Source organism: Leucopleurus acutus (genome assembly GCF_964270905.1).
Source record: "Leucopleurus acutus genome assembly, chromosome: 9".
Classification (NCBI taxonomy): domain Eukaryota; kingdom Metazoa; phylum Chordata; class Mammalia; order Artiodactyla; family Delphinidae; genus Leucopleurus; species Leucopleurus acutus.
This window is the reverse complement of record NC_139144.1, coordinates 85749743-85893921: the sequence shown is the minus strand read 5'-3', so window position 1 is coordinate 85893921 and position 144179 is coordinate 85749743. Positions and strand designations below refer to the sequence as shown.

At 40.0% G+C, this 144179-nt stretch overlaps 2 protein-coding genes across 3 annotated transcripts in view; one reads left to right on the top strand and one right to left on the bottom strand.

Annotated features, from left to right (window-relative positions):
- Positions 1 to 2428, bottom strand: part of TSPAN33 (tetraspanin 33) — an 18596-nt gene extending 16168 nt beyond the window's left edge. For both annotated transcript variants that reach the window (XM_082846578.1, XM_082846579.1), the window contains exon 1: positions 2128 to 2428. In XM_082846578.1, the coding sequence (XP_082702704.1) occupies positions 2128 to 2229 (102 nt within the window). In that variant the 5' untranslated portion in view covers positions 2230 to 2428. The remainder of the gene's footprint in view (positions 1 to 2127) is intronic.
- Positions 2429 to 60978: 58550 nt separating this feature from the next.
- Positions 60979 to 143904, top strand: TNPO3 (transportin 3). The gene is made up of 23 exons (XM_082847032.1): positions 60979 to 62047; positions 88973 to 89173; positions 90163 to 90236; positions 91841 to 91997; positions 101436 to 101579; positions 104061 to 104236; positions 104764 to 104902; positions 106332 to 106478; positions 108550 to 108657; positions 110360 to 110451; positions 112603 to 112742; positions 115031 to 115222; positions 116903 to 116994; positions 117883 to 117959; positions 119480 to 119540; positions 120412 to 120552; positions 123460 to 123576; positions 124434 to 124528; positions 125796 to 125952; positions 127483 to 127650; positions 133071 to 133183; positions 141225 to 141316; positions 142615 to 143904. Exons 1-22 carry the CDS (start codon positions 61928 to 61930, stop codon positions 141283 to 141285), a joined length of 2772 nt encoding a protein of 923 aa, XP_082703158.1. The 5' UTR covers positions 60979 to 61927; the 3' UTR covers positions 141286 to 141316; positions 142615 to 143904.
- Positions 143905 to 144179: the final 275 nt, after the last annotated feature.

Sequence of the window (144179 nt, the reverse complement as noted above, 5' to 3'; positions counted from 1 at the left end):
GCCTCTTGTCCTTCAGTGTGCCATTTCTAGTGCCAATGACTTCTTGTGAGTCTAAAGTAGGGCCAAGAAGGGGCTCTCCTCTAACCTGGGATGGTGCCAGCTTGGTTAGCCAGGTCCTCTGACCTTGAATGAAGCATTTGTACCAAGATAAATGGGTCTATGGAGCCAAACTCTCTCCCTTCCTGCGACCTCCCAAAGTCATTCATCTGGCAAAAGGCCGGTGGGGTAGAGTGGGGAAGTCCAGGAAAATTACTGAGAACACAAGTGTAACAGATGCAGCCAGCTGTTGCAGCTGGGGAGCACAGATAAGGGTGCTCCTTAGAAGGCTCCAAAGAAGACGCCTGCAAAGCCTTGGTTGATAGAGGAAGTTAGAGTGAGGACCTGAGGTCCCTGGGATGCGGTGCTGGCTCTGAGGATGGCGTGCCTTGGCCTGGGACACTCAGTGAGCATGTAAGAGGGTTCTCAGGAACTTGCTTTTAGGTGGGGGGTTCCCCTTAGGACATCCCCCAGCCTGGCAGAGTGGTGATGAGATTTTCTTCCGTTCTCGCCTGACCTCCAGCTGAAACAGAACCTACACCATGGAACTTGTGTTGACTAGTTAACTACTAATACTGCTAACATCCCAGCCACAGTAGCAGCCATCTGGGCCAAGGACTGCCCCTAGAGGCACTGTGGTTCAGTAGAAAATATCACCAGATCAAGCCCACTAACCAGCTGTTGAGCTAGGATAAAACAACATCTCTATGCTTTGGCTTTCTCATATATAAGATGCGAGTACTGGACAAGATGTCTTCCAATTTTTTTTTCCAGTTCTAAAACTGAGAATTTGTTAGGAGTTCAAACTTCATTTCTCCCAGTACAATGGCTGAGAATGAGCTGTCATCACCACCCTCTGGGATTTCTCTCATTTTTCCCAACGGGCTAGCACTTATGTACTTTGTGTCTGTTCACACCACGGCCCCTGTGGAACCTTTCCAGCAACTGGCTTAGCTGCCTAGTCTGCTCCCTCTCCTAGGAAACGTATTTTAGACTCCTCCCTCCTGCAAGTCTGAACTTTAGGTCTCAGGCAGAGGTGGGCAAGCATAACGGGCTCTTAGAGCAGCAGCTCTGGTGTAGTTGGTGCTGGAAGAGAAATTGGGGAAAGGGGGTGGATCTCCCAATGTTCGCAAACCCAGAGAGGCTCAGGGACTCTCTAGACCTGAAACAGGATTGAGCAAGCATTTCATGATCTGGTCCAGCTGCATTCTCAGCTCCAGCAGAGTATTTCTGGCATCCTTGATCATGCTGGATTTTTATGGAGGAGGAGACTAAGGTCTACAGAGGTGAACATATTGCCCAGGTTAGTCAAGTCAACAATTAATGGCAGAGTGGGGATGAGAATCTAGGCAGCCCCGGTCCAATATTTTTTTCTATTTTTCCAGCCCCAAGCAGAAGATTCTGAAAGGACCCCTGGACTTCCAGCCCAACATAGGGTCTATTTAAAGAAGCTGAAGACTGTCAAACTCCCGGGGATGGAGCCTGGTCCTGAGAAAGGTGGGGCAAAGTTTGGGACAGTTCTGGGAAAGACATCCACACCTGGAGGCTCTTCCTGTCCTTTCTCAGCCTTTGGAGGGAGGAAGGGCAGCAGAGGCCTGCAAAAGGAAGAGATGAAAGCCCCTTAACTCATTCTCTCTGAGGTAAGGGAGAGGGAAGGTTTGGGTTTCCCTCCTTCCTCTTTCTTCTTTGCCAGCAGGGCCACAGCCCCCAGGCCTGAAAAATCCCCTAATCATGAGTGTGTCAGTGGGTCTGCCTTGGGCCAACAGGAAAACCCGCTCCTGACGCTCAAAACCACCTTTTTGGCCTGACACAGACCCTCATCCGATGCTGAGAGAATACCCAGAAGTCTGCACTGAATCCCCTGCATATCCCCCACCCCAACACGCTCTGCAGACAAGGAGCCACTGTGGTGTCTCTGCCTAGGATAAATTACCCCAAAGTACGGTCTTCTCAGAAAACTCGGCAGTGCCGCTCACCACGTTCGCCTTGAACCGGGCATCCGGGGACGACCTCTGCTCAGCGCGGGCAGCCCACTCAACCCTCCAGGGGGTGCCCTGCAGCCCAAGTGCCCCCACGACCCCCAAGCCTCACCCAGAAGAGCATGTTGAAGAAGAAGAGCAGGTATTTCACCAGCGGACTGACGAAGGAGAAGTCCTCCCCGTAGGCGGCCGGCGCCCGGGGTCTCCGGGCCATGGTCCAGCCGCCGCCGCCCCCGGGGGCCTATCTCCCCGCCACGGCCGGCCCACCTGAGCGCTCCGCGCCCGGAGGCATGAGCCGTGCTACGGCCGGAGCCCGAGCGGCGGGGGAACCGCGCTGCGGCGGGAGGTGCCCGCGCCGTGCCTCCGGGAGAAGCGCGGGCAGGGCAACGGCGCCGCTACCGGAGCCGCCGGGAGTCGCGGGAGCTGCCGCGCGCAGCGTGAACGGCAGAGACTCCGCTGTGGCTGGAGGACTAGCCCGGCCCGCCTGGCTCCCAGGAAACCGGGCCCGCCCTCGACCTTCCATTGGCTCGTCTGCCGAAGCCTGATTTCTCATTAGTCGGTCTCTGATGTCACTAAGTATCCAACCATCCCACTTTTCCAAGAGGCGGGGGAGACACCTGTTCTGTGAGGCACAACTTGTTAAAGGGTCAGCGGTTCTACGGCCTCCCCCGAGAAGGAAAGCATCCAGGCTGCAGCTACTCAAGGGAAAAAGGATGAGGAGGAACGCACACTGCATCACCCACCCACGTCCTCTACCCAGTTGCTGTGCACGTATGCAAACACACATACATTAACATCAACAAGTACGTACCCTGTATGTTGAGCAATGCGCTGAAAGCTGTGGGAATGCAAGAGAATAGACATATCCCTGTGTGTGTGTGTGTGTGGGGGGGAGGAATGACAATAAAATCAGAGAGATAAAACTAACCTACACATAACAATTGAGAATATTTGAGTAGCTGCAATCCTGTTTAGCAACTATATATTTTAAATGCTTATTTCAAAAACACTATAACCCAATAGTGGAAATTTGGAAACATCACCAAGAATCCTGCCATCCTAATTCATTACTGTTTCAGTCCCCACCTCCCTATTTAAGTCTTGATCTACATGAAGACAGTTTTTAACACGCTTATCCGATCCACACCGGTTGAGAGCAGTGCAGGTGATGGACACTGCTGCCTACGTAACACGAACATGAATGCTGTAGACAATGTTTGAATCGGTTCTCTCCCCAAATTCATACGTTGAAATCCTAAACCCCAAGGTGATGGTGTTAGGAGGTGGAGCCTTTGGGAGATGCCTAAGTCATAAGAATGGAGCCTTTATGAATGGCATTAGTACCCCTATAAAAGAGACCCCAGAGAGCTCCCTCACCCTGTCTGCCCTGTGAAGACACAGTGAAAAGACAGCTGCCTATGAACCAGGAAGTGGGTTCTCACCAGACACTAAATCTGTGGGTGCCTTGATCTTCAACCTCCCAGCCTTCGGAACTGTTGAGAAATACATTTCTGTTGTTAGCTACTCGGTTTATGGCATTTTTGTTATAGCCTGAACGGACTAAAACAATGATTTCAACCTCATCAGCTGCATGACTTGGTCAAACTACCTAATCTCCTTGAGCCTCATTTTCTTTAATGTTAAATGCGGAGGGTGCTATAGCCTAACAACATTGATGTGAGGATTAAATGAGATAATGCATGCAAGTCACTTAGCACAGGTTGACACCTAGAAGGGCTCACTCAAAGCCGTACTTCGTTTGAACAGTATTTACAATCCAGTCAGGAAGTATGATAACTGCACAAATAACTATAACACATTTGGTGGAGAGTTAGTAAAGATATCATGGTAAGTGAAATTAGGGGAGGATAAGATTTAGAATAGCAGAGATGGAGCGGAAGGGTAGTCCAGGTGGACAATAGGTGAACCGGAGCCTGGAGATGCAAAAGCACACTGCGTGTTTAGTGAAAAATAAGCAGACTGGTTTGGCTGGAGCATAGGGTATGCTGAGTATAGCAGTGGAAGTTTACATTGACTGATGCCCATTCATGCTGAAGTCAGTTAAAATCTTGGAAATACTTGAATATCAGATTGGGGAGTTAGTGTTTAATTGATTTGGGAATAAGTGTTTGGAAGAGGGAATAATGTAAGATCTGCTTTTTTTTTTTTTTTTTCAGTTAGAGTGAGAAAGAGACTGCACAGAGGAAGGTTTGTTAGAAGATCACTGTTAATAGTCTACATAATCAGAAATTAGGATCTGATTTAGGGGTAATGGACAGAACTGATGGGAAAGGATAGAAGTGAAGCCACAGGGAAGATAGAATCTCTAAGACTAGGCTATGGTGGGGTATAGGGGTGATAGGAGCACCAGGGGTAGGGGTCAAAAAAGTGAGTCAAGGCCAGGTCACTGGAAGATTGGCCATTAACAGGTCAAGGTGACCACTTGGAAATCAGTTTTAGTATGAAGGGGATGTTGTGGGCAGAAGCCATTTTACACGAGGTTAAAGAGTGAATGGGTGAGTGAAGGGTGGATACCCATTTTTCAAATGTTAGAGAGGTGAGGACTGAGAAAAAGACCAAGCTGCTGACTGTTTCTATTAGATGATCACCCAGAGATCAGTTTTAGTACAGACTGGGCAAGTAGCCCAGTTTATTTTAACCAAAAGAAAAGGAATAATGGGGGATAGAATTAGCAAAATAAATTGGACACAGATCATGGGGGGCCTCGAAATTGTTTACAGTTTACTCTGTAGACCACTTGAGAATTCTAGTGAGCCCCCGGTGTGAATAAGCCATTAGTCCACAATGCCTGTAGGACAGAGGCTGTGTCTCCCTGGCATACAGCAGAGCGTTCCTTGTGGGATGCTCAGAATGTACTCATTGTTGAAAACGTGGCTTTATTGAAGGAGTTTTGGTTGGATACTAACATGCTAAAATCTCCTTTGGGAAGGTTGAGAAAATTTGTTGGTAATGATGGTGAGTGGAATAAGAATTGAAAGAGGGCTAGCTGAATGAGTTGGAGGAATTGAAGTAGGCTTTATAAAGGAGGTAGGGCTTGGCTAAATTAAAGGGGGAAACAGTGTAAGCAAAGATGAGGAGTCAGCAATGAGTTGAGGATGGCATGATGACTTCTAAGGAGATTGTACTTTGGGGTGCTTTAAGAAATGAGATTCCAAAAGATAGGGTCCAGAATGGTTTAGGGGGTCTAAAATTGGTCAGATATCTCTTGTTACATAGTAAATGACCTCTGATCATACATGAACTCAAGATTTGCGGTTTTTAAAATTATCTACCTATGTTTTTCATGTAAGAACTTTTAGTACAATAAGAAGGACAAAATTGGATAAGATTATTCTGAGCCTAAGAAGAATTAATAACTCAAGAATGCCTAAACAAAGGGAATATTAAATCAGATTTATTTTGGATTGTGTTCCTTTCAAATTTATTAGACAATTGAAATATGACTGAGTACAACTGCATATATGAAATGGGAATATGATTGGCAGTGTTAGCAATTTTAGTTAAAACAAATTTAATGAAGAAAGCAGAACATTTTCTGAAGACCACATAGGAAATTGTATATTCTTATTGAAGCTTGACAGTTTATCCCCCTTTCAGGAGGTTGAGCCCTCCTTGATTACATATTTAGGTTAAGGTGCAACCCAGACACACCTGTCCCCTTCGCAAAGTGTTCACAGATGGTCTACAAGCAATTTCTACTAGTATCTATTGGCCAGAACTGGGTGACATTGCCACCTTCGCTGCAAAGGGTCTGGGAATACAGTATTATTAAATAATTTACTACTTCCCCAAGGTGGGGGGAAAACAAAGCTCTATTTTTAAGAAAGAAAGGGAGGGAGTTCCCTGGTGGTCCAGTGGTTAGGACTCGGCACTTTCACTGCTGTGGCCCAGATTCAATCCCAGGTCAGGAAATTAAGATCCTGCAAGCCATCATGCGGTACAGCCAAAAAACAAAAAAGAAAAAAGAAAAAAAAGAAAAAAAGGAAAGAAGGGGAGAAAGAATATGGGGAGAAAACTAGAAAAATATCTGTCAAAAGTGTTTATTGTGTGTTCAAATGTCTATTAGAATATGTCTGTATGTATTAATTTGGATGTTTGTGTGAGCCTAATGTGTGAGTTAAGGTCAACTGAATCGGTTATAAATTCACACAGTAAATATTTGTTTCTTGGCAAAAAAATGCATGTGAAGATGAACGAGCCACTATTACTGCCCTTGAGGAGCTGACAATCTAGCTGGGGAATCAGGCATGTATGTAACTCTAAATGGAACCTTTGGATCATCTACCCCGCCCCCAGTTACCCTCAAGTGCTCCATCTCATCTGTAGAGGTGACAGTCATTTTGTACCATGTGATCTTGTCCACCCACCATCCACTCTACCCAGACACTCCTGACATCTAAGCTGGGTCAACCAATTCCTTCCCACTCAAAACAGAGGGATAGTCACTCTCTCCTTGTGTGGCTAAAACTCTAACAGGTAAACTCAGTAGCTGAGGGACAGCCATGTTTTTCCATAAGGACCAGAGAGCAAAAGAGAATTGATCTTCAGCAGGTGAATGAATCACCTTTGGACAAGAGCAGAGAGATGGTTGTATGAGTCCCTTCCTCAGGCCCAGTTGCCTGCTTGCCCTTGGGTCCTAGGAGTTACTTTGTTATTTTTAAAATCGATTTTCTATTAAGCTAGTCTTTTTTTTTTAATTTTTAAATTTTTTAGCGGCGCAGCGCAGCTTGTGGGGTCTTAGTTCCCCCACCAAGGATTGAACCTGGGCCCCGGCAGTGAAAGCGCCGAGTCCTAACCACTGGACTGCCAGGGAATTCCCTTTATTAAGCTAGTTTAAGTTACCCTTTCTTTCAACCAAATAATCCTTATTAACACACCAGAAAACTATAGGATGCACTGAATGGACAACTCAGGACAGAGCAGATGGATCATGACCAAGCATTCAATCTTTACTAAGGCCCAGTAGCAAGTCAGAGCTGTTTCTTAAAAGGAGAGTTGTTATCTGCAGAGGATAGCACGGCTTTGCTCCAAAATCCTAAAGGTCTATGCTGTGTTTTGCCTATAGGGATCTGCCAAAGGCTTCATGCAGTATTTCTATCTGCCCACAGACACTTCCAACACCATCATAGTTGCTAGATCTTATGACAAGTAGCAGAGCAGCTTGCATGGCAGCCTGGACCTACTGCAGAGCCTTCTCTTGTTCTGAGCGCCACTCAACACTAACAGCTTTTTTAGGTCACTCAATAAATGGGCCAGAGTAGCACTCTCAAATGAGGTATATGTTGCCTCCAAAATCTAAAGAGGTACACTAGGCATTGTGTCATTCTTGGAGGTAAGAGGGACCAGGCGAGACAACCTGTTCTTTATCTTGAAAGTGTTATCTCAAATGCTCCAAGCCATAGACCCCCACAAATTTTACTTTGGAGGGCTCCAGAATTTTTGTTGGATTTATTTCCAACACTTTGGCACACATGTATATTACCAGTGTGTCTACGTAGTTGCTACTTCCTGCTCATTGGGTCCAATTAACATGATATCATGAATGTAATGGGCCTGCATGATGTTCTGTGGAATGAAAAGGTGATCAAGGTCCCTGCAGTCTAGATCATGACGTAGTGCTGGACAACTGATACAGCCCTGAGGTAGGACAGTGAAGGTGTATTCTGGTCCTGTTGCCTGACAACACACTGCTTCTGATGGCTTTTACTAACAGGCATAGAGGAAAAAGCATTTGCCAGGTCAGTATCTGCCTAGCAGGTGCAGGGGATCAGTTGATTTGCTTCAGCAAAGAAACCGCAGCTGGAACAGCAGCCACGATTAAAGTCACCACATGATTAAGTTTACATGAACCTACTTCCATTCTCGAAGATCCACTTGTCTTCATAGGCCAAATAAGCAAGTTGAATGGGGATATATCAGGACAGTAATACATACATAAGACATTGCACTGCTCAAGTCTTTGATAGTGGCACTAATCTTAGGGATGTGGTGTTGCTTTTGTTTACTATACTGGTAGGTAGAAGTAGTTCTAAAAGCTTCCACTTGGCCTTTCCTACAAAAATTAGCCCTTACTCCATGAATTAAGAAACCAATGTGGGGATTCTGCCAGTTGCTGAGGGTGCCTCTGACAACTTTACATTAGAGAACTGGGAAAATAACTAGAGGGTAGTTGTGGGAACTCACCGGGCCCACCAAGAGATAAACCAGAGGCAGAACTCTATTGATCGCTTGAAAACCATAAGCCCATATTCTGACTATGGAACCACAGGGACACTTTGGGTCTTCAGGAATTAGTATCAGTCAGAGCCAGTGTCCAGTTTTCCCTAAGACATGTATTTCCCCTTTCCCAATATACAGTTATCCAGGAAAATGGCTGCAGTTCCTATTAGAGAAGGCTAGGAAGAAAATTTACAGTAAAAGAATTTTGATTGTGTAACGGGTTCCTTTTTCAAAGGGACCTGGATTCCCCTTCATGCAGGGGTTTTGGGTTTATGAACTTGTTTCAGTCTGGGAATTGGTTGAAGGGCTAAGATTCTCTATTGTGGTCATTCACGTCAGAATTCTGTTCACCAGATCCAAAGCTTTCCCACTTGCACAAATAAAGTAGACTAGTAGGCTGCCCACCAATTTCAGTTCTAGGAACACTATGCCAAGGATCTCTGAGGGTCAGACGGTTCTGATTATTACTTTGGTTCTACTGTCCATTACATCAACCACATTATCTTTGACAATTAGGTGCTACCAACTGGCCCTTGCCAACCTGGGGATCCCATCATGCCCACTGAATTCAGGGAACCCACTTTAGTGACAACCTGGCCTACAGAGAAGAGCCACCACAGAGTTCTTTTTAATTTATTTTATTTTTGGCTGCATTGGGTCTATAGTATGCTAAGAAAAATTCGTTCAGTCTAGGCCATCTTTAGGTCCAGATTTCAGTTAAGTAACCAAACAAACTACGAGAGCCATTTGCAGCATCTTGAGCTAACATATTAAATTGGAATCTCTACTTAGGGAGCCCATATCAATAAGTTTGGCCCGGTTCATATTTATATTTCTTTCACCCTGATCCCATGCTCTTGGGATTTATTCCTACACGTATTTCCTGGGTTGATATAAATTGGTAAATCCACCCAAGAGGCTCTGGGTCTGTGAACTTTCTCCAGTTTGGGAATTGGTTGATATAAATTGGTAAAATAATGTAATTCTTTAGTATGTATCTCACTTCTTCAGGTTATTCTCTCTACCTCATCCTCTGGGACATAATGTAACTTTTTAAAAAATTTATTTAATTGTATATATTTTTTTGGCTGCGTTGGGTCTTCGTTGCTGCACACAGGCTTTTCTCTAGTTGTGGCGAGCAGGGGATATTCTTCATTGTGGTGCACGGGCTTCTCTTTGCTGTGGCTTCTCTTGTTGTGGAGCACCAGCTCTAGGCGCGCGGGCTTCAGTAGTTGTGGCACGCAGGCTCAGTAGTTGTGGCTCAGGGGCTCTAGAGCTCAGGCTTAGTAGTTGTGCGCACGGGCTTAGTTGCTCCACGGCATGTGAGATCTTCCCGGGCCAGGGATCGAACCCGTGACCCTGCACTGGCAGGTGGATTCTTAACCCCTGCGCCTCTGGGGAAGCCCAACATGCCGTAACTTAAATCTTATAGGTCTACAAGCAGTGAGAATTAATGGGGATGGGTCTTAGGAGGACCTGCAGTCCTTGAAAGGAGAAGGCCATTATGAGTTCCTCAAGCAAGGGGAGTCTGTCACAAATTCTTAATGGAACGATATCGAAAAAATAAATTAAAATATTGAAGTATAATTGAACTTTGCATTTCAAGTGTTATCAGTTCTTTCCAGGTTTGATTTCATTACATTAAAACAGATGGCATTTGTCTCTTTTTGAAAGAGAGGTTGGATATAAATTGGGTTTCATAGACTACATTCATTATTCACTCTATTTTGAAATCCACATATTTGTGACAGCAGTTGCTCAGGTAGAGATCACTGCTGGCAGTTTTGACTACTATTAGTCTTAGATTTTCTGTCACCTTGATTAAAGGAGAGTTGTGACTCACCTTTTCAAGGAGATGTATGTGTAATAGGATACTGTACTTTTTGTGGGTACTCACCATGGATAAAAATCTGTGATAATAGGTTTAAACTATTTGACCTGTGAAAAGAATTTGCATCCTTGTATCCAGAATGAAGTTATGTTTATAGGAGTGCTCAGACACAGTATAGCAAACATGCTGTGGGCACTCATTATACATCAAACATTGTGCTGAGTGCCAGGGTACAAATATGAAAAAAATACAGCCTTAGGCAAAATTTTAGGAGCACACAATCTAGTTGCAAACTCAGCTAGCTTGTTCAGATTTGAAACAGAATTTAGCTCTGCTTTACTAATGATTACAGAAAATAAATTTGAAAAGAATCAAGATAATTCTGGAAACAACATACTAGCACTTCTTTCAAAAGAAAAAAAATACTTCAAACTGCTACACAATTAAGACACATTCATTATAAAAAATACAAACAATAAAAAAGAAGAAAATAAAAATCATCTATAAGCCCGCTGTCTTCCAGAATTTTCTCTGAGCACATGCATGCACATAACACAAACAGACATTTTTCACAAAAGTAAGTCTGATATTTAATGTCTTCCAGAGACCTAGACAACATCAGGAGAATATCTAGAATTTTTTAAGAACAGGGGAAAGAATTCTGTAATTGCCTTTTGAACTGTCCCCTGGTAATCCTGCTAATTTTACTTATATAGCTATTTTGAGGTTAATTCTTAGTGAGTGCTAAAATTCTTTATGTGGAATTTGGTATGTTTGTCACAGCATTTTGCCCGGTGGTTTGAAAGAGAGGTGGAATCTGAAAACCAAGGGAAAAGGAAAAGTAAAGTGACCTTAAAACAATCTTGAATTTATGCTAAGAAGCAGCAGAGGCAAAGAAGCCATTCATAAAAACTTGGTTAAAAATTAAAAAGTGGTCAGGTTTGCCTGGGGCTGAGGGGATTCCCTGGGTATGGGACTTAGTGCTAAAATCAGGACGGTCCAGGGCAAATTGGGATGACTGGTCATCCTAGACAGAGCCTGGAGTGTAACAGAATCTGTGCTGTACACACTTATTACAGTCTAAAATCTGAAAAGTTCTGGCTTCTGAAACCCATTTGTCCCTAAGGATTTGGGATGAGGGACTGTGGATCTAGGTGTGTATAGACTATCTCCAGAAGAAGACACAAGCAGTGAGTCAAAACCACGCTCCCCCCGCACACACACAAGGAAGTGAACAAGCTGGAGGGCAGGGGTGGAAGGGAGAGTTTTCACTGCACATCCTTTTGCATCTTTTGGCTATGAACCATGAGACTGAATTTCCTATGTACAAAATAAATATAGTAAATTATTGAAAAAAAAGTGGTCAGCATCTGCTATAATTAAGCTTTCTGGTTATTTATCAAATCAGTGGTTTCTAGTATGGCTTGCTCATCTACTCTCTTTGGCTGTATCTATAATATTCTTTCTATACATATCACTTCACCCTCTAGGAACAGCAAGGAATAGTGTAGGCAGACCAAGTTCTTTGGAAACATGCTACTTTAAGGGTTTCTAGAGTGGGGATGTAGGACCAGAATGGTTCAGCCTGAGGCGGGGACCCTCCCTGTAAAGGTAATGGGACTTAACCAGAGGAAAACGACATTTATAACTTACTATGTGCCAGTCACTATTCTAAGTGCAGCGTGTCTGACAAGTTAGGAAACATAGGATAAGTTGATTTTTAAATTGTATGCTATTTAGCTTTTCAAATAATATGTTTGATTTTTTACAATTCCAAGACATCTTTTCAGTGAAATATCTCTAACTTTGAAGCAATGGATACATTTGCTAATGTAAAAATAAAGTTTATTTCATATGTATATGTTACCGAGCCCAAGCTTGCTCTGCTCGCCACATGACAGGCCAATAAATCAGGAGATGAGTTGCTGGGGCAAGGAATAACGACTTTAATCGGAAAGCCAGCAGACCAAGAAGATGGCAGACTAGTGCCTCAAAAATACCATCTTCCCTCAGTCTGAATTCAGGCTCCTTTTATACAGAGGAAGGGGAAGGGGAGGGGCCACTGGGATGCCAACCAATGGCTGAGAGACACCGCTAAGGATCACTCGCTAACAGCTGTGCCTATTACATATATATACTGTATATATAATTTTCCCTATATTTCTAGAATTTTTAGACACTCTTTAGTGTATTTATTGTACTTTTTATAGATTAAAATTGAACCTGTTGCTTTAAACTGGGGTTGTCCAAAAGTTGAAGAAAAGATATTGATGATGTTGTTTGAAAAGGTAATATAATGTTTAAAAACAAATTTATCCTATGTTTCTAGATTTTTCAAATACTTTGTACTTTATAATTGTTAATTCATTTAATCCTTTCAATGATGACATGAAGTAGGTGTTATTATCCTTATTTCACAAATGAAGAAATTGAGGCAAAGAGAAGTTGCCTAACTTGCCCAATGTTATAGATGCAGACACAGCCAAGAAGCTGTAGAGTCTGGGTTTAAACCCACCTAGACTACCTCTAGATCCGTGCTCATAACCACTGAACCTTACTGCCTCTTACAGAAAAAGTTCTGAAGAAGTAGTGACTTGGCACTGACTGAGTCCATATAGGATTCCTGATTCTGATATTAAATATGTAATATTTCAAGGTTTTGCTGAAGTCTTCATATAGCTCACTCATAATTACAAATACATTGCTAATGAAAAATGGTAAAGAAATGATATTCTAATATTTGCATCAACCTCCTCCTCAGCCTCCGTTTCGAACTACTGCCATTTCCTGCAAGAGTTTTAAACAATATGTTCTAACTTCACCAGGTAAGAAGGAAATGCACTGCTCAGGAAGAGTCCTGCCGAACAGAAAACCTTCCAGACAAGTCTAAACAGCACATTAGCCTCTCTGGAAAATAGGTGAGTTTTCTTTGTCCCACAGTTTCTTAAATTTTTAAAAAAATTTGAATGCCTTTAGCTTGGGCTTACCCTCTCCAATTAGCCACAGTCTCCACCACTCCTAATTATATATTCAGCCAGCTTCAAAAATTGTATTACCTCTCTAGCCCTAGGAGAGAGAGACAGAGACAGAGAAATAGAGAATCTGTACTGCTAGAGTAACACAGCCAACGAGTAGCCAACAAAGAATGATTCAAAGAATTAGGGGCACGTTGGTAACGGGGATAGAACTAGCTAGAGCTAAGGTTTGCAAGACAGGAACATGTTGTAGGGGAATCTAAAAACTCTAACGTATTGTAGGGATGATAAAAAGATGATCCTAATGAACATGTGAATTGGCAAAAGATCTTGGGAGATTTTGGAGTTCTTTTTGAAGCAGACAGACTGTAAACCAGCAAATGAATGGAGAAGTTTCAGGTTCTTTTGTGTTCACTCAAGAAGTCAAAAGCACTGAGGTCTGTTAGAATTCAGTGCAAACTTCCAGTTGTACTCAACTTCCACTGACAGTGTCATCCTTCTAGATCACAGAGAGTGAAGGAGAGACAACATAGAACTCAGAACTCAGTGAGGCAGCACAGAGGAGCTTCGGGGCAAAGGTGAAGAGGTGAGACTGTGTCTGCCTTTGGAGGAAGGAAGAGCCAGAGAAATAGGGAGACCTTGAAAACCAGAACAGATGGTATTGAGAAGGAGCAATACCCTCAAGGCCTAATGATTTGGGAGTTGGGACTGAGGGGACTGAGGCTGTGGACTGCAGACAAGGCGATAGGGACATTTCCTATCAGGAGCAGCCTTACTCTCATATAGGGGTAGAGCACTGTTCATTTTTGTGTCAGTTGAGAGGTTCTCTTCCCCTACTTCTCAGCTTGCCTGAAATTCCCACTGCTCTCTGATCCAATCATAATCTCATCTTATTTTAGATTAAGGTGTTGAATCGCTTATTAAATGCAAATATTCCTGGGAAGGACACGCAGTCCAATATCTGCACTTCATACCATAGATGTCATACATTAAACAAACAAAGAAACAAGCGATATATATATATTTGGCTCCACTGTGTGGCTTGTGGGATCTTAGTTCCCCAACCAGGGACTGAACCAGGGCCCTTGGCCATGAGAGCACGGAGTCCTAACCACTGGACCGCCAGGGGATGCCCTGATGTCATACAGTTTTGAAAACATTTATTCTGTATACCTTCCATTCAACCATCCAGAAATCAGAGAATGACTGCACTCAGATAGACTCTCTGGAGTTTGAAATTTGGTCACGCTGACCTGGGGGAGAAACTGTTTCAGACGCTTATATGAGTAGAACTAAATCCCTGTCCGTTATTTTTCCAAGCCCAGCGTCCATTCCCCCTGCTGGTACAGCATTCTAGATTTCCTCTGGGAAATTACCCTCCCGTCCCTCTCAGGCTAAGTGTCTAAGGGGGACATCTACTCTTGGGCCCTGGAGTTGGAGCATATGACCCTGTTCCAGCCAACATGAACACAGGGGTAGGTGTGATTCAAGTTAGTCCAATCAGAATGAATTTGATGGAGGAGAGGAACATTACTGAAAGAGCTTTCCTCTCTCTTTTGGTGGAATCCCTAGCATTCCAGGTGAACTGCTGCCACCAAGGGCCACCACACGGATTATAGGTAACACTGAGGGGAGGCAGAGCTGAGAGATGGGGTGAAACTAAGTCCAGATAACATTGTTTGAGTCCCAAGATCTAATAGTGCCTGAAATTAGCCCTATTCTTAGACTTTTCAATGAGGTGAGTCAATAAATTAATTTGTTTTGCTTAAGTCAGATTGAAATGGATTTCCAATCAGTTTGCAACTGAAAAAGAGTTGCTATAGAATGAATATCTGTGGCCTGCCCCCATTCATATGTTGAAACATAATGCCCATTGTGATGGTATTATAAGGTGGGATCTTTGTGAGGTGATTAGGTCACCGACCTCATCGGGAACCACCCAGAGAGCTAAGCTCCTTGCTTCAGCCCTGAGGACACAGGGAGAAAACGGCCATCTGGGAACCAGGAAGCAGATTCTCACCAGACACCAAATCTGCTGGGTGCCTTGATCTTGCTTTCCCCTGTGAGAAAGAAACTTCTGTTGTTTGTAAGCTTTGTACCACCCAGTCTGTGGTATTTTGTTACAGCAGCTAAATGGGCAAAGACAAGTACTGAGTGGCCCAGCATTCCACCCTCTTGTGTGCCGTGGATATTAAAAACGTTCACCTTTTCTTAGGAATCCATCCCATATACAAGATCCCTCAAGACGGGGACTTCCCTGGTGGGCCAGTGGTTGAGACACCAGGCTCCCAAGGCAGGGCGGCCGTGTTCAATCCCTGGTCGGGGAACTAGACCCCGCATGCCACAACTAAAGATCCTGAGTGCTGCAAGTAAGACCCGGTGCATCCAAATACGTAAATAAATAAATAACTATTAAAAAAAAATCGCCATGATGTAGCCAGATCTAGGATGCCTGTTCTTATAGCTTAGCCATTGACTTCTTTAACTCCGGCAATTGCCTGATGACCTTCTTTCAGCAGCTCCAGCAGAGAGAAGCACAGCGGGGCTCCTTAAAAGGTAGATTCCAAAGGCTGATTATGCCAACAGCTAACCACAGTTAACTGCTGTAACCAGAGTTGGCCTGGGCAGTCCAGAGGCAGATGACTCACCCCTGTACTGAGGGCAGCTTTCCTGCAGTGCTAGACCCCAGAAAGAACCCACCACCAGTTCCTTACTGAGGTGGGAAATAACCCCGAGAAGCTGGGCTCTCTAAGTTTGGGACAACCAAGAAATGAGTCAGCTTTCTGTAGAAAACCCTCCTTCCCACAGTCTGTGATTCACAATCTCTACCAGGCCCCCACTCCCAACCCTGCACCAGTAAGGGCTATGCATTTCTTTCAAGAGCACGATAATACCTTATATTTGAAAAGCCCTGAAGTGCTGTACCTCTTTCAAAGTACTTGTGCATTCATTATCTCATTAGGATACCAGATTTGACATTTTTTCCTTTAGATTCATTTTTTTTTTAACTCAAATCCAGTGGAGAAATTCTTTATGCGGCTTTCAGTGAGCCTTGAGAGGAGAAAATCAGAATTTAATCCAAGAGCAAAGCTTTCCTAGAGCCACAAATATAATCCTTTTCTCTCATGCCCAAAATAACAAGAGGGCAGAGGCTAGATTCTAGAGGAAAGAACACCGAGTGGGAGTTGAAACCTGGGTTCTAGTTCCCAATCTGCCCCTAAGGAGCTGTGTGACTTAAGCCCCTTAATATCTCTGGGCTTCAGTTTCTTCCTTTGTAAAATGGTGGCATTGAGCCTTTCTGGGGAGGTTGGCCTTGATATTTCCTGAAGCCTCTGAGCATATATAGCTCTTGGGGAATAGAAGAGCCTAAAGGGACTAATTTATAAGCAAGTTGGCACATTTTAATAAGCCCAGCTGGTCTTCTGGGATGTGCAGAAGAAAGCCCCTATCCAAGGTGCTAGGACTCATAGCACAGTATGACATAGAGCTGACAGGGCTGAGTCCCCAGAGACCCCCAAGGCCTCCCTCACAGCAGCCTCTGATGGTGGTGGTTGGTTGGTGGTGGTTAGTTGGTTAAATGAAGGGTGAGCACCTGACTACCACTCACAAAGTGCTGGCCTCCTGATTGATCAGGAAACCCTGTGGCCCGTGGAGCCACAGATGTCAGTATGATTCTTAGAACAGAAAGGAAGTGGAGCCCTGGTATTTTCCTAGAGACGTGGCCTGTGTAGGGCTTGGCCAGCCAGGGTGGTAGGCCCTACTTAGCAAACAGAGACCAGCCCAAGACTTTTTCTTGCTGAGTTCAACCTTCTCTTTACAACCCTTTCCTCTAGCAAACACTACTCTGCCCAGTGGGGAGGTGAATGGATCCCTCACGCCCGTGGGCCCTGCGGTCTGACTCTGCTCTCTAATATACCCTGGCTCATCCTTCCTTTTCCAATGATGGCTTTGAGAGACTGGGATGTCAGTGATTTATCTCCCCCGTGCCTGAATTATGTGTCCTTTGAGAGCAAGGACTGCAGTACATCAGAGTGCCTCCTCCATTACTCGACGCGGCTTTGGCTCTAAGCCTGCCTGCAGCCTGTCCCCCACCCCCAGCAAAAAGACAAAACGAGACAAACAGCTACCACCACCACGAACAACAGCGAAACCCCTAACCATCCCACTCTGTATCTCGTCCTCAGGAAAATTTTCTTTGTTCCCAAACTAATTTTCAAGCTAAATTGCTGATAGCTGCTAAGGCTTATTACTTACCCACTCCCTGTCACTGCTCCAAATATGTATTTGCATTTTAACAGGGGCATTGGATCCAATTTGTCAGAAACAATCCCATTAAAGGAACAACTTGTTTCAGGGTCCAGCATCAGACCTATGATGGGAGATATTTTTGTCCTTGAGGAAGGGCGTTTTCAGTCCTTCCAATTACCGAAAGGAGGCTGGGTACTGTGAGGTCAGAGCTGTTGGAGGGCAGCCTAGTCAGTCAGGACTTGCCCTGAGCCAGCAGTGTCATCCCATACATAATCAGACCTGCAATTTTAATACCCAGAACAAAATCTGCCACATTGCCTTTGCCAGCCTCCCTGCATTTCATAATGTTATTTTGTTGTTTCTGGGATCTTCAGTCTTTCTCCTTAAATCCTGGCCCAGCCTCAGATGCCCCTGGCTCTGTATGGGCTGTACTTCCTGATGCTGGGATGTGAAGTTTTGGCATCCTCTGAGAACTCCTCAGATTCCTCTGCCCTGTGCCCCTGCACACACCAATCCTATGCCCTTTATAGACTCTCCTGCTCCCCTAATCCCAGGACATCATGGCCTGGGCTTAAAACGGGACCAGAGAAAGGGACCATGATCCCATTAAGTAAAACCAAATTTGTATTAATCCCAGGAGACCAGCTGAGTTGCCAGAGCTTCCAGTTCTGCATTACAAAGGGACAACTTTCTATCCCAGTTGTTTGCGGACTCTGAGTTTTGGTTCCAGGCCAGTACTCTCTGCCACTCACCTCTGTCCCACCCCACTCCCCATAACAAGGTTGAGAACGTCCCTGTGAACACGAGCTGGCCAGTTCCCTCAACTTAGAAGTCAGCTTGATTCTTTGAGGGGAAGGGTTAGAAGGGTCAGACCCAGCTCGGGGACATCCTTAAGTGATCAGATGCTCTGAGTTTTGCTGGCCTGTTTTGGTGTTAATATACAAACATAAGCAAACTATGAAGGAGTTTGCACTGATGTATAAAATATGGTGGATAAGCTACAGTAATAATGCAAATAAACAAATATAAGGAAGGTTAAAATGTCTCTTAGATTTAGAATTCTAAAAATAACACAGAGTCCCATGGGAAAACCAATACCAGCCCATCCACTGTCCTTTCCCACTTCCACAGCCTGGGGGGTGAGTCTTGGAGCCAAGGAGCCAGCTCTCTTCCAGTCCCTGATTCATCCTGCCTGGATCTGCATGGCCCATGCCTAAACTCGCTGGTTAGAAATGTGGTCACTTCAGTTATCTCCTGTCCATTCATCTTGCCCTCTCTTCTTCCTGATGTTGATTTAGTGGACGACACAGTAAAAGCCATGGTGAGCCCTCTGGGAGAAGCACCACAGATCTTTGTTAGGTCACAATGTAGTGATTAGCCTCATTAATGATTAGTGATGAAGAAACTCATGACGCCCATGTAAAAGGAGATATTACTGAAAAGAAAGGAGAAAGAGGGAAGGCTAGGGCTGAGGCTGAAGGAAATCTACCAACCAGTGAAGTGCAATCATCACCTGAGAAAGGTCATCCCTCAGCTGTGTCTGTGGTTGAAGTAGATTCTTGCACCTGGGTGGATCCAGGCAGACCTTGCCCAGGAATAAAACTTGAGAGCCTGGGCTTCCCTGGTGGTGCAGTGGTTGACAGTCCGCCTGCCGATGCAGGGGACACGGGTTCATGCCCCGGTCCGGGAAGATCCCACATGCCGCGGAGTGGCTGGGCCCATGAGCCATGGCCGCTGAGCCTGCGCGTCCGGAGCCTGTATTCCGCAACGGGAGAGACCAAGGCAGTAAGTGGCCCGCGTACCAAAAAAAAACAAACAAACAAAAAAAAAAACGGAAGCAGCCAAACCGACTTTCTTCCTAACCCCACTTATTTTATAGAAAGGAGCTTTATCATCATCTCTAGGCTTCCAAAACCTCACCACTCTTTCCCAGCTTATTATCCCAGAACCAGCCTTGGGCTAACGTGGGCTATGGAAAAGATTCTTCTCTCAGTTCTCTGACTCACACGCTTGCCAGCAACGGTCTATGACTGTCAGCACCAAAAGGGCAGAGTGACTCTGGGTCAGCTTTGCTTCATGCAAAAATAAAATATAGAAATCCAGATTTTTTTCCTCAAATGATTAATTTGGGAGGTGATTATGTATTTGTTATTATTTATTTACAAAAGCAAATAAATGCTTTGAAGTGTTTCTTCAAAGAAACACTCTGAAGTGTTTCTTCAGCTTTTCTATGGTTCTGGGTTTTTTGTTGTTTTTCTTTTATTTTATTGAAGTATAGTTGATTTACAATGTTGTGTTCATTTCTTCTTACAGCAACGTGACTCAGTTATACATATGTATATTCTTTTTCATATTCTCTTCCATTATGATTTATCACAGGATATTGATTACAGTTCCCTGTGTGGCTCTGTTGTTTTTTTTTTTAAGATTATCATTGGTATAAAATTATATAATCACTTTACAAAAAACTTGGGAAAAAACTGAAAAAAGGAAACAATCCTACATGACCCTCCATCCTCTTAATGCATCTATCACATGCTAGCATTTAGAGATTTTCTTTCTTATCTTTTCTCCTATACACATTTTCCCTTCTAAACATTGAAAGGATTGTTTTGTTTTAAATTTGAAAAAAAAGTACTTCAGGTACATGATAAAAAATATAAAGTGAAAAGTAACAATCTCTCTCCTCCAGCTTTATCCCCAGTGAGCACTGTCAACTCTTGTATATCTTTTCAGAAAATAGCTTTTTATATAGGGTGCGTGGCTGGGTTGGCATGTGCTGTGCGGGGCTAGGGGTAAGCAGTAGATTTGCTCCTATTTGGAGTATGGACACCTGAACCATGTGAGCAGCCCTCCTTAGTGTCAGAATTATAATGTATAAAATTTGGGAGCTGCAAGGGATGGTGTTTCTGGACATGTAACTAAAATAAGAGACAAAAAGAACTGTAGAGAGAGCCCGGGTGCTATTAGGAATTCTGGATGTAGCTCTTTCTGAGGTTGATCCATGACCCCGGCCTTCCTATGATTTAATTGTTTGACCTTTCTCAAAGTTCATGACCAATAAATTTCCTGTCTGCTAAAATTTATTTGAATTGGGTAGATGTCATGTGTCAACAAATTAGCAATTCATCATAAGCATTTTTCTTTCTCTGTACAATCTTCATGTCCATAACTTTTCTTCCAGTTTTATTGAGATATAATTGACATACAGCACTGTATAAGTTTAAGGTGTACAACAGAATGATTTGACTTGCATACATGATGAAATGATTATCACAATAGGTTTAGTGAGCATCCATCATCTCATATAAATACAAAATTAAAGAGATAAGAAAAAAAATATTTTTCTTGTGATGAGAACTCTTAGGATTTACACTCTTAACAATTTTCATATATAACATTATAATTAACATTAACAGCAGTGTTAATTATTTTATCATATCATGCATTACATCCCTAGTACTTATTTATTTTATAACTGAGAGTTTGTACCTTTTGACTGCCTTCATCCAATTCCCCCCTCCCCTTTCTCTCCCCACCTCTGGTAACTACAGATCTGATCTCTTTTCTATGAGTTTGTTTATTTGCTTGTTTGTTTGTCTTTGAAGTATAATTGACCTACGACACAATGTTAGTTACTGTTACACAACATAGTGGTTCCATATTTCTATACATTTCAAAAAGATCACCATGATAAGTCTAGTTACAATGTCACCATACAAAGATATTACATAGTTATTGACTATATTCTCCACACTGTATATTTCATGCCCATAACTCATTTATTTTGCACCTGAGATTTGTATCTCTTAATCTTCCTCACCTATTTATTTTCTCCCCCCACCTCCCTCCCCTCTGGCAACCACGTTTTGTTCTCTGTATCTATAACCCTGTTTCTCTTTTATTATGTTTGTTCATTCATCTTTCTCTGACTTATTTCACTTAATATAATACCCTCTAGGTCCATTCATGTTGTCGCAAATGGCAAGATTTCATTCTTTTTATGGCTGAGTAATATTCCAGCGTGTATATGTATGTACGTATATATATGTGTGTGTATACACACTCACATATACACATCTTCTTTATCCATTCATGTATGGATGGGCACTTAGGTTGCTTTCATATCTTGGCTATTGTAAATAATGCTGCAATGAACACGGGTGCATATATCTTTTCGAACTAGTGTTTTCATTTTCTTTGGGTAAATACTCAGAAGTGCAATTGGTGGATCATATGGTAGCTCTATTTTTGATTTTTTGAGGAATCTCCATACTGTTTTCTGTAGTGGTTGCACCAATTTACATTCCCACCAACAGTACACAAGTGTTTCTTTTTCTCCACATCCTTGCCTTGTTATTTGTTGTCCTTTTGATAATAGGAGTTCTGACAGGTGTAAGGTGATATCTCGTGGTTTTGATTTGCACTAATCATTCCCTAATTAGTGATGCTGAGTGTCTTTTCACATGCCTGTTGGCCATCTGTAAGTCTTCTTTGGAAAAATGTCCATTCAGATCCTCTGCCGATTTTTTAATCAGGTGGTTTATTTTTTTGATGTGGAGCTGTATGACTTCTTTGTATATTTTGGATATTAACCCCTTACTGGGTATATTGTTTGCAAATATCTTCTCCCATTCAGTAGGTGGCCTTTTCGTTTTGTTGATCGTTTCCTTCATTGTACAAAACTTTTTAGTTTGATGTATTCTGTTTATTTATTTTTGCTTTTGTTTCCCTTGCCTGAGTAGACATATCCAAAAAAATATTAAGTTCATGTCCATAATTTTTAAGGATAAACAATAGCAACAAGCAACAAAAAGAAAAAAATAGATAAACTGTACATTATCAAAATTTAAAACTTTTGTGCTTCAAAGGACATCATCAAGAAAGTGAAAACATAATGCACAGAATGGGAGAGAAATTTTTTGCAAACCCCAGACGTGATAAGGGACTTGTACCTTAGAATATATTTTAAAATCTCACAATTGAATAATAAAAAGACAGAAAAACCCAAGTTAAAAATGGGCAAGAAATTTGAATAGGCATTTCTCCAAAGGAGGCATACAAATGGCCAATAAGCACACGAAAAGATGCTCAACAGAGAAATGCAAATCAAAACCACAACAAGATACTACTTCACACTCACTAGGATGGCTGTATCAAAAAAACAAATAAGGGCTTCCCTGGTGGCGCAGTGGTTGAGAGTCCGCCTGCCGATGCAGGGGTCAAGGGTTCGTGCCCCGGTCCCGGAGGATCCCACGTGCCGCGGAGCGGCTGCTCCCGTGAGCCATGGCCACTGAGCCTGCGCGTCCAGAGCCTGTGCTCCGCAACGGGAGAGGCCACAACAGTGAGAGGCCCGCGTACCGCAAAAAACAAACAAACAAATAATAACAAGTGTTTGTGAGGATGTCGAGAAATTAGAACCCTCATATACTGCTGGTGGGAATGTAAAATGGTACAAGTTGCTTTGGAAAATAGTGTGGCAGTTCCCCAAAAGGTTGAACATGGAGTTACCATATGACCCGGTAATTCCACTCCTCAGTATATACCCAAGAGAAATGAGAACATGTCCACACAAACATTTGCACATGAATGTTTAGCAGCACTATTCATAATAGCTAAAAGATAGAAACAACTCAAATGTCCATCAGCTGATGAATGGATAAACAAAATATGATATATCCATACAGTGAAATATTATTCAGCAATAAAAAGAAATAAAGTACTGAAACACTACAAATTGGATGAACCTGGACTACTTTATTCAAGTATTCAAGTGAAAGAAGCAAGACACAAGGATCACATATTGTGTGATTCCATTTGTATGAAATGCCTAGAAGAGGCAAATCAATGGAGACAGTAGATTTGCCGAGGGATGGGAGATTGAAGGGAAATGGGGAATGACTGCTAATGGGGGTGATGAAACTGTTCTAAAACTGCACTGATGGTTGTGAAACTCTGTGAATATACTAAAAACCATTGACTTGGACACTTTAAATGGGTGAATTGTATGGTATGAGAATTATGATAAAACTGTTATTTAAAAAAATAGCCTATTGAGTGGATGTGTCAATGGGATTATTTACATAGTTGTCAGGTACAAACTGTTCCTCTATTATTTATAGTACTCTGTGTTTCATATCATTTAACAAATATTTACTGAGGCTCAGATGTGTTGGGAATATAAAAAAGCAGAAGAGCATCTCATGCCCCAGCCAAGGAGGCAGCACCCCTACACAGAAGGTAAGTAACTGGGCAAAGCAGAACATAATAAATGCTACTGGATTCAGAGGCAGGCTTGCTGTCACAGGCTTTGCACCCTAAGGAAGGCTTCACTGAGAATGGAAAACACTGAATCTTGAAGATAAATGGCAAGAAACAAAATATAACAGTTATCATTGGTCGAGCACTTACCGTGGGGGCACTGTTCTAAATATAACATAGAGGGTGGAGCTTTCCAAATGGCAGGGCAAGGAGTTAGGTGGATCCTCTCCCCAGCAAAACAACAACTTAACTGGTAAAAACTGTAAGACAAAACACGTGCTATCATTTAAAAATCACTTGAAATTGTTCCAAGAGCATAGAGCAAACAGAAGAATATTATACAAGAAACCCACATTTTAGGAAGAATGATGAGAGTCTATGGCCTTTGAGCCATGACCCATTATTCCCTTAGCCTGCCTGTCCCAGCCCCTAGTTACAGAAGCTCTCCCAGGGAGCTCTGCTCTTAACAAGAAGATTCATCCCAGCTCCCAGTCTGTGGCTACAGTTTCACCCTGGGAGAAGCAGACTGTCAGAACTTCCATGTCCCTAGTTCTCTGTTGTGGAAACTCTATTATAGGCATGGCAGGCTGAGAATACTGGGCCTCCATCACTCCATCCCTCCCCCAAGCCAGTTTATAGAGTGGGGTTCTAAACCAGGAGGAACAGGCAGAGAAGATCAGTAGCTTCCATCCCCCACCCCACCCCCTCACAGAGCAGGATGTACCTCCAGGAAAAATGGGGCCCCACCCCCAGCTCTGATGCAGTGGCACACAGGTTCTGCCAAGGAGGAAAAGCAACTCATGAGGACAAAGAGCTTCAGAACTCCGCTTGAAACGGTATTGGAACAGAGCCTGGAGAAAACTCTGCCTAATGGTGTTGTGGAAAACAACAGAGATCTTGATGTAGAGCAATTAAGAGGAGCTGGTTGCTCCATGATACAAGCAAAATGGCAGAGTGGCTAGAAAGTTAATAGAGAACCAGGGAAAGAGGAAGCCCATAAGAGCCTTCCTGGAAACCCATTCGACACTAGGGATCAAGCAGGCTGAGCACTCCCACTTAGGGGCAATCAGGGCACAGGATGCGGCAGACTTGAAAACTTCCCCAAGCCACACACTGGCTGTTAACACAGGGCCCCTTATCGCACAATGGGCTTAAACACAACCTCTGACCAAACACTGACTGAACAATAAGCTACTCTGACCAGGGGAAGCTCCTAGGAAATTAGTCTTAACAGTAAAATCACACTCATCCCTGGCAGTTGGGATGACTGTAGGCATGCCTGAGGCTGCACCCTATCAGGAGTGATCAGAGAGGGAACATCTAAGCTGCTAGGTGCTGGACAAACATGGGGCAAAAAAGTAAACTCCCTGAATGTGACAGCAGCCTCCAACCCAAACACATATCCAATGATAAAGGGTAAAAATATAACTGGCCTTAAGGGGCCTTAAGTACAACCTGTAACCGATAAGTACCTGAGGCCAACCCTGGGCAGCCCCAGCTAGCCAGGGTAAAAGAGAAAAACAAGGGGAAACTGTCTGAGCAGGGACATCAGAGACTGCACACCACAGGGGAAATAGACTTGGCAAAGTTAGTTCAGCCAAGCCATTAAACAAATAAACAAATGATGAAGCAAACAGTAGCTACAACCCTCTGGGATGGGAAATCAGCATCCATAGTTGCTACAATCTAGTATCAAAAATGTCCACTTTTCAATAAAAAAGTATGAGACACACAAAGAAACAGAAAAGTGTGACCCACACACAGGAAAAAAGCAGGAAATAGAAACCACCTTGAGGGGCTCAGATGGCACACTTAGCAGACAAAGACTCCAAAGCGTTGATTAGAAATATGTTCAAAGAACTAAAGGAAACCATACCTAAAGATTTAAAGGATTTATGATGACAGTGTCTCATCAAATAGAGAATATCAGTAAAGAGATAGAAGCTACAAGAATCAAATGAAAATTCTGGAGTCAAAAAGTACAACAACCAAAATGAAAAATTTACTAGAGGGGCTCAACAGTAGATTTGAGCTGTCAGGAGTAAGAATCAGTGAACTTGAAGGTAGATCAATAGAGATTATGCAGTCATAAGAACAAAGAGAAACAAGGATGAGTAAAAATGAACAGAGCCTTGGAGAAGTGTGAGACACCATTAAGTGCAACAGCATATGGGTAATGGTAGTACCAGAAGGAGAGGAGAAAGAGATAGAAAAAAATATTCAAAGAAATAATGGTTGAAAACTTCCCAGACTTGATGCAAAGCACTGGCTGACATATCCAAGGCATGGCCTGGTTTCTCTTTGTAGCTCACAGCCAAATGCAAGAGGAAAGACATAAATTGAAAAAGAAAACATTTCCTAAATATGACACAAAAAGCGCAAGCAACAAGAGAAAAAATAAGTAGATAAATTGGAATCATCAAAATTTAAAACATTTTTTAATTAAAAACTTTTGTGCTTTAAAGGATACCATCAAGAAAGTGAAAAGACAATCTGTAGAATGGGAGAGAATATTTGTAAATCACGTGTTTGGTAGGGGACTTGTATCTAGAATATCCTACAACTCAACAATAAAAAGAGAAATAACTCAATTAAAAATGGGCAAAGGATCTGAATAGACATTTCTCCCCAGAAGATACACAAATGGCCCGCAAGCACTAGTCATTAATAGTCATCCAAGAGTGAATTTTACGGTATTGAGTTATATATCGTTTAAAAAAGTAATGGAGGGCTTCCCTGGTGGCGCAGTGGTTGAGAGTCTGCCTGCCGATGCAGGGGACACTGGTTCATGCCCCGGTCTGGGAAGATCCCACATGCCGCAGAGTGGCTAGGCCCGTGAGCCATGGCCGCTGAGCCTGCGCATCGGAGCCTGTGCTCCGCAGCAGGAGAGGCCACAACAGTGAGAGGCCCGCGTACCGCAAAAAAAAGGAAAAAAAAAAGTAATGGAATAAAATAGTATGTATAGAATTGTATTGTTGGGCCCAAAACATGTAAAAATGTAACATGTTTGACAATAACAGTGTGAAGGAAGCTGGTGGGAGCAAAGCTGTATTGGAGTGAGGAAATGACACCAGATGGAAACTCAAATCCATAGGAAGAAATAAAGAGAAACAGGAGTATCGGTTTGTTCTGATATTCTACTAGTAGAACAGAAGGTTAGTAGAACAAACTCTGTAATATATACTTGCTCTCCTTCTCTAAGTCTCGTTAAAAGTAATAATTATAACAATGTATTATTGGGTTTATAACATACATAGATGTAACAATAATAAAACAAAAAAGAGAGAGAAGGGGATGCAGTTATTTAGGAATGAAGTCTCCGTATTTCACTGGAGCTATTTAAAATATAAATCTCTAAGTCTGCTGAATCAGAATTCAGAGGACGGCCAGAGCTTTCTTGGTCTATACTGTGCCTTTGTATGAATTCAAAGGCTCCTCTTCCTCTCATCAAATGCAGCTCCATGCCAGGGTCAATGGCTTAGCAAGCAGAACATGAACTGGCTCAGCCACCCACCCACCCTTCTATACCGAATGATCTGCACAACCGTATGAGAGAGGTGACCCCAGGCAGGACCCACATCTGTTATTTTAAGACTGTTCCTCTAATAAATCCAACGCATGAGCAGGGTTGACAACTGCTGGGTTAGGGAAGCATTCGAATGGAATCTGAAATATCAGGTAACAGGTAGAATATGAGATGTGATTGTTAGGGAGGATTTGGAGGGGGGACTCAGGTTTTTAATCCCAAAGACTGAGAGAATGTTAACAGACATAGAGAAGTTGGAAGGAAACACCTGGTTTGGAAGGAATATGTTAATCGTGCTGAGTTCGAAGTCATGGCAAGACATTAGGAATGTGCGGCTGATAGAAGAAAGATAGTCCCAGAATTGAAAGACTGTCTATTTAGGGATCATCACATAGCATAACGGTAATGAAAATACATAGTGTTTATATAGAGCCTACACAGTGCTTTCCTTTGTGCTGGACAGTATATACAAATATAAGCAGCAGTGGGCATAAGGGTGCTGACACAGACAGTCACTGTCCCATGAGGAGTTATTTACTCCTTATGTGTTTGGCCAGCGGTCTGGGATGGGTCAGATGAGAGCAGAGGTCAGGAAGTGAGGTGGGACTGGGAGGGCGGTCGTGCACTCGACTACAAAGCCTGCAAGTAGTGCTGACCAGCAGCAGGTAGCTAAGAGTGGCTGCCACCTGAGGTCTCAGGGCGTGACCCTAGGATCTTAAAACAGGTAAGTGCGGATATCATCATGACAAGTGGATGATAAAAATGTCAGTGGCTTCCCAAGTTCCACGGTTAACTGTCTGGGGTTCTCATGTGTGACGAACCCCTTTTGCACCTCTCATCCCTAATAGAGCACATATGGAATTGATATTCACCAAAATCAGAAGTCTGGGTGTGTTGGTATCTGGACCCAGTGGACTGGCTCTGTGTGATAAGGTGACTCAATACCTAGAAACTTGTGTAGCTTGAACCATGGATAATTTCCTGTAGATAAATAATGAGGCATGAAGAAACGCAGGAGGGTATAAACAGGCTTGGACCTGGCAGGTTAGTTGGGGAGAGGCACACAGCAAGTCCCAGTTGCAGTATCAATGACATCTGTCTCTACGGTTATGTGCACACAGTTATAATCATCCCCCTGGAACTCTGTGCGGTGGACAGCCCCCAGCCAGATTCTGGGCTTGGCCAGACTGGTGAGTAGGTGTAGGCAGTTAGCCAGCTTACCTTTCTGGGCCCTACCTTCAGGGCCACCATTTCTGTAAGGCCACCTCCTTCAGCATCCAAGCTGGTTTATAGCATCATTATGTTTAGTCCTTCCTGGAAATTTGCACACAGGTCAAATCCAGAGCTAGGAAGCAGATTCCATGAAAGACAGGCTCACTAACCCCTTTGTTAGCTGCAGTGGTCGTCAGCCAATGCCTGCTAGGGTATTTTTTTATTCCAAATCGTCCCATGAGGAATCCAGCAAAGTGGATTCCATACAGGGTCTTTCTGGCTGCACCCTGCCATTTCAGATTTTCCCAGTAAGGCAGGAAAACAGAAATAATTCTGATGATCCTTGCCCAAAAATCATGGGGCCTGGAGGGTCAAAAAAATTAGGCAGCTACAGCAGAATGCCACAAAACTGCAGGGTGTTTGGTGTAGTTGGGAAGGTAAGGGGAAAACACCCTGGACATGGCCAGCACTGGGGAAGGCTGGCAATGGCGCTTATGGTCTCAGAACTGTGGGCTCCACTGGCTGTGAAAGCTGGAATTCACCTCTGGAAGGAGAAACTTTCTTTATAATGCCGAGTTAGCCAAGAGGAGCGAATGCAGAGTGCCTGTAAGCTTTTCCTTCTCGCCTGACTGGGAATCTCAGAGTTTGCAAGTTAGTTACTGAGTAACTGATAGAGGCAGTTGATGTGACCCTAAGGCCTTTCATAGAATCAGCAATTTAAAGAGCTGCAGGCAGACAAGTGAGTCCAAGGTCAAAAACTGGAGGAAACCAAATTCTGGGCTAAAGTGCAGAGCTACGGGGCAGAGAGAAACCAGTCCAAGGAATGTGATGCAGGAGGCAGGTGAATGATGCAGGAGGCAGGTGAATGGAGCAGGAGAGAAGTGAATTTGTGCAGGATTTAAATCTGGCTTCGACTGTCTTGACGCGATGGGAACGGAGCCATCAAGGACCCGATCCGACTGGACGCGATGAGTTCTGTGCCTTTAGAATGACTATGAGCACGGAGCCTTGGAGCAGACCATGAGCTGTCATTCCATGAGTCTTCATCTTCTGCTTGTTACCCAGGAAGTATATTACTAAGTATATAGCCTTTGCAAAATCTTCTGAGTGGCCTTCCTTCCTCTTCCCAATCCTCTGGGCAGAGTTTGGGGGTCTCTTGCTCAGCACTTAAAGCACACCTCTTTTTTGCATGTATCTCGCTCTACTGAGAGTATTTATTTGCATAGCTCTTTCCCCTCCCTAGACTGTGGCTTATTGAAGGTAGAGCCATTAGAAGTGCTTGACTTGGTGTTGGGAGCATAGAAAGTGCTAAATAAATATCTAGTGAATGAAGGACTCAACCCAAGACTGAGGGTACACAAGCAATAATCTGATCCTCCTGCCTTTCTTCAGTCTCATCTCTCATGGCATTGTTCCGTTCCTCCAGAGCTTGAGCGAATAGGTTGAACTTCTTTCTATCTGAAGTTCCCAGCCAAGAACTCATCCGCTGTGACCACATCTTCGTGCTTTCCCTGCTGCTATCCCCTCACTCTGGAATCCTTTTCTTCCCTTTTTATGCTTTTGGACATGTGACTTCACCCTTACCTCTCCACCCCCCGGACTGGAAGCTCCTTGAAGGCAGGACTTATTTGTACTCCCAGCAAAGCCTGACCCGGGACCTTGCACCCAGCAAAGGCTCAATCAGATTTTGCTCAGGGAAGGAATGAGTTACTTTGGCTTTGAATGAAGTGACCTTCTGGCCTCCATCAGGCAGCTTCTCATTCTGTCTTGGTTGATTGCCATTTATTTAAGAGGATTTTCTTTAGAGAGAGAAGATGAATAACTGAGCAATGTGAAAATTCAGTGTTAAGCAGGAGTTTGATCAAGAGTAGTTTGGGGCTTCCCTGGTGGCGCAGTGGCTGAGAGTCCGCCTGCCAATGCAGGGGACACGGGTTTGTGCCCCGGTCCGGGAAGATCCCACATGCCGCGGAGCGGCTGGGCCCGTGAGCCATGGCCGCTGAGCCTGCGCGTCCGGAGCCTGTGCTCCGTAACGGGAGAGGCCACAACAGTGAGGGGCCCGTGTACCGCAAAAAAAAAAAAGAGTAGTTTGAAAATTGTTGGATTGATCAAGAGTGGCTGGCTACTTCCTGTTCACTGTGACCATTTAGCTAATAGCATGAAGACATCTTGGACTTACTACAGGGGAGTTCTTGGCTCGCCCTCATTCCATGAGAGCCAAATGGGTGGGAGGAGGAGGGCAGTGTGGAGAGACATCTCTACCCCACTGTCTATTGCGCCCACTCCCTGTCCCAGCCCTGGGACAATGCAGGTCGACACAAAACCATAAAGTGGTTAAGGTTTGGCTTTGTTTGTGCCCTACCTATATGCCTCGTTTCTCTCTTTGTCACCTTCTAACTTTTTCCCAGTTTATGGACTAAATGTTACTGCTCTGTTCCAGGGCTGAGGAAAGGAAATTTGATCAATCAGTAACCAGGACTGGAAAACTCAAACGCTAGCAGAGGCCAAGGGAAACAAGCCAGATCAGCTGGGCAAGAACCAGTGACCACGGCCTGATTAAAGGGGCAGCTGCTTCCCTGCTCAGGGACATGATTCCAGGGTTGCCTGATTTTGTGTTTTGCATAGTCACCCTTGTTATGAGCCCTGGCATCATCAGGAAAAATTTTCCAAGACTGGGAAAAAGGCAAAAGAGATTATTGAGCATCCTTTCAGTGGACTGTGTCCTTTCAGTGAACTGCGTCCTTCCAGTGGACCACAGGGTGTGGTCTCTTGTGGACTCTTCAGGGATCATCTGATTCTCATAGGAGTTAGCACCATTGATGGATCTCGGGATGGGGAGACTATCCTGTATATGCAGGTGGGCCTAGTATAATCCCCAGGGTCCTTAAAAGTGAAAGAGGGAGACAGGAGAGTCAGAGTCAAAGAAGAAGATGTGACAATGTAATCAGAGAACCTGGGGTGCTGCAGAGTGAAAAAGACTCAACCAACCATTACTGCCTTGAAGATGAAGGAAGAGGACCAGAAGCCAAGGAGTTGGGGTAGCCTCCAGAAGGTGGAGAAAGCAGAGAAACGGATTCCCCCTAGAGCCTCCAGAAAGAACATAGCTTTGCTGACACCTTGATTTTAGCCACGTGAAACCCATTTTGGACTTCTGCCCTCCAACTGTAAGATACTCCAACTAAACTGTAAGATAATTTGTGTTGTTTTAAGCTACCAAGTTTTTGGTAATTTGTTACAGCAGCAGCAGAAAATTAACACCAGGGTTGGTTTTGTTTTTTTGTTTGTTTGGTTGGTTTTACAACCTGTAGAGGTAGAAGTTAAATTGTAGAAAATTGAGAGAAATACAAATGCTTCCTGTCCATAGCTGTGCAAATGATTTCTGTTCACAGAGCTGTAAAAATATACTGTCTACTGTGTTAAATTCTCATTTGAATTTTAACATCCTAATGGTTTTTTCATTCATCAATAAGTTGAATAAAGTCTTTGACATGTGTTAATTTTATACTTGCATAAGCCCATATTATTAAATTTTTAAAAAATCTATACTCCAGTATAATTCATATACATTCATATTATGTTCATATGCTGTATCTTGTGCCTTTGAATTTAAGCTCTAGTAATACTTTTTTTTTTTAGTTTTTTTTTTTAGTAATACTTTTGAATCCACTGTGATATCCCTCACTAATCTGATTTCTATTTTTCAAGTAGGCCAATTATCACCAATTTCAAAAAGGCATGTGTTAGCAAGGGCTGCGGTTGGGATCTCCATGGGAAGGGGTTACATTTACCAAGATTTTGACCAGGATGAGGTAACTCATTAGACTTGGGAAAGTGTCAAACAGTGTATTTTTTCATAGCTAAAGCCTTAAGGAGTATTTTCTACTGATGCAATAGATATGTGTTTTGATATTTCTTTTTGAGAGACATGCTAATATCTTCCATAGCATCTACTGCTGAATGTACTTATCAACAGGGACCGGGAAGATCAAAAGCACTATATATAGGAATTCCTTGGTGGTCCAGTGGTTAGGACTCTGAGCTAATGTCCTGCAGGCCACATGTCATGGCCAAAAAAAAAAAGAACGACATGCAGAAGTAACCGGTCAACCTTGCAACGCGGGGTGGTGGGTGGACTGGAGGGCTGAGTGATGGGGTATGAGGGATGGAAGCCTTCTCCACACAGCCTGCCACAGCTGTGCTCAAGGGAGACATAGCAACTGCCGCTCCTGCTGTGGGAGGCAGAGACCAGCCCCATAGCTGGAGACTTGAGGCTCAGAGATGTTAAGTGGCTTTGCTCAGGGTCTCACAGAGAATGAATGGCTGACCACTGAACTCAGATCTTTCCCAGTCCAAAGCCCAGCTTTTTGGTCACACTCCGAATTTAAGCCCGGGCCTGTGCCATGCAGAGCGTGTAGTATAATGCCCTCAGGACGAGCAGTACTGCTCCGAGAAATTTTGGGTTGTCACAATAGTTGGGGGACACTACTGCCATTTAGAGGGCACGGCCAGGCCCGCTAAGTTATCCTGCAATGAACGTGACAATCCTGCAAAATGAAGACGTGTCCTGCATCCTGTCCAACTTTTGAATGTATCAGTACTCACGCAGCTGAAAAACTGTCCAAAGGTATCTGAGTCTAAAGCCTAACTCCCTTTTGTATATAAACACAAAATATTTTTTACATGGTTTAAAAGTACAGTGAATTTCTCAGGAATACAACAACTATGTAAGTTAAGGGATGACGGTACTTTGTTTTTTTTTTTGTTTGTTTGTTTGTTTTGTGGTTCGTGGGCCTCTCCCTGTTGTGGCCTCTCCCGTTGCGGAGCACAGGCTCCGGACGCGCAGGCTCAGCGGCCATGGCTCACGGGCCCAGCCGCTCCGCGGCATGTGGGATCTTCCCGGACCGGGGCACGAACCCGTGTCCGCTGCATCGGCAGGCGGACTCTCAACCACTGCGCCAGCAGGGAAGCCCAGATGGTACTTTGTTTTGTTCAGAATTTTGTCTGAAGTTGTTCACCGATTTGGAAAATCATGCCAGGGACAGCAATATATGGGATTAGAGTTGTCAGTACAACCAGTTGTGTTTGTCTTTATTTGTGGCTGTTTGAATTTATAGTGAGTCTGCTTTAAGCATCTATTATTTCATTACATGTTCTAGTATAGTTGTACTTGAACATTTGTTTCATTTGTAATTATACTATTATTAGATTCTTATTTTATTTGTAATTATAGTAATTATTTACTATAAGCCATTATTCTTTTATTTCTCCTTTATACCATGGGGGCAACAAACTGATTATCTTTTGAAATTATCTGTAGATTTAATTTCATTGTAGTAAAGGGGGGCGGTGATACAAAATATTTGTTATAATAGGTGGGGAGATTAAACCACTATAGTGGAGTGAGCATTTGGCCAGGAAACAGCAAAATCTTTATCGAGGATCTTGGTCCTGCCACTTATTTTGAGCATGTCACAATCTTCCAGAGACTGCTTCCTCTTCTGTAAAACGAGCATAACCTCAGCCTTCTACTTTCAGAGTGCTTTGGTATTAACCAAATGACATCATGTAAGTAGCACACAGGTATAAGGATCATCTCTCAATGTAGCCCATGAATAGAACATGCTTTTTGGAAATTAAACTGAATACTGAACAATGCTCTTATCACTCAGGGTAAGTAAATTTAGGCTTAAATTGTTTGCCTAAAAGCGTTGAATAGGCACTTGACAAAAGAAGATATCCAAACCATATGGCTGATAAGCTCATGAAAAGGTGCTCAACTTCATTAGTCGTCAGGGAAATGTAAATTAAAACTACAAGGCAATACCATTACCCACCCACCAGGATGACTAAAATGAAAAACAATATACCAAGGTTGCCAAGAACATGAAGCAACAGAAGCTCTCATACATTGCTGATGGGAATGTAAATTAGTACCTACAACACTTTGGAAATCTGTTTGCAGTATCAGTGAAAACAACCCTACAAACTGGCAATTCCACTTTTAGTTATAAAGTCAGAAGAAGTACCCAGAAATGTGTACTTATATTTCCCAAAAACTATGTAGAAGTTATGTAGAAGAATGTTCATAGAAGCATTCTTTTTTCAAAAATTGAAGTATAGTTGATTTACAATGTTGTGTTAGTTTCTGGTGTACAGCAAAGTGGTTCACTTATACATGTATATGTTTATATATATAAAAGCAATGAGAGTGAACCTTATGCAACAACATAGATTAATTTCACAACTTTCAGCAAAAGTCATATACACGAGTATATATTGTTTGATTCCTTTTATATGAAATCCAAAAGCAGACAAAATTAATCTATGATGTTAAAAGTCAGAACAGCGTGGGACTTCCCCGGCGGTCCAATGGTTTAGACTCCGTGCTTCCATTGCAGGGGCCATGGGTTTGATCCCTGGTTGCGGAACTAAGATCCAGTGTGCTGCCCGGCCAAAAAATAAAGTCAGAATAGTGGTTACCTGGGGGGTGAGATGTGACTGGACGGGAGCATTAGGGAAATGCTAATAATGTCCTGTTTCTTGATCTGGGTGCTGGTTACAAGGTTGTGCTCACCTTGTGAATATTGATTGAACTGTACATTTATGATTTGTGCATTTTTCTATGTTTATTTTTTTTCTTTTTTCAAACACCTTTATTGGAGTATAATTGCTTTCAATGGTGTGCTAGCTTCTGCTTTATAACAGAGTGAATCAGCTATACATATACATATTTCCCCATATCCCCTCCCTCTTACATCTCCCTCCCACCCTCCCTATCCCACCCCCCTAGGTGGTCACAAAGCACTGAGCTGATCTCCCTGTGCTATGCAGCTGCTTCCCACTAGCTATCTATTTTACATTTGGTAGTGTATATGCGTCCATGCCACTCTCTCACTTTGTCCCAGCTTACCCTCCCCCCTCCCCGTGTCCTCAAGTCCATTCTCTACGTCTGAGTCTTTTTTCCTGTCCTGCCCCTAGGTTCTTCAGAACCTTTTTTTTTTTCTTTTAGATTCCATACATCTGTGTTAGCATACGGTATTTGTTTTTCTCTTTCTGACATACTTCACTCTGTATAACAGACTCTAGGTCCATCCACCTCACTACAAATAACTCAATTTCGTTTCTTTTTATGGCTGAGTAATATTCCATTATACATATGTGCCACATCTTCTTTATCCATTCATCTGTCGATGGACACTCAGGTTGCTTCCATGTCCTGGGTATTGTAAATAGAGCTGCAATGAACATTGTGGTATATGACTCTTTTTGAATTATGGTTTTCTCAGGGTATATGCCCAGTAGTGGGATTGCTGGGTCATATGGTAGTTCTATTTTTAGTTTTTTAAGAAGCCTCCATACTGTTCTCCATAGTGGCTGTATCAGTTTACATTCCCACCAACAGTGCAAGAGGGTTCTCTTTTCTCCACACCCTCTCCAGCATTTATTGTTTGTAGATTTTTTGATGATGGCCATTCTAACTGGTGTGAGGTGATACCTCATTGTAGTTTTGATTTGCATTTCTCTAATGGTTAGTGATGTTGAGCATCCTTTCATGTGTTTGTTGACAATCTGTATATCTTCTTTGGAGAAATGTCTGTTTAGGTCTTCTGCCCATTTTTGAATTGCATTGTTTGTTTTTTTGATATTGAGCTGCATGACCAGCTTGTAAATTTTGGAGATTAATCCTTCGTCAGTTGCTTCATTTGCAAATATTTTCTCCCATTCTGAGAGTTGTCTTTTCGTCTTGTTTATGGTTTCCTTTGCTGTGCAAAAGCTTTTAAATTTCATTAGGTCCCATTTGTTTATTTTTGTTTTTATTTCCATTTCTCTAGGAGGTGGGTCAAAAAGGATCTTGCTGTGATTTATGTCATAGAGTGTTCTGCCTATGTTTTCCTCTAAGAGTTTTATAGTGTCTGGCCTTACATTTAGGTCTCTAATCCATTTTGAGTTTATTTTTGTGTATGGTGTTAGGAAGTGTTCTAATTTCATTCTTTTACATGTAGCTGTCCAGTTTTCCCAGCACCACTTATTGAAGAGGCTGTCTTTTCTCCATTGTATATTCTTGCCTCCTTTATCAAAAATAAGGTGACCACATGTGCGTGGGTTTATCTCTCGGCTTTCTATCCCATTCCATTGATCTATATTTCTGTTTTTGTGCCAGTACCATATTGTCTTGATTACTGTAGCTTTGTAGTATAGTGTGAAGTCAGGGAACCTGATTCCTCCAGCTCCGTTTTTCTTTCTTAAGATTGCTTTGGCTGTTTGGGGTCTTTTCTGTTTCTATAAAAATTGTGAGATTTTTTGTTCTAGTTATGTGAAAAATGCCATTGGTAGTTTGATAGGGATTGCACTGAATCTGTAGATTGCTTTGGGTAGTATAGTCATTTTGACTATACTACCATTGTATCAATCAATGTATACTATACATTGATTCTTCCAATCCAAGAACATGGTATATCTCTCCATCTGTTTGCATCATCTTTAATTTCTTTCATCAGTGTCTTATAGTTTTCTGCATACAGGTCTTTTGTCTCCTTAGGTAGTTTATTCCTAGGTATTTTATTCATTTTGTTGCAGTGGTAAATGGCAGTGTTTCCTTAATTTCTCTTTCAGATTTTTCATCATTAGTGTATAGGAATGCAAGAGATTTCTGTGCATTAATTTTGTATCCTGCTACTTTACCAAATTCATTGATTAGCTCTAGTAGTTTTCTGGTGGCATTTTTAGGATTCTCTATGTATAGTATCATGTCATCTGCAAACAGTGACAGTGTTACTTGTTCTTTTCCAATTTGTATTCCTTTCATTTCTTTTTCTTCTCTGATTGCCATGGCTAGGACTTCCAAAACTGTTGAATAATAGTGGTGAGAGTGGACATCCTTGTCTTGTTCCTGATCTTAGAGGAAATGCTTTCAATTTTTCACCATTGAGAATGATGTTTGCTGTGGGTTTGTCGTATATGGCCTTTATTATGTTGAGGTAGGTTCCCTCTATGCCCACTTTCTGGAGAGTTTTTATCATAAATGGGTGTTGAATTTTATCAAAAGCTTTTTCTGCATCTATTGAGATGATCATATGGTTATTATTCTTTAATTTGTTAATATGGTGTATCACATTGATTGATTTGCATATATTGAAGAATCCTTGCATCCCTGGGATAAATCCCACTTGATCATGGTGTATGATCCTTTTAATGTGTTGTTGGATTCTGTTTGCTAGTATTTTGTTGAGGATTTTTGCATCTATATTCATCAGTGATATTGGTCTGTAATTTTCTTTTTTTGTAGTATCTTTGTCTGGTTGTGGTATCAGGGTGACGGTGGCCTCATAGAATGCGTTTGGGAGTGTTCCTTCCTCCACAATTTTTTGGAAGAGTTTGAGAAGGATGGATGTTAGCTCTTCTCTAAATGTTTGATAGAATTCATCTGTGAAGTCACCTGGTCCTGGACTTTTGTTTGTTGGAAGATTTTTAATCACAGTTTCAATTTCATTACTTGTGATTGGTTTGTTCATATTTTCTATTTCTTCCTGGTTCAGTCTTGGAAAGTTATACCTTTCTAAGAATTTGTCCATTTCTTCCAGGTTGTCCATTTTATTGGCATAGAGTTGCTTGTAGTAGTCTCTTATGTTGCTTTGTATTTCTTTGGTGTCTGTTGTAACTTCTCCTTTTTCATTTCTAATTTTATTGATTTGAGTCCTCTCCCTCTTTTTCTTGATGAGTCTGGCTAATGGTTTATCAATTTTGTTTATCTTCTCAGAGAACCAGCTTTTAGTTTTATTGATCTTTGCTATTGTTTTCTGTTTCTATTTCATTTATTTCTGGTCTGATCTTTATGATTTCTTTCCTTCTGCTAACTTTGGGTTTTGTTTGTTCTTCTTTCTCTAGTTCCTTTAGGTGTTAGTTTGTTTATTTGAGATTTTTCTTGTTTCTTGAGGTAGGCTTGTATAGTTATAAACTTCCCTCTTAGAACTTCTTTTGCTGCATCCCATAGGTTTTGGATCGTCATGTTTTCATTGTCATTTGTCTCTAGGTATTTTTTGATTTCCCCTTTGATTTCTTCAGTGATCTCTTGGTTATTTAGTAGCATATTGTTTAGCCTCCATGTGTTTGTGTTTTTTACGTTTATTTCCCTGTAATTCATTTCTAATCTCATAGCATTGTGGTCAGAAAAGATGCTTGATATGATTTCAATTTTCTTAAATTTACTGAGGCTTGATTTGTGACCCAAGATGTGATCTATCCTGGAGAATGTTCCGTGCACACTTGAGAAGAAAGTGTAATCTGCTGTTTTTGGATGGAATGTCCTATAAATATCAATTAAATCTATCTGGTCTATTGTGTCATTTAAAGCTTGTGTTTCCTTATTTATTTTCATTTTGGATGATCTGTCCATTGGTGTAAGTGAGGTGTTAAAGTCCCCCACTATTACTGTGTTACTGTCGATTTCCTCTTTTATAGCTGTTAGCAGTTGCCTTACATATTGAGGTGCTTCTATGTTGGGTGCATATATATTTATAATTGTTATATCTTCTTCTTGGATTGATCCCTTGATCATTATGTAGTGTCCTTCCTTGTCTCTTGTAACAGTCTTTATTTTAAAGTCTATTTTATTTGATATGAGTATTGCTACTCCAGCTTTCTTTAGATTTCCATTTGCATGGAATATCTTTTTCCAGTCCCTCACTTTCAGTCTGTATGTGTCCCTAGGTCTGAAGTGGGTCTCTTATAGACAGCATATATACGGGTCTTGTTTTTGTATCCATTTGGCCAGTCTATGTCTTTTGGTTGGAGCATTTAATCCATTTACATTTAAGGTAATTATCGATATGTATGTTCCTATTATCATTTTCCTAATTGTTTTGGGTTTGTTATTGTAGGTCTTTTCCTTCTCTTGTGTTTCTTGCCTAGAGAAGTTCCTTTAGCATTTGCTGTAAAGCTGGTTTGGTGGTGCTGAATTCTCTTAGCTTTTGTTTGTCTGTAAAGGTTTTAATTTCTCCGTCGAGTGTGAATGAGTTCTTTGCTGGGTAGAGTAATCTTGGTTGTAGGTTTTTCCCTTTCATCACTTTAAATATGTCCTGCCACTCCTTTCTGGCTTGCAGAGTTTCTGCTGAAAGGTCAGCTGTTAACCTTATGGGGATTCCCTTGTGTGCGTTATTTGTTGTTTTTTCCCTTGCTGCTTTTAATATTTTTTCTTTGTATTTAATTTTTGATAGTTTGATCAATATGTGTCTTGGTGTGTTTCTCCTTGGATTTATCCTGTATGGGACTCTCTGCACTTCCTGAACTTGATTGACTATTTCCTTTCCCATATTAGGGAAGTTTTCAAGTTTAATCTCTTCAAATATTTTCTCAGTCTCTTTCTTTTTCTCTTTGTCTTCTGGGACCCCTATAATTCGAATGTTGGTGCATTTAATGTTGTCCCAGAGGTCTCTGAGACTGTCCTCAATTCTTTTCATTCTTTTTTCTTTATTCTGCTCTGCAGTAGTTATTTCCACTATTTTATCTTCCAGGTCACTTATCTGTTCTTCTGCCTCAGTTATTCTGCTATTGATTCCATCTAGAGAATTTTTAATTTCTTTCATTGTGTTGTTCATCATTGTTTGTTTGCTCTTTAGTTCTTCTGGGTCCTTGTTAAATGTTTCTTGTATTTTCTCCATTCTATTTCCAAGATTTTGGATATCTTTACTATCATTATTCTGAATTCTTTTTCAGGTAGACTGCCTATTTCCTCTTCATTTGTTTGGTCTGGTGGGTTTTTACCTTGCTCCTTCATCTCCTGTGTGTTTCTGTCTTCTCATTTTTCTTAACTTACTGTGTTTGGGGTCTCCTTTTCACAGGCTGCAGGTTTGTAGTTCCCATTGTTTTTGGTGTCTGCCCTCAGTGGCTAAGGTTGGTTCAGTGGGTTGTGTAGGCTTCCTGATGGAGGGGACTGGTGCTGTGTTGTGGTGGATGAGGCTGGGTCTTGTCTTTCTGGCAGGCAGGACCGTGTCTGGTGGTGTGTTTTGGGATGTCTGTGACCTTATTATGATTTTAGGCAGCCTCTCTGCTAATGGGTGGGATTGTGTTCCAGTCTTGTTAGTTGTTTGGCAAAGAGTATCCAGCACTGTAGCATGTTTGTCATTGAGTGGAGCTGGGTCTTAGCGTTGAGATGGAGGTCTCTGGGAGAGCTCTCGCCAATTGACATTACGTGGAGCCGGGAGGTCTCTGGTGGACCAATGTCCTGAACTCGGCTCTCCCACCTCAGAGGCACAAGCCTGACACCCAGCCGGAGCACCGAGACCCTGTCAGCCACACGGCCATGTACTTGGGGAGTTTCTTGCCTTTTGGGAGGTCTGAGGTCTTCTGCCAGCATTCAGTAGGTGTTCTGTAGGAGCTGTTGCACATGTAGATGTATTTCTGATGTATTTGTGGGGAGGAAGGTGATCTCCACGTCTTACTCCTCTGTCATTTTGAAGGTCTCCTCTATGGTTTTTTTTTTGTGTGGGGGGGGGGGGCGGGTACGCGGGCTTCTCATTGTTGTGGCCTCTCCCGTTGCAGAGCTCCGGACACGCAGGCTCAGCGGCCATGGCTCCGGACACGCAGGCTCAGCGGCCATGGCTCACGGGCCCAGCCGCTCCGCGGCATGTGGGATCTTCCCAGATCAGGGCATGAACCCGTGTCCCCTGCATCGGCAGGCGGACTCCCAACCACTGCACCACAAGGGAAGCCCTATGTTTATTTTAATTTGATTAATTTTAAAGAGTTGATGAAAGAAAAAAATAGTGTGAACCTAGGCTTGTGCTGCTTTGGCCGTATGCTTTGCTTTTTCTCCTTGTGACCAACCCTGGCATGTTTACGGTTCCATTTGTGACCACACAGCAGAACAAATTTAGTGGGCTCCTATAGGGGTCAAAGTCAGCTTCAAGGTCCTGCAATCCAAGAATAAGGGGATGTCAGGTCCACCTTTATGCAAAATACAAGAAAGGCATTTACATAGATTGTTAGTTTTCAGTTTTTCCTTCTCATTCTGGAAGGCGGGGCGGGTGATGTCAAAAGAAGTGAGAATGTATTACACAAGATGTTTGTGAAAACACCTTGTACACTGCAAAGCGTTAGGAAAAAAGTTATTAATAGTGGGCAAGGGTAAGTGGGAGTACTGGCTTTGGGAGGCAGAAAGGAATGGTAAATTAGAAAGAGACAACGAAGAGCTCTGGTGGTATTTTTATTTTCCTCCTTCTCTTCCGCCTCCCTCGGATCCAGGCGAACTTTGAGTCTTTTGGGGCTGTATCCGACCCTGGCGTTTGTTCTCCTCGCCAGGTGGAGTCCCATTCTCCGCCGCGAGAGGGCGGTATTGCTACACTGAGCTGGGGTCTCAACTGCAGAATTAAGAGGATTTTACTGTGAGCGCTGAGGGAGTGGCCTGGGTTTAATCCGGTTTTGAGGACAAGACCACAAACTGGGCAAATCCTCCTTTGTCCCGTCCTACCCCAAGCGAGTCTTTGGAAAATTGTGGAGTTGGAGGACAAGGAAGGATTTTGCACGTCGTATTTCATCTCTGGTGTATTCAAATGCAGGGCACGGGACTGGGAAGTTCAGGAGTGCTTTTTTATGCCGACTAGTGGAGAATAGAACAGCGTTTGCAAGAACTCCTCGCAGAACCCAAGTCTCTCTGGACTAGATTCGTGGGGGCTTTCAAAAGCAGAATATTGATACAAAAGACTCCCCATCAACATTTTCCCTGTTGAGCGATTTTACCCTCCCCAACGCTCCAGCCCTGTGACTTCTCCTCTCCAACTCCACCTAAATTACGTACACCAGAGCCAAAAGGAGCCTAAATGATCATTTACTCATGTGATTCTCAAATTATGCACAAGGATCGCCAGCATCAAAATCAGCTAGGTGCTTGTTAAAAATTAGCTAGGACCCTACCCGAGATTTACTGAGTTAGAACCACTGGTTGGGCCAGAAACCTGCATTTTTAAAACAGGCACACGCACCAATGCCCCCTCCACTACACGCAGGTGGTGGTAGACACTAAATTTTGAGAAGTTCTTATTTAGTTCCCTCTCCCCAATTTGCAGAGGAAGAAACAAAACTCGGACAAAGGTCAAGTGACTTGCCCAAGGTTACCCAGCTGGTTTGCATCATCCCTACAACTTAAATTAAGACCCTGAACCCTGACCTCACACTAGTAGCCTTTGCTCCATTTTTCTGAGAGCCCTAGAGTTTTGAAGAGGTGCCATGGGGGTTCAACAAATATTTGATTGTAAGGGAACCTGCTTAAAAGAAAAACAAAAACCTGTTATCATTGGCGACTTCTTATAGTGTGAATCAGGATTTTTAAAAATATCATGTCAAAAAAAAAAGTGGTTCTGAAGAACCTAGGGGCAGGACAGGAGTAAAGATGCACATGTGGAGGAAGCCCTGATAGGAGGTTGTTGGCCTGGGAAAGCTGGAGGTGGGCTGACTAGATATGGGGTGTCCTATGTGATTGGTTTGGGGAGCAAATTTGGCTTTCTCTGCTTGGTCCTGAGTTGGAAGCCAGGGCAAAAATTAGAGAAGTTGGCAGTCATTGACTTGGTCAAGTCCTGACTGTTGCTCTGGGCCAATTTCCTGCAGAGGTTGTGGTTTGGCTTCCTAGACTGGTTGCTGTGGGTCAGGGTTCAGTTATCATATAAGGTCTGGCCGTTGTCTGTATTTTCAGTCTTTCAGCAGTATATGCCGTGTTTCACTTAAGTCCCATCACAACCCAGTGAGATTGTTAACATTATTATAGTTGCCGAAATATTGGCTTTCCTGTGCACCGATGCCGAACAGAAATACGGAGGCAGAGATTTTGGAGGAAGAGAGAGATGGCTTTATTTTTCTGCCAGGCAGAAGGGAAGACACAACAAGCTAGTGCCTGAAGAACTGTGCCCGCCTTCTTGGGGAAACGGACAAGATTTTATACGTGGGGCTCGCAGTCCAGGGTATATGATAAGGATCAAAGTAGTGAAGGTCTTGCATTCTTTTTCTCCCTTGCATTATTTCAAAACAGTCATAGCTGGCTTCAGGCAGCCCGGTAATTGGGGTCCGGCAGCCTGGTAATTGGGTCCGTTTGTCTGTTTTATCGGCTGGTGACCTTCTTTCTGAAATGCAAAAGCTACAGGGGATGATCTGTTACAAGGGGACGTAGGGAATGTATGGTGCGGGGATGCAATAGGTTAAGGAGTGATAGGCACAGGATGTAACTCACACAGAGTCAGGGGTGATAGGTGCAGAAAGTAATTTACATAGTGTCAGGGAGTGAGGTTAGCTTTGTGAAGTACAAACCTAGTTACAGACACTACAGATTAGTGACAGTTAAAATAAAACTAGGAGTGATTAACTCTTTCAGTCCAGGTTATGTTTCTTCTCTAGCCTGTTCACTGTTCCCTTTATTTTCCTTGTTCTCAGGAGAGGAGGGAAAAAAAAACCCTGACTTCTATTTTTATCGCAACATTATTTCAGCTTTATGAATGAGAAGTGGAGTTGCAGAGAAGTTAGGAAACTTGCCTAAAGTCAAGCAGCTAAGAAGAGGTAAATCTGGGTCTTGAACCTAGGCAGACTGACAACAGAGCCCTGGGTTTTTCATTAATATGCCATATTTCTGTCTCTGCTCTACAGAAAAAAAATTGTAGAAGTTGACAAGCTGTTTAAAATTCATATGAAAACGCAAAGGACCTAGAATAGCCAAAACAACTTTGAAAGAGAATAACAAAGTTGGAAAACTAACATTACCGAATTTTAAGACTTCTTATAAAAGAATGTATAGAGAGTATACATACAGACACACACACACATATATATATATATATATACACTGTCATATATATATATATATATATATATATATATAGAGAGAGAGAGAGAGAGAGAGAGAGAGAGAGAGAGTGAGTGAGTTTATTTTTGAAACATATCCAAAGACAATTCAATGGAGAAGGGACAGTTGTTTCAATGAATGAGGCTGGACAATGGACTTCAACCTATACCTCATACCATATACAAAATTAAGTCATAATAGATCATAGACCTAAATGAAAAATCTAAAACTGTAAAGCTACTAGTAGAAAACATAGGAGAAAATCTTTGTGATCTTTGATTAGACAAATATTTCATAGATATGACACTAAAAGCACAATCAATAAAAGAAAATTTTGATAAATTGGATTTCATCAAAATTTAAAACTTCTGTTCTTGAAAAGACACTGTGAGAAGAATGAAAAAGCAAGCCACAGACTGGGAAAAAATATTTGCAAAACACATATCTGATAAAGGACTTGTGTCTCAAATATATAAAGAGTTTTGGAAACTCAATAATAAGAACAGACAACTCAATTTTTTTTAAGTGAGCAACAATTTGAACAAACATTTCCAAGAAGATATATGAATGGCAAATAAGCACATGAAAAGATGCTCAACATCATTAGTCATTAAGGAAATGCAAATTAAAATCACAAAGAGATATTGCTGCATACCCATTATTGTATAGAATGCCTGATTAAAAAGACTGATCATACCAAGAGTTGACAAGGATGTTGAGGAACTGGAACTCTCATAAATTGTTGGTGAGAGTGTGAAATGGTACAAGCACTATAGAAAACAGTTTGGTAGTTTCTTAAAAAGTTAAATACATCTACCACATGATCTAGCCATTTCACTCCTGCATATTAAACTAAAAGAAAAGAGAGCATGTGTCCACACAAAAACTTATGTTTCAATGTTCATAGCAGCTTTATTTTTATTATTATTATTTTTTTGGTCTGCGTCACGTGACATGCAGCATCTTAGTTCCCCCACCAGGGATTGTGGCATGTGGGATATTAGTTCCCGCTGCAGTGGAAACTTGTAGTCTTAACCACTGGACCAACAGGGAAGTTCCTTACAGCGGTTTTATTTTCTTAAATATATATATATATTTTTTGGCTGCATTGGGTCTTTGTTGCGGCACTCGGGCTTCTCTCTAGTTGTGGCATGCAGTCTTCAGGGCGAGCGGGCTCAGTAGTTGTGGTGCCTGGGCTTAACTGCCCCACGGCATGTGGGATCTTAGTTCCCTGACCAGGGATCGAATCTGCGTCCCCTGCATTGGAAGGTGGATTCTTTTACCACTGGACCACCAGAGAAGTCCCCAGCAGCTTTATTTTATTTTATTTTTTCCAGAAACTCTATTCTGTTTTAATGTAAAGCATCATAAGTCAATAACATTAAGAATTATATTCATGTACCTACAGAATAGGGGGATTTGTCAAGTCTGCTCTTTAATATCTAAATAATAGCTTAAATTAGCTCTCTGATGAAAATAAAATGTCACATATATAATTTGAAATTTTCCAATTTTCCCTTTAACCAGTAAAAAGAAACAGGTGAAATTACTTATAATAATATATTTAAAAATGTAATATATAAAAATATTGTCATTTTAAAATTAATTAATATATTAATAATGAGATATTTTACCTTTTTCATATTAAGTTTGTAAAATCTGTTGTGCATTTTACACTTACTGCACACATGTTAAATATTGATTGGAAAGACTTTATCTGTATTTAGATTTCATAAAGTTTATAATCAAATTATTTGACTCATATACTTGATTTTTTCCAAACATACTTAAATATTTTCCAAACATTTAAATGTCATATTTTAAAATTAATGTTTAAATAAAATTAAAATATAAACTCCACTGTTGTCCTAGCCACATTTCTTTTCTTTTTTTTTTATACAGCAGGTTCTTATTAGTTATCTATTTTATACATATTAGTGTATACATGTCAATCCCAATCTCCCAGTTCATCCCCAACCCCCCGTGACTTTCCCCCTTTGGTGTCCATACGTTTGTTCTCTACATCTGTGTCTCTATTTCTGCCTTGCAAACCGGTTCATCTGTACCATTTTTCTAGATTCCACATATATATGTTAATATACGATATTTGTTTTTCTCTTTCTGACTTACTTCACTCTGTATGACAGTCTCTAGGTCCATCCACGTCTCTGCACATGACCCAGTTTCATTCCTTTTTATGGCTGAGTAATACTCTGTTGTATATATGTTCCACATCTTCTTTATCCATTCATCTGTCGATGGGCATTTAGGTTGCTTCCATGACCTGGCTATTGTAAATAGTGCTGCAATGAACATTGGGGTGCATGTGTCTTTTTGAATTATGGTTTTCTCAGGGTATATGCCCAGTAGTGGGATTGCTGGGTCATATGGTAATTCTATTTTTAGTTTTTTAAGGAACCTCCATACTGTTCTCCATAGTGGCTGTATCAATTTACATTCCCACCCACAGTGCAAGAGGCTTCCCTTTTATCCACACCCTCTTCAGCATTTGTTGTTTCTAGATTTTCTGATGATGCCCATTCTAACTGATGTGAAGTGATACCTCATTGTAGTTTTGATTTGCATTTCTCTAATAATTAGTGATGTTGAGCAGCTTTTCATGTGCCTCTTGGCCATCTGTATGTCTTCTTTGCAGAAATGTCTATTTAGGTCTTCTGTCCATTTTTTGATTGGGTTGTTTGTTTTCTTAATATTGAGCTCCCAGCAGCCTTATTTTTAATAGCCAAATATTGTAAACAACCCAAATGTCTATCAACAGGTAAACTGATTAGAAAACTGCAGTATATTCATATAATGTAATGCTACTCATCAGTAAATGTAACAAAATATTTTTGTGTAACAGCTTTAGAGAGATATAATTTACATACCATAAAATTCACCCATTTAAAGTATACAAGGCAAAGGTTTTTGGTATATTCACAGAGTTGTGCAAACCATCACCACAATCAATTTGAGAACATTTCAACACCCCACAAAGAAAACCTGGGTACCTCCACTAGTGGTCCAGTGGGTAAGACTCCGCTCTCCCAATGCAGCGGGCCCAGGTTCGATCCCTGGTCAGGGAACTAGATCCTGCATGCATGCCGCAACTAAATCTGCATGCCACAATGAAGCACGCCGCAACTAAGACCCGGTGCGGCCAAAATAAGTAAATAAGTAAATTAAAAAAAAAAAAAAAAAAGGGCTTCTCTGGTGGCACTAGTGGTTGAGAGTCCGCCTGCCGATGCAGGGGACACGGGTTCGTGCCCCGGTCCGGGAAGATCCCACATGCCGCGAAGCGGCTGGGCCCGTGAGCCATGGCCGCTGAGCCTGTGCTCCGCAACGGGAGAGGCCACAACAGTGAGAGGCCGCGTACCGCAAAAAAAAAAAAAAAGAGTAACTTTTAAAAAAAAAAGAAAACCTGCACACCTTCAATTTTCCCCCCAACTTTTGCCCCCAGCCCTAGGCAACCTCTAATCTACTTTCTGTCTCTATACCTTTGCCAGTTCAAAACATTTTATTAAAAAATGGAATCATGGGCTTCCCTGGTGGCGCAGTGGTTGAGAGTCCGCCTGCCGATGCAGGGGACACGGGTTCGTGCCCCGGTCCGGGAAGATCCCACATGCCGCGGAGCGGCTGGGCCCGTGGGCCATGGCTGTTGAGCCTGCGCGTCCGGAGCCTGTGCTCCGCAACGGGAGAGGCCACAGCAGTGAGAGGCCCGTGTACTGCAAAAAAAAAAAAACAAAAAACAAAAAACAAAAAATGGAATCATGCGATATGTGTTTGTGTGTGTGTGTGTGTGTGGCTGGCTTCTTTCACTTAGCATAATGTTGTCAAGGTTCAGCCATGCTGTAGCATGTATCAGTACCTCATTTCTTTTCTTTTTTTTTTTTAAATTTTTATTTATTTATTTATTTGGCTGCGTTGGGTCTTCGTTGCTGCACTTGGGCTTTCTCTAGTTATGGCGAGCGGGGACTACTATTCGTTGTGGTGCGCAGGCTTCTTACTGCGGTGGCTTCTCTTGTTGAGGAGCGTGGGCTCTAGGTGTGCGGGCTTCAGTACTTGTGGCTCATGGGCTTAGTTGCTCCGCGGTATGTGGGATCTTCCTGGAACAGGGCTCAAACCCGTGTCCCCTGCATTGGCAGGCAGGTTCTTAACCACTGCACCACCAGGGAAGTCGCTCATTTCTTTTTATGGCTAAACAATATTCTATTGCATGAATATATCACATTTGATTTATTCATTCATCACATGATGGGCATTTGGGTTGTCTCCACATATTGACTATTATGAATAATGCTGCTATAAACATTTGTGTACAAGTTGTACGCACATGTATGTTTTCGTTTCTTTTGGGAATAAATGTAGGATTGGAATTGTTGGGTGAAATGGTAACTCTCTGTTTAACTTTTTGAGGAACTGCCAGACTGTTTTCCAATGTCGTTGTACCATTTTACATTCCTACCAGCAGTGTATGCGAGTTATGATTTTTCTACATACTCATCAATACTTGCTATTATCTGACTTTTTAACTATAGCCATCCTAGTGGGTGTGAAGTGATATCTCATTGTCGTTTTGATTTGCATTTCCCTGATGACTAATGATGTTAAGCAACTTCCCATGTACATTTGTGTATCTTCTTTGGAGAAACGTCTATTCAGATCCTTTGCTCATTTGCAAAATTGGATTGTTTGTCTTTTATTGTTGAGTTGTAAGGGTTCTTTACGTAGCGTAGATATAAGTCCCTTATCAGATGAATAAATTATTAATACACCCAACAACACGGATGAATCTCCAAATAATTACACCAAGGGAATTCCCTGGCAGTCCAGCGGTTAGGACTCTTGTGCTTTCACTGTCGAGGGCCTAAAGTCCCACAGGTTGTGCAGCACAGGGAAAAAAAAAAAATTACACCAAGTGAAAGAAACCAGACAAAAAAGTGTAAATACTGTAGACTATGTAAAATTCTAGAAAATGTGAAATAATCTGTAGTTACAGAAAACAGATCATGGACAAGCAGAGGGAGAGTTTTGGGGGAAGTGCAGGGAGGGAGGGTCTACAAAAGGCCACAAAGAAACTTTTGGGGGTAATGTCTATTTTCATTATCTTGACTGTGGTGATGGTTTCATGGGGGTACACATAAAATTTATCAAATTACACACTTTAAATGTGCAGTTTATTGAAAGTCAATTAACCTCAATAAAGCTATTTTAAAAGAGTCCAAGGGAAAAAAAAAAAAGAGTCCAAGGGACTTTACAATCCTCTATTACTATTTTTTCACCCTGAAAAACTCCCTCCCAACTGTACTGCCCCCGATTTATTTTGCTCTTCTACCCTCACCAATGTTCTCCAACATCTCCCATCCCACCTGGCTCTATTACTGGACACACCCTATTTCCTGTCACATTTATTGGTGCTTCTCTCCCTAAGGCTTCCCAGGCCCCAGGACAATGCATACTTAAGGCCCTTGCAGAATTTAGCCCAGTGTCTCAGTTCTGTTTAACGTGGTGTTAAAAGCACAGACTCTGAGACAGACTGCTTGGGTTCCAATCCTGGTTTTTCTATCCTGACCTTAAGCAAGTTCATTAATTTTTTTATGCCTTAGTTTCCTCCTATAGAAAATGGGCATAAATTGAGTGCTCACCTCATAGGGTTGGTGTGAGATTAAATGAATTAATGTATGTAAGATGCTTAGATCAGTCCCTGGCACGTGGTAAGCATAGGTAAGGCTTTGCTATTATTTATTCTTGGAACAAGGATGGAGATTTGCCAAAAATTTGGTGGGCAGCTATTTCTGGGTAGAAAGAATTTTCAGGATGTTTGGGAAGTAGCTTCATCATGGTTTTCTCTTTGTGGTAGGGTCTATTGCTGCTGCCCTTCTCTTGTTAAAAAATTCTGATTGGTGACTTTTCTTTGTTGTATATTTCCCTCCATGGTACCTATAGACATTGAGGGCATGGTGAACCTGTTATTAAGGGGATACACAAAGGTAGCACGGGGCAAGATTATCGCATGGAATTGAAATGAGCTCTAAGACTTTGAACGTTTGTTATGTGAACCTGGGGAAGGCAGTGGTATACTCCAAAAGCTGTTTTTTCCAGTCATCTTTTTTGGTCAGAAATTTGGTAACTCACTCCTTGATTCATTAGCACTGTGAAAACAAGGTAGAACAGAGAGCAGAACACAGACTTATTCTGTGGATCCAGCAGAGCACACTGACCCTAGCACACCTCTCCCTGGGGGACCCCTGCTTTCTCTTTGCTTGTTGACCCAGGCTTGTAAGGCTTCCCTTTACCTAATAAAGCTTAATCCTTCGCCTATGCTGAGTGATATTCTAGAATGCATTCTAAATCCTGGAAGACAATAGGTGATGACCCAGGAAGGCTCCCATGGCATGACAGAAACACCCTGAGAGTCATACAGTCTATTCCTTTGTCTCAGTTCCTGTTTATTGTTGACCTGGGGACTAGGATGATTCTCTGAGCAGAGAGGTCCCTACAGGTTAATTAAAAGGTGACCATATAAATATTTCCGTAAATTAAACCAAGGCAGTGTACTTAGTTCTAGCTGAATCTCGATACTAATTGGCTTCCTTTGACCAAATTATAAGGCCTTCTTTTAAAACTTTTAAAAATCTCTAAATTATTTTTTTAATTGTGGTAAAAAATGCATGACATAAAATTTACCATCTTAACCATTTTTAAGTGTACAGAGCAGTACTATTAACTATATTTACATTGTTGTGCAGCCAATCTCTGTGTCCACTAAACAACTCCCCTTTCTGCCCAGCTCCTGGCAACCACCATTCTACTTTCTGTTTTTATGAATTTGACTACCCTAGATACTCATATAAGTGGAATCATACAGTATTTATCTTTTGTGACTGGCTTACTTCACTTAGCTTAATGTTCTCAAAATTCATCCACGTTGTATCATGTGTCAGAATTTCATTCTTCTTTAAGACTGAATAATATTCCATTGTATGTGTACACCACATTTTGTTTATCCAATCATCTGTTAATGGACATTTGGATTGCTTCCATCCCTTGGTTGTTATGAATAGTGCTGCTATGAACGTGGGTGTACAAATAAGTTTTCAGCTTCCTGCTTTCAGGGTTTTTTTTTTATTATATACCTGGAAATGGAATTGTTGGATCATATGGTAAAGGTTTCCTTTCTTATCTTGGAAAAAAAGCATTATTTTAATGTTAAAATGAACTGACTTTATCTTGGAATAGAAAATAAAAACTGCATGAATTTTTAAGATAAAACATAAAACTTCAAAGTTGTTTCATGTTATCATAAGCTGTATAGGATTACTCCTCATATTTTTCCTCTTCTCTCCCTTTAGGGCATCTTTAGTGGAAAGTTTGAAAAGCACTATTTCAAGACGAGTGGATTTAAAAAGGCTTTCATCAGGATCAGGAATGTAAATTCAGTACTTGCATTAATACTGTGTCCCCAGAAGAACTTTGAATTAAATTGTAACAGAAAGTTTGAAGGAATCACATACTGTTTATGTACCCATCTCTAAACTGTATGGCTGTTAGCATAACTGATGCCATCTTGGGCCCATTCAATTCCTCCTATTCTTCCACTGACTCTACCTAGGGCTGACCTGTATAGTAAACTCTTCTCTGTCATCAAGGGCTTTGTAGTTATAGATATTGTTTAATGATCGTTAGGTCTAGGTGGCCTTTATGCTCTATTCGTCCCCAAACAGTGATGGAAACCTTCACTGCTATATTCCCGGCACCGAAGAGACTAGTTACCTATTCATAAATCCTGGCTTAGGAATGCACTTCTTGTTTCCAAGTGTATAGCCCCTAACCCTAGGTTAATTATGAAATTGTCCCAATGGCATCTTGGCGGTGCGGAGCGCAGCTGTGAATGCTTCTGGATCGTTATCTGGCCAATCCCACCCTGTGAGTAAGTTACCGTATGATAAACTGATTCATTGATTATATGGAGCTACCGGCATCATTTTTCGGTCTCAGGATACCTGCTCAGTTCAGTGGGCACTTTTTTCCCTCCATCCTCCAAAACTAAACTCTTTTGGGTTTTCTTAAATAATACATAGATTCAGTGCTGCATCTTTTCCTTCTTTCATCCAGGTGAGAAATGGGCTGTTTTAGATCCTTACCATTTATTCGTTACATTGGCATAGATGCCAGACAAAGAAATAAAACCATCCCAATTGGGAAGGAAGAAGTAAAACTATCTCTATCTGCAGATGATATGATCTTGTATATAGAAAGTCCTAAAAAATACACTAAAAAACTTTTAGAACTAATAAATGAATTTAGCAAGTTTGCAGGATACAAGATCGATTGTATTTCTATATACTTACTGTGAACAATCCAAAAATAAAATTAAAAAACAATTTTATTTATAAAAATAGGAATAAACTTAACAAAAGAAGTGCAAAACTTATACTCTGAAAACTACAAACACTGTTGAAAGAAATTAAAGATCTAACTAATTGGAAGAACATCCCATGTTCATGGATTGGAAGACAACATTGTTAAGATGGCAATACTCCTCAAATTGATCTACTGAATCAGTGTAATCTCTATAGTGTTTCAGCTGAGTTCTTTGTAGAAATTGACAAGCTGATTCTAAAATTTATATTGAATTTTAAGGTACCTAGAATAGCCACAATTATCTTAAAAAAGAAGAAAGTAGGAGAACTCACACTTCCCAATTTCAAAATTTAAAATAAGGCAATGGTGGGAATTCCCTGGTGGTCCAGTGACTAGGACTCTGTACTTTCACTGCTGAGGGCACAAGTGCAATGCCTGGTCAGGGAGCTAAGATCCCACAAGCCATAGAGCATGGCCAATAAATAAATAAATAAAATAAAATGGAATAAGATAAAATAAGGCAATGGTGATCAAGACAGTGTGGTACTGGCACAAGGATAGACATATAGATCCAAGGAATAGAATTGACTGTCCAGAAACAAACCCATACATCTATGAGCAACGGACTTTCAACAAGAGTCCCAAGACCACTTAATGGAGAAAGAATCGTCTTTTCAACAAATGGTGCTGGAAAAACTATATATTCACATGCAAAAGAATGAAGTTCTCACACCACATACAAAAATTAACTCAAAATGGATGTGTTGGGCTGCACCCCACAGTGCTGCAAGCCCTGTCTTGCAGCTTCAAGACTGAAGAAAAAAGAGCCAGGGGTCAGTGACAAGAGACATCAGGGATTTAATGGAGCAGGGAGCTAACATGTCTGAAGCAACGTCCTGGAGTGACACCCCACCGTGCTCAGCAGATGGCAGGCAGAACATGGCAGTGATCTTCACTACCAGGGGAAGAGGGAGATTACTAGTTATAGGGGGAATTGATGTCAGGTTGGCTCATCAGTTGCCAGGGCAACCAGCAGAGGGGCACGCCCCTCACTGCCGCTTTGATAAACTAACATAGTGGCGATAGTTCTGATCTAAAGATTAGAACAATCACTAGCTGGGGCCAGGAGCAAGTACATAGGCATTTACTGATTAGGCTCTATGATTAAGAGGGAGGGTCAGTCATGTAAGCAGGGTGTAGGTGAGGCAGGGACTGGTGGAGCAGGGGATGTACAGAGAGCAAGAGAACAGCCATCTTGGGTCACCTGATCATACAGGATATAAGATATAAAACTATAAAACTCTTTGAAGAGAACATGGGGTAAATCTTCATGACCTTGGATTTGGCAAAAGATTCCTAGAAATGACACCAAAAGCATGAGGAGCAGAAACAACAAATAGATAAATTGGACTTTATCGAAATTTACAAATTTTGTGCTTCAAAGGACATTGTCTTAGTCCATTCGAGCTGCTATAACAAAATACCACAGACTGAGCAGCTATAAACCACATAAATTTGTTTCTCACTGCTCTTGAGGCTGGCCATCTGAGATCAGCATGCCAGCATGGCTGGGAGAGGACCCTCCTCTGGGTTGCAGACTTCTCATTGTGTCCTCACATGGCACAAGGGGCTACGGAGCTCTGTGGTGTCTCTTTTATAAGAGCATAATTCCATTCATGAGGGCTCCACTCTCATGACCTAAGCACCTCCCAATGGCCCCATATCCTAATACCATCACATTGGGCATTACAGTTTCAACATATGAATTTCAATGGGAGCACAAACATTCAGCTCCCACCATCGAGAAAGTGAAAAGACAACCTACAGAATGGGAGAAAATATTTACAAATCATATTGGGTAAGAGACTTGTATCCAGTACATATAAAGAACTGTTATAACTCAATAATAAAAAAGATAACCCAATTTAAAATGAGCAAAGCATCTGAATAGGAATGAAGTATTGACCCATACTACAGTGTAGATAAATCTTGAAAACATCATGCCAAGTGAAAGAAGCCAGTCAAAAAAGGCTACATAATATATAATTCCATTCATATGAGATGTGCGCAACAGCGAAATCTTTATGTAGAGAACATAGATTAGTGGTTGCTTAGGGCAAGGGTGGGGAGAGAAGGGCATGGGGAGAGGAGTGATAGCTAAAGGAGATGGGGTTTCTTTTGAGGTGATGAAAATTGTTCTAAAATTGGTGATAGCTGTACATATTTGTGAATCTCCTAAAAATCATTGAATTGGACACTTTAAGTGGGTGAATTATACCCTATATGAATTATATCTCCATAAAGCTGTTTAAGAAAAAAAAAAGGAGGGGAGGAATTTATTAGAAAGACACAGGCTCATGTAACCCTAGGGTGGGGCTGAACCTGCTGGGCCCTCAGAGGCCCTGGAACTCTGGCCCAGAGGAGGGGTCCTCACATAATCCCTAATTTACAGCATCAACACCACCCGGGAGTGCCTTAGAAAAGCAGATCCTTGGGCCACACGCAGACCTACCGAATCACATGCTCTGGGGGCGGGGCCCAGAAAACAGCGTTTTAAGGACGCCTCTGTATGAGGGATGCTGATGCAGGTTCAAGTTTGAGAATCACTTGAGCACTGTGTAGAAGCCAGGAAGCTTCTACCTCACCTCTGTATGTGTTTCTTTCAGGGCACATGTATCCTCTGTTGTTACAGGCAGATTTTCTGCACTGCCCATCCTCTCCCACACCTCACAGCAGTCTTCATGATAGGAAATGGCCACCAACCATTCCCGAATTTAAATCTCTTTTGGACCACTAGCCAAATTGTGACTAGCATCCACTTCCAATTGCAAATTCTCGGGGAGGAACTCAGGGGTCCCAGTTTGTGTAAGCAACCTCTTCAAGGTTGTTCCCAGTGTAACCTTTGAATGGAGGAAGGTTGGGATTGGGAAGGGCGAGTTCCCAGAAAAGAGGTGACGGAAGCAGAAAAAACAATGGGTATCCCTGATGGGAGGCAAGAGAAGAAAATCTAGGATGATTAACCATTGTCGTTTGCCTGGGACTTTCCTAGTTTTAGCACTGAAAGCCTCATGTCCTGGGAAAACCCTGGGTCCTGAGCAAACTAGAACAACTGGTCACCTGAGAATTGAAGGGTGGGGCGGGAAGGGAGGGGCTTTCACTTGGGGGTGGGCACAAAAGGAAGAGAAGGAGCTTGTAAGATTCTCAAGTGAGGGCATTTAGAGATGTTGGTGCATTTTTGGTTGTCGCCATGACTGAGGTATGCTACCGACACTCCACAATTCTGACAATGCTTGAGTCAGACTTGCACAAGGAAGAATCATCCTGCCCCAAATGCCAGTAGCTCTCCTGTTGAGAAACCCTTCCGTGACAAAATGAAGGCACGACCAGCAACCTAGCTGCACATTAGAATCACCTGGAGCTTTAAGGTACCAAGATTGGAGCCCCAGACCTAGCCCCAGGGTTTCTGATTTAACTGGTCTAGAGAGGTACCCAGGCATCACCACCCCAGGTGATTTTTTTTCTTTTTTTGGTGTAGGATATTCGTTTCGGCATGTGGGGTATTTTTTGCGGCACGCAGACTTCTTAGGGGATCTAGTTCCCCGACCAGGGATCAAACCCCGGGCCCACTGCATTGGAAGCACTGAGTCTTACCCACTGGACCACCAGGGAAGTTCCCCCTCCCTCCGCCCAGGTGATTTTAATATGCAGCTGGGTTGATAGGCACCATTGAGAATCAAAGTGACATCAGGGAGGGCTGAGCTGTGGAAGTTGAAGTCTTGGGAGGTGAAGTATTGGGGCACAGGGGGAAGAGGGAAGTTGGGATGTCTGAGGCTGTAGAGCGATCTAGAAGGCTGGAGAACAATGATGAGGGCGTTGGGTTTGTTCATGGAAAGAGGCCCTGGAGTCTGGATCCAGCAGCATGGAACCAGAGCAGGTGCGTGCTCAGTGCCTACTAAGAGTAGAGTGGGAGGGAATGTGGATCTAAATATCTAAATTCTTCCAGAAGCAAGAGCCAGCTGGTAAACACTTTGGCCCCAGGAATCAGGGAGATGCAGGCACTGTGACAGGTGTGACAGTGTTTACTGGTGCTTGGCTGGTGGAGTATCCGAGCCTTTGGCTTGTTTACAGCCTGGGTAGCTCATTAAGCTACCGTTCCTCCTGTATTTGAAAAGCCTGTTGGTTTGGGGTAAAAACTTGGGATTTCTAAGTACCTCAATAAGACCAGAAGTGACAGTTTGACTCCATATTTTTGTAAAATGGTAATTACTTCACAGTTGTTTACGATGAGCCAATTCCAAAGCACTTTCACGTGATCTTACTTGGTGCTCCTTGTGTGTTGGATGGGCAGGTATCATGCCCCTTTTTCCAGCTTATGAAGGTAGTTACTTGGCTAGAGTCATATGGCCATAAAGTGGTTGTGCTGGGACTGGCACCAGGGGGTCTAATTTTTAGAATAGCCCTCTTTCCACCATGCTGTACAAGAGAGAGTTATTTTTTTTCTCCCTACAGCCAAATGGAGTCTTCCGCATTTGTGAGGGAAGTGTAATCTGTCAGCCTGGGTGGGTTACAGTTTGACCCATATCGTACCAGCCCCAATGTATTGCTTAATACCCTGAGGTAAAACTGGACTAAAAGTCAAAAACCTATGGATATAATATGACTTATAGAAATTAATCTTGTTGGGAGAAAGCTACTTTTCCCCTCCTCTATGTCTGGCTTCCAAAGAGAAGAGTTCAACGGGTGAAGGAAGACTTTGTGAGGGATTAAGGAGAAGGAATCGGGGCAGCTTGGACCTTTACTGAACTGTGTATGTTTTTTCTCTACCATTGCCCCTGGGTTCTCTGTACAGTATTTTTTTTTATTTTTCTGAAATGAATTTCACCTTGTTAATGTTCAGAAAAATTCAAACCTATTCTGTTTTCCCATCCCTGTTTATCAGAACTGTCCCTCAGGACATCCGTCTTTAAACTTTAAAGGCTCCTTTTGACTTGTGGACAGTTAATTTGTGCTCTCCGTATTCCATAGAAATTCATGATCTCTATTCACCATCCTACTCTCCCAGCCCCTCTCACCAGTTTGAATTTGCTTTGCAAGTGAAACGGGGGGGGGGGGGGGGGGGGGGGGGAAAGCTGGCCACGACCGAGGGCAGTTCTGAGCTGAAGAACCAGACAAAAGCAGGTGATATCCTCAGCACGTGAGCCCTGAATGTGGGTTTAATTGAAGGAAAGAGGTTTGTCCAATGCTGGGTTTATGGCCGTCTCAGGTTGTGCATCTGGAGGAATATGGTATAGAATATGTGCCCTATGGGTTGAATTTGGGCCAGGAGAGGTCTGTGCTGTGCAGCCTTTTGGCAAACAGCCACTAAGATTCAGTCACACTGGCTTCTGACAATTATGACTTCAAGTTTATGGTGTCACTGTTTGGAAAAAAACACCTGTGTTGTTTTAAAAGTGAAAATAATCATTATAAAGAAAAATTCAAATCATAGAAGCCTTATTAATGCATTTAACAAATATTTATTGTGTCCCTGCCATATGTCAGGCACCATTCAAAGCACTGGGGATATGAGAGTGACCTAGAGTCTACACGTTAATGGAGGGAGTAGCCAAAAAATAATAAAAATATGGAATATGTCAAGGGGTGATGTTATGAAGAAACACAGACAAAAAAGAAAGTAGAAACCACTCAAAACCCCATCCCTCAGGGCTTCCCTGGTGGCGCAGTGGTTGAGAGTCCACCTGCCGATGCGGGGGACACGGGTTCGTGCCCCGGTCCGGGAGGATCCCCCATGCCACAGAGCGGCTGGGCCCGTGAGCCATGGCCTCTGAGCCCGCGCGTCCGGAGCCTGTGCTCCGCAACGGGAGAGGCCACAACAGTGAGAGGCCCGCGTACTGCAAGAAAAAAAAAAAAATCCCATCCCTGGAGATAACCTTTGTTAACATTTTGTTGAAAATCCTTCCAGACCCCTCTCTACCTATATAGAAACATAGATATAATTTCATGTCAATGAGTATTTTCACATGCTGAGTCATAACCTGTTTCTTTTTCCAATAATATTTTCTGACATCTTTTCATGTCATAAATAAAAATTGACATAATTTTTTTCCAGTTTGAATTTTTTTTAATTTGGAAATTTTCAAACAGAGTAGAGAGAATGGTATAGTGACCACAATTACCTGTCTCCTACGTTTAATAATTGTTAACATATTTGTTTCATCTATTTTTGGGGGGACAGGGCTTATGTCTGTTAAACTAAATTACAGACTTCGTGAACATCTTACCTGTTCTGTTTCTACACCAGCGGGGTGAAGGACAAGTCAATTCTGACACTACCTGGAGTTAGTATCAGACTCCACAGGCTTAAGAGCTCAGTCCCCCTCAAAACTGCCTTCACATCAAATGTCAGCCTTACTTCAGGGGTCCCCAGGCCACCTGCACTACTGACCAACTGGCTACAAATTCAGGGGTTCCCACTACCCGCACAGGTTTGATAATCTGCTAGAACAACTCACAGAACTCAGTTAAGTGCTACACATATAATTAAAGATTTATTTAAAAGGCTATACATAGCAGGAGGTCTGGGAAGAAGACAGAACTCCCATGCCCTCTCTTGGTGGAGTCAGGGTATATCACCCATCTGGCATATTAACCTGTTCATCAACCAGAAAGCTCTACTGATCTTCAATGTCCAGAGTTTTGATCAGGGTTTCATTACTAGGCACAGATGATCATATCAGTGTTAAGTGATTGCACTTAATCTGGTCCAAAGTTGCAACTCTCTAATCACACACTTAGTCTTTCAAGTGACCAACCCCTATCCTGTCTTTTCATTGTTGAATTCTGAGTTCTTTATATGTTCTGGATACTGATCCCTTATCAGATATTTGATTTGCAAACATTTTCTCTCATTTTGTGGGTTGTCATTTCACTTTCTTAATAGTGTTCTTTGACACACACAAGTTTTTAGTTTTGATTAACTAAACTGATGAACTAAAATAGATAAATTGGACTATCTATTTTCCCTTTTGTTAATTGTGCTTTCGGTGCCATATCTAAGAAACCATTGTCTAATCCAAGGTCATGAAGATACACTCCTGTTCTTTTTTAAGAGTTTCATACCTTTATCCTTACATTTAGGTTCTTTTTTATTTTTGGTATATTGTGCAAGGTAGGTCCAACATCATTCTTTTGCTTGTGGATATTCATAGACCTTTTAAACTGAGTTACTTGTCTTTCTTTGCATTTGGTCTGTAAACTCCATGAGGGCAGAGACCAAGGTGGTCTTACTAAATTTTTAATGAATGGATGAATTAGGCAACCAAAATATCAAGTTTTTTTTCCTTTTGTCAGAAATTATATCAACTGTGTACAGTAACACTGTTTTCATTGTGATATTGGTAGTTAAAATCTTTTGACAATAACAATTCAGAAACAAATTAATATAGAGGATGATAGGGATTGTACAACTTAACAGGCTTTGGAGCAAAACGTTTGGATTCAAATCCTGATTTTCATTTAAGAAATGTGTAACCTTGGGCAGATTACCTATTTCTTATTCCTTAAAATGGGGATTTACTTTGTATAATTGTTAAAAGGATTAAATAAGACCTCATAACTACAGTGCTTTACACATTGTAAGCATTCATCAAACGGTGGCAGTTAATTAATTTTTGGCTGCATTGGGTCTTTGTTACTGCACGTGGGCTTTCTCTGGTTGCAGTGAGCGGGAGCTACTCTTCGTTGCATTGCACGGGCTTCTCATTGTGGTGGCTTCTCTTGTTGCGGAGCACGGGCTCTAGGCGCGTGGGCTTCAGTGGTTGCGGCTTGCAGGCTCAGTAGTTGTGGCTCACGGCTCTAGAGCGCAGGCTCAGTAGCTGTGGCACATGGGCTTAGTTGCTCGGCAGCACATGGGATCTTCCCAGACCAGGGATGGAACCCGTGTCTCCTGCATTGGCAGGCAGATTCTTAACCACTGTGCCACCAGGAAAGTCCCAGTAGTAGTTGTAAGGCCAACTGGCCCGAGGCAGGGGAACACAATCAGATTCACAGGTTGCATCAGACCGAAACTCTCCGGACCACCCAGTTCCAAGAACTGACCTGGGGACTTTGAACCCAGCCCAGCCTTCCCGCCTTTCGAGGGGCGGGACTAACGGTCCCCCAGGATACCCGAAGAGACCATCAAATAAGGAATACCCTGCGCCCTTCCAGATTCACCACACCCCTTTCCCTTCTTCCCCTATAAAATCTTGCCCAACCCTCGCCCGGCTGCGACTTCTCTGGCCCCTTTCTCTCGGATCAGTGAAACTCGCCCGGGAGCGCTCCCTAATAAAGCTCACTTAAAGCTTTCCTGTTTCGCGGTGCCGTTTGTTAAGATCCGACCTTACAGTAGTTACTTATTGCAAAGGAGAAGCAGCAATGTTTGGAAATTTTCTCCATAGTACAGATTCCAAGATTTATATTTTCTTTTGTGAATTGAGAATTGTTATACCATCGATGTTTGATTCGGAAAGAAAGGCACACACAAAAACACAATTCAGTGTGTTTGTGCAAATACTCTGGAGTCAGAGCGTCCTGGGCAATAGAATGAAATATCTTTCTGGGTGTCAGAATTTAGTGAAAAGGGGCTTCTAGGCATTTTGTATTTATTTCAGTGGCACATTTTTCAGGTTTGTACAACAGTTATTTGATTACGTGTCTGTCTCCTCCATTAGGGTCTGCATACAAATCTTGTCTTAAATCATCTTTGAATTTGCAATACAGTGGACACTCCACAGATGGTTGAATTGCTGCACCTTGTCCACGGGGGTCCAAAAGGACTCTATGTAGAGGAATGGATAAGTCGGAAGGAGGAGGAAAGACCTCGGATCCATTGCCAAGGAGAGGAGAGCTGCACAGGTGTGGGAGCCACGAGGCTCGTAAGGCTTCAGTCCGACGCAAGGAAGTAGAGAACCACTTCTTTCCTTTTCCCGGCCCGGTAGGGTCACTTCCGGGGGGGGGGAGGCGAGACAAGAGGAGGCGTGCAGGGAAGGAAGCAGTTTACGCCGCACCAGGCGGAAGTGTGCCAAAGGTTTTGGTGCTGCCGCTTCCGGTCCGGGTAAAGGCTGCTGAGGTATGCTGCATGGTCTGTGTCGGGCCGGGACAGCTTTCTGAGGGCAAGTCAGCGGGTCAAGAGGCGAGCACCGGCGTGTAGACTCAGAAGTCTAGAGTCTAGTGGTAAGATCGGAAAAACAACCAGGAACTTGAATACGATCTAACCTCTGTTTCCGAGGGGGTAACTTCAACGGGGAACCCCTCTGCCCTGGTAACGGCCAAAGAGGAGATGGCGCCAGTCAGGGAGCGGCCGTGGCCGACAAAGTGAGGAAGCGCGAAGGCGGAGCAGCCGGAGAAGCCTCGGGAGAAAACACCAGAGCCATCGCTGCCGCCACCGCCGCTACCACCATGGAAGGAGCAAAGCCGACATTGCAGCTCGTGTACCAGGCAGTGCAGGCGCTCTACCACGACCCAGATCCCAGCGGAAAGGAGCGCGCCTCGTTTTGGCTTGGGGAGCTGCAGCGTTCGGTGAGGGGCCGAGAGAGGCCATTCTGCGCCGCGGGGCAAGGGCGGGGTGGGACCTCGGCTGGAGCCGGCGCCCGGCCGTTGGCCTCCTTAGGTCCTCCTTGGGGAGGAGCTGCTGCCGCGGGGTGGGGCTGCGAAGCTACATCTACGCGGCTTTTCGGAAACTAGTTGCAGCTGGCCGGCCGGTCGCGAAGTGGCCCTTTCCCCACCCCGTAGAATCTGGTTTGTAGGTCCTGTACTTCTCGCTCGTGGCTTCGATCTGGTCCTCTAAGTTTCACCCTTGCTACTACTTGTTTCTTAGGCCTTGCTTTTCCGTTTTGTTTTTCTTCAACCAAATCCAATCCCAGTCTTTCTCTGTCTTCCACTTAAGGATGTTTTATCCGTCTCTCTTCGGTGTCCAGGTGTTACTCCGGCAATTCCTTCCCACTCATAGCCTTACATCTCACTGTTTCTTGCTGCTTTTCACTCTAGTTTGAGTATATTATTCTCGAAACTTCTCAGGTTTCTAGATCCTTATACACGTGAGTTTTCCGCGTGTTTTGGAGTGCAACATAACGTAAAGAAAAAAAATCAATTCCCGTTTCAGAAAATCTTTGCAGTTCTCATTTTGCAGCATATTGGTTTTCTAACCTTCTCTTTCCTCTGATTTTTAGCTTCTTTATAAGATACGGGTATCGTAGCTGCCTTGATTATTACAGATAATTGTGTCAGCATCCAATGAGGGGGTTAATTGCAACCTATTATACTTATTGTATTTCTGCGTTCTTTGAATCTCGTGTATTATATTTCCTCCTCTAATTTTCCTACTTACCCTTGCAGTGCTTTAATTCAGTGTGATAATGTGTACTTGGTCATATTGCTGACTTTACCTTTCTTATTTTTGCATTTTATATGCCTAAGTATGTTTTAAAATTTGCTCCTTCCCCTTCCATTTCTTTTTTTAAACTCATAACTCGTACTTAAAGATGCTCTGCCCTTTTGAATCAGCTCCTAGGCTGTGAGTGCATAATAAATATTTAAAAATTTGCAACTTTGAATATTACACTTAAAAAAAAAAATCGGGAACCCAAGTCCTGGGTGAAGAGAAAGGAAGAGAAAGGAATGGGAAGAGAAAGGAATAAGACTCACTGTAGGCTACATGGGAAGAGAAAGGAATAAGACTCACTGTAGGCTACACAGGAAAATCATTCATATGTGGTCTTAGTGTTTAGTTAGTTTTTGTGATCTGGGGAGCCACACGTCCCTTATCTTAAAGTTTTCAAAGTAAAAATAGGAGAAATGCTACACCATACCAAAAGTCAGCCTTCCCTACTAAACCTGCTTATTGCTGTATGTATTTTAAATCAGTATTTTAGTGCTTACCATGTACCAGCAACTGCTAGGTGTTGGTATATGGAAATGAACCAGACAAAAAAAATCTTTGCTTGGCACAAAAACATCTTTGCTTGTGATGTTTAAACGAGTTAATACCTACAAAGAGCTTAACAAAGTTCTTGGAACCTAGAACTCAAAATATGTTAGTAATTGTTATTTAAATATTAGTCACTTAGTTTCCACTAGTCTCTGTTACAGCCTTACATCATCACCATCATCATTATTATCACTAGTTACAGTCAGGTCCCAACAGGAACAGATGGCACACTTGAAATAGGCTAATTTGAGGAGGGTTTGTTTTATAAAGGTACTGTTTATAAAGATGTGGATATAATGGGGTACCACAAAAGATAGTGTAGTACCCTGTAGCCAAACTGTTAACAGCCCTAAGCTGTTAACAGCCAGAAGAGGTAAGAGAGAGAGTGGTTACTTCTTGGACTCTCAGGAGAAGTATGGAGTTGGCTGCCTTGAGAGGAATTGTAGTTTTCAGTGGAAGGGGCATAGCCAGCATGAGGTGATTCTGCAGGGAGGAAGCTGGAGGAATAAATATCTACACCTTATTCTCCTAACTTCCTCCTGGGATTCCCCATTGGGCAAACCTAACCCTAAGCTAGGGGACTCAGGAACCTGTTGATCTGTTCCATAGAGGTCAGCATACTGGGGCAGAAAACATGGTAGAGAAGAGTAGAAAAGTGGACCTGGAAAATAGTACAGTCACACATCATAATTTTTAGGCAACTTCAGCATCTGGATTGACAATTCAGCTAACACTTTGGCTTCTTAATTCCTTTACTTTTTTCTAAGCCACCTTGGTCACACAGTCACATCTTGGAACTTGTCATTGCTAAAAAGTCACCAACCCCCCCTAAATCACTAACTCACGCACTGAGCTCCGATCACACAACCAACTTAAATTCTTCTAGTTTGCTGGCTCAGGAATCTCAAGTAACGTCATGTAATAGTTTTTACTTTTTTGAAATCTTACATAATTTTAATTTTATCAAAATAAAAAACTTATTAATTTATTGTTAATTTAGTAATAAAAGTTACTGTTAAAATTTTAAAGATTTAAGCCAAACTTTAAAAACTTTCTAAAGTTATAAAATGGGAATAGTTTTACAAAATTTAGGAAGAAAAAAGAGCAGTTTCATAGTTTCTCCTATGAAAGATGAAGATTTAGGCTTCCTCCGCTTCCTCACACCCCATCACTCATAGGTATACCTGTGGTATACCACATTTTTGGTTAACATAGGTATACCACATTTCTGGTTAAATCATTACACATTGTGAATCATGAAGTGTGTATACCATGATAATTTCTTTTTTGTGCAACTTTTTTTTTGGTGGTAATCATTACCTTTTTCTTTTTTTCACGTTTGCCTTATTTTCTATATATCTACAGTAATTCATCCCAAACTCTCTGTTAGTAAGTGTAAATATCCTCTTAGTATGTTTACACTTTTTTGGTGGAAGGAAACCTCTCCCGAGAGCCCTCTATCTCCCTGCTTCAATCTGGCCTGGTTGTTCTCCAGGTCTCTTGCATAATTATTCTGGCATCTCACTGTCCTGGGGAATTCCTTTTTCTTTCTTGTATTGGATGTGCTGAATCCTGGATCCCATGATCTTTTCTTGAATTACTCCCTCATTTGACAGATAATTGAGAGGGGAAACTTCATCTCTTCTCTCTCATTGTTGGTCTTTTTTCTTGGACCACTTTTACCCTGAGAGTTCTCTAGTCTTCTGCCTGGAGGTTATGAACTAGGCTGCCAGTGGCAGGTAGGCGAATGAACTGGAGGATGAATCTAAATGCTAAGTATGTAGACTTTAGTTTATTTAATCTGTTTTCAGTATGATACTCCTGTCCTTAGGTGAGTCTGTTGTCCAAGAGTCCAGAGTCACTCTACTTCAGTCTCTGCAAAGTAAACCTTGAGTTTTCTGTGATGGTGGGAGGATAGTATAGTAGCCTGGCCCCTCAGAGTCAGGGAGAAAATCTAGGAAACTAAACCGCTTACACAGATTTTGAAGCCACTCCTTTGTTATTTGTTCTATCTGTGCATCTGTCTTCAGGTATATCTCAGTACTTCCATTCCTTTGTTATTTGTTCTATCTGTGCATCTGTCTTCAGGTATATCTCAGTACTTCTAATTCTTGAGCCTTACTGGGGTTTTGGAATTAGTTTGCCTCTTGGCTTCCCCCATTCTTATCCCTTCCCCCTCCCTGCTACCAGGCAAATTTCAGCTTTCTCAGGCCTTTTCTGAGAGTTAACAGCCACCCAGCAGCTTTCTCCTTTTCACAGTTTTGTTAATACCATTCGCGTTTCCATTTTCTGTCCTTGTGGGTTCCCTCATCCTTGGGGGAAAAAAATCTTTTTACTCTGATTTTGGAGGGAATTTGAGGGCAAACAGATGTTTCAATCAGTTAAATTGTGTTAAACAGAAGTCTTAGTTCTTGAATTTCATCAAAACCTTATCCCATTAACTGGCCCTTTTTCTTTGTTAGGTCTTGTCTTTTTCCAGGGACTGTCGTTCTCATCCCTTTCTTCAATATACCACCAACCCTTCACCTCTGATTTGGTAGAACTTGAGCATGTGTATCCAATTGCTTCTTCTGTCCGATTTTAGTGCTCTGCATCTTATTATCTGAATTCTCAGGAACCTTGATCTTTTGGTTATCCTGTGTCTCACTTGTATCCTAAAACTCCGTCTTTACTGGATCCTTCCCATCAGCATTCACACAGCTGTAGTATCTCCCAGAATAAGCAAATGGTTTTTTGTGGGAGGGGGATGCAGCCTTTGTCTGGTTATATGATATTTTAATTTTTTTCTTACCTTTGGACTTTTACTATTACTTTTCCCCAATCCTGTCTTCAAATGAAGAAACTAGCCCATCTTTTCAAAGCCTAGCTAGCTTAATTTCTTTCTCCTTAAAGTCTTAACAGATTCTCTTCCGCTGAAAGTCATTTCTGCCCCTGCGCCAACACCGAAAGCACTTTAATTGTATTTATCATTTTTTTAACCTTTTTGAAAATTTGTTTTGTCTCCCCCAATAGACAGTAGGATCCTTTCAGATGTTTATATAATCTGATACCCATAGTTGAAGGAATAAACCATGATTATTAAGAAATGATCAGGCTTCCCTGGTGGCGCAGTGGTTGAGAGTCTGTCTGCAGATAAAGGGGACACAGGTTCGTGCCTCGGTCCAGGAATATCCCCTATGCCGCGGAGCGGCTGGGCCCATGAGCCAAGGACGCTGAGCCTGCGTGTCCGGAGCCTGTGCTCCGGGAGAGGCCACAACAGTGAGAGGCCCGCGTACCGCAAAAAAAAAAAAAAAAAAAGATCAAGATCTCTGACAGTTTCTTTTTGAACATCTTTACTGGAGTATAATTGCTTTACAAGGGTGTGTTAGTTTCTGCTTTATAACAAAGTGAATCAGCTATACATATACATATATCCCCATATCTCCTCCCTCTTGTGTGTCCTTCCCACTCTCCCTATCCCACCCCTCTAGGTGGACACAAAGCACGGAGCTGATCTCCCTGTGCTATGCAACTGCTTCCCACCAGCTATCTATTTCACGTTTGGTAGTATATATGAGTCCATGCCACTCTTTCACTTCGTCCCAGCTTACCCTTCCCCCTCCCTGTGTCCTCAAGTCCATTCTCTACGTCTGCGTCTTTATTCCTGTCCTGCCCCTAGGTTCTTCAGAACCATTTTTTTTTTTAGATTCCATATATGTGTTAGCATATGATATTTGTTTTTCTCTTTCTGACCTACTTCACTCTGTATGACTGACTCTAGGTTCATCCACCTCACTACAAATAACTCAATTTCATTTCTTTTTATGGCTGAGTAATATTCCATTGAGTAATATATATGTGCCACATCTTCTTTATCCATTCATCTGTCGACGGACACTCAGGTTGCTTCCATGTCCTGGGTATTGTAAATAGAGCTGCAATGAACATTGTGGTACATGACTCATTTTGAATTATGGTTTTCTCAGGGTATATGCCCAGTATTGGGATTACTGGACCGTATGGTAGTTCTATTTTTAGTTTTTTAAGGAACCTCCATACTGTTCTCCATAGTGGCTGTATCAGTTTACATTCCCACCAACAGTGCAAGAGGGTTCCCTTTTCTCCACACCCTCTCCAGCATTTATTGTTCGTAGATTTTTTGATGATGGCCATTCTGACTAGTGTGAGGTGATACCTCATTGTAGTTTTGATTTGCATTTCTCTAATGATTAGTGATGTTGAGCATTCTTTCATGTGTTTGTTGACAGTCTGTAGACACACAATTTCTTAAAAATGTTTCTGAATGCATAGCTGCTTGTAGCACCTCCAAAGGGGCAGTTGGATGACTCAGATTTGTCTTTTTCTATGAATTTCATTTATTTTTGCTGCTTCTCTCTAACATATCTATGGATGATTGAAAATAAACAATATTATTCAGTCTCCTATGATGCTCTGTTTTCAGTCTTTCCAATCTTTTTTTAAAAAGCAGTCTTTATGAGATAAGTTTTTATTACCCTCATTTTATGCTTTGAATGACTTGAGTACAGAAAAGGAGAGAGGAACTTTTTGACACAATAAGCCTTTCTTGAAGTGGTCACTAAGTGACATTTTAAACCAAAAATCTGTTTTAGAGTAGTCACAAAACATGCAGTGTAGTAGCATAGTGTTTTAATTTTCAATTTGAAATTGATAAAGAATTCCCTGGTGGTCCAGTGGTTAGGACGCTGTACTTTCACTCAGAGGGCCCCGGGTTCAGTCCCTGGTTGGGAAATTAAGATCCCACAAGCTGCGCACCATGGCTGGGAAAAAAAAAAAATCTACTTTAATTGAAAACAGAAAATGTAGTAACTAAAATTATGCCATATAAAGTAGCATCCAAAACTGTACAGTCCCTAAGAAAATTAACAAAAAAATCAAATTGGTAAGGAACAGAATTTGCCTGGTTTGTTTCAAAACCACTTTGAATAATATACGTTTTGAAAAACTATTATCCTTACTTCCCTCTTCCCCATACTTACTAATCTTAGGGTTATTTAGTATAGTTATAATGATCCTGGTGACAATAGATTTGCTATAACGGTATAATTTGGACATGGTTCAGCCCATGCTATGAGTTAGCATCTTTTCTCTTTCTCTGGTATTTGTATAAAACAGCCATTTTCTGAAGAATCTACATTCATTAAGCTTTTTTTCCACCAAAATTCTTGGAAACAGCCTACAGCCATGTTTTTGTTTTATGGGCTAGGCAGATATCACTGATGTCTTCCAAGTGTTTTAAAAGACAAAATTATTTTGAGACAGATCTTAAAGGAAGCCTATTTAACGGTGGACTGCTCTGAATCCTTAGTAGTTTCCTTTGTCTACCTCTAGTAACCAAAATTAGTAGACAATGCAGAAACCAATGGAAGCAAAGACCATCTCTTTATAGGGCTAATTAATTGTGCTACTCATTTTTTTTTTTTTTTTTTGCGGTCTGCGGGCCTCTCACCGCTGTGGCCTCTCCCGTTGCGGAGCACAGGCTCCGGACGCGCAGGCTCAGCGGCCATGGCTCACGAGCCCAGCCGCTCCACAGCACGTGGGATCTTTCCGGACTGGGGCACAAACCCGCGTACCCTGAATCGGCAGGCGGACTCTCAACCACTGCGCCACCAGGGAAGCCCAGTCAAGTGACTCTTAAAACATAAACATGTTTTTGAAAGGCAAGCCTTCTAGAAAATAGAAAATGTTCGTGTACAACTTCTTTAGCGTCAGTTAGTTCAGTGAACATAGGAATACTGTATACTTTGCATTGCTGGAAAATGGGAGTGTGTAAGTGAATGATAAAAACCAAAGGCCTTTCAACTGAATAGTATACCACTCTGGCTATATTGTCTAATATGATTGCCATTACCCACATGGCTATTGTGGCTGTTTCAATTTAAATTAATTAAAATGAAGTTAAAATCAATTCCTTAGTTGCACTGCCACATTCCAAGTCTTGGACAGTGCAGATATAGTCATTTCCTGTCCTTGTTGTATTGGAGCTTATGAATGAGAATTTGTGATGGTATTTCTGTTGGCATGATAGTCTGTTATCTGGTGGCATTCATCTGTATTTGGATTAGTTTATTTCTCATCTTCCCAGGCCTTGGACCAGAGTCAATGGTTTGAAACAGGATATAAAATCTGGATACTGCTACATTTTCTAAGTTGCCATTTTAACCATTTTTAGGCGTACAGTTCAGTGGCATTAAGTACATTCATGTTGTGCAATCATCACCACCACCCATCTCTGGAACTTTTTCGTCTTCCCAAACTAAAACTCTACCTATTAAAGAATAATTCTCCATCCCCTCCTCTCTTCAGCCCCTGGTAACCACCATTCTACTTTTTTTTTCCTCTCGGAATTTGACTACTCCAATTACCTTATGAGTAGAATGATACAATATTTTCCTTTTGGTGTTTGGCTTATTTCACTTAGAATAATATCTTCAAGGTTCATCATGTTGTAGACTATGTCAGAATTTCATTCCTTTTTAAAAATTACGGTGAAATACACATAGCATAAAATTTACCACTTTAACCATTTTTAAGTGTGTAGTTCAGTGGCTTTAAGTACATTCACATTGTTGTGTAACCATCATCACCATGCATCTCCAGAACGTTTTTCATCTTGTAAAAATGAAAATCTGTACCCATTAAAACACAGTTAACTAACTCCCCATTTCTCTCTCCCTACAGCCCCTGGCAACCACCATTCTGCTTTTTGTCTCCATGAACTTGACTACTCTAGGTACCTCATATAAGTAGAATCATACAGTATTTGTCCTTTTATGACTGGCTTTTTTCACTTAACATAATGTTCTCAGGGTTCATCCATGTTGTAGAATGTGTCAGAATTTCATCCCTTTTTAAGGCTGAATAATATTGTGTGTACCACATTTTGTTTACCTATTCATCTGTTGGTACACACTTGGGTAGCTTCCACGTTTTGGCTATTGTGAATACTGTTACGAGCACAGGTGTACAAATATCTGTTGGAGTCCCTGCTTTCAGTTCTTCTGAGTATATCACCAGAAGGGGAATTGCTGGATCATATGGTAATTCTATGTTTTTTTTGAGGAACTGACATACTATTTTCTAGATTTCACAGAATTTTAAGCTCTTGGTTTTTTTTTGTTTTTTTGTTTTGTTTTGTTTTGGCCGAGCTATGTGGTATGCGGGATCTTAGTCCCCAACCTGGATCGAATCTGTGCCTCCTACAGTGGAAGCGCGGAGTCTTAACCAGTGGACCGCCAGAGAAGTCTCATAAGCTCTGTTGAACTTAAGAACATTTAATTCTTAGAAAGTTGCGCTTGCTCAGATTACCTCTCCTGTGTTTCCCTAGCTTGTACCCTGGTACTGAAATATTACCAGAGAGTGTTGTATTGTTATATAGGTGAAGTTCCAGAGAGAAGCTTTATTTCTCTTTACTGGAAGATCACAGTACTGCTAATGGGGATAGTTTTGTAGTGTTTGGCATGCAGAACCCCTTGAAAGTACCGATTTAATTTTCGTCTTTCTGGTTAGACTTCCCAAAATGAAAATATTATGAAATTTGTTTTTTTTTTTTCTTTCGGTAAGAAGTTTTCTGTTAACAGAGTTTACATTATATTTTTTACTTTTTTTTTCAAGCCCACTGCACTCTTCAGTTTTTCTCCATATTAACTGTTTACTTGTATTTTCTGTCTCAGCCATAGTTAACACCATTTATACAGATGGCCCTAAAGCAGAATACACTTAGAACTAGTCTTAAAGAGGTACATGTTTTTACAGAAGCACTCAGAGTTTTCTAACACTATAATGCATTTTTTATTAAACCTTAAGCTAGACATCTCATATTTCTATACAGTTAAGAAACTTGAATCTTCAGCATTGTGTTAGTGTATGCTTAGTATGTCTGATAGTACTCTCATTCTTCAGGTTTATACGAATTGTTATAAAACTTGCTCAGATAGGCAGGAATAGAGACCGGTGACTAAAGGAAATCCATTTTCTATATTTTGGCTATATTTTGGCTTTCAGGAAGCCTTCACATGGGCTACCCATTTGCTTCAAAAGCTTGAAATGGTTTCAAGCTTGGCATTTTCTACTTTTTTTTTTTTTTGCGGTACGCGGGCCTCTTACTGTTGTGGCTTCTCCCCGTTGCGGAGCACAGGCTCCGGACGCGCAGGCTCAGCGGCCATGGCTCACGGGCCCAGGCGCTCCGCGGCATGTGGGATCTTCCCGGACCGGGGCACGAACCCGTGTCCCCTGCATCAGCAGGCAGACTCTCAACCACTGCGCCACCAGGGAAGCCCAACATTTTCTACTTTTAAAGCAGGGCTGCCTAATATAATTAGTAAGACCCACAGTGAATTGATTATCAAGGAATGAATGCTTCAGTCACTCCAAACCCAAGCTGACCTTATGGATCCAGATTTATTTATCTTTTTTCAGGGCCGTTCTTGAGGTTAATATTCACATGCATAGGTGGCTGAGGATTTTTAATTTGGATAGGGATTCTTTACAGTTGTTGAGGAAAAATTTTGGCAAAATTTCTCAGTATCATATTATGTGTGAGCCACAGCTACAGATTTGAGCCAAAGTTTATTTGATAGAGGCCATTATGACACAGGATTGTTTGAAAATGCTTGTCCCAGAAATACTGGGATTTCATCAGAAACTCAGGAGACCACAGCGTGCAGTGCTGTAGTCATTTGGTCTTACTGATTCCTTTCATTGAGATCAAGATAGAGTAATGCATATGGGCACTACCATCTTCCAACATTGTCTTGAAGATAAGAGTGTTTGAGTATTTCTCCTGGAATTTGAATAGCTTATGATGTTTTAAAGAATTATTTTTAGCCAGGAATCTCTTTCCTCCTATAAGGGAAATAATATCTCCCCCTTAATTATCTATTCAGTTATTATGGGGATGGCTGTGAAAATGTAAATTGGCTGAACTTATCTCTATAAATGAGCTTTTTTGCTTCTAGAAAACTTGTTTATGCATACATGGGTAGTCTATGGTTCTGGGAGCTTACTTGGGGCTTTATGATTATTTTTCACTTACACTCTGCTTTTGGAGTTGGGAGTTGTTTACTCATCACTGCTGTGGTGAAGGTATTAGCTAAGTTTCATTTCACCATAGTTTCTGTATTTCAGACCATCTTGCAAAACAAATTATTTTGAAAGATAACAATTTTAGGTAGTGATGGTTTTCTTTTGAGATCTATAGCTTATATTTCTCCTAGTATCCATTCATATCGTTTTCTCTTCTGAAAACCATCAGAAAGTACTTGTGACAGACCTAGCAATTTATCTTAAATTTGTAAAATTTTCATAAAGGATTAGATACAAAAACTTAAGACAGTTGACTGACAAAAAATTCCTTTCTCTTTTTCAGGTTAATAAGACTAGTTTGTTCTTTACCTGTCTCATGAAAATGACTTTTTCTTGATTTGGGAAATTCTGATTTTCTAGCTCTATACCATATTGGTACAAGGCATGTGTCTATAATGTTGCAGTGTCTGACTGACTGTTTTTTAGGGGTTCTTTTTACTGTGCTCTTGCCTGGTCTGCTCCTCCTTCCAGTATACTATAAATCTTTATTTAATAGATGTATTATTCACTAATTGAAATGTTTTTAAAAAGTACAGCAGTCTTACACATGTATTCTTACTTATCAAATTTCATTGAAATATTTGTATTTCCAGAACCTAATTTTCTATTTGCCAGAGCTCTTCTGTTTTCAGTGAAGTATTTTTAAGTAATGCTGCTTAATTTGAGGAGTTTTTGTATAGGATTAACTAGCAGCTCTAATCTGCTTCTGATTCTTGGCAGCTGATGAATCCTTAGGCCCCCCCCCCCCATCTGGGTGTGTACTTGCGATGTTAAGGGTCTGCTCAGTGATTTCCGTTGATTAGGCAGTTTTAGAACTGTTAGTGTAGAAGTGAGTCTTGGAGCAGTCGTGACCGTTAAAGAAAAAAGGGCAAGTACTTTTAGGATCTGCTGTGAAGTATAATGAAAGACTTAGAGCATGTTAGTGAAAGGATTGCTGGGCCATAGCCTGCTTCATATTCATCACATAGTCATGGAAATATCTTTTGAAAAGACTGATAATAAAGGCCTGTTCTGCTACTGCTTTGTGAAATGGAAGATTGGAATTAGTTGCTTAAATGGAAAATGTTCTCTTGTTGCAGCCTCTTTGAAATGTGCTGCTAGTGGGAGCTGCAGCTTCCTCCTGCTGACTCTGAGCCCCAGGCTTCGGTTGAGATGGTCCTTTCAGAAATGTGGAGCTTAGTCCAAGCCTGGATTTCAGTGGGTAGCACCTGGCATCTGTGGCTAGAAAGTCCTATGAAGTGTAAGTGCTTTATTCTCTCCTTGTAAAGAATCCCTTTTCCTTTCTTCTTTCTGCAGCTTAGCAGAGGGGAAGAACAGTGAGCAATGTACTACAGTATCTGAGGTATCAGGATTTGGTTGCATTTTCTTAATGATTCAGTGATCAAAACAGGATTACTTGTTTTTTGGATGCCAATAATTCTTAAACCCTCCTGGAATTCAAAATAAAGGGACAAATTATGACCGCTTAGTATATAGTACTGGCAGTATCATCCTGGGTAATTTTTCACTGACAGTTTACTTAGTAGACTGTGATATTCAAGTTTCCCAGGTTTCTTTAGAGGTCAGTTTTGTATTTCGTTCTTGTTCCAAAAGACAAATATTTGAAAAGAGAGGCACATTTGACCAGTGGGTGAGGCAGCATCAAGATAAATAAGGATGCTTGAAATGAGAAGACAGTTCTTTTTCACTTCGGTTCTACTTGACACATTTACACAAGGAGCAGTATGGGAATTTTCCTAAGACCGATTCCTCATAGAATTGTCCTAGGAAATACATTTAGCTGCCATCTATATTTTACTTTAGTTAAAAAACAGAAAACTATGATAACATAAGAGCGTTAGAAGATGCAAAGTTTATATTTGGTTTAGTTGCCTGGGGTTACCTGCTATTCTCCTTTTTTTTTTCTATTTCAGAAATACTGGTAATATTTTAAAGTAAGGTCATTCCAGAAAAGACTCCCATTTTGGGGAGACTTTAAGTTTCCCTTCACTGAAATTTTTCTGAGATTCTTAAATCTTCCGATTTTGGCTAGGAAAATACTGAGCTTCTTCTCATTGCTAAAGCAAAATATATATTTAAAACAAAACAGAACCAAGGCTCCAACTGGGTAAGGCAAGTAAAGTTCTACAAATGAGGACTCTGAATGAAAAAGGTCCTTTCAGGGCCTTTGTTTTCTTTATCTGTAAACTGGTTTGCTTGTTTTTTCTTGCCCTTTCTCTCTCTAAACATTGTGGATTCTGTTCTTATAGCTTACTCCCAATCCAGCAAGTATCTCAGCTACCTAGTAAAAGAATGGGCTTCATGTTTGGGAGAACAAAGAGGTGTTACAGATTTATGAGATGATAGTATCTTGTCATTTTGCTTCATATTTAATAATTTAAAATATATTTGTTTAAATGGCTCTATGGCCAGGAGATTTTGAGAGAGGCAGAAATAATTAAGGTTCTTTACTTTTGAAGAGCTTACAGTCTATTAAAAAAGGTGAACATGGGGCTTCCCTGGTGGCGCAGTGGTTGAGAGTCCGCCTGCCGATGCAGGGGACGCGGGTTCGTGCCCCGGTCTGGGAGGATCCCACATGCTGTGGAGCGGCTGGGCCCGTGAGCCATGGCCGCTGAGCCTGCGCGTCCGGAGCCTGTGCTCCGCAACGGGAGAGGCCACAACAGTGAGAAGCCCGCGAACCGGGGAAAAAAAAAAAAAAAAGGTGAACAAAGGCCCAAATAATTACAATATAAAGTTCTACAATTGAGCTGTTACAGTCAAGGGTACCTTGGTAGTAAGGAAAAAGGATTACTCCTCCAATATTTTCTCTTTATTTCTGGCTTTCAGGAGTTTGAATATGATGTGTTTAGCATTTGTTTGTTTGTTTGGGGGAGTGGGGGACAGTAACATTCTCTGTTGCCCTTGTCTACTGTAGTCTTAGCAGTTCCAGTGTCCAGTGTTCTCATTGGTGGGGCTTTCTCAGTGATTCTCTCCTCCCCTGTGGCATTCATGCTCTGCCTTGCATCTGGCAGGATGCAAGTGCAGGATCCTGTGCAGGATAAATTTTTTTTGCCCTTCCTTCAGTGGTAGGAGACCTCTGTGGTGTTATTGTTATAGTATCATGGGCTCAAGACGGTTTTATGCCCTGTCCTTTAAGGGTAGAGGTTTTTCTTTTACCCTTACTGCAACAGCAATGGGTCTTACTTAACCTATAAGCCTTGAGGGTAACATCGTTTGCTGCCCTTCCCATACCAGTTAAGGCTTTTGTTCAGTAGGGGAGAAGGGTCTAGTCAGAGCTTTTTGTGTCCTTTCTGCTATTGTGGCTACTCCTGTCCTCCAAGACTGTACCACCAAAGAGGTTTTCTCTGGTCTCCTGCCCTACCCCCATTCTTTCTCCTGAGTATTTGGTGGAGGTGTGTGGATAAGAGCCTGTAGGTGGTTGTGAATTCCCCTTGTGTCCAAGAGTCCCATGGGTTTTATATGTACATACTAGCCCACACATATACAATTTTTAAAATCAATTTGTTAATAATTTTAATTGAATTTTTATTACCTGGTCATCTGGTGCCCCATATCTCTTTTCTTTGTTCTGCCACAGATGAGCCAACACTTGGTGAGGTCTCTTTAGATTTCAGTCTACTTGGTTGTCCTGGGACCTCAGCTTTCTGATGCATTTAAGAAAAGTTACTTTGTAGTTTATTTGCATTTATTTATTAACTCCAAAGCAATGTTCTTTTCCACTTTCTGCATCTTAGGAGAATGTGAAATTCCTCTCAGGTATATAGGTTCATTTATTTTAAGCCCTACAAGATATTGTTGCTTTATATAGTCAGTGTTTACAGAGATTTACTTACATACTTAGCCTTTCCATTACTCTTCATTCCTTCCTGATTTCCATGTTTCTATCCAGAATTATTTTCATTCTGCTTGAAGAACACCCTTTAGTATTTTCTTTGTTCTATTGGTAATGAACTCTCTCCTTTTATTTTTTTTCTTTTGGTCCCAAAGTGTGTTAATTTTGTTGCATTTTGGAAGGATTTTTTGCTGGGTATAAGTAACCAATTGGCAATTATTTTCTTCCAGTACTTTGAAGATATTTGGTTCCCATATCTTTGGCAAGTCAGCTATCAGTCTAATTGTTCCTTTAAAGGTAATACATGTTTTTTCCTCTTGCCTTTAAGATTTTCCTTTTTGTCTTTAGCAGTTTTTTAGCAGTGTTATTTGATGTGCTTAGGTCTGTTTTTCCTATTCTTAGGGTTTACAGAGTTTATTAAACTGTGGCTTGTTGTCTTATCAGTTTGGAAATTCCTCAGCCATTATGTTTAAATAGTGTCCCATTTTTTTCTTTTCCTTCTGAGATTTCAGTCATGTTTGTTAGACGTTTTCACTATGTCCCATATGTCACTTGCATTCTTCCTATTCTTTACCTTTATTCTTTTTTGAGTTTGTGCTTCAGGTCTTATTTTCTATTGACCTATTCTCTAGCATAGTAATCTTTTCTTCAGTTGTCTGATTTGCTATTCAGCCCTTCCATTTGGGTCTTAATTTCAGTTACTGTATTTTTCAGTTCTAGAATTTCCCTTTGATTCTTTTTTTTAGATTCCGTTTCTTAATGCAAATTCCAATTCGTCTTCTAATTTCTTGAATACGTTAATCAGCTATTTAATTTTTCCCAATTGTTTATTCTGAAAAATTCATAACTTGAAAGAATTGTATAGTGAACACTGATTCGTGATAAACCCTTCTCAAATTGCCTGTTCCCATTTGCTTTCTCTCTTTTTTCTTTCTTTCTCTCCCTTTTGGAACCTTTTGGAAGTAAATTGCAGATTTTATAATGCTGTACCCCTAAACATTTTGACGTGTAGCTCGTAAGAACAAAGACATTCTACTAAACTAAAACCATTGTCACATTAAAGAAATTTAACATTGATATACAATAATATTATCTAATATACAGTTCATATTCAAATTTCCCAGTTGTTTCAGTTACAGATGTCTAGCTTTTTTTTTTGGTGGTACCCGGGCCTTTCACTGTTGTGGCCTCTCCCGTTACGGAGCATAGGCTCCGGATGTGCAGGCCCAGCGGCCATGGCTCATGGGCCTAGCCGCTCCGCGGCATGTGGGATCTTCCCGGACCGGGACATGAGACCGTGTCCCCTGCATCGGCAGGCGGACTCTCAGCCACTGCGCCACCAGGGAAGCCCCAGATTTCTAGCTTTTTAAAAATTTTACTTTCCCTAATCCAGGATCCAATCAAGGATAATGCATTGCTTTTAGGTGTTATGTCACTTTAGTTTCCTGGGGTATTTTTTTTTTCCTTTTATGATAATGACATTCAAAAACAAATCCAGGCCCATTTTGTCTTTATTTTTAATATGACCGACTCGCTATTTTGCTTTGTCTGGTTGTTTCCTCATGATTATATTCAACTTAAACAGTTTTTGGAAAAATACTACATGAACGAAAAATTGTTGTTTTCAGTGAATCACATCAAGAGTCACTTAAAATCTCTTTGTCCCATTATTGGTGATGTTAAGTTTTATCATTTTGGTTGAGACATCACAGTTATTTTAGTCCTCATCTGATAATTCCGTTATCTAGATAGGTTATTTTCTATTGTCTGTTTCCACCCCCAACCCTCCCTTTTTTGCTTTCATTTGATAAATACTGGATATATTGTTTATGAAAAGTTGAAGAGATAATAAATGATGTTTTTCCCCTGAGGTAATTTCTTTTGCTTCTGGCAGACCTATATGATAGGACCAGATCCCTTTAGTTTGTGAAGGGATTGAGCAGATTCTAAACTGTGTTTCTTTTTTGTAAAATATACATGACATCAAATTTACCATTCTAACTATTTTAAAGTGTACAACTCAGTGAGAGTAAGTATATTCATGTTGTTTTATGACCACCAACACAAGCAATCTCCAAAATTTTTTTATCTTCTACAAGTAAAACTTTGTACCCATTAAATGATAACGCTGCCCATTCTCCCTCCCATCAACCCTTGAAAACCAAAATTCTAACTTTGTCTCTATGAATTTGACTACTTCAGTTACCTCATGTAAGTGGAATCATACAATATTTGTCCTTTTGTGTCAAGCTTATTTTACTAAGCATAATGTCCTCAAAGTTCATCCATGTTATGGCATGTAATGGTACTTCCTTCCTTTTTAAGGCTGAATAATAGTCCACTGTATGTATATGTCACATTTTGTTTATCCATTCTTCTGTCAATGAATATTTGAGTTGTTTTCAACTTTTGGTTATTGTGAAATATGCTGCTATGAACATTGGTCTATAAATATCTGTTTGAGTCCCTGCTTTTGATTGTTTTGGCTATATACCCAAAAGTGGAATTGCTGCATTATGTGGTAATTTTTTTTTTTTTATAATGAATCATTTATTTACCTTTATTGACATCTTTATTTCTTCTTATAGCTAAGTTACTAGCTGGTGTTCTTTCATTTCAACCTTCAGGACTACTCATAACGTTTTTTCGCAGTGCAGGTCTAGTGGTAACAAATTCCCTTATCTTTTGTTTGTCTGGAAATGTCTTAATCTGCCTTACTTTAGAAGGACAGTTTTGCCAGGTATAGGATTCTTGGCTGACAGCTTTTTTTTTTCTCTTAACACTTTGAATATATTAGCCCACTGCCTTCTGAACTTCAAAGTTTCTGATAACAAATCTGTCCAAAATCTTATCAAGGATCACTTGAATGTGATGAATTGATTCTCTCTTGCTGCTTATTATTTGGTAATTTTATTTTTAATTTTTTGAGGAACTGCCATACTATTTTCCATATTGGCTGCACTATTTTACATTCCCACTAGCAATGTGCATTGTTACAATTTCTCTACTCATCAACACTTGGGGTTTTTTTTTTTTTTTTTTTTTTTTTTTTTTGTTTGTTTGTTTTGACCATGTTGCAGCCTGTGGGATCTTAGTTCCCTGACCAGGAATCAAACCCATGCCCCCTGCAGTGGAAGTGTGGAGTCTCAACTGCTGGACTGCCAGGGAAGTCCCTGCCTATTTTTTTAAAAATTATTTTATTTTATTTATTTTATTTTATGCTGCATTGGGTCTTCATTGCTACACACAGGCTTTCTCTAGCTGCAGTGAGCGGGGGCTACTCTTCATTGTGGTGCGCGGGCTTCTCATTGCAGTGGTATCTCTTGTTGTGGAGCACGAGTTCTAGGTGCTAGGGCTTCAGTAGTTGTGACACGCGGGCTCAGTAGTCGTGGCTTGCGGGCTCTAGAGCGCAGGTTGAGTAGTTGTGGTGCACGGGCTTAGTTGTTCCGTGGCACGTGGGATCTTCCCAGACCAGGGCTTGGACCCATGTCCCTGGTGTCAGCAGGTGGGTTCTTAACCACTGCACCACCAGGGAAGTCCCTCTGCATATTTTTAAATTGGGTTGTTTGGTTTTGTTGTTGTTGTTGTGTTGTAGTAGTTCTTTATATATTCTGAATATTAACCCCTTATCAGATACGTCATTTGCAAATATTTTCTCCCACTCTGTGGGTTGCCTTCTCATACTGATTATATCTTTTAATGATGAATAGAAGTTTAAAATTTTGATGTAGTCCAATTTATGTGTTTTTACTTTTGTTGCTTGTGTTTTGTTTTGTTTTGTTTTGTTTTTTTGTCTTTGCTTCGTACCATGCAGGATCTTAGTTCCCTGACTAGGGATCGAACCCCATGCCCTATGCATTGGAAGCACAGAGTCCTAACTACTGGACCACCAGGGAATTCCCTGTTGCTTGTGCTTTTGATCCAAGAAATCATTGCCAAATTTAATGCACATATAGCTTTCCCCCCATGAGTTTTATAGTTTTAGGTCTTACATTTAAGTTTTGATCCATTTTGAGTTAATTTTTGTATATGATGTTCTGTTCTTGTTGAAAATCACTTGACCATATATGCACGGATTCATTTCTGGGCTCTCTATTCTGTTCCAGTGGTCTTGTGTCTATCTTTATGCCAGTACTAAACTTTTTTTTTTTTTGGTGGCAAAAACACAAAATATGAAATTCAACCTCCCAACAGTTTGCAAGTGTACAGAGCAATATTTTGCAAGCATACAGTGCAATATTGTTGACCACATGCATGTTGTGTAGCGGATCCCCCTGAGCCCCCCACATCCTACATGACTGAAACTCTGCATCCACTGAACAACTCTCCACCTCCTCCTCCTAGCCCCTGAGTTTGACTACTTTAGATAGCTCATGTAAATGGAATCATGCAGCATTTGCCATTTTATGAGTGACGTATTTTACTTGGCACAATACCCTCAAGGTTCATCTATGCCTTTGCAGCACATGACAGGATTTTTAAGACTAAGTGATAATCCATTAAGACTGAATGGATACTCCATTCCATGTATGTATCACATTTTCTTTATCCATTCATCCATTGATGGACATTTAGTTTGCTTCCACCTCTTTGCTTTTGTGAATAATGCTGCAGTGAACGTGGGTATGCAAATATCTTTTTGAGATGTTATTTTCTTTTGGGTATATATCCAGAAGTGGAGTTGCTGGATCACATGGTAGTTACATTTTAAATTTTTTGAAGAACCTCCATACTGTTTTCCATAGTGTCTGCACTATTTTATATTACCATCAACAGTGCATAAGAGTTCCAATATCTCCACATGCTCACCAACACTTATTTTCTGGTTTCTTTTTCTTTTTTTTTTTCTTTTTTGCGGTACGCGGGCCTCACACTGCTGTGGCCTCTCCCGTTGCGGAGCACAGGCCCCGGACGTGCAGGCTCAGCGGCCATGGCTCATGGGCCCAGCCGCTCCGCGGCATGTGGGATCTTCCCGGACCGGGGCACAAACCCGTGTCCCCTGCATCGGCAGGCGGACTCTCAACCAGTGCGCCACCAGGGAAGCCCTCTGGTTTCTTTTGATAGTGGCCATCTTAACAGGTATGAAGTGATATCTGATTGTGCTTTTGATTTACATTTCCCTGATGACTAGTCATGTTAGCATCTTTTTGTGCTTGTTGGCCATGTTTATACTGTCTTTAGAGAAATGTTTTTTTTCAAGCCCTTTGCCCAATTTAAAATTGGGTTATTGGTTTTTATGTTGTTGAGTTGTAGAAATTCTTTGTATATTCTGGATATTAACTCCTTGTCAGATGTATGGTTTGCAAATATTTTCTCCCATTCCATAGATTGCTTTCTCACTCTGGATTTTGTGTTGCGCAGAAGTTTTTAGAGTTTGGTGTAGTCCTATTTGTTTTATTTTTGCTTTTGTTTCTTGTGGTTTTGGTGTCATATCCATGAAGCCATCATCAAATCCATTGTCATGAAATTTCTTGTCCCCCATGCTTTCTTCTTGGAGTTATAGCTTCAGGTGTTACATTTAGGTCTTTAATCCATTGTGAGCTAATTTTTGTATATGGTGTAAAATGAGAGTCCACTTCTTTCTTTTGTCTATGGATATTCCTTTTCCCAACAGTATTCATTGAAGAGACTCTCCCTTCCCCATCTTATAGTTTTCTCATCCTTGTTGAAGATGATTTGTCTATATTTTCGAGGGTTTATTTATTGGTGCTCTGTTTTTTCCCATTGGTCTATATATCTGTCTTTATGCCAGTACCATACTCTTTTGATTGCTGTGGTTTCATAATAAATTTTGAAATCAAGGAAATATGAGACCTCCAATTTTGTTCTTAGCTTTTTGGGACCCCTTGAGATTCCATATGAATTTTTCGATGAATTTTTCTCTTTCTGCAAAATAAGTCCTTAGGATTTTGATAGGGATTGCATTGAATCTGTAGAGCACTTCGGATAGTATTAACAACTGTAGTAAGTCTTCTAATCCTTGAACCCAGGATGTCTTTTCATTTATTAGTATCTTCTTTAATTTCTTTCACAAGTATTTTATAGTTTTCAGTGTACAGCTTGCTTTATTCCTGAGTATTTTGTTCTTTTTGGAAGCTGTTATATATGCAGTTTTCTTAATTTCGTTTTCAGATCGTTCATTGTCAGTATATAAAAACAACTGATTTGGGGGTGTTGACTTTGTATTTTGCAACTTTGATGAATTCGTTTATTAGTTCTAACAGGTTTTGGGGAATCTGGAGGAGTATCTACATATAAGATCATGTCGTACGTGAACAGTCGTCATTTGACCTTTTCCTGTCCAATCGGGATGCCTTTTATTTGTTTTTCTTACCTAATTGCTCTGGCTAGAACTTCTAGTACTATGCTGAATAGAAGTGGCAAAAGTGGGCATCTTTGTCTTGTTCCTGATCTTATAGAGTTTTGAAAAGTTTTCAGTCTTTGAACATTGAATATGATGTTCATTGTGGGGTTTTCATATGTAGTCTTTACTACGTTGAGACAGTTTCCTTCTTTACCTAGTTTGTTGAGTGTCTTTATCATGAAAGGGTGATAGCTTTTGTCAAACGCTTTTCTGCATCAGTTGAGATATTTATGTGGTTTTCCCCCCTTTATTCTGTTAATATGGTGCATTACATTGTTTGATTTTTGTATGTTGAGCCACCCTTGCATTTCAGGAATAAATCCCACTTGGTCATGGTGTATAATTCTTTAATACACTGTTGAATTCAGTTTGATACTATTTTTTTGAAGTTTTTTTTCCATTAGTATTCATAAGGGATATTGGTCTGTAGGTGTTTTTTTGTTTTTTGGGTTTTTTTTGGCGGTACGTGGGCCTCTCACTGTTGTGGCCTCTCTGGTTGCGGAGCATAGGCTCCGGACACACAGGCTCAGCGGCCATGGCTCACGGGCCTAGCCACTCTGTGGCATGTGGGATCTTCCCGGACTGGGGCACGAACCCGTGTCCCCTGCATCGGCCTGCGGACTCTCAACAACTGTGCCACCAGGGAAGCCCCTGTAGGGTTTTTTTTTCCTTGTAGTATCTTTGTCTGCCTTTGGTATCAGGGTAATCCTGGCCTCATAGAATGAATTCAGAAATGTTTACTCCTCCTTTTCAATTTTTGGGTTGAATTTGAGAAGGATTGGTGTTAATTCTTCTTTAAATGTTTGGTAGAATTCACCAGTAAAGCCGTCTGATCCTGGGCGTTTCTTTGTTGGGAAGTTTTTGATTACTGATTCAGTCTGTTCACTAAGTATAGTAATATAGTCTATTCAGATTTTCTGTTTCTTCTGGATTCAGTCTTGGTACATTGTATGTTTCTAGGAATTTGTCCATTTCATCTGGATTATCCAGTTTGTTGGTGTACAGTTCATAGTATTTCCTGTAATCTTTTTTATTTCTGTAAAGTTAGTAGTAATGTCCCCACCTTCGTTTCATTTCTTTTTGCTTGGTTAAAATCTAGATAAAGGTTTGTCAATTTTGTTGATCTTTTTGAACAATCAAATCATGGTTTTTCTGTGTTCTATTTTATTTATCTTTGCTCTAATGTTTATTATTTGCTTTCCTATACTAGCTTTGGGCTTAGTTTTTTCTTTTTTTCTAGTTCCTTAAGGTATAAAGTTAGGTTGTTGATTTGAGATAATTTTTCTTTTTTTTAATTTAAGTGTTTATGTATAGCTATAAATTTCCCTCTTAGCACTGTTTCACTGCATCTTACAAGTTTTGGTATGTTGTATTTCCATTTTCATTTGTCTTAAAATATTTTCTAATTTCCCTTCTTTGACCCATTGGTTGTTTAAGAATTGATATTTAATTTTTACATATTTGTGAAATTTCCAGTTTTCCATCTGTTAATTTCTAGTTGCATTTCATTTTTGATTGGAAAACATACTTTCTGTGATTTCAGTCTTTCTGCATTTATTAAGACTTATTTTGTGACCTAACATCTAGTGTATCCTGGAGAAGTTTCAGCCTTTTTGAGGTACATTTCCTGTTTCCAGCACTGGGTCCCAGCTGAAAATCTGGACTATTTTCCAGGCCACCTCTTCCTTGGCAGGCTCTGAATTCTACTTTTCATCTCCCCAGTCTCGTGTGACTGCCCAAATCTCTTCAGCTTTTTAGCCTCTTGTCTTCTACTTTCAAACAGGCAAATTCCTTGTGGAGAAAGGTGGAGCCACATATTACGCTGAACTCTCTGAAATCTGTGGCCTCATGTTCTGGATGTCTTGGTAGTTCTGATGTCTTCAAACAAGTTCTTTTTGATATTTAATCAATTTTTTTCTACTTTTTATTGGCTGGAAAATTGGGGTACAGCCAGCTAGTGTGGTAAAAACAAAGTTGAAACACTTGATGAATGCTATGAATGCTAAGGCTTCAGGTATAAAACTAATTCCTGTATGTTAAAAAGCTTCACTATGCTTTCCAAAAAAAAAAGTGTAATTTAAAGTTTTACAAAAAGGATTTTATATCATCTGCATCTTTGTTTTTTAAATGTATATCTTGGAGATACTTCTATATTAGGGCTACAAATCTATATTTATTTTTAAAGACAGTTCCAAAGGACACGTTAAAAAATATTTCAAACATCATCAAAGGTGCTTGAAAAAGAAATCTTCTTTGCATCCCTACACCCAAGTTAACAGTTCCGCAGAAGGAAACATTTTTTTTGTTTTGTTTTGACTTTTGGTTCTGCCCTTCATTTTTGAGATCTTTACTTTTAAGGAGATAGAAATGTTTGTCAGAAATACAGATAATAAGAATGATATAATTGGTATTTTTTGCTGGTTTCTGCCATTCAAATTAAAGCACAACATGACACTGTACAATCAATGAACTTTTTCACAAAGGTTCTGACCTGGTGGGCTGACAGTTAGATTTCACTAGGGAGAAAGACTTCATACTAGTTTAATTTAATAGGCAATATTGAGTTTTGTTTGTTTTGTTCTAAATTTTGTTTTTTAAACACAGATACAGAAAAACCACACAAAACAAATGTATAACTTGGTGAATTAAGGTAGGTCTTTGAGTGTCTTTTAATCTGCAGGTTCTTTCTCTCCCTGTTGTGTTGAGGAATCTGGGCCTTTTGACCTGTTGAGTTTCCTACAGTCTTGATTTTGTTGATTACATAGTTAGGATGCAGTTCTGCTTTCCTCTTTATTTCCTGCAAATTGCCTCCTAGATCCAGAGGCTTAATGAGATGCAGATTTGATCCTCTTGTCCTTGTGGTGATGAATTTGAGGAAATTTTTGAGCAAGGCTCTGTGAATGATTCTGCTCCAAGAGGCATCCATTTGGTGGATGGGTGGTCTGGAGGTTCTAAGGTGGCTTCACTTACATGCCTGACACTCTGGTAGGAATGGCTGGAAGGCTTGACTTAACTGGGCTCCACTTGCTTTCCGTGTAGTGTTAGGTCTCTTTACATTGTCTCCAGCAAAGTCTCCATGTTGTCTCTCTACTAGAGTAGTCAGAGTTCTTAATGGTAAGTGTTAAAGAATATGTGGACATATATTAAAACCACCACAGTAATCAATGAATATTTTGGGGAGATAGTTTGTTGTATTTTATCATTTATCCATGAATCTTGCTTGTAGCAGATATTTCTGGTGTGTTCTAATGGTGGTGATTTTCTATTTCCCTCATTCCTTCCACATTTATTAACTAGCATTCTTCTGTTAAAAAAGATGTCTTATATCCTGCAAATAACCTCTCCCCAGTTATTTATTCAGTTATTTACATCAGTATGGACTCATGGATATTGTTTTATTTTTGAATTATAATCCAATACTGTCATAATTTGTTACTCCCAGGTTTTCTAGTTTAGGCCATTGGGAGCTTTTTCAGTTGGCTCCTATGTCCTTTGGACTTTAGGCTAGTTTTTATTTATTTATAATTTTTATTATTGTTTTTGGCTGTGTTGGGTCTTCATTGCTGCACACGGGCTTTCTCTAGTTGCCATGAGCGGGGGCTACTCATGGTTGCGGTGCACAGGCTTCTCATTGCGGTGGCTTCTCTTGTTGCGGAGCATGGGCTCTAGGTGCGTGGGCTTCAGTAGTTGTGGCTCGAGGGCTCTAGAGCTCAGGCTCAGTAGCTGTGGCGCACAGGCTTAGTTGCTCCGCGGCATGTGGGATCTTTCTGGACCAGGGCTCGAACCCATGTCCCCTGCATTGGCAGGCGGATTCTTAACCACTGTGCCACCAGCGAAGCTCCTAGGCTAGTTTTTAAAATGTTTTTCTGGCCTACTTTCTTCGTAAGCATGCTATTCTTCTCATTATCCGCACCGGCCCCCAGTTGCTATACATATGGCATTTGAGTTTATTTATTTGAGCTTGTTTATTTGAGCTTATTTATTTGAGCTTATTTCTTGTGAAATTAGTTTTTTGAACTTTTGGAAGGAGGCATAGTTAAGGATAGTATTCCCAACTTCATAGAGCTTCCTTTTCTCTTGTTTTCAGATAGTATTTACAGATAAGGTAGTTTGATTTCTAAGATTTCCGAGCTTTGTTATTACCTTCTCCTTTTTTTCCTTTGTCTCTGTTGTACTTGTCCTGTATAGTATTGACTTTTCACAGCAGTTTCTCCTCAGTTTGGGGCCCTGCCCTGGCTTTTCAGTTTTTTGTTTTGTTTTTTGTTTTTTTTTGCGGTACGCGGGCCTCTCACTGCTGTGGCCTCTCCCGTTGCGGAGCAATAGGCTCCGGATGCGCAGGCCCAGCGGCCACGGCCCACGGGCGCAGCCGCTCCGCGGCATGTGGGATCTTCCAGGCTCGGGCACGAACCCGTGTCCCCTGCATCGGCAGGTGGACCCTCAACCACTGCACCACCAGGGAAGCCCACTTTTCAGTTTTAAGAGTGTGTAGAGGCTAGATTGTTCCATCTCCTTAGACCTTGCATAGGCCTCTTTAATGCATTTGCTTTTGGATTGGGCAAAACCTTTTCTGTTTTCATCTACAGATTCATTCCCTGTGCTTTCTAGTGAATACCTGTTGACTCTTTTGATATTCTCTGCTCTTAGATCCATTAGATACCCTATTGTTTCCCTCTGCTTCTGCCTTTTACTGAAGTTGAAACAGGTCTTACAGATGTCACTGGCTTGTCCCCATCCACTTATATTTCGGGGTTCCTGGAGATAATTAGATAATACCTAGTTTTGTTGTAAATGTCTGTAGTGCTTTGGTTTTGCTCTTTAATTGCTCTGTTTTTATGAGGACATTTATGGTGATTCCAAGGCTGCTTATTTGCTATTATATTTTAAAGTATCAATTTGAGGGAGGTATATTTTGATGGCATATTAAATCGTAGATGTGCTTGGGTTACTGGTTAGATAATGAATGGCTAAAAACTGTGGCTTGGAGGATTTTTTGTGACAGTATGCTAGGGGTAAAAAGGACAAAAAATTAATAAATACATTTTATCTAGAAGGAAGTTAATGTTTCATGCTTGTTTTTTCACCAACTTATTACTTGATTAAAGCTAAGTTTTATGTCATTCATCATTGTGAGTTTTAGAGTCTTTTCAGTTTACTTTGGGAACTGAGTCTTTGGGAACTGAGTCTTTTCAATTTACTTTGGGAGCTCATACAGGCCATTTCCTTGACTTGCCATTTATCTTTGGAAAGATCTTGAAGAATCATTGTGTATTACTTGTGAAGTGCTCTATCTTCATAAGAAATTGAGTAGGTAAATCTCTGATCTTTCTTTACAGTTGGCTCTGTTCCTGAATTGGGATTGAAAAAGATTTTCAGTCCATTATTAACAGCCCATTTTAGCCTGCTCCCACTCCCATGAAGAGGCAGTTTGGTATAGAATTGCATTACAATTTATCGCTTGTTAATTAGTTGCCTGCTTTATACTGCATGAGTTTGTTCCAAAAGTTATCTTTCAAAATAAGGCTTTGTTTTATAACTGTTACTAGCTGTTAGAGACCAAATTCTATGCTTTTGCTCTCTTTATTATTTCCATAGATGCTCCTGTGGAAATGATTTTAGTCGCATATACAGCACTGTGCCAAATATAAAAACATTAGAAAATAACTGAAGTATGTGAAATAGTTTTTGTAGTTTTAGTCAGGTCCTAAAGATTGAAATGTAGGCCTATTGAGACCAATATGAAATATATTCTCCTATTTATAGATATATTAAAATACCTTCCAGACTCAATTCTTAGAGTGAACAAAAGCTTACTTATTTTAAGTGGAAAAGAGAAGAAACATCCAACCTATAGATTAGGGTTGGAAGCTATACAGTGACATTTTAGTTTTAGTAGAAACTTTTGGGACATTTTTCTTTATACTCTCCCCCCTACACAATTAATAATTCTAGTCAGCAGGATTAGATCTGTTTATTCAGTTGATAACTGTCATGCCTTCCTACAATTAGAAGATTTTAGGTAATACTTTTGTTGAGCACGGCCTATAAATATATACCGTAGTTAGAAGTTTTGGCTGAATTAGTGGGCAATTTAGCTTGTCAGATTTTTCTTTCATTATACTTTGGTCTAAATAAGTTTGTATATGTATTGAGGTTGTATGGCATAAACGTTGTTTAGAAAAGTAGTTTTTAAGACTCTTTTTTTGTCTGATCTACTTTCAGGTTCATGCATGGGAGATTTCAGACCAGTTGTTACAGATCCGGCAAGATGTGGAATCATGCTATTTTGCTGCACAGACCATGAAAATGAAGATTCAGACCTCATTTTATGAGCTCCCCACAGACTCTCATGCCTCTTTACGGGACTCATTACTAACCCATATCCAGAACTTGAAAGACTTGTCACCTGTCATTGTAACTCAGGTAAATCCTATGCTTCTCATTAGGAAAATTTGTAAGACCATTTGGATTTATCAAGTTAATTTTGATTGACATTGCTTTCTAGCCCATGTGAAGTGATGTTAACTTTTTTACAGACTCATTGCTATATTCTTATAGGTGAATAGAAAGTGAATATTTAAATCTTTGTATTCATCTTAGAATTCATTTGATACCAAACTAACTTGAATACCAAAAAGTGGGGGAGGTGACACACACACACACACACACACACACACACACACACACACACACACACACACACACACCACCCCACTGTTAAAATTGTAGATGGTAAAGTACTGTCCTGGGTCAGAAGTCTACATACCTGTCTTTTAAAAAAATCCTTTATAGACTGATTGGCTAGTAAAAGTCTCATGAATGAAGTGGTGAACTAGAGCATCTGGCCTTTCCACCGTAGGTAGGGAAATACATTAGAAAGGAAAACTAGAAGCTTTAGTGAGTACGTACTCACATGTGTTCTCTGCCTGGCGTAGAAGTGTCCTTGCAGGGTAAGTAGGCTTTTGCATAAGCCTTCAAGATAAGACATGAAGAGAAGGGAAATGGCAATCCATTACTTGAGGAGTGAGTCAAAGGGCTGACTTTGTCAGTAGCTTTGGCTTTTGGCAGAGTATAATTTATATGTCCATGAAGTTCTATGGTATTGCCAAATAAAAGTAAGTATTGGTATATTCTGAGGAAAATCTATAGTCTGTTCTTTCTGACTTTTTTTGTTATTTTTTTGGTTTGGTTTTTCATTTTTAAAGGTTAACTATTAAATCCCAGCAATTTGTAGTTAACCCAGAAGAATTTACATGATACGTAGCTGTGGGAGTGAGAAGGAGGGTGATGTCACAGTTTTAGTTGTCATATTGTTTGGAAGAAATTTAGTTTCTTTGCTTTCCAGTTAATATTGATGCTAACTCTGTTTCTGTTCATCTGTCTATTCATTTATTTAATCTCTTTTTACTCAGCTGGCTTTAGCAATAGCAGACCTTGCTCTACAGATGCCTTCCTGGAAGGGATGTGTACAAACATTGGTAGAAAAGTAAGTAACTTGTATTGACTATATGCTAGCGTTTACCATTAACCTACACAGAGAAATCTGTTAGCAATAGCTAGACATTTGGCCTATTCCCCCCAAACTCTTAACGTAGAATTATTTATTAACCTTTGTTAGATTAAAAGAAAATCATTTAAAATTTAAATACTACAGAAATATGTCATGTGGGACTTAAAAGAATTTCATAGTTTACACACACACACACACACGCGCGCTTCTTGAATTAACTACAACGACTTAAAAGAACTTCATAGTTTACACGCACACACACATGCTTCTTGAATTAACTACAACAACGTATTTCATTGCCTTGTGGATCACTCCCACTTTCATATCAGTGGTTTTTATAAAAACATTGTCAGAATGTTTAAGATTATATTAAATTGAAAGTTGTTATGAGTATACATTCTTACCAATTGGGGTTTATTTCATGCCTATAAAAGGGACAGTATTATTTTTAGATATATGGAGCTTGCTACTTTGAGTAAAGTATTTCCTCATGGTCTTGGCAAGATAATCTTGATATTTGCTTGCATTTTGGCATTTGGTTAGGAAATTATTTTTGAGCAAAGTGGATGTCCTTTTTACTACCAACTATAGTGTGTCATTAAAACCTTTACGTGGATAATTTATTTTTTGTTTTAAGAAACTTTTTATTAATAATATATACTCTGAAAAAATTTTAGCAGTATGGAAGCTTTCAAAGTAAAAAGTAAATACCTTCCCCTCTTCCTATTCCTGTATTTTATAAGTAACCACTATTGGTGCTTGACTATATAGCCCTCTAGACTTCCCTTTAAGCATTATATTTTATTTTATTTTATTTTATTTATTTTTTAATTTTTTTATTTTTTTGCGGTACGCGGGCCTCTCACTGTCGTGGCCTCTCCCGTTGTGGAGCACAGGCTTCGAACGTGCAGGCTCAGCGGCCATGGCTCACGGGCCCAGCCGCTCCGCGGCATGTGGGATCTTCCCGGACCGGGGCACAAACCCGTGTCCCCTGCATCGGCAGGCGGACTCTCAACCACTGTGCCACCAGGGAAGCCCCCTTTAAGCCTTTTAAAATAAATAAGTGCGTATATATTAATATGCATACACATGTATTTTTTTCAATTGTATGTAAAAATATGTTTCATATCCTTTTTTTTGCTTAATATGTTGTGGACATCTCACGTTATGACATAGGTACTTGTTATAATGGTTGTATATGTTCCATTGTATGATATCTGTAACCTTTTTTATCCTGTCTAATTATGGAGGACCTTAATATTTTTCCAGTATTTTTGCTATTATAAAAAAATACTTTTGCATATACATCTGCATGTGTATGTGAGATTTTTCTGACAGATAAATTTCTGGAAGTGGAATTGCTGGGTCAAAGATTATTATGCAAGTTGAAATTTTGATTTCTAGATATCTTTCCAAGAAAGTATATCTATTTTTCTCCCCTTTAACAGTAGTGAGAATTCTACTTTTGTTGTTGTGGTTGTTCTGATGGCTGTTGTTATCTTATGTGATTGTGTGGGGCTGTGATTGTGAGTGTGGTGCATATTCTGAATAACTTATATATCTCCTCTTTTCTTTCCTAGATATAGCAATGATGTAACTTCTCTGCCTTTTCTGCTGGAGATCCTTACAGTGTTACCTGAAGAAGTACATAGTCGTTCCTTACGAATTGGAGCTAACCGGCGCACAGAAATTATAGAAGATTTGGCCTTCTATTCTAGTACAGTGGTATCTCTATTGGTGAGTATGTTTGAAATACTGAGTTGCTGCCTAGGGGCAAAAAGCCTCGGTGGTTATTTAGTAATTCAATTGCACTATTGTAAAATAGCTTTCTTAGCAAAATTTGACAATGATAATACGGTGGCATTTATATAATACTTTACAGTTAAAAACTACTTTCAGAAGCTGTACTTTTTGAGCTTCTAAGTAATGCTTTGAGGGTGGTGTTCTCTGCATTTTATGAATGAGAAACAGGCTTTAGAGTGACACTACTGCTAATTCAGAGTTTGAACTCAGGTCTTCTGATTACATGTCCCTTGCTCTTCTGCTGCTTCATGCCACTGACTGTAGGCTCTTGATCAAGGACTGTGCTAAGGGAAGTGTGTATAAATTTACTTAAGGAAAGGATCCTCTCTAAGGGATGAATTGAGATTTTTTGATAGGGTGATGGTACAGGACTTTACTTGACCTTTGAGCCATATCATAATTATAGATTAGCTAATACTACACCATCCTTTAAAAAAGAGTTAATTTTTGATTAGGTGGAAATTTTAATGCCCTAGACCAGGGTGGGTAAATTTATGGTCCATGGGCTGGTCACCTATTTTTGTAAATAAAGTTTTATTAGAACACAGTCATGCCCATTCAGTTACATGTTGTCTGTGTCCATAATTTTGGGCTAAAACGGCAGAATTGAGTACTTTTCACAGAGGCCATATGGTCTGCAAAGCCTAAAATATTTACTGTCTGGTCCTTTATAGAAAAATTTTGCTGATTTCTGAACTACTAGATGGTATTAAATTGATTATCTAGCTCACATCTCATTTTTAGGTCTTTATTGTCCAGCTCAATTTTCTCAACAGTGTGGTTTATAATAGATTATTTTTCAGGAATGTGTTTCTGTACTTCAGCATCATAGAACTTTTTATTTGAAAAAACAAAATTTTGTTTAAAATTGTGTTCAGTTTGGTGTTAGAAATTCATTGGAAACTTTTTTAAGTTAAATGTATTTTTCAATCAACCATTTATTTTAAAGAAATAGTATAATAGAAAATGTAGATAAACAAATTACATTCAAACCACGTGGGATCACACTATTTATTAATCCTTTAGCACATATCCTCTGTGAACATATGTACAGATTTTGAAAATCCAAATGAAAATATGCTCTACCTACCCTTCTGCAGCCTGCTTTTCCAGTCATCCAGCTTCATCTTTCTATTTCAGTAAGTTTTTATATCATCTAATAAATACCTAAACCATATTCACATTTCCTGAGTTGGTCCTAAAATAGCGTTTACAGCATTTTTCCAAATCAGTATCCAGTCTAGAACCATACCTTGTATCAAATTATTATGACTTAATCACAGTCCCTCTTCTCCTTCTTTTTCAAAATGACACTGATTTGTTGAAGAGATTGGACTAGTTTTATAAAGCATCTTCTTACCTCCTGGATTTTCTGTTGCCTTGTCTTTTTGTTTCATTTAGTTTGTTTTTCTATTCTCTGTAATTCCTCTAATTGGAAGTTATATCTAAAGCAGCCCTACTCAGTAGGAATTCCTCAAGAGAATTAAGCCTTAAATGCCCTAAGGCACCCATTGTTTGTAATGAATTTTCTCCTGTATACCATCCATAGGATGACTGAGAAAATAGACACTCAGATCATTTTCTGCAGGACTTAATTCTTTCCCAGAACCCTGGTAAGAAAGACGGAAAGGCTTGATGGATTAATTTTAAAAGGTTAAACATTTTTGGCCACAAAACGTGTTAGATACTTCATGCTGCAGTTTATCACAAGTTATACTTTTTGGTTGACCTTCTGTTAGTGATGCTAGGATTGGCTGGATTAGGATGATGGTAGTCTGATTCTTCCATTTATAAAGTTTGTTTCCCCCCTTGTAATATAATGCAGTTTGTACGAATGTTAAATTCTAGTTTACAATCCTTGCCTTAATAATTTCATTGTGGTTTGCAAAATAATGTTTTGCTAACTCTGTCTTTCCTTCTACATATACATTAGCATTCTTCTGAGTACCCACTAGAAAGGCAGGGTGAATCTTAACTTTTAAATTTCCTGTTTTCAATATAAGGGTTTTGTTTTAAAGATGCCTTAAATGTTACTTTTTTCCCTGGCTTTCTCTTTATGCTGTATTATGGACCCATGGATTTTCATTGATTCAGGGTGTCCACTTAAGTTATTCTTCTGATGCTTTAAATGTTGTAACTTTGGCTATTGGAGCACTTTTTTACTTCCTAACAGAAAAAGATGACTAGTATTCATCTAGTTACTTTCATGTCCCAGATCTAGAATCCTTAGTTCCTTTTAGTATCAGTTTGGGTCCAGTCAGGAGAGAGAAACCACTTAGTAATTTGTTGGGGCTTTTTTTTTTTTTTTTTTTTTTTTGAGGTACGCGAGCCTCTCACTGTTGTGGCCTCTCCCGTTATGGAGCACAGGCTCCGGACGTGCAGGCTCAGCAGCCATGGCTCACGGGCCCAGCCGCTCCGCGGCATGTGGGATCTTCCCAGACCGGGGCACGAACCCGTGTCCCCTGCATCGGCAGGCAGACTCTCAACCACTGCACCACCAGGGACGCCCTGTTGGGGCTTTTTAATATAAAGAATGTTTAACTGTAACAGGCATCTATAGTAATGAGGGCTTGTCTAGTAAGAGGTAAAGAGAACTCTAAAGAAGATAGAAATAAAACAGATACAAGGTGCAGTCATTAACGCCAAGGCTGAGATGGAGTTTCCAAGGAAGGAAGAGTTCACCCCACTCCCAGGACTGAGATTCAGACCCTGTTGGTGATGGTATAACTATGGTAAAGAAGTCATTGTGGTGCTGCATGCCGCTGAAAATCTGTCCTCTCAAGCTTGCTGGAAATCTGCTTTCCAGGAAGCCCAAGAAAGTTGTTAGGGAAGGTGTCTCACCAGAGGCATTCTGCCACAAAATCACCTGGGAGGGCTTCCCTGGTGGGGAAACATTCTTTTTTTTTTTTTTTTTAATTTATTTATTATTAATTTATTTGCTTTTGGCTGCGTTGGGTCTTCATTGCTGCACGCAGGCTTTCTTTAGTTGCAGCGAGTGAGGGCTATTCTTCGTTGTGGTGTGTGGGCCTCTCATTGTAGTGGCTTCTCTTGTTGTGGGGCACGGGCTCTAGGAGCACAGGCTTCAGTAGTTGTGGCATGCGGGCTCAGTAGTTGTGGTACACAGGCTTAGTTGCTCCACGGCACGTGGGATCTTCCCAGACCAGAGCTCAAACCCGTGTCCCCCTGCACTGGGAGGCGGATTCTTAACCACTGTGCCACCAGGGAAGCCCTCCATATGTACTCTTTTACATACATTTAAACTCCAGTACAGTGGTGTAACAAGCAAATAGGAAATATGCAGAGCTACTACGGCCCTTACGTATATATTGATTGGTATAATTGGTATCGATGGCTTTCTTCTTCCACAACTCATTTTATTTTTTCTCTGCTGCTATAGGCTGAATATTTGTGTGTCCAACCCCCGCCCCAGGAAATTCATATGTTGAAAACAAGTCCCCAAGGTGATGGTATTGGAGATGTGGCCTTTGGGAGGTGATTAGGTCATGACAGTGGAGCTGTCATGAATGGGATTAGTGCCCATATAAAAGAGGCCCCAGAGAACTCCCTTCTCCTTTATGCTATGTGAAGACACAGTAAAAAGACAGTTGTTTGTGAACCAAGAAGCAGGTCCTCACCAGACACTGGTACCTTGATCTTGGTCTTCCAGTCTTCAGAACTGTGAGAAAGATTTCTATTGTTCATAGGCCACCTATTCTGTGTTATTCTGTTAATAGCAGCCTGAATGGACTAAGACACCTGCCCTAGCCAGAAGCTCAGCTGCTTGGGGTTCTTTACTCTGTGAAGTGACCCAAGCCTTCATTCCCCAAGAGTCTGAGCATCATCCTGCCTTTGTGGATTGTTGCTTCTGTAGTTTTCCATTAACTTTTTGGGCATGGAAGTACTAAGAGGCTCCCTAGAAAATCCTCTGGGTTACAGACCTAGAGCTCCTTGCTTTGATTATATAGAAGCAACACAATTTTTCCTTGGTAATTGGGATCTGTCACTCCAGCCTGTAAAGTTCCTGTTGGTTCAGTGGCATAAGAAGCCCAAATTGTCCAGGTGGTAGTCTTATGTTCCAATTCACTGGAATTATTTTTGTGTTTCTTGATAGAAGTATTCCTTCTTTGGGACCAAGATCTCCAAACCAGTAGAGCTCAAAGTTGCTGTACTTCCTTTACTCTGATATGAGTTTCTTGATTAGCTATGATACCATGATGGTTGCATGTGGTATTCTGTGAGTCCATGAATGATAGTGCTGACAGAAACATTACAAGCAGAGAAGACAACTCTATATCCAGAATATGGGTCTAATCCTCTAGACAAATCTCTGCTTCCTCCATGATGGGAGTCCAGTATAATCAATGAACGTGGTCCCCATGGGGAATGGTGCCACTGGGGACTCAGTGTTGGTCTCTGTTGTTGATAGGTTTGACACTCATCAGTAGTGTTTACCAGTTAAACCTTGGTAGGTGGAAATCCATGTTAACTCCATGTTTAGCCTCTATCCCTGCTACTATGGCTCCTTTGTTTATGAGCCCATCGAGCAAGCACTGGGTGGCTAGGGAAGAAGGCTGACATCATAGTTTGTCATTTGGTCCATCTATCATTGGGAGATTCCTTTATAGTGGATGACCTTTGGTGGGTATTCACATAGGACAGATATATCGTCACAGGCTGTGCCCATTTAAATATCATTCATAACGCATATATGTGGAACCTAGAAGAATGGTACAGATGAACCGGTTTGCAGGGCAGAAATAGAGACACGGATGTAGAGAACAAACGTATGGACACCAAGCGGGGAAAGTGGCGGGTGGTGGTGGTGGTGGTGGGATGAATTGGGAGATTGGGATTGACATGTATACAATAGTATGTATAAAATGGATAACTAATAAAAACCTGTATAAAAAAATAAATTCAAAAAATATATCATTCATATACGTCTTCCTCAGACTTCCTTGTCCCCGATCTTCCAATCCTGTTTCTACCAAATCCCTGATCATCCATCCAAATGATTGACAAATGTCCATGAATAAGTGGAGATCCATATTTCTGGTCATCTCTCACTCCAGACGTGGTGGACAGCCATGTGTATTGCTTGAAGATATGCTCACTAGGAGGGTTTTCCTTCAGCACTGGCCTTCACTAAAGCCCCTGAGTGGGCCTGTAATGCTGCAGGTGTCTACCTTCAGGTGGTACCAGCATATTATGCAGAGCCATCTGTAATCCAGGCTTGAATTTTTTCTTCTTCAGTTATCTGGTTTGTAAGGAACACCCCAGGAGGCCACAGGCATGGATTGAAGGGGATGAATCAATGCAAGAAGAGATGGTGTCAAAGCAGTCTGAGCCACCTACTCATGCAACATTTTTGTAGCTTCCAAACCTTCCCGTACTCAGTCTCCTTATATCATTTCCATTTGATGACAGATTGCTGCTATGCATGCCCAACCTTATGGCTAGGTTGTTCAGACAATCCTTAGTTCATGATGGGAATCTCAGGTGTTGATGAGATTGGTGTCCTATGGATAGGCCTACCAAGGCCCAGTAGCAAATCAGAAGCTGCTTCTCAAAAGGAAAATAGTTACCTGCAGAAGAGAGCATAGATTTGTTCCAAAATCCTAGGTATTTGCACTACGATATAACTATTGGTACTTCCCAGAGACTCCATATACTCATTAAATCCAGAATCTCAAGGAAATACACTTGTATCAATGAGTTTGGCTCAATCTAATGTTATATTTCAGCCTTCCTTGGTGTCTAACACCTTTAGAATACACTCCTGCATGTTTCCCAGCTTTCTTCAGACACATATAAGCAAAGTTTTACAGTTCTCCTGGTGTATAAGTTATTTCCTCCTGCATGTACCTGTTCCCCTAGAACCTTGTGAGATTTGACCCTAGTTATGATTGGTACAAGGGTTGGTTGTGGTAGGTATTGAAGAGATTGGGCATCCTCTTTCAAACCATCTGTCTCAGATGGGGTTATTACAGGGCTTTCAAGCTGAGGAAGGCTAGTCTCAGACACTGGAAGGCAGGCCACTTTTATTGGTAAGGTAGACTCAGAGTGACTTGGGGTTTCAGGATTATCAGTTTCATTAGGGTCCAACCAGATGTCTCCATTCCATGCATCAGAAGTCCATTCTTTACCAGTCAGTTTCAGAACTTTCACATGAGAAACTTGGTGAGACTTATAAATTCGACTGTTGTTTGTAATTCAGCAAGCCACACAATTAAATTTTGTATATGAGTTCCAGCAGTATCAGCCCTGCAGCTACAAAAAATAAGAGCTTTATTTGGAGCTGCTGTGGAAGCTGTCTAGTTCTCAGACTGTGACTTGAGTTGGGTTAACCGACCCGAGCTTGTCATTTTTTGTAAGCCCTCAAATGAACTAAAAAAAATTCAGTGGCCACTGTAGTCCTTACAGTCATCATTACTGCCATGATGGGCAAGTGCGGTTAGCCACTTGGACTTGACTTAGCACTTTATCACAACTGGCAACAGGTGTTAGCTTGATTTATCGTCATGAAATCTGAAAAATATATCCTTGTGGTACTTAATAAGGTCTATAATTCTGTCATGTAGCTTGTCATGTTATAGAACCTAGAGCATGAAATTAGTCCAGTTACCAAGAAAAATAGGTATTTGGCTGTAATAGATACCAAAAGCTTCTTAGAATGTTTTCATTCAGTTCCCCCACATTCTCTTTAATGGTTTTATTCTATCTTATTTTCTTGTTAGTATTATACTTTTGTGGTCTGTTCGAATGGACTTATTCCTAAACATTGTATTGAACTTTATAATTTTTAAAAATATTATTCTTCTTGCTCTTAATCTGAGCCTGGCCTCTAATATTTTTCTCCATTTATTCTCCATTTCGTTAATTCAAGATCTATTATTTTTTACCTCTGCTCTATTTTTACTGGTGAGCTCTTCTGGTATTATATCTTTTAGCTTTCGAGGTCTTAACTTTAGTAAGAGACAAGAGTCTTTAATAATACAGTTCTCAAAGAGAAACTGAAGGCATCTCTTAGTTCTGAAGCTTTGTGGTGAGTGTTTGATTTAATTAATAGAATTTCTTCTCTTCAGAGCAGCTAGTTTTAGATGTAGGGTTTTTCCAAAATTCTGTCTTAAATTTGAGTCAGTAGTTAGAATGTATAATCAAGTCCTTCCGTTTGTAAACATCACACCTTATTAAAATTGAAATGTCATTCAGGAAGCATAAAGGCCAAGGGATTGTGTCATGAGTTTATAGCAAGAGCTTCAAAGATTTAGGTGTGTGTGTTTGTTGGTGTGGATGTGGGTATGTGGTTGCCATGCACTTACTTGAATCTTTTCTTCATTCATTTCAGTTCAGTGTAATTCACACTAATTAATAAGTATGTAATTATTATTGCCTGATACTGCAAACATAGGGGGAACGTGGCTACTTGGAAGTATAATTGTCAGCATTTAGATCATTATGGGATTACATACCACTAACACCCCCCCATGCATTCTAAATGCCATGACAGTTATGATATTTCTAATCCATTGCCTGCAAAAGTTATTTTTAAACATTCTTTTTTTTAAAAAAATTTATTTATTTATGGCTGTGTTGGGTCTTCATTGCTGTGCACAGGCTTTCGCTAGTTGCAGCGAGCGGGGGTTACTCTTCGTTGAGGTGCGTAGGTTTCTCATTGTGGTGGCTTCCCTTGTTGCAGAGCATGGGCTCTAGGCGCACGGGCTTCAGTAGTTGTGGCACACGGGCTCAGCAGTTGTGGTTCGCAGGCTCTAGAGTGCAGGCTCAGTAGTTGTGGCGGATGGGCTTAGTTGCTCTGCAACATGTGGGATCTTCCTGGACCAGGGATCAAACCCATGTCCCCTGCATTGGCAGGTAGATTCTCAACCACTGCACCACCAGGGAAGTCCCTATTTTTAAACATTCTTTATCCAGAAAAAGTTGCATTACACCTTACTTTGGAAAAAGTATACATCACAAAAACAGTTTACAAAGAGAAACAATGGTGAGTTTTAGTCTGACTTTTCATTTTATCTTTTATAAACTATCATATTTATAGTAATATCACTTTCTGTGGATGGTATATTTGCTAGAGTATTCCAGTGCTGAAGCTGAAATACCAGCTTTTCATGAAGCAATATACAATAGTACAACTAGCTTATTTCTACTCTATAAAATCGAGTGTATAGATGTGTTATTTATTTTATTAATTTTTATTGAGGTATAATTGATTTACAATATTAGTTTCAAGTGTACAACATAGTGATTCAGAATTTTTATAGATTATACTCCATTTAAAGTTATTGTAAAATATTGACTATATTCCCTGTGCTGTATGATATATGCTTATTGCATATTTATTTTATACATAGTAGTTTGTACCTCTTAATCCCCTACCCCTATCTTCCCCCTTCTCCTCTTCCCCTCTCCCCACTGGTAACCACTACTTTGTTCTCTGTATCTATGAGTCTGTTTGTTTTGTTATATTCATTTGTTTGTTTCATTTTTTAGACTCCACATATAAGTGATAACATACAATATTTTTCTTTCCTATTTCACTAAGCATAATACCCTCTCCAGGTCCATCCATGGTTGTTTCACATGACAAATTTCATTCTTTTTCATGGCTGAGATGATGAGTATTACTTTAAAGACAATTCTGTTGATAAGATTACATTAATGCAGAAGTTGGATCTAAGAAATATACTGATAATTGTTTCTGAAACATATCTATCTTTGAACCAGTATATAACCTCTCTGTACCTCAGCTTCCCAGTTGAGAAAGTGGAGATAATAATAGTACATACCTATACCGTTTTAGTGGGGATTAAGTGAATTAAGAGTGATGAGACAGGGCTTCCCTGGTGGCGTAGTGGTTAAGGATCCGCCTGCCAGTGCAGGGGACACGGATTTGAGCCCTGGTCTGGGAAGATCCCATATGCCATGGAGCAACTAAGCCCATGTGCCACAACTGCTGAGCCTGCGCTCTAGAGCCGTGAGCCACAACTGCTGAGCCCGCGTGCCACAACTAGTGAAGCCCACGCACCTAGAGCCTGTGCTCTGCAACAAGAGAAGCCACTGCAATGAGAAGCCTGTGCACCGCAACAAAGAGTAGATCCCGCTTGCCACAACTAGAGAAAGCCAGCGCACAGCAACGAAGACCCAACGCACCCAAAAATAAATAAATAAATAAAATTAGTTTATTTAAAAAAAAAAAAAAGAGTGATGAGACAGTGTCTGGCAATTAAAAAGCACTTTTAACTGTTAGCTGTTATTGTTATCCTTCTCATCATTACACCTATAAGGTGATTGTAATAATATTTAAATATAAAGATTGACATTATTTGTTGTAACTTTTTTTTTTCTTCTTTTCAGATGACTTGTGTAGAAAAAGCAGGAACAGATGAGAAAATGCTTATGAAGGTCTTTCGCTGTTTGGGAAGTTGGTTTAACTTAGGAGTTTTGGACAGTAACTTCATGGCTAACAATAAGTTACTAGCACTCCTTTTTGAGGTTTTGGTAAGTAATGGCTTTGTTTATGAAACGGTTTTTGTTTGTTTTTGGCACATAGTCACTTAGGGTAACTGCCCTTCTGGGATATAAGAGTGTTTTCAGAGTTTTGTGGAGTGAGTGGAAAGTGTATGGTAAGAAAGCAACACTGTCCCTTCCTTGTTGCCAAGTACCAAATTAAGATATTAGTTTTAGTGCTCAGAATAAAATGTAGTTAGGTTTAAGAGGAAAGCAGTCTTATATGTAGATTATGTATAGAACAATGATTTACATATTAAAATTCAAGTAACAAAAAAACCATTGGTCTCTTTTTCTTATTTTGAAAGTATTAAGTTGTGTGTTTCTAATAATGGCCATTGGGTGTTTGAGACAATTACAAATCAGAATATTATCTTTGTAATTGAGGTAGTTTACTTAAACATCAGGGTATGTATAGGATGAATTTTGGGTTTTTGAGATCTGAAGTAATGTATTTCTATATACTTGTGCATTTGTTCCTTAAACTTTAAAAGTAACATTGCCTAGTAATACATTCCTCTGTCTTGGTAGACAAAGAGTAAATGAGTGCTTAGAATAAGACTAGTTTTTAGAACAAGAAACAGCAATACCTCAAGCACAAATGTTAAACAGGTCTTTGGAGGTGGGTGTGACTTTGTCTCTTTCTCCCTGATGGTTTTCCTTCCATGAACACATATTAGTATGGAAACTCTGTGTTTCCATACTGGTTGTGTGCTGGTGCACTATAATTTAGAAGATTTAGCATGATACTAGATTGATATCACTGTGAATTAAAGAAAGAAAAGGAAAACACATTCTTCAAGGAGACATTTTTGGTATTGTAATGTTGTTCGTGTATTTCTGCTGTCATTCTTGGATCAGAAGCTAAAATTCAGGAAACTTAGGATGCTAATAATTGTTTTGCTAATCATTGTCTTTGTCTCCATGTCTATTGATGCCATACCTCAATAATGGTAATTTTGATTCTCATCTCACCAAGTTGTGTGAAGAGTAGTCAGTATTAAAAAATTCAGGTCCCACTTTTGTTTAAAAAGTGTGTAAATAAGTTTACGTATGAATGGAGGACAGTGTAGACACTTCAAACTTACAACAGTGGTGACTCTTGGGAACTGAGATTCGGGTAAGGAACAAGCTAAGTAGTGTGCTGGGGTTATATTGTCTTCTCTACTGATCCAGTGTTAGGTCCTCTGTTACTTAAGAGTGTTTCTAGAGTCAGGGTCAAATGTATTCTCGTTCTTACATTTTTTTCAGTGGTTCGAAGTCATGCCACATAAAACTAAATATTTTAGTTTGCGTTATGCTTGGACCACGACCTTATTATATAACTTTTCCCCTATAGTTCTTTTTTAAAAAATATTTTAAAAATAATACTTGATATATACAAAAGAATAAATTTGAACATTTAACTTTTGAAACATAGTTAATACAGTGAATATTTTTTAATTCACTGCCACTCAATCTAAGAATAACCTAATGAATAATTTGTGTCTTTGTGCTTTCCCAGCCCTGCTTTTATAGCTCCCCCTGCCCCCCCGCCCCGGCTCCCCTCCCACCCCCACAGAGATTCTAAATGTACTTGTTTTTTTTATTATTCACAGAAGACCAATATGCCTTCGCTAAATTTATCCAACCTCTCAACTGTACTGTCCTGAATAGAAACCCTGGAGGCCTCCCTCCTTGAACCTTCTAATATTCTCTAATTTGTATCAGTTGCTCTTTTGATCTGCTCCCCAGCTGTCATCCTGGGACTTCTCTTTACTCTGCTTCTGGATTGGCTTAACCATTTTTTTTGACCTACCTCAAATACCTTCCTCAGAAGGATATGTGAGAAATAAATATTGAGTTTTTGCATGCATTCCTGAGAAATGTTTTTATTTCATTCTTAATCAATGATTTAGCTAGGTATAGAGTTCTAGGTTCACTATTCTTTTTCTTCAAAATTTCTAAGACCTTGCTTTCTCATATACTGGCAGGCATCATTGCTAATGAGAAGGTGGATAAACTGATTTTTGCTCCTTTCTAAGTTACCTTCTCTCCTCCCCAGAAGCTTTAAAAATCTCTGTTTAACCTTAGTATTCTGAAATAGCACAATGATGTGTTGATACTTGTTGGACCCTTTCATTTTAGATAGTACCTGAATATCAGAAAAAAAGATAGAGAAAATTTCCATAGACTAAAATAGGGCAGGGAACACATGGAATTCCATTTGGAGGGACTGGTATGGAAGAAAATATGAATTTTAGAAGTCATATGACCATGATTGAGGTACAAAAAGGCTGATTTGCTTGGCATATAAGGAAATAATAGTCAGAAATAGGAAGATTGATGGATGTTGTCTCATTGAAGGCCATGACTATTAGGCTGTATGTATTTAAAGTACATGTTCAGAAACAGGCTATAATTGGTTTCCTGTTACTTGGATTACAGCTTAATGACCAAACTTCTTACTTCCCTACTCCTGCTACCTCCTAGCAACAGGATAAGACCTCATCCAACCTACATGAAGCTGCTTCAGACTGCGTATGCTCAGCTCTGTACGCCATTGAGAATGTGGAAACCAACTTGCCATTAGCCATGCAACTTTTTCAAGGAGTCCTGACATTGGAGACTGCCTATCATATGGCTGTGGCACGTGAAGATTTAGACAAGTGAGTAATTATTAAAGGCAGTAGACCTGGATTCATATACAGTCTGGTGTTCTTTTAAGTCACCTTTTATTATTTATCTATCCTTTGTGATTCTTCGTGACTCTGTGTAAATATATACATTGCATCCTCAAGATGCTCTGCTATTCTCATCTGAACCAAGAGTGGCAAATCAAATGCAGAGGGAGAGGTTGTGATCATGGAGAGTAGTAAGTTTTTGCACTTTAAAGGGTAAGGCTCTAAGAATTAGGGATGAGAAGTATCAAGTGTGATTTGATGGGAATTTTATTCAGATGTTTTAATAATTGAGAATTTTAACTGACTTATGAGTCACTTGCTTGTATGTATAAAAGTATGTGATTTAAGGAAAGATGTTTGTTATGGAAATTGTGATACAACATAGCAAATAATCACTACATGTCCCTTAGGCTGAGGATTGCTTTTATTTATTTGATTAACTGTGTCTGTGAGTATGAACGCATAATATCCAGATTTCTGACTTGATGTTCTCATTCCTCTTTCATTTACAGAGTTCTGAATTACTGCCGTATTTTCACTGAACTGTGTGAAACTTTCCTTGAAAAAATTGTTTGTACTCCAGGCCAAGGCCTTGGGGACCTACGAACTCTAGAACTGCTTCTTATCTGTGCAGGACACCCTCAATATGAGGTAGTGTTTATTCTATGCTAATGCCATTATTTTCCAAGTTGTATGTCACATATTATCTGCCTTCCATTTTCTCCTGTCGAGCTTTTTATTTGTGGGAAATTATAGTTTTTTGGTTTTGTTTTTGTTTTTTTTGCGGTATGCGGGCCTCTCACTGCCGCGGCCTCTCCCGTTGCAGAGCACAGTCTCCGGACGTGCAGGCTCAGCGGCCATGGCTCACGGGCCCAGCCACTCCGCGGCATGTGGGATCTTCCCGGACCGGGGCACGAACCCATGTCCCCTGCATTGGCAGGCGGACTCGCAACCACCGCGCCACCAGGGAAGCCTGAAATTATAGTTTTATTTTTAATTAATGTGATGGGGAGTTTCCTCTGTTTTGAATTTTTTAAAAAATATGTATTTGGGCTTCAGCTTTGATTCCTTTCTATTTTCCTACTTGGTTAGCTGGGCTAACCTGTTAGGAAAAAAGCCTATTACTTTTCCACTGAGGCTCCCTCTCTAGCGTCAGTTACTCTTTAGAGCTTTATAGCTAAAGAAAACATACCAAATCTTAACTGTACCTCCACAAGTTTTAACATACAAAAGTTTTCTCCAAATTATGGATGAAAATGAGAATGGCGTTGGAAGGATTTAAAGAGTCGTCTTCATCCCAAAATTTCTAAGACATGCTGCCTCTTTTAAGTTTGCTAGATTAAAAAAAAAAAAAAAACTCCTCTTATTCAAGAAGCTTTATCTCCTCTTAATAGTATAAGAAGTGAGAAAGGACTCCAAAGCTGGGTTAGCTCTAGTTAAATGGCTCCATTTTGGATCATTAATGGGAAAGGATGGTAGGGCCCCCCTTAGGGAGGGACTCAGTAGTCCTGTGAGTCTCAGTCCTTTTTCTTTGATCATATAAAAGATAATGCGTATTTCTTTGACATAATCTCATGAGGATATCTAGATTTTGTTGAAACTTAAAACATTTTTGGGCAGAAGTATTGTACTACCTAATAATTATCATTCCTCTGAACAGTGCCATATGTAAGATGAGCTGTGGTTTGTACAGGTATTTGTAGATGGTTTATCTGGTGAGAAGTGTTTTAATCTCAAAAAAAAAATGAAATAATTTCAGAATTTAGGAAAAAATACTTTTAAAGAGACTTCCATTTCTGTATCTGTTTCTCTAAATTCAGAATCCAATATACTGTTGGAGAAGTTATCCCAGGGCTAGACAGAGAATGTAAAGCCAGTCATCCTAAATGGAGTTTTGGGCCTAACATGGAAAGATAATTTGGGAGGATAATAATAAATCTGCTAGAAAAAAGGTGGCTTCTTAACTGGTTCCACTCATATTGTTTTAAAGTGTTTCTTTCCTATTGGCCCTAGTAATAATAAAACTGCCTTCTTTTCTTATTCAAATAAACCATCTTTTCTCTTTCTTTTAATTTGATAGGTAGTAGAAATTTCCTTTAACTTTTGGTACCGACTAGGGGAGCATTTATACAAAACTAATGATGAAGTTATTCATGGCATCTTCAAAGCTTACATTCAAAGGCTGCTTCATGCCTTGGCTCGCCACTGCCAGCTGGAACCAGACCATGTAAGTTTTCTTCTCTACTTAATCAAGTCTTGATTTCCTCTTGTTTTCAATGCTAGCTTGAAAAGGAACTGAAAAGATAGAGAATAAAGCTAATGGAATCTGTGGGTTTTCTGTCACTCTAGCTTACACTGAAGAAGTCAGTACCAGTATAATGAAGAGTGCTAGGTCTATGTAAAAAGAACTCAATCCTGCTGAGCCAGTAATTCTTCTGGGAATTCACCTTAAATAATTCTGCAGAAGAAAAAAATTGCTATTTTATGTACAAAGCATTATCTATAAAAGTAAAAAAATGGTAAACACACGGACAAGAGTATTAGAAGAAGAAATTCCCTGGTGGTACAGTGGTTAGGACTTGGTGTTTTCACTGCTGGCGGCCCAGGTTCAGTCCCTGATTGGGAAACTAAGATCCCGCAAGCTGTGTGGCATGGTCCCTCCCCCTCCCCCCCCCAAAAAGAATATTAAAGAGTTACGTATATTATTATGTAGCATTCTGATGGATCATAATGCAGCAGTTAAAAATAATAACTTGAGATAGCAATAGTTGGTACGCTAAATGAAAAAATGTCAGATTTTATAATATGTATTTTTAATAGCATAAAATATGTGGTTGGATTAAAACTAACACAAAGGTGAAATATTTGTGTGAGGATGTGGAAAATAACTTATGATTCCCCCCCCGACACATATGTGCACATTTTTCTTTATATTACTTATACTAATTTTATAAGTTAAAATAAAATATAATCTATTTGCTTAGAATAAAATACACTAGAAATATTATAAAACAGTCCATTGGAAAACTCTTCAATCTCATTCTTTGCTTAGTCACTTCAAATTTTGTAGCATTTATTTCATTCTTTTGGTTGGTTGGTTTAATATCCCTGTCCTTCAACCTATAACTTGGAGTGGGTTTTTTTTCCTATTGCTTACTATTAAATCTGACATGAAACTGTCTATTCATTTTAATGTTAATGTTGTTATTTGAGTTATGGTATTTTGTATTTCCACAGAACCTTAGTGATGATTTAGTTTAGTGGTTTTCACTACTTGTTTTTTAAAACTGAGGAATCTTATCTTCAACTACATATTGCTTGGAAGCCTGATAAGTAAATAAAAGCCGGGCTGCTCTGGTTTAAATGGCTCTGCTTGCTTGATCCGTTTCTTCCCTTTGCTAGTTCTGTGACACCATTTCCCTGGCAGGTAATTCCTTACACTGGTAGGTGTATAGTGCTTTATAATTCATTATCTCATCTGAGACAGCCATTGTTTCCTCCTCATTCCTTGACTTTAATTTTTTCATCTTAAAGCAAGGAGGTTGAACTAAATCAGCAATTGTCAGTAATACTAAGGGCTTTTCCCAGATACCCATGGTCCAAGATTCTTATAGGTGCCCATAACCATCTCACAATTGGTAAGCCTTAGTTTACTCACAGGAGGGTGTTGGAATAAGAAAAACTTAAGCATGAAATGTAAATGATCTCTGTATTTTTTAATGAAAAATTTCAAATATACAGCAAAGGGAAAATGATTTTATAGTGAATATCTGTATACCTACTAGCTAAATTCTACCATTAATATTTTATTATACATGTCTTATTATGTATCTGTCCACCTATATAAAATTCTTTTTGAAGTCTAATATTCTATTCTGTGTCTAGTTCTTGTGATAATGGTTGATTTTGGTAGATCTTGAACCGTAAAGCTTCAGAGGCTTATTCAGTAATAAAAAGCTAGGCCTTATCTAGATAGGCTAATAAACTCTTAAGTTACCACCTCTTCTAGGTCACTTCCCACCCCCACCACTCCAGATTTTTCCAACAGCAGGCAAGATGTAGCTGGGACACACAAAAAAAGAGAAGCGTTTCTAATAGTCAAGGCAGAAGATAGGTTGTATTGACTTGACACACCTAAAAGTTTGGGATGCCCTCTATAGTAAAATGTCTTTGTGATTTAGGCGATTCATCTTTTTGTTCATTGGGACTGGACTGCTTAATGGCTTTTTTACTCTTGATTTTATAAAGTAAATGAAAGCCTTAGTTTAAAACAAATGTTATCTGATTTGAAATTTCAGGAGGGGGTTCCTGAGGAGACTGATGACTTTGGGGAGTTTCGGATGAGGGTGTCAGACCTGGTGAAAGACTTGATTTTCTTGATTGGGTCTATGGAGTGTTTTGCTCAGGTAAGCCCATTTGGAGATTCTTAGCAGTTTTACCAATCACTTTAATTGTGTTAACTTCTATGTCTTCTCTAAGTGTTCCATCTTTTTCTTCAATCTTGATGGCTAAATGGGACAGTAGATATGCAGGTGCCTAGCACACTGCCTGGCATATAGTAGCTATGTTTGTTTAGTATCTTACAAGCCAATTGCAGTGAACAGTTCAGTTATGGTTTACACTATAATCTTGCTAGTGAGAGTTGTTCCACTTGTTCAGTTGAAATGGAAGATCATGGATAAACCTTAAAGCCCCCAAGATACTTATAGGGAATTTGGACCTAGCCAGGAAAATAGACAAGTTTTTCTGCTTTAATAATTATGTATCAACTCCTGGCAACTTTTAGTTATTTGGCATTTCCTTTGTTCACATTTATGGTTAGATTCCTTTGCAGTTTCATCCCAGAGGTGACTATACTAGAGTAGAAGAATCATAGTCCTGTGGTTTTCCTGACAATCAGCGAGTAACATTTTACATCATAAGGTTGCGGTCACCACCATTCCACATCACTTAACATTAGCATAATGTCAGGTGGTTTTCATATTGCTGGATCATGCTCTGAATCCTGAAATACTAGTTTTAATGCTTTGTCAGCAATACTGAACTAACCTAATTTGGGGGGATGGGTAATCCAGGCATTTTGTGTATTTGGGGGCATCATCTGATCTAGAAAGTGTTAATAAAATTATAACTATATTTCTTTATATTAAACAAAGTATGTTTCTTGATCTAACTAGAAAGGGTTGGGGATTCTTAGCAGATTTAGTGAGATCCCCAGATCATAGGCAGATGACCTGTGCTCAGATTTCAACTCTTCTCTCACTGGCTCTGCGGCTTTGAACAAGTTACTTGTTCTTCTCCAGACCTCAATTTACAAATTTACATAAATTATTAGTCTTGTCCAAGATGTGTACTGTGGGACACCAGTCTCATGAGATGTTCTTTGCCAGAAAAAACAGTTCTGTCAATTAAAACTGGAAAATGACTTAAATAGTATATTTAAAGGCTCTGTGAAGTCATACAAGAGAATTGTTTAATTTTATCTTAACTAGCAGTGTGTTATATGACTACAGAAATCTTATTTAGACTAACACCCAGTCACATCCCACTGATGGATATACCCTGGGAAGTTTCTGGACATCTCTGAGTATTCTGCTTGGTCTCTCCCCATCTCCCCTTGCTTGGACATGGTATTGTGATGGGTGCTTCAGAACAGCTACTTTTTAGGAATTTAATCTATGCTACTAGTGTTGATGCAGACAAGTAGTTAAAATAATAGAAACGTAAAGCCAATGCATATGCCGAGGTTTTACATTATATCTCATTTTTAAGTGTGTTTATGTATTTATGAGTTATTATCAGGACCAGGAAAAGACACTCATGTAATATGTTTTGTTTTCTCCATAATACTCATTTTGTGGGAGTAGATGATAATCTTGATATACTCTTGGGGCCCTAAATGGGTTTGTTTCAAATATTAAACTAGTATTACTTAGAGTTAGTGAAGATTTGAAAAATGAAGATACTATTTTTCCCTGGCTCTGAGAGATAAATTTAGAAGCAAGGGGCTAGATTTATTTTAACTAACAGAGTTTTTTGTTTTGTTTGTTTTGGAATTCTGTTCTGTTTTCCTTTTAATGGATCCATAATCCACCTCTTCTTCTCTAGTTATATTCTACTCTGAAAGAAGGCAACCCACCCTGGGAGGTGACAGAAGCGGTTCTCTTTATCATGGCTGCTATAGCAAAGAGTGTTGATCCGTGAGTGTCTAATAAGTCTTTTGCTGGGAACTCTTAATATCAGAGGAAGGAAAATTACAACATTTTTCTTGTATGGGATATGTTTGGAAATTCTTAGAACTTCTTACTTCTATAATGCTGTCTAGTCTTCTGACTTCTAGAGTCTAGTCCAGAGTAGCATGCATTGTTGATATCCACGTTTTAAACACATTTCCTAGAGTTAAAATTATTTTGTTCTTGATGCTAGGAAAAGAATGCTGATTTATCTTCCCAACCTAGGCTCCCTTGTGCAAGTTGGTATAATCAAAACTTTGTTAGACTGTTAAATTGTTGGCACTTCCTTAAAAGCATTTGAATAGGCACTAATTTGGCTCTCACCTGCTTTTGTGACCTTGGGTGAGTTATCCTTACAAATATTTAATTATATTGTTCTCCTTTTTTCCTGTCTTGGAGAGTCATTTGTAAGTTTCAGAGAGGCCAGGCATAGGTACCATTTCACCTAAAAGAATAGCAAACTCTAAAGGGCAATTATTATTTTTGTTTTCGTCATTGGAAAATTTTAAATTATTAGATTTTGATTTCTAATTGCTTAGCATAGAAGTTCTATTTATTATTTCAACATGAATCCTTAAAAACAGAATTTACTTTGTTCTGTGAGTTTATAAATCAATGCTAGTATCTGTCAAGTTTTCCTGTATTGTAATCAGATGTCTGCAGTTGAGCTCTCTGTCCATGGCTTGGTTGGAGAGATGGTTAAGGCATGTATTCATAAAATGTACAGTCTTCTTTCTTAGCTGTCTTACAGGGTCTAGTCAATGAAATCTTATGTTGTTTCTAATCCAGTAAACATTTAAGGAATAGAGTAGGTTTGTTTTTCTCTATTAAGGAGTTCTGGTCCTGAATCACATATCATACTATTTGCTTTGAAACCCATTTGGTATCTTTTGGAAACTTCAGTAACAGTCTGAAGATTATTACACTAATAATCTAACTGATTTGTGTTGGTATGAGAAAGGATGGGAAGAGAGTCTCAATAATTAGCTTAGTGCCCATAGGAAGCATAAAGCATAAATGAGAGAAGATTTTATTTTGTTTTTTGTTTATCCACATTTCAAGCCAACTGCATGATTACAATTTTTTTTAGTGTATGAAGGACTTAATAGACTTAGTGTATCAGCAAGGAGTGCTCTTGCACTAATCCAGGATTTATTTGCATTTTAAACATCTTTCATTTCTGGATTACGTTCTACCACTTTGGGGGCATCCTCCACTCTGCTTAAAGAACTTCAGCCAGGGCTTCCCTGGTGGCGCAGTGGTTGAGAGTCCGCCTGCCAATGCAGGGGACACGGGTTCGTGCCCCGGTCCGGGAAGATCCCACATGCCGTGGAGCGGCTAGGCCCGTGAGCCATGGCCGCTGAGCCTGCGCGTCTGGAGCCTGTGCTCCGCAATGGGAGAGGCCACAACAGTGAGAGGCCCGCGTACCGCAAAAAAAAGAGTGAAAAGAAGAGAAGGAAAGGGAAAAAGTTAATTCATGGAGCTGTGGAAAGTATTTGGATAACTTTAATTTTCCCTCATGTTCTAAGTCAGGGCACCTTTATTCCTACAGCTTGTGTTCTTGTTTCTTTAATTAGTGAGCTGGCCCACCCATGCTTACCTGTTCTTAAAGTATCCATTATCCAGCTATAAGAAATCTTTTGGAGAATAACAACTAATAGCGAGTGGTTTAGAATTATTTATTCATTCATTTAGCCATTCAGCAGTATTTATTGAGTGCCCACTGTGTGCCAGGCACTGTTCTAGGTGCTGCAGATATAGGAATAAATAAAATGAATTCATTAAAAGAAGACATTGATCCACAGTAATTGCCTGCCTCTCCAATTTGAAGAGCCTTATTTGATAGCAGGATGTGTCTTTAGACACTTCACTGACATTGAGAAGATTAAGGAGCAGTAGTATGCTTCTCAACTGAAACAATGATATCTTCCATTTCTGTCTTTTCCTCCTTTTTGAGGGTTAAAAAACTTTCATACCAGATGTTAAGCACTTTTATCCAAATGGTTATTTATTTAGAAAGAAACCCTTTAGCAATGATTTGTGTCATTGCAGCCTGTTTTTTAGCCAGAACCTAACCTCTGAAATTGGTAACTCTGAGTACTTGCCTTCTAAACTCAGGGAGAACAATCCAACACTTGTGGAGGTCCTAGAAGGAGTTGTCCGTCTCCCAGAGACCGTACATACAGCTGTGCGATACACCAGCATTGAATTGGTTGGAGAGATGAGCGAAGTGGTTGATCGAAATCCTCAGTTCCTTGGTATGTGTGAACATTCCTCTGCAGCTGCTGCTTCTGATTTTTCTGCTTTCTTTCTTTCTCTCTCTTACTTTTGCTTTTGTTTTCCTACTTTCTCTTTTATTGGTAGGTTGAATGTTTCTAGACACTGAGACTAAATATATGAGTTATTGCTTAGTTGATACAACATTTTATAATCTGATCAGACTTTGGAGAAAGGACCTTTGAAAGATTAGATCTCTAGATAGGGAAACAGTTTGCTACTAGTACTGTGCTTCAGCATAACTATTTCTGTCTTTGTTAGGCTTTGGCATAGGCTTGAGCTAATCAGACTGTCCTGTAGTTCTAAACTAGAAGCTGCTAATAGGCTAAAGCAAAGGCAGTGGGGGGGGGGTGTTATTTCAGTGTTAAATACATGCTCCATTTAAAAACTAAGAATTATTATTGAAACTAAATAAGTACAAACTACAATGAAGAGTCTTGAGTTATATAACCTCTGGCTGCCTTTACTGACTTGAAAAATTAACTAAAGATCATATAAAATAACTTTAGAATTGAAAGTAATTTAGAAATAATTTCTTCTAATCCCCTCATTTTCCAGATGAAGAAACTGAAATACAGAGAGACTAAATAATTTATCTAGGTTAATATATATTAAGCCTACCTGATGTTCAAGACTGATATATTCTGAGAATTTTAAGAATTCTCAAATTCGTGAATATCATTAAGTTTGTGCTGTACTTATGTTTATTACCACCTTTCGACTTGATTTTATTTTACACATGATCTTTTATTATTGACTGAAACTCTTACTTAAAAAGAGATGTGTGTTCCTATTTTCTTGTTTCTGTATATAGAGCATATAAGATAGATAGGCTTATTACATCATAGCTGAGCCACTTTCAAGTTCAACATACCATTTAAAAATTTTTTCAAAATACCTATTTTCTAATTCTTAAATCTCTTCACTTCCATTATCTGTCTCAAAATTTGGCTTTCTTTTCTGAACACTTTCCACAAAGAAACTAAGTGGGTTTATCTGTTTGTTAAGACTTATATTCAGTACCACCTGTAGTATCTTATTCAAATTTGTGCCTCAATTAGAAGACAAATTGCTGAGTGTTCATACTTACTCTAGAATAGTCAAAAACACAAATATTTAATTTGAGAATCATTGAAGCCTATAGTATTAGAGTTGCGTGGGCTAGGTTTTAGATTCTAGTTCTGATTCCCATGCTAAACAGACCTTTTTTTGTGTGTGTGTGGAAGGGAGCAGGTTCATGCTGGGTTGGTGCATTGTTTTTGTCATTAGACTAGAAATGGAGATAACTTTTAAATGGGCTTTCAGAGATTACTTCTTTTATAAGGTTTGGTATACGGTTACTCTGTAGTACACATAAAGTGCTCTTTAACCATGTATGATTTTTCTTAGGGTTTCTTCATAGAAAAACATTCTGATTTTTGTGAAGCAAGGTAAAGGATAACTAGGATTTGCTTTATAGGAATTCGCCTTTGTAATCCCTTTTCTTAGAACACTTACATTTGGCAGAAAGTAAAACATAATGAACTAATTCTTTCAGAAGTGCTAAAGATCCATCTGTGTGGTTTGGGGGCCTTTTATAATTATAAAGAAGCAAGTATGAAAGTGTCAGCTTTAGATAACTGTCATTGTCCTGATTAATGTAGACTGCTTTTTTTTAAACAAAGTGACTAATCTCTGAGTATAATGGTACTCTCTGAGCTTTATCGTCTTTCTTACATTACCCTATTAATACTTGATGGTTATATCCACCAGTGGTTTCAGACTGAATCAGTGGTTTTCAAACCGTGCTCTGTGAAGCCCTAGCAACAAGCAACAGTTGATTTCCACAAGGAAAGAAATGGAAGATAAATAGATAGGACTCTCTCTGACACCATTTGTCAGTGAGATCAGCCCCATTTTTATATGTAAAAACATTGGCGTTTAAACACATTTCTTTTTTGTTTGTTTTTTGTGCGGTATGTGGGCCTCTCACTGTTGTGGCCTCTCTGGTTGCGGAGCACAGGCTCCGGACGCGCAGCCTCAGCGGCCATGGCTCACGGGCCCAGCCGCTCCGCGGCATATGGGATCTTCCCGGACCGGGGCACGAACCCGTGTCCCCTGCATCGGCAGGCGGACTCTCAACCACTGCGCCACCAGGGAAGCCCCACATTTCATTTTTTAAAAATGGTTCTTTTGCTTAAAAAGGGAATGTAAAACCTTTGTTCTAACAAATAGAAATTTTCCTTGAGTTTCAAATAATGTAATCTTTACGTATGGATTTTCTCCTTAGACCCTGTGTTGGGCTATTTGATGAAAGGACTGTGTGAAAAACCTCTGGCTTCTGCTGCAGCCAAAGCCATTCATAACATTTGCTCTGTCTGCCGAGACCACATGGCTCAGCACTTTCATGGACTCCTAGAGATTGCCCGTTCCCTTGATTCCTTCATGTTGTCTCCAGAGGCTGCTGTGGGCTTGCTAAAAGGTACTTACTTAAGACATTAAGAAGGAACAGTCTCTAAGCCACTTCTAGGGGTTATATCAGTTGTATCCCACTTTTCAGTTGCAGTTTACTCACTTATGGGGAAGGTCACTCAGAGGGGAGGGTGTTGATTATGTGTACATGCATTCTTAGAATATTTTAAGGCTATATAACTAATACAAAGTGCTTACAGTATTTATAGCACGAACCTAGATTTTGGGTGGAGACAACACATTGGAGCTAAACATAGTTCCTTTTTGAGTTGGGGGAAAGAATAAAAATGGAGACCAAATAAGCATTGCTATACCATAGAAGTAAGTGGAAATTTAAAGGTAGTGTGCCTGGCTCAGTCCTATAACTAGAAGTCAAGGGTTCTGGTCGCTTAATGGTCTTTAACCATTACTGATCAGTTTACACTGATCAAAAGGCAAACAGCCAGGGTGGTGATGAAACTCAGAGTAATGGAAGAACTAGAGATATTATGCTAGGGGAAAAGACTTAGAGGAGACTTTAACACAGTGGCTATTTTTAAATATTTGAAAGATTATCTTAGAAAAGAGGGAACAGATTTATTTTATGAGGAATTGATTGTTGACAGTTTACTGGCTCCTAGAAAGGAAATGCTTTGTAACCATACTTTCTGAAAACAAATTGGGGTATCCTGTGAGGTAGTGAAATCCTTAAAGCTAGTATATCAAATAAAAGATTGAGCAGTCTTTTATTGGGGTATATCAAATAAAAGATTGGGTAATACAGCCTGTGCAGCATCTTTTAAGTCTCTGTGAGTGGCAGACAGCCTTGTCCAGATTGGATGCCTGTTAACTGTCAACTAACTGTTCTTTCTCACTTCTATGATCAGGTTCCCTACCAGCCAATGTAACTATGCATTTTCAGGACAGATTTTCTTTTCTTTTCAATCTTATTTTGCCACATTTTCTGGCATTAAAAATGCCAGAAGGTCAGATTTTTCTTAACTACTGCCAGTGGGTATTGCTGCCATCTTGTCATTTTCTAGTGAAATTTAACCTTGATGCTAATGTGACGTCTAACTTAGAATGTGGCATCCCAGTTATATCAGTGGTATCTTCTAGATATAGAAAACTTTTTAGTAACATTCTTTTCTATAGGGATGAATTAAAAGGAGAAAATTGTATTTGTTAGATTTTTTCCCCCTAGTTTTAAATAAAAAATCTAATTCGTCCATGGTTTATAGACTGTCAAGAAAAATCATTCAGTTTTTTATTCAAATGTGAAGGTTTATGGATTTATTACTGTTTATTTGGGGGAAAAGGGGAGAGGGGAGATTTTTGGAACTATTTAAAAATGAAAGAAAGGCAAACTTAACTATTACTTTTCTGTTCAAAGCACTCATTTAAATCTTTGAAGAATTGGAAGTGGGGCTATCTATGTATTTAAACATCTTTAAACCAATAGGCTTCTGAGGAGAAATAGTTTAATATTAACTTCAGTTGTAAATGTCAGTGTGAAAGTCAGTATGGTCTTCTAAGCCAAATAAAGAAAAACCCAACCATAAATAACAAACTATTATAATTTAAAAACAGTGCTGATCTTTTTGAAAGAATGGAACCAGTCAGCCTTTTCTGTCTGCCATATGATGTAGACCAATGAATTACCTCAGTTCAGCTTTTATTTTCTTCATTTGTATCATCTTTTGTCTTTCAGGGACAGCACTTGTCCTAGCCAGATTACCTTTGGATAAGATTACTGAATGTCTTAGTGAACTATGTTCTGTTCAGGTTATGGCATTGAAAAAGGTGAGTCCAGTTAAGTAAGGGGTGAAACAAATATAATATGTTTACATGTTAGAAAGGAAAAGACAAAATTTTTTATTTGCAGGTGGTCTTTTATCTAACCAGAAAAGCCAAGAGAATGAACTGAGAAGTTATTAAAATTTATAAGTTTATCAAAGTAGCTATATATATGAAATAAGTATTCCAAAATCAGTAGATTTTCACTGTATCAGAAATACCATTTACAAGATGACAGTGGGAAAAACACCATTCAAGTTAACAACCAAAACCATAACCTACCATGTTTCCTTGAAGAGTGTTGTAAAAACATCAGCTCTTCTCAAATTACTTTTATGGTACCATAGCAATGAACATACCAGTGGGATTTTTAGGAGAACTTGACGAAGTGACTCTAAAGTTTATCTCTAATAATATGCTGGTAGAAGTATCTAAGAAATTTTAGGAAAGAAGAGTAAGAGGTAGCAACTTGCCTTACCTCTTAAAATATATTATAAAGCTATAATAATTTTGAAGCTTTATATTATAAAAGTATAATATAAATATATATTATATAGTATAATACATATAATCTATATTATAATGTATAATGTCTATAATATCCTAATCATTGTAAAAGTAAATGGGAAAAAATTAAATGATACTGTTTGCTACTCCACAATGATCATATAGTAAAAGTTAATATGCATTCCTGGCCAGGATGCAGTAAGATGGAGGAAAATAATGTGCTAATATGAATTTAAAAGTTTTTACCATTTTGAGTAACTTTCAGGAATCTGTTAATAAGGAAATAATCAGAGATTGAGACAGAGGTTGATGTACAAGGGTATATATCGCAGTGTTTGCAGTACGTTTGTATGTGTAATGACTGGGTGTTAATATCTGTCTCTTCAGCTGTTGTCTCAGGAGCCCAGCAACGGCATATCCTCAGATCCCACTGTGTTCTTAGATCGCCTTGCAGTGATATTTAGGTAAGAAGAGAGATGCCAGGTTCCTGCCCTGGGTTAAAAGCTCAAATGAGACCATTAGGTATTGAAGTAAGGAAGTGTTTTTTCCTCCAACTTCCGAGTACCTCCTATAAACTCCCTCTATCAGGAGACTAATTTAGTCCTATTACAATTGCAAAGGCAAATTCTAAGAATTTATTTTTGGTAGACCTTTGTCAAAAGGCCCTTTAAAATGTAATTAATTCTCTAGGTCTCTAGATCAGTGATTCTCAAACTTTAACATCCATCAAAGTTGCCTGTAGTACTTAAATTACCAAGGCAACAGATTGCTGGGTCCCATTCCCAGAGTGTCTGATGGATTGGATCTTGGATAGGACCCAAGAATTTACATTTCTAATAAGTTCCCAGATGCTGTTGCTTTTTATTCCAAGGACTACACTTTCAGAGTCATTGCTATTATAGTGTATGGGTGCAAAAAAATAATGAAGCCTCTTCAATAACCAGGTGAAATTAAACTTTCTTGGAAGTCAAGAGGAGCGTAATGATTAAAACAGCATTAGAGTGACAGTGTTCAAAGAGTGATCCTTTCTTAGTTGCATAATATAATTTGCGAGTCCTGTAGGTATAACTGGAATATCAATAGTTGCATAAAAACCTATGTGGAAGAAATTAAAACTGAGGTGTTAAAAAAAAAAAGGAAAAAAAAAAACAAAACTGAGGTGTTGTTTTAGCTTGTTCTTACCTACACGTATTTTTTCCTGAGTTGGTATAATGCTTTCCTTATATAATTAGGGGAGCCCTGTTGCATACCATTCTGAGAGCCTATTAACAATAACTCCTATTTCACAATAAATGAAAGAAAATCTGCAAAAGGTGGACATGCCCTGATTTTTTAAAAATTAGATTTTTATTGAGTTGCTATTGAGCTTTTTAAAATTAAAGAATTTTGTTCCTTTAAAGAGGTAGGTAGCTAATCGTAGTGGGGTTTTTTTCCCCCCTGCTTTCCTTCAAATTAGTGGATTCTAGAACTAGATAAATAGTTGGATTGGATGTACTGTGGGTGGGCCCATGTTGTGTATCATTGGATTTAGACTAGAACCATGAGAAACGTCTTTGGTAGACCAGGGTTCCTAATGCTTTTGCCTTTTAATGCTGGGAATGAAGCAGTACTTGGTTTCTCATAGTGGATTTAGACAATCTGAATATATTTATTAGTTTGGAAGAAACTACATATTCAGGTTTATAAAGGGAAAAAAGATGGAAAGGATAGTTGTAGCGCCCCACACCCACAGCCCATGTAGCAGAGTTGGATTGAATTTACATGTTACAGTAGAAGAGGTTTAAAGGTGAGAAAAAATTGATGGGATGATTTAAACTGTGCTTGTGTTTGAACAGAGTGGGAGGAAAAGGTATTGATTCTTAAAAATACTCTGGTTTTCTTTAATTGGTGAGAATGATACTAAGTAAACTAACAGGGATTAGGGCCCTGGTTCCTTGATGAATTTGCTCTTCTTTCGCTAATTTGGGCCATTGTCTTTCCCCAGGCACACCAATCCCATTGTGGAAAATGGACAGACTCATCCGTGCCAAAAAGTCATACAGGAAGTAAGTGCTAATGTATGCCTGTGGATCTTCCTTTTTCCTTATAAGGCTCTGGGTAACTAAAGTGAGAAGGTACTGTCTTCTGGGTTCACAGGAAGATTCAATTTGTTGATATGCTTTAAATATCAATGAAAAGAGGAACAGAACCATCCAAATAAATATTTTTGATTTTAGATTTGGTAAGAAAACAGGCTTTGGGGAAATGCACTGAAAGGCCAAAGTAGGGAGAGATTAACTTTGTGAATCTTATTGTTGCTGGGAGGCATGATCATTACCGGCAAAATGTTTTTGACAAAGCCAGTTAACCATCATAGTTAGTTTCCTCTTTGATAATGTACTTCCTTTGTACTTTTTTAAAAAATGAGGGTAATGTGAGGATCAGAGGGCATGTTTTGAGAAGTGCTTTTCAGACTTCAGGGGGGAAACACCAAATATCCTTAAGTGTTCAGTGGTATCAAATCTTGCCATTTCCTTAGCTCTAGTCCTTTTGTTCAAGGTCTTCCAACTTCTTGGAACTGTCTTTAAATATCTCTTCCCCTATAATTCATTCTGCTTCTTCCCATCCTAAAACAGGAAGTCCAGAATTTAGGAAAATATGTATCTTTGTCTTTTCGTAAAGTTAGACATGGTCCTCTTGTGTTGTAAAGAGTCATTGTGCTTCCGTTAAGAAGTGGTTGTTTCAGTGATGGGTAGTGTATTGAACCTCAGCACATATACACACACCCACTGACCAGAATCAGGCCATGTGTGTTCCTATAAAGAAAGATTTTTCCAAATTATTTAGAAGCCAAATAAGTTGTTACCAACTTGGGAGCATTTTTTTCAACACTTAGTTGTTCATTTTCTTTCTGTGCTCTTTTCACTTTTGACTCAGATATGGCCAGTTTTATCTGAGACTCTAAATAAGCACCGGGCTGATAATCGGATTGTAGAACGTTGTTGCAGATGCCTCCGTTTTGCTGTTCGCTGTGTAGGCAAAGGATCTGCAGCCCTGCTGCAGCCACTAGTCACACAGGTGAGTTCTCTACAAGAGGGAAAATGTACAGTATACAGAATTTTGAAATAGGAGCCTTTTAGAACAAAAACTCTGCTGATGAAATGAAACATTTTTGTATTTCTTAAATACAAACTAAAATATATTTGAAAGAGATAAGTAGTGCCTGTGGTATGTTATTTATAAGGCAAATAGCCTGTAATCTGTTCTGTATAGTGATAGTCTAAATAGCAGTACATTTCAGTGTGGAATTCAGAAATGGGAATGACTTTAATGCTCAGCTCTTATATACCCATGTTAAGCATTTTATATTAATTTCCTTTTTAAAAATGTGGCAAGTCAAACTTTGCTATTTCTGGCCCAAAGAGATGTTCTTCTTTCTTCACCATAGTTAGTTATTTACATAAGTCTCTTATTTGTCAAGAAATAAATTTGACTCTTTCAATCACCAAGATTGGTATGTAATTATGATGGTGTGCCTCACTATACATGGCTCTCTGAGATCATATTCATGTCTAGAATATTCTGTTTGAGACACTTATGACCAGTGACTTAATTCACTAAGTAATTTATGTTGGTGTTAACCTTACAGTAGGGCCGGAACTAGATTTAGGCAAGTGAGGTGCCAGGGGCACAAAATTGACGGAGGTGAGGCAAAGTGCAACTCTGAGCAAGTACCTTCTCAGATTTTGCACTCATGCTGTGAGGAGAACTACCACAGGGCTTCAGGCTAGACCCCACCCAGCCAACCTGAAGTGACCCTTCTCCACCTGGGCAGGGCATCTATCAGGCTGACTCTGACAGTGAGTGCCCCCTCAAGTTCTGCCTCACTCTTAAGGAAGCTCTTACCCAGAGCCAGGATCATGCTGTTGCAGTGTCAGTTGGCACTTACATGACCATGCCTCCTTAAATTGTAGATTTGATTAAAGTTTGTATAGGTAAATATTTTAACAGAATTTTAATTTTTAGCGATTTTCTGCATTTACTGTACCCTGAGTACAACAGTATATGTTTGCATTTAGGCTGTGTCCACCTCTGGTCAAGTGTCCCCTTCAGTGCAATACATTCTGGGTCCAATACAATGTGATTTAACTCCCCTTTGCTATTGGAGGATACCTTCATGACTTTTATGTTATTCTTTTATTCCAGTAGCATAGGGTAGCATCTTATGTGACAAAAATCCCATAAATTCGAGGTCAGTAAACTACAGCCAGTGGGCCTGCCACGTGTTTTTGTAAATAAAGTTTTACTGAGAGATAGTCATGCTTATTCATCTACTTATTGCTTATTGGCCATTTTTGTGCTACAGTGGAAAGTTAAGTAGTCAAAAGATTGTAAGGCCGGCAGAGCCTAAAATTTTTACCATCTGGCCCTTTAAGAAAAAGTTTGCCAACCCGTAACTTATATCGTTCGTTAAGTACAGCATATAGTTTTGAGTATACAACACTGAACAGATTCATAGCTCCCATCTCGTGTTCTTTTCATGGTATATGCTGATAAGTGCCAGTTACTCTGCCCTTCCGCTCCCACCAAGCTCAAAGAATTGAATTTATGTAATAAGATGAATACATACATGTTGCATGGGCTTTTTTTCCCTCTTTTGCTGTACCACGCAGCTTGTGGGATCTTAGTTTCCCGACCCGGGATTGAACCCTGGACCCATGGCAGTGAAAGTCCTAACCACTGGACTGCCAGGAAATTCTCATGTGATGGCATTTTAAATAGATGAATGTACGGTGGCCTCTTAATTTTTGGAGGATAGTAGAGTAAAAATCCTAAACAAATAATTTAGTTTAAATATTTATATTGTATTAAAATTTTTATTCTGTAGAGATTCAGATATCTTGATTGAAAACGCTCTTTTTACTCAAATGATTAGATAGAGGGGTTTAGAAGCCAATTTAAACAATGCTTTCAGGGCTTCCCTGGTGGCGCAGTGGTTGAAAGTCTGCCTACCGATGCAGGGGACACGAGTTCGTGCCCCAGTCCGGGAAGATCCCACATGCTGCGGAGCGGCTGGGCCCGTGAGCCACGGCCGCTGAGCCTGCGCATCTGGAGCCTGTGCTCCGCAGCGGGAGAGGCCACAACAGTGAGAGGCCCGCGTACCACAAAAAAAACCAACAACAACAATGCTTTCAGAGTCTCCTCTAATATGAGGGGCATTGGATATTTTGTTCCTGCTGTGGTTGTTTTTTAAAAAAAGAATTATCTTTGATGCAAATAAGAGCAACTTGTAGGTTGGAAAATTAAGGTATATTGTTAGGGTTTTGTAAATATTACACAAGCCTTGGATAATAACTCCTTAATGGTTCCAGCTTGAAGTAAATATTATACAACTCTCCTACAACATTGTTTTGGAAAGATAAAAAAAGGTCAAAGTCTTGAAAGAATTCTAAATAGAGTACTTGAAAATAATTGAGGAATTGAGCCCTATGTTTTAGAAAATGTTGCCAACAAGCTTTACTGCGTTGTCTTAAAGAGAAGAGACCAGTCTATCTCAGAATTTCTTCCTCCAGACAGCTACCTAAGCTGAAACTTTTTAAAAATAATTAATTAATTAATATTTATTTTTGGCTACGTTGGGCCTTCATTGCTGCACGCGGGCTTTCTCTACTTGTGGCGAGCAGGGGCCACTCTTCGTTGCAGTGCGCAGGCTTCTCATTGCAGTGGCTTCTCTTGTTGTGGAGCACAGGCTCTAGGCACGCGGGCTTCAGTAGTTGTAGCTCGCAGGCTCCAGAGCACAGGCTCAATAGTTGTGGCGCACGGGCTTAGTTGTTCCGCGGTATGTGGGATCTTCCCAGACCAGGGCTCGCACCCGTGCCCCCTGCACTGGCACATGGATTCTTAACCACTGCGCCACCAGGGAAGTCCTAAGCTGATACTTTTTGAGGGGTAAAGAATTGAACTAATGGGATTTTCCCTTGGCAGATGGTGAACGTTTACCATGTACATCAGCATTCCTGTTTCCTGTACCTTGGTAGTATCCTTGTGGATGAGTATGGCATGGAAGAGGGCTGTCGGCAGGGACTACTAGACATGCTCCAGGTATGTTTTCTTGGAGGGTCTAAAGGCCTAGCAGTGTGTTCTTCACCATGTCTTTAATTCTGTTGCTTCTTCATATTTCCTTCCCAGGCATGATGTTGCCCTAATAATAGGGAGGTAGAACTTCCTAGTTGTTCTCTGGACAGGCCTGCTTGGGAGAATGAGAGAGAGATTGACCACACAGATGTACTGGTCATTACAGTTATTACTGTCTGATTTATGCTATCCAGAGGTAGGATTTATTTGGAGGGTGGGAAGGTGGGCAAGTAGATTTAAAATAAAGGATCTCTAAGCTCAAGCATGTTTCTGTTTTTAATTTCTTGCCTGGAACAGCCAATGAACTAGTTTACTTAGGAGGGATGGTCTTAGGGTGAATAGCAGGCATTGGAAAAGTCTCCTGATATACTGCTTTTACCCTCTCCTATTCACAGGGCAAGGAAATATATTAGGGAGTTAAATCATAATGCTCCTTTCCCAAGATGTCTTTCCCTTTAAAATTGACATTTCATAGTTATTATCATTAAAACATCAACTACTCCCTTAGTGGACCAGACCATATCTAGTACATAAGCACAGTCTTCAGTTTCAGAAACTTCTAAAAATTTGAGGTGACATCTACCCAGTTGAAATCTGTACCCTCAACCCTTTCTGAAATGTGGACTTCATATGTGAAGACTGTTTTTGTCAACTGAGAAAGATTTATATCTTCCCTTTGTTGATCTCTCATCAAAGTCTTTTTCTTTTCTTACTTATCTGTGCTTCCCCTCTTTGTTCTCTTTGTATATGTTATGATATTTAGCAAGTCTGAATCCCATGGCATTAATTTACAAGCGTTTGTTTTAAAATGACTTTTTTTCTAGGCACTGTGCATGCCCACCTTTCAGCTCTTAGAACAGCAGAATGGGCTCCAGAATCACCCTGACACTGTGGATGACCTATTCAGGCTAGCCACCAGGTCAGTCCTTCTGAAGAGCAACCCTTTTTTTTTTTATTGCTCATCCTCATCACTGCTTGATCTTGTCACCTAACAGTTAACTGTTTCCTTCTCTGTAAAATGAGGTAAGAGGAGTAGGTAGATTAATGGTTCATAACCCAAAGTTAAATCGTGAACCAGAATATTCCCATTAAATGAAGAAGAGCTGGATGAGAACAGGGGAAAATAACTGGTTTCCTTGCATGAAGGAGGGAACATGCCCAAGGCAATAAAAATGAGCTTTGCAAGAATATTTGACTAGACAGTCTGTAGAATCCCATGTAGTTTTAACATTTTATGGTACTATGATGTCATGCTTTACTTAAACTTTTTCCTTGAGAAGCTTAGCATCCTTTAGATATAATCATATCTCAGAATAAAAAATCCTTAGGCTTTTAAGGTGCCTTAGAAGTTATCTGGTATGTACTTCCCACCTCTACCCCTAGCCAGCCACCCCACTTGTTGCTTAAATTCCTTTTACTAGTAACACTGACATTTGTATTCATTCTTAGTCCTTAGCTCAGGAATTTGCACCAGATCAGTTAGTAACGAACACTGGGTTTTTTGTTAATTTTTGGACAAGTCAGAAAACCCTTTGTGTGTGTGTGTGTGTGTGTGTGTGTGTGTGTGTGTGTGTGTGTGTGTGTGTGTGTTGGTATGAGAGAATTGTTTGGTGGGTTGTCAACCTGTTTTCCCGGTGTGTTCCTTGAAAAAATCAATCTCTAGAGATGCTCTTTGCACAAATGGTTGCCTGGTAAAATAAATTTGGAACAATGTTTTATCTTTTTCTTGGAGATTCTCTGTAAACATGAGAGGATCTGAGAAAACTGAGTGGGAAGTATAGAGTTCCCATATACCCCTAGCTTCCCCCCTCCTTCCCCACAGCCTCCCTTACTATCAACATCCCCCACCAGAGTGATCCATTTGTTAGAACTGATGAACCTCCATTGACATGTCATTGTTAAAGTCCATAGTTTACATTAGGGTTCTGTCTTGGTGGTGTTCTTTCTATGGGTTTGGACAAATGTGTAATGACATAATGACATATATCCACCATTATAGTATCATACAGAATAGTTTTACGATCCTAAAACTCCTGTGTGCTTCACCTATTCATCCCCTTACCCTCCACTCCCTCAATCCCTAACAATCACTGATCTTTTTCCTGTCTCCATAGTTTTGCCTTTTACACTGGCTGCTTTTATAGCCTAATCCTGTCGTTTATATCTAGCTTGTCTTTCCACACCAGGTTTATTCAGCGTAGCCCTGTTACCTTGCTGAGGAGCCAGGTTGTCATCCCTATCTTACAATGGGCCATTGCCTCTACTACCCTGGACCACCGGGATGCCAACTGTAGTGTCATGAGGTTCCTACGAGACCTCATCCACACAGGGGTAGCCAATGATGTAAGTATGAACAATGTAGTCTTTCTACTTTGTAGCTCATTGTTTTCTCATATCTCTTTCTCATTCCTTAGGGGAAAACCAGCATCTCCTTATTTGATCTGTGTTGGTAGGCATATTCCATAGTGGATCATTCAGTAACCAAAATATCAACTAGTAGATTTAAGACAGCCTGTACTAAGTGTTGTAAGCTGTATCAAGTAGTCTGAAATTATCTCTGCTTCCAAGCCATTTGGTGTCTAATTGAAGAGAGAAGTAGATACAGTTACAAAGAATTAAACAACAGCAACAAGGCAGTATTTGATTGTCAGATAAGTGATAAAAGTCATGATTGCTATGAGATCAGAGGAGGGAAAACTCTTTGGAAAGAAGTAGGTTGGGATAACTTTCTGGAAGAGGAAGGACCTCAGTGGAGCCATTTGGATGGATTGGAGAGGGGAGGAAAATCTAACTGGGGTATAAATTATAATCAGAGAAAGTCAGGATAGTACTAAGTATACTAGTAGACACTTAAGAGACCTTTTTGGCTGGAGTAGTAAAGTGGTTCACAAAATGTTCAAAGGTAGGTTTGACTAGATGTGGAGTAGAATTGAAGGTAAGGGAGATCAGTGAAGAATTAAGTATGTGACTAGGCTAATTACTGAAGAATTTTGACAGTAAAAAGAGAGAGGGAAAAGAAGAAAATAACTAGAAGTGAAAGGCACTGTAAAAGTTTTTTTTTTTTCAACATATTAGAAATATGTGTATTCAAAGACTAAGAAGGAAGAAAATAAGTAAGATTTTTTTTGATAGAGATTAGATATCTGATAGAAGTCTTCTTTTTTTCAGTCGCTTTTTAAAAAAGGAAATACAGATACTTTAAATTATTTTTTAACAGAAAAAAAAAGGTTAAGAAAATTGCTACCCTTAATCTCTAACCATTGTTTCTCTTCTGTGTTCTATTCATGAAAAACCTAAGGGTTGGGCTTTCCTGGTGGCGCAGTGGTTAAGAATCCGCCTGCCAATGCAGGGGACACGGGTTCGAGCCCTGGTCCGGGAAGATCCCACATGCCGCGGAGCAAGTAAGCTCGTGCGCCACAACTACTGAGGCTTCGCTCTAGAGCCCGAGTGCCACAACTACTGAGGCTTGCGCGCCTAGAGCCCGTGCTCCACAACAAGAGAAGCCACCGCAATGAGAAGCCCGCACACCACAACAAAGAGAAGCCCCCGGTCGCTGTGCAACTAGAGAAAGCCCGCATGCAGCAATGAAGACCCAGTGCAGCCAAAAATAAAATAAATAAATTTATTTAAAAAAAAAAAACTTAAAAAAACCTAAGGGTTAAGGTTAATCTCAGCTGAAGCCCATGCCCATTTCCTTGAAACTAAACTCTTAATATTTTCTTCCTGGTGACAGAACATTTAGTGGACCTTGTGAATCCAGCTGTTATATATACTTTCTTCCCCGGGAAAGAGAGATTACTAGACTAAAGGGGAAAGAGTACTAGCTCTTTGGAAAGTTGAAATTAGAATTTTCCTGTTCCTGTTTTCTTACAGCATGAAGAAGACTTTGAATTACGGAAAGAACTGATTGGACAGGTGATGAACCAGCTTGGACAGCAACTTGTAAGCCAGCTGCTTCACACGTGCTGCTTCTGTCTCCCCCCATACACCCTACCAGATGTGGCCGAAGTGCTCTGGGAGATCATGCAGGTTGACAGACCGGTAAGATTGTTTTCATAATCTTTTTAAAGGGTTAGGGTTAGGGTTAGTCCCTAACCCTAACAAGTCCTAAACAGTTCCTTGAGAGGCTGACCATAACTTTGAAACCAGTCCTGTTGTATGTTCGTGGAACCTGATTTAGGAATATTGCTAAGTTTAATTGTTAAATGAAGGGGTCTATAGAAGGGTTCTTGAAAATATGTTTGTGTCACTGTCATAGGGTTTATTTATTACCAAAAGTGAATACTAAGCATCGAATTCAGCTATGTGGCTGGCCGGTGAGAAATTTGTTCACTTGTGAGAGATGCCCATATTACAGGTTATTCAAGAAGTGTTAATTCGGGCTTCCCTGGTGGCACAGTGGTTGAGAGTCCGCCTGCTAATGCAGGGGACACGGGTTCGTGCCCTGGTCTGGGAAGATCCCCCATGCCACGGAGCGGCTGGGCCCGTGAGCCATGGCCGCTGAGCCTGTGCGTCTGGAGCCTGTGTTCCGCAATGGGAGACGCCACAACAGTGAGAGGCCCACGTACCGAAAAAAAAAAAAAAAGAAGTGTTAATTCATTTCAGGTTCCTTAAATAGCACTATATGGTTCCTTGGTAATAAATCTAGCCAGAGCATTTGGAGGCATATGCATATAAAACTAGCCTACAATCTATAGCTGGATTTGTTTCCCCTTTGGATTTATTTATATCCTGTTTCAGTTCTTGAACCAGGTTCTTTATCACCTGAGCATGCAAGTTTTTTTTAGGCTATCCAGTAATGTCCAACTAATTTTAGTACTGGGCCACATGATTATAAATCAGGTTGTGTGTACTACATGAAAGTTTTGAGCATAATGGTAACATATAGTGTATAGCCTGTAAATTATTTTTTTAAATGAGGTTTATAATTTGTAATATTAATATAAAAGCAGTTCAGGAAAGTACACAGTTGGACCTAACGTGAGCTGACTTGATTGAACCACAGAAATCCAGATACATAAGTATCTTATAACTTTTAAGTCCATGTACATCTTAATGTTATCTCCTATTTTATATCACTGATTGCAGTTCTTAGCCTCAATTTCAGCAGTTTCACAAAAAAAGAGTACACTTTCACTCTCAGACCCTAATGTTACTGAGCTAAAAGTTCTGCCTAGTCTTGGATTTGTGTGTTCATCTCCAAAATTCAATGATTAGTGTAAATTGTCTTAGGCATATGTATTACTTTATCGTTAGCTCACTCAAATGAAACACAATCACATGTAGGGTAGATGGTAGATGTGTAATGGATTTCTAACATTTTCTCTAGGTTTCTACGTCAGAAACAGCCCCATGAACCTTAACTTTTTTTTTTTTAATTATTTATTTGGTTGCTCCAGGTCTTAGTTGTGGCAGACGGGCTCCTTAGTTGCAGCATGCAAACTCTTGCTTGCGGTATGCATGTGGGATCTAGTTCCCTGACCAGGGATAGAACCTGGGCCCCCTGCATTGGGAGTGCGAAGTCTTAACCATAGCACCACCAGGGAAGTCCCCTCCATGAACCTTAATTCTTACTCATCAAACTCTGTGAAGCTTCTGTGTGGCTTTGGTTTCATCAAATAGCTCTGCAGTTTTTCCATTAGCTCAAGTGCTTCAGGAATGAATAGTACCTGTAGTTCCCTTGCTGGCTGTTCACGACACCTGTTCCATTTCAATCTAATACAGTAGTAGTTTTTGTTTTTCTAAAAAGTATTCTGTGAACCCCTGGGGACCAACAAGTTTATTCCAAACATTATTGATAAGAGAAATAAAATTTCCATACTCTTACTTTTAAATAAATATACTTGGTTTCCAGGTAACAAAAAACTTATTATGTACATTTAACCTTACAAAAAATTTTGGATTTGTAAGCATACAGGTAAGGGCTAAAGAAGAAAATGAGAGCAGCAATTTGGAGCAGGAACAGAAAACAAGTAGCCCTGTGCTCTTAAGTTTACTGTGTACCCACTGAATTGCTAAATTATTTTAAAGTGTTAAAATGGATAACCAACAAGGACCTACTGTATAGCACAGGGAACTCTACTCAATATTCTGTAATAACCTAAATTGGAAAAGAATCTGAAAAAGAATAGATACATGTATATGTATAACTGAATCACTTTGCTGTACACCTGAAACTAACACAACATTGTTAATCAACTATACTCCGATGTAAAATAAAAAATTTTTTTAAAAAGTGGTTTTCTGTAAACACCAACTTAAAACTGAGTTTTTGTAAAGGAACTCTTACATAAATTTAGGTTGTCTATATGCTATAAACTGATTGAAATCGTAACTAAGGATATAAGTCTGAAGAAAATTAACATTCTTGAGCACATTCTCAATCATACATTTTCAAAGTTCAACACAGATTCTTCAGTAGAAGATGACGTACCAGCTTCGTCTCTTGTCTTGAATATTTTGAGAAATAATTGATCTATATCAGTGTGTAAGTTTAAGGCAGACAGCATAATGGTTTGATTTACATATATTGTGAAATGGTTACCACAGTAGGTTCAGCTAACATTCATCTTCTCCTATGGACACAATAAAAAGAAAAGAAGGAAAAAAGGAAAAAAAATTCTCCTGTTGAAAACTCATAGGATTTACTTACTTAACTAGTTCTTATTTATCTTATAACTGGAAGTTTGACCTTTTGACCACTGCCTCCAGTTTCTCTCCCCCCACTTTTTGCCTCTGGTAACCACAAGTCTGATTTCTTTTTCTATGAGTTTTGTTTTGTTTTTCTAGATTCCACATATAAGTGAGATCATACAGTGTTTGTCTTTCTCTAACTTATTTTGCTTACCATATGCCTTTAAGGTCATCCATTTTGTCAGAAATGGTAGGATTTCCTCATTTTTTTTTTTTTAAAATAAATTTATTATTTATTTATTTATTTGGCTGCGTTGGCTCTTCGTTGCTGCATGCGGGCTTTCTCTAGCTGCGGTGAGTGGGGGCTACTCTTTGTTGTGGTGCGCGGGCTTCTCATTGCAGTGGCTTCTCTTGTTGTGGAGCAGTCTCTAGGCTCACGGGCTTCAGTAGTTGTGGCACGCGGGCTCAGTAGTTGTGGCTTGCAGGCTCTAAAGCACAGGCTCAGTAGTTGTGGTGCATGGGCTTAGTTGCTCTGTGGCATGTGGGATCTTCCTGCATCAGGGCTCAAACCCGTGTCCCCTGCATTGGCAGGCGGATTCTTAACCACTGCGCCACCAGGGAAGCCCAGGATTTTTTCGTTTTTTATGGTTGAATAATAATATCCATTGTGTGTACCACATACTGCAACTTCTTTATCCATTCATCTATCCATGGACAGTTAAGGTTGTTTCCATGTCTTGGCTACTGTAAATAATGCTCCTGTGAACATGGGGTGTAGATATCTTTTCGAGTTAGTGTTTTTGTTTCCCTTGGATATATCCCAAAAGTAGAATTGCTGGATCATATGGTATATATGTTTAATTTTTTGAGGATCCTCCGAACTGTTTTCCATGGTGGCTGTATCAATTTACAATCCCACCAACAGTGTACAAGGGTTCCCTTTTCTCCATACCCACGCCAGCACTTGTTATCTCTTATCTTTTTGATCATGACCATGCTAACAGGTGTTAAGATGATATCTCTTTATAGTTTTAATTTGCGTTTTTTTCAGGTACCTGTTGGCCTTTCGTATTTCTTCTTTAGAGAAACATTTATTGAGGTCCTTTGCCCATTTTTTAATTGAGTTATTTGGCTTTTTGCTAGACTGGTATGGGTTCTTTATGTATTTTAGATACTAACCTCTTATCAGGTATATGGTTTGCAAATATTTTTTCCCATTCCTTAGGTTGTCTTTTTACTTTGTTGATGATTTCTTTTGCTGTGCAGAAGCTTTTAGATTGATGTAATTTCACTTGTTTATTTTTATTTTGCTGGTTGTGCTTTAGGTGTCGCGGCCAAAAAATCATTATCAAGACCCATGTCAGAATGCTTTAGGCCTTTGTATTCTTCTGGGAGTTTCATGGTTTCAGGTCTTACATTTAGTCTTTAATCCATTTTGAGTTACTTTTTGTGAGTGGTGAAAGGCATGAGTCCAGTTTCTTTCTTCTACATGCGAGTATGCAATTATCCCAGCACTATTTATTGAAAAGGCAGTCATTTCTACATTGGGTATTCTCATCTCCTTTGTCAAATATTAGTTGACAGAATATAGTTTAGTTTCTTACTGTTTTTGTTTTGGGGGATACTTATAGTTAACTCATGGGTCGTTTTGGATGCCAAAGCTTTGTCAGTTAAGGGTTCATTCATGCTGTTTGCCTCTGCTTGTTTTTGTCTGAGTAGAATGTTGTCTTCTACTCAAAAGGGGCAACACTTGGAGAATTATGCAGTACTTTTTAAGCATTTGTAGTGGAATATTTACTTTTGCTCTGGTCTATTGTGTTCATAAATTAACAATGGGAAAACACATAATGTAAAAAATTTAGGTATAAAAAAGTTATTTTACAACTGAAAACTGTGACCAAGGCATACATCCTACTTAAGAAAGGCATGAAGAAAAATTAGAGCTTTTTCAAAGAATAACAATTCAAATGAAAATAAGAACCCAGAGGAAGTCTCTAGAATTTTGATTTTTAAGTTTGCTCCCACTCCCCTTCCTCTTCAGTTTTTGTACACATGAAAGATATAAAGAGACTATACTCAGATGTAAGTAAATTGTTTTAAAGAGCAACAAGAGGGACTTCCCTGGTGGTCCAGTGGTTAAGACTCCATCCACACTTCCATTGCAAGGGGCATGGGTTCCATCCCTAGTCAGGGAACTAAGATCCTGCATGCCGTGTGGCCAAAAAAAAAGAAAAATAAGAAAAGAGCAATAAGAGTGAGCAAAAAAAAAAAAGAATTTTCTAACCCACAGAACAGGCAGGTATCACAAAGGAACTGACTGGCTATGACCCCTACTGAGAGAGGTGACCTTAAAATCCTTAAGATTCTGGATTCATATTACGTGTATGCACTTTTTTAAATGTTTACTTACTATACTTTTTGTCCCTGCTCTTTCTGGTACCTGAACTTTTGCTTTGGATTGCCTTCGATCTCTAAGCTCAACAGTTTTCTGGCGGCTGTTTAATTTTTAAAATACATAAGTTTAATGACAGAAACAGAACAATAGCTTTATCCAGAAGCAACTTCATTTCCAAGGTTGAAAGGCTCTGTCTGAAATGATGCCTGCTGCCCCCTTGAAGGGAGTCTAGGCATGCCTTTGTAGGCTGTTCCAACCCGCAGTGGGTTGGAAGGCCAGAAATAGTACTTCTATTAAGTCCTTTTCTTGCTTCCAAGTTTGGGGAGCTAATGCTACTAAGGAAAAAACATGTGGGTTTTGGTTATCACCTGTAGGATCTCAGTTTGGTAAGCCCTGCCTTCTTTTAAAACGCTTCTTCCTCTTCTTTGTACAGACTTTTTGTCGATGGTTAGAGAATTCCTTGAAAGGTTTGCCAAAGGAGACAACCGTGGGAGCTGTCACAGTGACACACAAACAACTTACAGATTTCCACAAACAAGTCACTAGGTGAGTGATGATCAGCAGCAGGGGTATGCAGAAAAAATATCTTTGTTTTTTATACCAACTTAGTTATAGATATACCCAGGAGTATTTTTTTGTGTGTCTTTGTAAATTCAAAGTTTTGTGTCTGTTTAGCCTTGAATTGCACAAATTGGCATTGGAAACCAATCTGGGGGAAAGTATCACCATGGTGTACATGTGTGCCTCAGTTTTATTGTATTATACATATCCTGATGTTCTTCCAAAAGAACAGTGCGTTGAACAGCCCACTACCCTTCAGGAAATCTGTCTGTATCTTTTTAAAGTCCTTCCCAGTTCTTATCTGTATTCAGGGGTCTAGAATGCAGGTGTCTGAATAGGTGAAGCATTGGTTGTAAAATATTATAGAGTGATGTGGACTGCAGTGAATTAGGAAATTTTTGCTGTGCCTAAAGATATTCAAATTCTAATTTAATTCAGGCCAACCAAAACATCTCTCTGGGATGCATTAGGCCCATGAGCCACTTGCTTACAGCTTAGTTAAAATGTTAAGTTGTACATGTGTGGGTTTTTTTTTTTTTTTTACTATAAACGTAATAAACATTTTAAATATACCTACATAGTCTTCCTAATTACAGTTTTATAGCTATAAGGTGTTGATTGATTTCCTTATAGTGCCTCTATTAATTTTCATTTTTTCAGTATTATGGATAATATTGAATGTCTAGCCTTTTCCTTCTTTTGATTATTTTCCTTAAAATGCAATCACTGAATCAGAAGTTATGAGACTTTTATGGTCCTTGATAGTATTAATGACAACAACTTAAATTGGATTTTGTAACTGTGTGTTACCTTCCTCTGATATTCCTTTTTCTATGTAGAGTCTTTAGAATTTTGACTAAATTTTAGGCAATGGCTTATATTCATACAATTGTGGAACGATTTATAGGTCCAAGAATGAGTTGTTGCAGTGAGCTTGGTAATGGTGAAAAAGAAGAAGGAAAAAAATGCATTTGATGATACAGAAAAATATATGATATAAAGGGAAAAAAATAACAATTTTGTATAACCCAACTTGCTCTTAAAATGTTTTTTAATTTTGATAAAATACATGCAAAATTTACTGTCTTAACCTTTTTTTTAAAACCATTTTTAAGTGAACTGCTCAGTAGTGTTAAGTACATTCACATTGTTGTGGGATTAATCGCCAGAACTTTTTCGTCTTGCAAAACTGAAAGTATACTTATTAAACAACTCCCCATATCTCCCTCCCTCCAGCCCCTAGCAACCATCGTTCTACTTTCTAAGTTTGACTATTCTAGATACCTCATATAAGTGAAATCATACAGTTTTGTACTTTTGTGACTGATTTAGCATAATGTCCTTAAGGTTCACTCATGTTGTAGCAGGTATCAGAATTTCCTTCCTTTCAAAGGCTGAATAACACTCCATTGTATGTATATATACTATCTTATTTATCCATTCATCCTTTGATGGACATTTGGTTGATTCTGCCTCTTGGCTATTGTGAATAATGCTGCCATGAACATGAGTGTACAAATGTCATTTCAAGACCCCACTTTCAGTTCTTTTGGATATATACCCAGAAGTGGAATTGCTGGATTACATGGCAGTTCTATGTTTAATTTTTTTTGCAGAACCACCATACTGTTTTCCATAGCAGCTATACCATTTTGCATTCCCACCAATGGTGCACAAGGTTCTAATTTCTCCATATCTATTTTATTTTTGTTGCCTGTGCTTTTGGTGTTACATTCAAGGAATCATTACAAAATACAGTATCATGAAGCTTTTCCCCTATGTTTTCTTCTGAAAGTTTTATACTTTTGGTCTTACATTTATGTCTTTGATCCATTTTGAGATAATTTTTATATGTGATGTATGTTAAGGGTCTGACTTCATCCTTTTGCAGTTTTCCCTGCACTGTCCTTTTTTCATTGAATGGTCTTGGTACCCTTATTGAAAAATCATTTGACCATATACGTAAGGGATTTATTTCTGGGCTCTCTATTCTATCCCAGTGGTCTATGTATCTGTCTTTATATCAGTCCTGTACTGTTTTGATTATTATGGCTTTGAATAAGTTTTGAAATTGGTAAATTGAGACCTCCAGCTTTGTTCTTTTTCAAGAGTATTTTGGCTATTCGCAGTCCCTCGAAATTTCATATGAATTTTTTTTTCACTCTAATCCTAGGTTTATTCAACACAATCCTTTTACTCTACACAACAAAGTACAAACACGATATTATCTAAAATGCTACAGAGTTACAAAACTCAAAACAGAAAATGTATAGTACTGACTATACATTAAAAGCCAAAGAAGCAATGTACACGTTGCCAAGGTAACTGCATGACCATGGTGAAAACCAGCACAACTGGGAGAACTGTGTTCATATGAATTTTAGGATAGATTTTTCTATTTCCACAAAAAAATGTCGTTAGGATTTTTGATTGGGATTACATTGAATCTGATCACTTTGTATAGTATTGACACCTTTAATAATATTAGGCTTTCCAGTGCACGAACATGAGATGTTTTTCCGTTTATTGGTATCTTTTTTTTTTTTTTTTTTTGTGGTACATGGGCCTCTCACTGTTGTGGCCTCTTCCGTTGCGGAGCACAGGCTCAGTGGCCATGGCTCACGGGCCTAGCCGCTCTGTGGCATGTGGGATCTTCCTGGACCGGGGCATGAACCCATGTCCCCTGCATCGGCAGGTGGACTCTCAACCACTGCGCCATCAGGGAAGCCCCGTTTATTGGTATCTTTAATTTCTTTCAGCAACGTTGTATAGCTTAAGTATTTTATTCTTTTTGGTGCTGTTGTAAATGAACCAACTTGTACTTTTAAAAGCTATTCTATGTGATATATATATATGCAAGCTACTTTATTATGAATAGTAAATTTCTGAAAAGATACATAACTAGAACTTTTCATTTCATAACCTGCGCTATTTGCATTTTTTTCATGAGCATGGTATGCTTTTACAATTAAAACCAGACCTAGTTTTCTGGGTTGTTTTGTTTTTATGCGGTACGCGGGCCTCTTACTGCTGTGGCCTCTCCCGTTGCGGAGCACAGGCTCCGGACGCGCAGGCTCAGAGGCCATGGCTCACGGGCCCAGCCGCTCCGCGGCACATGGGATCCTCCCGGACCGGGGCACGAACCCGTGTCCCCTGCATCAGCAGGCAGACTCTCAAACACCGCGCCACCAGGGAAGCCCCCAGACCTAGTTTTTAAAAGGGAGAGAAAATTAAATGCTAATCTTTTTTTCTGAGAATTGATTTCTTGTCACTCTCCAAAATGGTTTACTTTCTTATTCCCAAGAGTTTCCAGTAATTCTGTTAATGGTAAAATCCCAAATCTTTGAGTGCTGTTTTTTTGTAGTTTACTAAGTGGCCTAACTTCATGTCCCGGAAGTAACTGACTTTGGGCCATAGATCAAGTGACATGCATGACTTTAAAATAGCATGTGACTGCCTTCATGACACATTTTGCCAAAAGAGTGGATTTCCCCTCTACTAGGTAGGCATATATTTATTGGGATGACCTTAAAAATCTATTTTATCTTTTTTTACTATGAATCTTCCCAGTAGAAGTAATATTGTATCTACAAACTGTCTCAGGGGAAAGAAGTATAACAGTTGCTTCTCCCTGCTTCTGTTTTGCTCTGTTTTATCTAGTGTTGTTCATTAGAAGGGCAGGATCATATTGGCTCTAGATTAGAGCGAATGAGAGCCTGAGGAGAACCCTCAAAGGAGGACTGGGCTTAGAGTCAAGGCTGTAGGTTTGAATCTTGCCACTTACTGTTACTTTGCAGCTTATTTATCTGTAAAATAGGGTTAGTAATACCTATCTCATAGGGTTATTGTGAAATACCAAGTGGAAATTTAAAGACGATCTGGTACATAGTAGGTGGTCAGTTAACTTTTTCCTTGGAGAAGAACCTGCCAGAATGTCATTACATACTTGCAAAACTAGCTAGAGCATGTCTCCTTCAGCTCTAAGGCAACCTCCCACACATTCTGGAATAAGTTTCCACCAAGCTCATATTTCCTCACCCAGGCCAATATATGACAGGTAGAAACAAAGTGTAAGTCTGAAATAAAAGTCATGGACATTCTATAGTGTAAGGAAAATCTTGAGGCTAGGAAGATGAACCCAAATAATGTATTGCTTTGAACAAAAATATCTGTGATCTTTGTCCTGTGATATGGGGCAATAAGGTATTTACCATCCTGGACTACTTGATCTCTTACTGCTAAACAAGTTTTGCAGCTCCTCCTGTAGTAGGCTGTGACATAATGGTGGGAAATGAACAGAAGTAAGAGGTAATGTTGAGGTGCTAGAGAAAGGATTTGAGATTGCTCAGCTCCTCTTAGTAATTCTCTTTCTCTGGTATGTGTATTGCCCTTGAACCTTCTGTTCCATGCATGACTCAGTCTCCCTTTCGGTTTTAAGGTCCTGTTACTCCTGCCTCAACATGCTACTTTGTTTGCCATCCTAGCAGGGAGGGTAAACTGGTTCAGTGTCATTTCAGCAAGTCCAAGCCTGTTTCTCAAATGGTACTGGTAATTAATTAATTTCCTGGCATTTTTAGTTGGCTAACTTGAAGAAAGCTGGAATTTTTCATTCTGAAATATCATTCTTGCTTTCCAAATACCACTAATCATGTCTAGAAGAAATTTTGCCATCATTTCCCATTTTCCTGTCTTGGTATTTATTCTGTGACTATCACTTGCATGAGGATCTCAAGATAAAAAGACATGCATGGGGAGCATTGACACTAGAATGGGCCAGTATGGGGGTGTCTTCTTGCTGAAGTCATTAGTTAGAGCTTGGTTACTCTCCATTATGCACATCAGATGAAAAGGGCTGCATTTCTCAGCGCACCACTAGGATTACGGGGCTTGAGGAATAGTGACCATAAAATTACTCAAAAGTATAGTGGAAGGCTCTTGGGCATATATCTGGAGAAAACTATAATTCGAAAAGATACATGCACCCCAATACATGCAATAGTGCAGTAGTTCATAGGAGCGCTATTTACAATAGCCAAGACACAGAAGCCACCTAAATGTCCATGTAAAGATGAATGGATAAAGATGTGATATATACATAATAGGGTACTACTCAGCCATAAAAAAGAATGAAATAATGCCATTTGCAGCAACATGGATAGACCTAGAGATTATCGTACTAAGTAAGTCAGAAAGAGAAAGACAAATACCATATGATATCACTTATGTGTGGAGTCTAATGACACAAATGAACTTAATTACAAAACAGAAACAGACTCACAGACATAGAGAACAGACATGATTACCAAAGGGGAAAGGGATCAGGGAGGGATAAATTACTAGCATAGCATTGTAAATCAACTATACTTGGATTATTTAAAATTTAAAAAAAAGGGCTTCCCCGGTGGCTCAGTGGTTGAGAGTCCGCCTGCCGATGCAGGAGACACGGGTTCATGCCCCGGTCTGGGAGGATCCCATGTGCCGCAGAGCGGCTGGGCCCGTGAGCCATGGCCACTGAGCCTGCGCATCCAGAGCCTGTGCTCCGCAACGGGAGAGGCCACAACAGTGAGAGGCCCGCGTACTGAAAAAAATAAATTAATTTTTAAAAAAAAAGTATAGGAGGGATTGGGATGGTGGGACTAGAAGCCAGAAAATAGAACCTACAAAAATAGTGGCAGTTTTGAATGAATGAATGAATATAAATAAATAAGTGTAAATGAATATAAAAACAACCCAGAAATATTAAGTGCCGGGAGGACTGAGGCAGAAACAGAAAATAGTTCTAGTTTTTAAGGAGGTTTGTTTGTTTGTTTGTTTAAAAATCTATTTCTTTGGGCTTAATCACCAGGGACACTTAAGTTAAACATTTGCTGATTGACACCAGAGCAGTTGCTGACAGGATTGGGAGCAGAAGCTGAGTTGATTCAAGAGATTGTGGCCTATCGCTCATTTCACCATGTCTCACCACAGTTCTCCTGTACTTGAATTTTGGTTTCAATACTTTTTCTCATGTTACGAAAGAGGCTAAGAGTGGAGTTATCATTTCTCTTCCAGATTTAACCACGATTTCTGGTTGAAGAAGGGTAGTATTGAACGACATGTAAGGCATTAAGATAGCAAAAGAATCTTGAGTCTCCAGCATTATCCTAAGTTTATCTCTTTCCTGTCGTCTTAGTCCCTTATAATAATACACCACACAGTGACTTCTCTGGGGTTACGTATCTTCCACCTTCGTGACATTGGGAAGCAGGAGTGATCGGGCTCACTCACCAAGGCTGCCTCCTTATAGTCATTATTGATTCGGAAATAGAGAAATGTAATGCTTTTATTGAGGCATGTTAAATTCACAGAGCAAATGGCAGAATTACAATAAAACTAGAAGACCTTCTTTACTTTCCTTACATTTTTAGGATGGAGGGAGACTAGAAGAAAGCCTCTGTTGATTCAAGTCCTAGGTCTAAATCAAGGTTCTTAGTGATGTTTCAGACCTTATAATAGCTGGGGAAATCCAGATGTAGGCTCTTAAGGAGATAGCTCTTATTACTTTCTTTTATGTTGAATCACTGTTAGTGGTTCCTTCCCTGACTTTTAACCATTACAAGAAAGAGAGAGAGCTTTCTTCTGACATTGAATGCTAGGCTATAGGCTGTGCTGCCTTAATTTTTCTGAGCCAAAGAGAGGGCCACAGAAGGGTAAGCATATTAGGATGTGCTTTCTTTTCCACTGTTTTTAGCTTAGCCTCATGTTCAGTTACCAAAAACTATTATGAAGACTGACAAAAAAGAATGAAGCTGGCATCAGCTGGTTTCTTGATGACAATCTTAGATAAAGGAAGCCTTTTGAAAAAACAGGGTCAAATGAATATTGGGCTGTTCGTGCCACCTAGGCATCTCATTGCTTGCCTGAGGACCAAGACCTGCTTCCTCCTCCTCCCTTTCTTCATGCCTTAACCCTTTCCTCTCTCCTCTCCCTCCTCCTCCCACAGGAGGAAACCTTGAGCAGCCTGTTCAACTAGAAAATCGCTTATTGAGACTCACTTTCTGGACTGGGCTTTATAAACAAAATCTGCTCTTGGGAAAGAATGAGGGAACCAGGGTACCTAAGTTAGCTCAGCTCATAGAGTTAAAATGATCAACCTTAGGTGAATATGCTTGCTTTTTTACTTTGAGGGTTCTGGCTTTCTTTTATTTATGTCAAGGACTTTAACCAGGTTTTGTTGGTTTTTTGGCCACGGGATTTTAGTTCCCCGACCAGGGATTGAACCCGTGCCCCTTACAGTGGAAGCACAGAGTCTTTTTTTTTTTTTTTTTAATTTATTTATTTATGGCTGCATTGGGTCTTTGTTGCTGTGTGCAGGCTTTCTCTAGTTGTGGCGAGCAGAAGCTACTCTTTGTTGCAGTGCGCGGGCTTCTCATTGTGGTGGCTTCTCTTGTTGTGGCGCACAGGCTCAGTAGTTGTGGCGCACGGGCTTAGTTGCTCCGCAGCATGTGGAATCTTCCTGGACCAGGGCGCGAACCCACATCCCCTGCATTGGCAGGCGGATTCTTAACCACTGCGCCACCAGAGAAGTCCGAAGCGCAGAGTCTTAACCACTGGACCGCCAGGGAATAGCCAAGTTTTCTTGTTGTAGCAGCCTACATTTGTCAAATACTATTTTATTCACTGTTCTATTATCCTAAGCACTTTACATATAGGAATTGATTTAATCTTCAGAACATCATGGGGTAGATAATGGATGAGGAAACTGAGGCAGATTGGTAACTTGCTCAAGGACACAGTGAAACCAAGATTCAGACCTAAGCAGTTTTTCTCCAACGCCCACTCTTTAACAACCACACAGCTTATAATTATTCTCATGTACAATAGTTAATATTTACTCTTGAGTTACAGAAAGATTGAAAGCGGGGTCAAGAGATGATGGAGAGAGCAGAGCTGGGACAGTTCTCGGTATACCTCAAGGTTGTGGTTACTTTTCAACATATTATATCTTTCTCATCAGTCAGGGACCAACCTACCTTTTCTTTTCTAGTGCTGAGGAATGTAAACAAGTTTGCTGGGCCTTGCGAGACTTCACCAGGTTGTTTCGATAGCTCATACTCCTGCACTGTGCCTGTCACCCAGGTGAGTGGTATATAGTTCCCAGCTTTTCCCCTGGCTGTTGGGAGTACTTGGGGATAGGCGTAGGTTTTTAATGCCCATCATGGGACTAGTACTATAGCTAGAGTCAGGGAAGGACTTAACAGTTTAATGCTGCTGCACAGCTGAGAAATGCACAGGCCTGCTTTTCTTGGGTCAAGGCAGCCAAATAATTGTCAGCTTCTTTTGGATGCCAGTTTTACCCCCATAAGAAAGTTATTGTTGCAGAATATCTCAAAAAGAAAATTCCTCCCCTCTTCTCTTTACAGATATTTCTAGCATGGTAAGTATGTGTGGTAACAAATGAATATTTTTCAACCTGGCAACTTTGGTGAAAACAGTGCTGACCTAAAGTAGACCATGATACATGGCACTGCCTTCCTAAAACTGATCTTTCAGATTTGATAAATAAAGATGCTTGTTCTTATCATTTTTTACAATTTTAACGCTGAAATGCTACGTTTTTGACCAAGGCAGGAGGTAAAGGAAAAGAGCTAGCCTCTGTGTCTAGCCCCTGATCATCAGTTTTCTCCATTTGCTTCTGATTCTGAAGTAAAGCAAGAAGCTTAGCTGAGGAAGGAAAGGACTGGGTGGTGGGGTCTGGGTGCCAGTTTCTTGACTGAAAGAAGAAAGGCATCTCTCCTGTAAGCCCACCCTTTGATGTCTTAAGCAGAATTTATTCTCCCTGGAGGCAATTCTCGATGAATGTGCAGCCCTCTCACTGGTGGTTTTGTGATTAAATGAATTTGCGGGTGAAGATGCTGTTAAGCAATGCCTCACCATACCAGAAATTATTTCTAAACTTTGGTTCTTTGATGAGTAGTGATATCATTTGGGATCCTCAGGTTTTGCAGTGTCTGTAATAGTAGAGTCTAAATCAGTGGCTCTTAAACCTTTTCTTAGTAGGCAAAGCCTTCTTTCAAAATAAAATCTTGCATGAAACCCCAATACTTTAAAAGACTTAAATGGAGGTTTTCTGGTTGGCTTTGGAGTGGGCAGCCTGGACCTGCTGGCTTACTCTTTACCCCCACATATTATCACTGAGGACACTCAGAATTGGAAAAGCACCACAGACGGTATTTCATTAAAACAGTAGCTCCTTTAAAATCACAAGTGAAAAAATCCAACTTCTTCTTTTTTTTTTTTTTTAAACTGAGTTCTTACAGCGGAGGCCAGAATGAGGCGCCTGAGCAAGTATAGAAACTTCTGTCTTGAGGTTGACTTTCTGAAGTATTTGCTGTCTCCTGGACCACAGTTATTGACTGTCTTCTCTCTTTTGTCAGGAATGTCTTTTTTAATTAGAAGACAGGAAGAAAACAAAAATCAGACTGTGTCCCACAATCAGAAACCTCCATTGTGGCAGAGGGGCCTTCACCGCCACCAGGGCCTCCCGCCAGACAGGGAGAGACTCCAGCCTTCCAAGGCCATCCTGAGGAGTTCCTGTTTGGGGGTGTGAGGGAAAATCAGCGCGGTTTAAAAAAGATGGCTGCGGCCTGTGCAGCGTGGTGGGAGGTGAGCTGGTTTCCTGGTGAACTTGTTTCTAAAAGGAAAAATAATTTTAAAGAAATAAAAAAGAAAAAAAAAAAAGGAAAACTAAACTGAAATCAGAACTGAAACATTCTCCTGGTAGCAAATGACATGCACACATACGTACACGTACCTACACACACATGCACACACACACATGCTAACATGCATGTGTGCACACAGAAAAATAAAAGTACAAAACTTTCTGTGAAACAAAAACGTTTACTTAGGGAAGGTGGGAATTCAAATGAATTAAATAACTGCAATTGGAAGGAAAGGGTCAGGATCATCTCTTAAGGTTTTCTGCTGTTTTGTCCTTTCCTTCTCTCCCACCCTCTCTTCTTTCCCTTTCCCCCTCCCCCTCCTCTTTTAATGAAAGTTAGTAGAAATTTTTCCTACTGTCCCAACTGTTTTCTTCTCACCTTTAGAATTCTTCAGACAAGGAGAAATAAGCAAGGAGCCTGTTCTGTTTTATATCATGGTCATATCAATGATACTAGGAACTGCCAGGGCCAAAATTCATGTATATCCCCATCCTGACCCTATTCAGTCTCTTAAGTCCACTTCCCACCTACACTGGGTTGTCGTCATCTTTGGAGAGAAGAGCCAAAATTAGGGTGAGTGGGATATAAATATATATTCTAAGTTGTAGTTTTTTTAAGATTTTTTTTTAATTAATTTTTCACCCATAGACATGAGAGAGGAAAACAGAGAGTGGGAGAATGGAAAAAAGTGTTTACAGGGCTAACTGTAGTTTACTAAAAAATGCAGAAATTATTTGACTTCATGGGGAGTGAGGCAGAATAGGGAGGCCCAAAGCCAGTCCTAATATTTTAAAGGAGTTGCAGCCCTGCACAGGCATTAGGTATTAGGGCACTGTTCTGTCTGGTGTTGTAGCCATCACAAGAACAAATCAACAGCAACCAAAAAAAAAACCAATAAATTTTAAAAATTTAATCAGTGTTTGTTTTTACTTCATTTCACTGCCTCATAGATCTGAAATGGTACGGCTAAACCTCCTGAGTGAATAGTCTTAGCTGTTCTCTAATAGGCATCTGGGTACAGAGTTTGAAATTCAGGCCCCCGCCATTACTGCCCCAGACCCTTCATATTTCAGGGGAGTGGCTCTTTCTGCATCTTTTATTCTTCTGGTTTACCCTAAAACTCCTCCTGCTACATTCTGTCCTTTCATATGGCCTCAGTGGGAAGGAGGTTGGGTGACTTGGCATATTAAACAAAATGTAGCATATTCTTTTTACAGTGGGCACCCAAGTAGATTGTTTCCTAACCTACTGAGTACTTATCTGATCTTAAAAAAAAC

Bases quoted from the DNA above. Each gene is read 5' to 3' on its own strand.
- TNPO3 (XM_082847032.1), top strand. From the start codon at position 61,928: ATGGAAGGAGCAAAGCCGACATTGCAGCTCGTGTACCAGGCAGTGCAG. The intron at 89,174-90,162 runs GTAAATCCTATG...CTTTTTACTCAG, and splicing joins CACCTGTCATTGTAACTCAG to CTGGCTTTAGCAATAGCAGA. The intron at 120,553-123,459 runs GTGAGTTCTCTA...TTCCCTTGGCAG, and splicing joins TGCAGCCACTAGTCACACAG to ATGGTGAACGTTTACCATGT.